Source organism: Taudactylus pleione, unplaced genomic scaffold (assembly GCF_031769625.1).
Source record: "Taudactylus pleione unplaced genomic scaffold, aTauple2 ptg000913l, whole genome shotgun sequence".
Classification (NCBI taxonomy): Eukaryota; Metazoa; Chordata; class Amphibia; order Anura; family Myobatrachidae; genus Taudactylus; species Taudactylus pleione.
The window spans coordinates 1,964,840-2,109,018 of record NW_028285314.1 but is presented as its reverse complement, the minus strand read 5'-3'; the positions used below and the strand labels follow the sequence as shown (position 1 = coordinate 2,109,018).

At 46.2% G+C, this 144,179-nt stretch overlaps 1 protein-coding gene across 7 annotated transcripts; it reads right to left on the bottom strand.

Moving 5' to 3' along the window:
• Positions 1–54,256: 54,256 nt before the first annotated feature.
• On the bottom strand, positions 54,257–143,686 carry MINK1 (misshapen like kinase 1). Of its 7 annotated transcripts, XM_088459549.1 has the most exons (33): positions 141,229–143,686; positions 113,104–113,169; positions 104,955–105,011; positions 104,300–104,425; positions 103,938–104,048; positions 103,473–103,563; positions 103,126–103,256; positions 100,640–100,694; positions 97,646–97,724; positions 94,271–94,446; positions 94,074–94,143; positions 93,765–93,969; positions 93,430–93,537; positions 91,800–91,886; positions 72,972–73,163; positions 72,515–72,646; positions 68,020–68,256; positions 67,102–67,187; positions 66,036–66,145; positions 65,784–65,872; positions 65,518–65,541; positions 63,339–63,502; positions 61,912–62,032; positions 60,189–60,329; positions 59,002–59,113; positions 57,911–58,081; positions 57,658–57,801; positions 57,095–57,229; positions 56,899–56,999; positions 56,608–56,757; positions 56,188–56,347; positions 55,883–56,022; positions 54,257–55,755 (listed from the first exon to the last, which is right to left on the bottom strand). In XM_088459549.1, exons 1-33 carry the CDS (start codon positions 141,283–141,285, stop codon positions 55,672–55,674), a joined length of 3,912 nt encoding a protein of 1,303 aa, XP_088315675.1. In that variant the 5' UTR covers positions 141,286–143,686; the 3' UTR covers positions 54,257–55,671. The 7 variants fall into 7 exon arrangements, with proteins under 7 accessions (XP_088315675.1, XP_088315679.1, XP_088315676.1 ...); XM_088459553.1 differs by lacking the exon at positions 68,020–68,256; XM_088459550.1 differs by lacking the exon at positions 65,518–65,541 and having other exon boundaries at positions 141,229–143,685.
• Between the last annotated feature and the right edge of the window lie 493 nt (positions 143,687–144,179).

Below are 144,179 nucleotides of genomic sequence, written 5' to 3'. Positions count from 1 at the left end.
AGGGTATAGGAGTATATGGTAGTTATTCTAGTAATGAAGTTACATGTATATGGAGGGTATAGGAGTATATGGTAGTTATTATTCTAGTAATGAAGTTACATGTATATGGAGGGTATAGGAGTATATGGTAGTTATTATTCTAGTAATGAAGTTACATGTATATGGAGGGTATAGGAGTATATGGTTGTTACTCTAGTAATGAAGTTACATGTATATGGAGGGTATAGGAGTATATGGTTGTTATTACTCTAGTAATGAAGTTACATGTATATGGAGGGTATAGGAGTATATGGTAGTTATTATTCTAGTAATGAAGTTACATGTATATGGAGGGTATAGGAGTATATGGTAGTTATTATTCTAGTAATGAAGTTACATGTATATGGAGGGTATAGGAGTATATGGTAGTTATTATTCTAGTAATGAAGTTACATGTATATGGTAGTTATTATTCTAGTAATGAAGTTACATGTATATGGAGGGTATATGAGTATATGGTAGTTATTATTCTAGTAATGAAGTTACATGTATATGGAGGGTATATGAGTATATGGTAGTTATTATTCTAGTAATGAAGTTACATGTATATGGAGGGTATAGGAGTATATGGTAGGTATTATTCTAGTAATGAAGTTACATGTATATGGTAGTTATTATTCTAGTAATGAAGTTACATGTATATGGTAGTTATTATTCTAGTAATGAAGTTACATGTATATGGTAGTTATTATTCTAGTAATGAAGTTACATGTATATGGTAGTTATTATTCTAGTAATGAAGTTACATGTATATGGAGGGTATAGGAGTATATGGTAGTTATTCTAGTAATGAAGTTACATGTATATGGAGGGTATAGGAGTATATGGTAGTTATTATTCTAGTAATGAAGTTACATGTATATGGAGGGTATAGGAGTATATGGTAGTTATTCTAGTAATGAAGTTACATGTATATGGAGGGTATAGGAGTATATGGTAGTTATTCTAGTAATGAAGTTACATGTATATGGAGGGTATAGGAGTATATGGTTGTTATTATTCTAGTAATGAAGTTACATGTATATGGAGGGTATAGGAGTATATGGTAGTTATTATTCTAGTAATGAAGTTACATGTATATGGAGGGTATAGGAGTATATGGTAGTTATTATTCTAGTAATGAAGTTACATGTATATGGTAGTTATTATTCTAGTAATGAAGTTACATGTATATGGAGGGTATAGGAGTATATGGTAGTTATTCTAGTAATGAAGTTACATGTATATGGAGGGTATAGGAGTATATGGTTGTTATTATTCTAGTAATGAAGTTACATGTATATGGTAGTTATTATTCTAGTAATGAAGTTACATGTATATGGAGGGTATAGGAGTATATGGTAGTTATTATTCTAGTAATGAAGTTACATGTATATGGAGGGTATAGGAGTATATGGTAGTTATTATTCTAGTAATGAAGTTACATGTATATGGAGGGTATAGGAGTATATGGTTGTTACTCTAGTAATGAAGTTACATGTATATGGAGGGTATAGGAGTATATGGTAGTTATTCTAGTAATGAAGTTACATGTATATGGAGGGTATAGGAGTATATGGTAGTTATTATTCTAGTAATGAAGTTACATGTATATGGAGGGTATAGGAGTATATGGTAGTTATTATTCTAGTAATGAAGTTACATGTATATGGAGGGTATAGGAGTATATGGTAGTTATTATTCTAGTAATGAAGTTACATGTATATGGTAGTTATTATTCTAGTAATGAAGTTACATGTATATGGAGGGTATATGAGTATATGGTAGTTATTATTCTAGTAATGAAGTTACATGTATATGGAGGGTATATGAGTATATGGTAGTTATTATTCTAGTAATGAAGTTACATGTATATGGAGGGTATAGGAGTATATGGTAGGTATTATTCTAGTAATGAAGTTACATGTATATGGTAGTTATTATTCTAGTAATGAAGTTACATGTATATGGTAGTTATTATTCTAGTAATGAAGTTACATGTATATGGTAGTTATTATTCTAGTAATGAAGTTACATGTATATGGTAGTTATTATTCTAGTAATGAAGTTACATGTATATGGAGGGTATAGGAGTATATGGTAGGTATTATTCTAGTAATGAAGTTACATGTATATGGTAGTTATTATTCTAGTAATTAAGTTACATGTATATGGTAGTTATTATTCTAGTAATGAAGTTACATGTATATGGTAGTTATTATTCTAGTAAAGAAGTTACATGTATATGGTAGTTATTATTCTAGTAATGAAGTTACATGTATATGGAGGGTATAGGAGTATATGGTAGTTATTCTAGTAATGAAGTTACATGTATATGGAGGGTATAGGAGTATATGGTAGTTATTATTCTAGTAATGAAGTTACATGTGTATGGAGGGTATAGGAGTATATGGTAGTTATTCTAGTAATGAAGTTACATGTATATGGAGGGTATAGGAGTATATGGTAGTTATTCTAGTAATGAAGTTACATGTATATGGAGGGTATAGGAGTATATGGTTGTTATTATTCTAGTAATGAAGTTACATGTATATGGAGGGTATAGGAGTATATGGTAGTTATTATTCTAGTAATGAAGTTACATGTATATGGAGGGTATAGGAGTATATGGTAGTTATTATTCTAGTAATGAAGTTACATGTATATGGTAGTTATTATTCTAGTAATGAAGTTACATGTATATGGAGGGTATAGGAGTATATGGTAGTTATTCTAGTAATGAAGTTACATGTATATGGAGGGTATAGGAGTATATGGTTGTTATTATTCTAGTAATGAAGTTACATGTATATGGTAGTTATTATTCTAGTAATGAAGTTACATGTATATGGAGGGTATAGGAGTATATGGTAGTTATTATTCTAGTAATGAAGTTACATGTATATGGAGGGTATAGGAGTATATGGTAGTTATTATTCTAGTAATGAAGTTACATGTATATGGAGGGTATAGGAGTATATGGTTGTTACTCTAGTAATGAAGTTACATGTATATGGAGGGTATAGGAGTATATGGTTGTTATTACTCTAGTAATGAAGTTACATGTATATGGAGGGTATAGGAGTATATGGTAGTTATTATTCTAGTAATGAAGTTACATGTATATGGAGGGTATAGGAGTATATGGTAGTTATTATTCTAGTAATGAAGTTACATGTATATGGAGGGTATAGGAGTATATGGTAGTTATTATTCTAGTAATGAAGTTACATGTATATGGTAGTTATTATTCTAGTAATGAAGTTACATGTATATTGAGGGTATATGAGTATATGGTAGTTATTATTCTAGTAATGAAGTTACATGTATATGGAGGGTATATGAGTATATGGTAGTTATTATTCTAGTAATGAAGTTACATGTATATGGAGGGTATAGGAGTATATGGTAGGTATTATTCTAGTAATGAAGTTACATGTATATGGTAGTTATTATTCTAGTAATGAAGTTACATGTATATGGTAGTTATTATTCTAGTAATGAAGTTACATGTATATGGTAGTTATTATTCTAGTAATGAAGTTACATGTATATGGTAGTTATTATTCTAGTAATGAAGTTACATGTATATGGAGGGTATAGGAGTATATGGTAGTTATTCTAGTAATGAAGTTACATGTATATGGAGGGTATAGGAGTATATGGTAGTTATTATTCTAGTAATGAAGTTACATGTATATGGAGGGTATAGGAGTATATGGTAGTTATTCTAGTAATGAAGTTACATGTATATGGAGGGTATAGGAGTATATGGTAGTTATTCTAGTAATGAAGTTACATGTATATGGAGGGTATAGGAGTATATGGTTGTTATTATTCTAGTAATGAAGTTACATGTATATGGAGGGTATAGGAGTATATGGTAGTTATTATTCTAGTAATGAAGTTACATGTATATGGAGGGTATAGGAGTATATGGTAGTTATTATTCTAGTAATGAAGTTACATGTATATGGAGGGTATAGGAGTATATGGTAGTTATTCTAGTAATGAAGTTACATGTATATGGAGGGTATAGGAGTATATGGTTGTTATTATTCTAGTAATGAAGTTACATGTATATGGTAGTTATTATTCTAGTAATGAAGTTACATGTATATGGAGGGTATAGGAGTATGTGGTAGTTATTATTCTAGTAATGAAGTTACATGTATATGGAGGGTATAGGAGTATATGGTAGTTATTATTCTAGTAATGAAGTTACATGTATATGGAGGGTATAGGAGTATATGGTTGTTACTCTAGTAATGAAGTTACATGTATATGGAGGGTATAGGAGTATATGGTAGTTATTCTAGTAATGAAGTTACATGTATATGGAGGGTATAGGAGTATATGGTAGTTATTATTCTAGTAATGAAGTTACATGTATATGGAGGGTATAGGAGTATATGGTAGTTATTATTCTAGTAATGAAGTTACATGTATATGGAGGGTATAGGAGTATATGGTAGTTATTATTCTAGTAATGAAGTTACATGTATATGGTAGTTATTATTCTAGTAATGAAGTTACATGTATATGGAGGGTATATGAGTATATGGTAGTTATTATTCTAGTAATGAAGTTACATGTATATGGAGGGTATATGAGTATATGGTAGTTATTATTCTAGTAATGAAGTTACATGTATATGGAGGGTATAGGAGTATATGGTAGGTATTATTCTAGTAATGAAGTTACATGTATATGGTAGTTATTATTCTAGTAATGAAGTTACATGTATATGGTAGTTATTATTCTAGTAATGAAGTTACATGTATATGGTAGTTATTATTCTAGTAATGAAGTTACATGTATATGGTAGTTATTATTCTAGTAATGAAGTTACATGTATATGGAGGGTATAGGAGTATATGGTAGGTATTATTCTAGTAATGAAGTTACATGTATATGGTAGTTATTATTCTAGTAATGAAGTTACATGTATATGGTAGTTATTATTCTAGTAATGAAGTTACATGTATATGGTAGTTATTATTCTAGTAATGAAGTTACATGTATATGGTAGTTATTATTCTAGTAATGAAGTTACATGTATATGGAGGGTATAGGAGTATATGGTAGTTATTCTAGTAATGAAGTTACATGTATATGGAGGGTATAGGAGTATATGGTAGTTATTATTCTAGTAATGAAGTTACATGTGTATGGAGGGTATAGGAGTATATGGTAGTTATTCTAGTAATGAAGTTACATGTATATGGAGGGTATAGGAGTATATGGTAGTTATTCTAGTAATGAAGTTACATGTATATGGAGGGTATAGGAGTATATGGTTGTTATTATTCTAGTAATGAAGTTACATGTATATGGAGGGTATAGGAGTATATGGTAGTTATTATTCTAGTAATGAAGTTACATGTATATGGAGGGTATAGGAGTATATGGTAGTTATTATTCTAGTAATGAAGTTACATGTATATGGTAGTTATTATTCTAGTAATGAAGTTACATGTATATGGAGGGTATAGGAGTATATGGTAGTTATTCTAGTAATGAAGTTACATGTATATGGAGGGTATAGGAGTATATGGTTGTTATTATTCTAGTAAAGAAGTTACATGTATATGGTAGTTATTATTCTAGTAATGAAGTTACATGTATATGGAGGGTATAGGAGTATATGGTAGTTATTATTCTAGTAATGAAGTTACATGTATATGGAGGGTATAGGAGTATATGGTAGTTATTATTCTAGTAATGAAGTTACATGTATATGGAGGGTATAGGAGTATATGGTTGTTACTCTAGTAATGAAGTTACATGTATATGGAGGGTATAGGAGTATATGGTTGTTATTACTCTAGTAATGAAGTTACATGTATATGGAGGGTATAGGAGTATATGGTAGTTATTATTCTAGTAATGAAGTTACATGTATATGGAGGGTATAGGAGTATATGGTAGTTATTATTCTAGTAATGAAGTTACATGTATATGGAGGGTATAGGAGTATATGGTAGTTATTATTCTAGTAATGAAGTTACATGTATATGGTAGTTATTATTCTAGTAATGAAGTTACATGTATATGGAGGGTATATGAGTATATGGTAGTTATTATTCTAGTAATGAAGTTACATGTATATGGAGGGTATATGAGTATATGGTAGTTATTATTCTAGTAATGAAGTTACATGTATATGGAGGGTATAGGAGTATATGGTAGGTATTATTCTAGTAATGAAGTTACATGTATATGGTAGTTATTATTCTAGTAATGAAGTTACATGTATATGGTAGTTATTATTCTAGTAATGAAGTTACATGTATATGGTAGTTATTATTCTAGTAATGAAGTTACATGTATATGGTAGTTATTATTCTAGTAATGAAGTTACATGTATATGGAGGGTATAGGAGTATATGGTAGTTATTCTAGTAATGAAGTTACATGTATATGGAGGGTATAGGAGTATATGGTAGTTATTATTCTAGTAATGAAGTTACATGTATATGGAGGGTATAGGAGTATATGGTTATTATTCTAGTAATGAAGTTACATGTATATGGAGGGTATAGGAGTATATGGTAGTTATTCTAGTAATGAAGTTACATGTATATGGAGGGTATAGGAGTATATGGTAGTTATTCTAGTAATGAAGTTACATGTATATGGAGGGTATAGGAGTATATGGTTGTTATTATTCTAGTAATGAAGTTACATGTATATGGTAGTTATTATTCTAGTAATGAAGTTACATGTATATGGAGGGTATAGGAGTATATGGTAGTTATTCTAGTAATGAAGTTACATGTATATGGAGGGTATAGGAGTATATGGTAGTTATTATTCTAGTAATGAAGTTACATGTATATGGAGGGTATAGGAGTATATGGTAGTTATTCTAGTAATGAAGTTACATGTATATGGAGGGTATAGGAGTATATGGTAGTTATTCTAGTAATGAAGTTACATGTATATGGAGGGTATAGGAGTATATGGTTGTTATTATTCTAGTAATGAAGTTACATGTATATGGAGGGTATAGGAGTATATGGTAGTTATTATTCTAGTAATGAAGTTACATGTATATGGAGGGTATAGGAGTATATGGTAGTTATTATTCTAGTAATGAAGTTACATGTATATGGTAGTTATTATTCTAGTAATGAAGTTACATGTATATGGAGGGTATAGGAGTATATGGTAGTTATTCTAGTAATGAAGTTACATGTATATGGAGGGTATAGGAGTATATGGTTGTTATTATTCTAGTAATGAAGTTACATGTATATGGTAGTTATTATTCTAGTAATGAAGTTACATGTATATGGAGGGTATAGGAGTATATGGTAGTTATTATTCTAGTAATGAAGTTACATGTATATGGAGGGTATAGGAGTATATGGTAGTTATTATTCTAGTAATGAAGTTACATGTATATGGAGGGTATAGGAGTATATGGTAGTTATTATTCTAGTAATGAAGTTACATGTATATGGTAGTTATTATTCTAGTAATGAAGTTACATGTATATGGAGGGTATATGAGTATATGGTAGTTATTATTCTAGTAATGAAGTTACATGTATATGGAGGGTATATGAGTATATGGTAGTTATTATTCTAGTAATGAAGTTACATGTATATGGAGGGTATAGGAGTATATGGTAGGTATTATTCTAGTAATGAAGTTACATGTATATGGTAGTTATTATTCTAGTAATGAAGTTACATGTATATGGTAGTTATTATTCTAGTAATGAAGTTACATGTATATGGTAGTTATTATTCTAGTAATGAAGTTACATGTATATGGTAGTTATTATTCTAGTAATGAAGTTACATGTATATGGAGGGTATAGGAGTATATGGTAGTTATTCTAGTAATGAAGTTACATGTATATGGAGGGTATAGGAGTATATGGTAGTTATTCTAGTAATGAAGTTACATGTATATGGAGGGTATAGGAGTATATGGTTGTGATTACTCTAGTAATGAAGTTACATGTATATGGAGGGTATAGGAGTATATGGTAGTTATTATTCTAGTAATGAAGTTACATGTATATGGAGGGTATAGGAGTATATGGTAGTTATTATTCTAGTAATGAAGTTACATGTATATGGTAGTTATTATTCTAGTAATGAAGTTACATGTATATGGAGGGTATATGAGTATATGGTAGTTATTATTCTAGTAATGAAGTTACATGTATATGGAGGGTATAGGAGTATATGGTAGTTATTCTAGTAATGAAGTTACATGTATATGGAGGGTATAGGAGTATATGGTAGTTATTATTCTAGTAATGAAGTTACATGTATATGGAGTGTATAGGAGTATATGGTAGTTATTATTCTAGTAATGAAGTTACATGTATATGGAGGGTATAGGAGTATATGGTTGTTACTCTAGTAATGAAGTTACATGTATATGGAGGGTATAGGAGTATATGGTTGTTATTACTCTAGTAATGAAGTTACATGTATATGGAGGGTATAGGAGTATATGGTAGTTATTATTCTAGTAATGAAGTTACATGTATATGGAGGGTATAGGAGTATATGGTAGTTATTATTCTAGTAATGAAGTTACATGTATATGGAGGGTATAGGAGTATATGGTAGTTATTATTCTAGTAATGAAGTTACATGTATATGGTAGTTATTATTCTAGTAATGAAGTTACATGTATATGGAGGGTATATGAGTATATGGTAGTTATTATTCTAGTAATGAAGTTACATGTATATGGAGGGTATATGAGTATATGGTAGGTATTATTCTAGTAATGAAGTTACATGTATATGGTAGTTATTATTCTAGTAATGAAGTTACATGTATATGGTAGTTATTATTCTAGTAATGAAGTTACATGTATATGGTAGTTATTATTCTAGTAATGAAGTTACATGTATATGGTAGTTATTATTCTAGTAATGAAGTTACATGTATATGGTAGTTATTATTCTAGTAATGAAGTTACATGTATATGGAGGGTATAGGAGTATATGGTAGTTATTCTAGTAATGAAGTTACATGTATATGGAGGGTATAGGAGTATATGGTAGTTATTATTCTAGTAATGAAGTTACATGTATATGGAGGGTATAGGAGTATATGGTAGTTATTCTAGTAATGAAGTTACATGTATATGGAGGGTATAGGAGTATATGGTAGTTATTCTAGTAATGAAGTTACATGTATATGGAGGGTATAGGAGTATATGGTTGTTATTATTCTAGTAATGAAGTTACATGTATATGGAGGGTATAGGAGTATATGGTAGTTATTATTCTAGTAATGAAGTTACATGTATATGGAGGGTATAGGAGTATATGGTAGTTATTATTCTAGTAATGAAGTTACATGTATATGGTAGTTATTATTCTAGTAATGAAGTTACATGTATATGGAGGGTATAGGAGTATATGGTAGTTATTCTAGTAATGAAGTTACATGTATATGGAGGGTATAGGAGTATATGGTTGTTATTATTCTAGTAATGAAGTTACATGTATATGGTAGTTATTATTCTAGTAATGAAGTTACATGTATATGGAGGGTATAGGAGTATATGGTAGTTATTATTCTAGTAATGAAGTTACATGTATATGGAGGGTATAGGAGTATATGGTAGTTATTATTCTAGTAATGAAGTTCCATGTATATGGTAGTTATTATTCTAGTAATGAAGTTACATGTATATGGAGGGTATAGGAGTATATGGTAGTTATTATTCTAGTAATGAAGTTACATGTATATGGAGGGTATAGGAGTATATGGTAGTTATTATTCTAGTAATGAAGTTACATGTATATGGAGGGTATAGGAGTATATGGTAGTTATTATTCTAGTAATGAAGTTACATGTATATGGTAGTTAGTCTAGTAATGAAGTTACATGTATATGGAGGGTATAGGAGTATATGGTAGTTATTATTCTAGTAATGAAGTTACATGTATATGGAGGGTATAGGAGTATATGGTAGTTATTATTCTAGTAATGAAGTTACATGTATATGGAGGGTATAGGAGTATATGGTAGTTATTATTCTAGTAATGAAGTTACATGTATATGGAGGGTATAGGAGTATATGGTAGTTATTCTAGTAATGAAGTTACATGTATATGGTAGTTATTATTCTAGTAACGAAGTTACATGTATATGGTAGTTATTATTCTAGTAATGAATTGACATGTATATGGAGGGTATAGGAGTATATGGTTGTTATTACTCTAGTAATGAAGTTACATGTATATGGAGGGTATAGGAGTATATGGTTGTTATTACTCTAGTAATGAAGTTACATGTATATGGAGGGTATAGCAGTATATGGTAGTTATTATTCTAGTAATGAAGTTACATGTTTATGGAGGGTATAGGAGTATATGGTAGTTATTATTCTAGTAATGAAGTTACATGTATATGGTAGTTATTATTCTAGTAATGAAGTGACATGTATATGGAGGGTATAGGAGTATATGGTTGTTATTACTCTAGTAATGAAGTTACATGTATATGGAGGGTATAGGAGTATATGGTTGTTATTACTCTAGTAATGAAGTTACATGTATATGGAGGGTATAGGAGTATATGGTAGTTATTATTCTAGTAATGAAGTTACATGTATATGGTAGTTATTATTCTAGTAATGAAGTTACATGTATATGGAGGGTATATGAGTATATGGTAGTTATTATTCTAGTAATGAAGTTACATGTATATGGAGGGTATATGAGTATATGGTAGTTATTATTCTAGTAATGAATTTACATGTATATGGAGGGTATAGGAGTATATGGTAGTTATTCTAGTAATGAAGTTACATGTATATGGAGGGTATAGGAGTATATGGTAGTTATTCTAGTAATGAAGTTACATGTATATGGAGGGTATAGGAGTATATGGTTGTTATTACTCTAGTAATGAAGTTACATGTATATGGAGGGTATAGGAGTATATGGTAGTTATTATTCTAGTAATGAAGTTACATGTATATGGAGGGTATAGGAGTATATGGTAGTTATTATTCTAGTAATGAAGTTACATGTATATGGTAGTTATTATTCTAGTAATGAAGTTACATGTATATGGTAGTTATTACTCTAGTAATGAAGTGACATGTATATGGAGGGTATAGGAGTATATGGTAGTTATTCTAGTAATGAAGTTACATGTATATGGAGGGTATAGGAGTATATGGTAGTTATTATTCTAGTAATGAAGTTACATGTATATGGAGGGTATAGGAGTATATGGTAGTTATTATTCTAGTAATGAAGTTACATGTATATGGAGGGTATAGGAGTATATGGTAGTTATTATTCTAGTAATGAAGTTACATGTATATGGTAGTTAGTCTAGTAATGAAGTTACATGTATATGGAGGGTATAGGAGTATATGGTAGTTATTATTCTAGTAATGAAGTTACATGTATATGGAGGGTATAGGAGTATATGGTAGTTATTATTCTAGTAATGAAGTTACATGTATATGGAGGGTATAGGAGTATATGGTAGTTATTATTCTAGTAATGAAGTTACATGTATATGGAGGGTATAGGCGTATATGGTAGTTATTATTCTAGTAATGAAGTTACATGTATATGGTAGTTATTATTCTAGTAATGAAGTTACATGTATATGGAGGGTATATGAGTATATGGTAGTTATTATTCTAGTAATGAAGTTACATGTATATGGAGGGTATAGGAGTATATGGTTATTATTCTACTAATGAAGTTACATGTATATGGTAGTTATTATTCTAGTAATGAAGTTACATGTATATGGAGGGTATAGGAGTATATGGTAGTTATTCTAGTAATGAAGTTACATGTATATGGTAGTTATTATTCTAGTAATGAAGTTACATGTATATGGTAGTTATTACTCTAGTAATGAAGTGACATGTATATGGAGGGTATAGGAGTATATGGTTGTTATTACTCCAGTAATGAAGTTACATGTATATGGAGGGTATAGGAGTATATGGTGGTTATTATTCTAGTAATGAAGTTACATGTATATGGAGGGTATAGGAGTATATGGTAGTTATTATTCTAGTAATGAAGTTACATGTATATGGAGGGTATAGGAGTATATGGTAGTTATTCTAGTAATGAAGTTACATGTATATGGAGGGTATAGGAGTATATGGTAGTTATTATTCTAGTAATGAAGTTACATGTATATGGAGGGTATAGGAGTATATGGTAGTTATTATTCTAGTAATGAAGTTACATGTATATGGAGGGTATAGGAGTATATGGTAGTTATTATTCTAGTAATGAAGTTACATGTATATGGTAGTTATTATTCTAGTAATGAAGTTACATGTATATGGAGGGTATATGAGTATATGGTAGTTATTATTCTAGTAATGAAGTTACATGTATATGGAGGGTATATGAGTATATGGTAGTTATTATTCTAGTAATGAAGTTACATGTATATGGAGGGTATAGGAGTATATGGTAGGTATTATTCTAGTAATGAAGTTACATGTATATGGTAGTTATTATTCTAGTAATGAAGTTACATGTATATGGTAGTTATTATTCTAGTAATGAAGTTACATGTATATGGTAGTTATTATTCTAGTAATGAAGTTACATGTATATGGTAGTTATTATTCTAGTAATGAAGTTACATGTATATGGAGGGTATAGGAGTATATGGTAGTTATTCTAGTAATGAAGTTACATGTATATGGAGGGTATAGGAGTATATGGTAGTTATTATTCTAGTAATGAAGTTACATGTATATGGAGGGTATAGGAGTATATGGTTATTATTCTAGTAATGAAGTTACATGTATATGGAGGGTATAGGAGTATATGGTAGTTATTCTAGTAATGAAGTTACATGTATATGGAGGGTATAGGAGTATATGGTAGTTATTCTAGTAATGAAGTTACATGTATATGGAGGGTATAGGAGTATATGGTTATTATTCTAGTAATGAAGTTACATGTATATGGAGAGTATAGGAGTATATGGTAGTTATTATTCTAGTAATGAAGTTACATGTATATGGAGGGTATAGGAGTATATGGTAGTTATTATTCTAGTAATGAAGTTACATGTATATGGTAGTTATTATTCTAGTAATGAAGTTACATGTATATGGAGGGTATAGGAGTATATGGTTGTTATTACTCTAGTAATGAAGTTACATGTATATGGAGGGTATAGGAGTATATGGTAGTTATTATTCTAGTAATGAAGTTCCATGTATATGGTAGTTATTATTCTAGTAATGAAGTTACATGTATATTGAGGGTATAGGAGTATATGGTAGTTATTATTCTAGTAATGAAGTTCCATGTATATGGTAGTTATTATTCTAGTAATGAAGTTACATGTATATGGAGGGTATAGGAGTATATGGTAGTTATTATTCTAGTAATGAAGTTACATGTATATGGAGGGTATAGGAGTATATGGTAGTTATTATTCTAGTAATGAAGTTACATGTATATGGAGGGTATAGGAGTATATGGTAGTTATTATTCTAGTAATGAAGTTACATGTATATGGTAGTTAGTCTAGTAATGAAGTTACATGTATATGGAGGGTATAGGAGTATATGGTAGTTATTATTCTAGTAATGAAGTTACATGTATATGGAGGGTATAGGAGTATATGGTAGTTATTATTCTAGTAATGAAGTTACATGTATATGGAGGGTATAGGAGTATATGGTAGTTATTATTCTAGTAATGAAGTTACATGTATATGGAGGGTATAGGCGTATATGGTAGTTATTATTCTAGTAATGAAGTTACATGTATATGGTAGTTATTATTCTAGTAATGAAGTTACATGTATATGGAGGGTATATGAGTATATGGTAGTTATTATTCTAGTAATGAAGTTACATGTATATGGAGGGTATAGGAGTATATGGTTATTATTCTAGTAATGAAGTTACATGTATATGGTAGTTATTATTCTAGTAATGAAGTTACATGTATATGGAGGGTATAGGAGTATATGGTAGTTATTCTAGTAATGAAGTTACATGTATATGGTAGTTATTATTCTAGTAATGAAGTTACATGTATATGGTAGTTATTACTCTAGTAATGAAGTGACATGTATATGGAGGGTATAGGAGTATATGGTTGTTATTACTCCAGTAATGAAGTTACATGTATATGGAGGGTATAGGAGTATATGGTAGTTATTATTCTAGTAATGAAGTTACATGTATATGGAGGGTATAGGAGTATATGGTAGTTATTATTCTAGTAATGAAGTTACATGTATATGGAGGGTATAGGAGTATATGGTTGTTATTACTCTAGTAATGAAGTTACATGTATATGGTAGTTATTATTCTAGTAATGAAGTTACATGTATATGGTAGTTATTCTAGTAATGAAGTTACATGTATATGGAGGGTATAGGAGTATATGGTAGTTATTATTCTAGTAATGAAGTTACATGTATATGGAGGGTATAGGAGTATATGGTAGTTATTCTAGTAATGAAGTTACATGTATATGGTAGTTATTATTCTAGTAATGAATTGACATGTATATGGAGGGTATAGGAGTATATGGTAGTTATTATTCTAGTAATGAAGTTACATGTTTATGGAGGGTATAGGAGTATATGGTAGTTATTATTCTAGTAATGAAGTTACATGTATATGGTAGTTATTATTCTAGTAATGAAGTGACATGTATATGGAGGGTATAGGAGTATATGGTTGTTATTACTCTAGTAATGAAGTTACATGTATATGGAGGGTATAGGAGTATATGGTAGTTATTATTCTAGTAATGAAGTTACATGTATATGGTAGTTATTATTCTAGTAATGAAGTTACATGTATATGGAGGGTATATGAGTATATGGTAGTTATTATTCTAGTAATGAAGTTACATGTATATGGAGGGTATAGGAGCATATGGTAGTTATTATTCTAGTAATGAAGTTACATGTATATGGAGGGTATAGGAGTATATGGTAGTTATTATTCTAGTAATGAAGTTACATGTATATGGTAGTTATTATTCTAGTAATGAATTGACATGTATATGGAGGGTATAGGAGTATATGGTTGTTATTACTCTAGTAATGAAGTTACATGTATATGGAGGGTATAGGAGTATATGGTTGTTATTACTCTAGTAATGAAGTTACATGTATATGGAGGGTATAGGAGTATATGGTAGTTATTATTCTAGTAATGAAGTTACATGTATATGGAGGGTATAGGAGTATATGGTAGTTATTATTCTAGTAATGAAGTTACATGTATATGGTAGTTATTATTCTAGTAATGAAGTTACATGTATATGGAGGGTATATGAGTATATGGTAGTTATTATTCTAGTAATGAAGTTACATGTATATGGAGGGTATAGGAGTATATGGTAGTTATTCTAGTAATGAAGTTACATGTATATGGAGGGTATAGGAGTATATGGTAGTTATTATTCTAGTAATGAAGTTACATGTATATGGAGGGTATAGGAGTATATGGTAGTTATTATTCTAGTAATGAAGTTACATGTATATGGAGGGTATAGGAGTATATGGTTGTTACTCTAGTAATGAAGTTTCATGTATATGGAGGGTATAGGAGTATATGGTTGTTATTACTCTAGTAATGAAGTTACATGTATATGGAGGGTATAGGAGTATATGGTAGTTATTATTCTAGTAATGAAGTTACATGTATATGGAGGGTATAGGAGTATATGGTAGTTATTATTCTAGTAATGAAGTTACATGTATATGGAGGGTATAGGAGTATATGGTAGTTATTATTCTAGTAATTAAGTTACATGTATATGGTAGTTATTATTCTAGTAATGAAGTTACATGTATATGGAGGGTATATGAGTATATGGTAGTTATTATTCTAGTAATGAAGTTACATGTATATGGAGGGTATATGAGTATATGGTAGTTATTATTCTAGTAATGAAGTTACATGTATATGGAGGGTATAGGAGTATATGGTAGGTATTATTCTAGTAATGAAGTTACATGTATATGGTAGTTATTATTCTAGTAATGAAGTTACATGTATATGGTAGTTATTATTCTAGTAATGAAGTTACATGTATATGGTAGTTATTATTCTAGTAATGAAGTTACATGTATATGGTAATTATTATTCTAGTAATGAAGTTACATGTATATGGAGGGTATATGATTATATGGTAGTTATTATTCTAGTAATGAAGTTACATGTATATGGAGGGTATAGGAGTATATGGTAGTTATTCTAGTAATGAAGTTACATGTATATGGAGGGTATAGGAGTATATGGTAGTTATTCTAGTAATGAAGTTACATGTATATGGTAGTTATTATTCTAGTAATGAAGTTACATGTATATGGAGGGTATAGTAGTTATTATTCTAGTAATGAAGTTACATGTATATGGAGGGTATATGAGTATATGGTAGTTATTATTCTAGTAATGAAGTTACATGTATATGGTAGTTATTATTCTAGTAATGAAGTTACATGTATATGGAGGGTATATGAGTATATGGTAGTTATTATTCTAGTAATGAAGTTACATGTATATGGAGGGTATAGGAGTATATGGTAGTTATTCTAGTAATGAAGTTATATGTATATGGAGGGTATAGGAGTATATGGTAGTTATTATTCTAGTAATGAAGTTACATGTATATGGAGGGTATATGAGTATATGGTAGTTATTATTCTAGTAATGAAATTACATGTATATGGAGGGTATAGGAGTATATGGTAGTTATTATTCTAGTAATGAAGTTACATGTATATGGAGGGTATATGAGTGTATGGTAGTTATTATTCTAGTAATGAAGTTACATGTATATGGAGGGTATATGAGTATATGGTAGTTATTATTCTAGTAATGAAGTTACATGTATATGGAGGGTATATGAGTATATGGTAGTTATTATTCTAGTAATGAAGTTACATGTATATGGTAGTTATTATTCTAGTAATGAAGTTACATGTATATGGTAGTTATTATTCTAGTAATGAAGTTACATGTATATGGAGGGTATATGAGTATATGGTAGTTATTATTCTAGTAATGAAGTTACATGTATATGGTAGTTATTCTAGTAATGAAGTTACATGTATATGGTAGTTATTCTAGTAATGAAGTTACATGTATATGGTAGTTATTCTAGTAATGAAGTTACATGTATATGGAGGGTATATGAGTGTATGGTAGTTATTATTCTAGTAATGAAGTTACATGTATATGGTTGTTATTATTCTAGTAATGAAGTTACATGTATATGGTAGTTATTCTAGTAATGAAGTTACATGTATATGGTAGTTATTCTAGTAATGAAGTTACATGTATATGGTAGTTATTCTAGTAATGAAGTTACATGTATATGGTAGTTATTCTAGTAATGAAGTTACATGTATATGGTAGTTATTCTAGTAATGAAGTTACATGTATATGGAGGGTATATGAGTGTATGGTAGTTATTATTCTAGTAATGAAGTTACATGTATATGGAGGGTATATGAGTATATGGTAGTTATTATTCTAGTAATGAAGTTACATGTATATGGTAGTTATTCTAGTAATGAAGTTACATGTATATGGTAGTTATTCTAGTAATGAAGTTACATGTATATGGAGGGTATAGGAGTATATGGTAGTTATTATTCTAGTAATGAAGTTACATATATATGGAGGGTATATGAGTATATCAGTGTTTCCTAACCTCGGCCCTCAAGGCACACTAACAGTCCTGGTTTAGAGTTATCCATGCTAATACACAGATGATTAAATCAAAATAACTGAGCTACTAATTAAGTCACCTGTGCTCAAATATGGCTATCCTTAAATCCTGGACTGTTAGTGTGACTTGAGGACCGTGGTTGGGAACCCCTGGAGTATATGGTAGTTATTATTGTTGTAAATGTTATTAGGGGCAATAAGGCGATGAATAAAGCAGTGCAGGCATCTGATAAGTTTGCTTAGAGAGTAGCACAAGTATTATAGGCTAAAACTGAATGTATTCTTGTTCCTCAGTTTAGATGTCAAAGTGTGGAATTCCATAGACATGTGATGACTGTAACTGCATAGGGTTCTTACTGATGACAGATGAATGAATCCGCGCTATACCAGAGTTTGAGTTGAGGTTGTCTAAACCAATGCTAGCCTGCATAACTGTGATCAACTTCTCATGTTATGGGTAATGGAATTAGGGCCTGATTCAGCAAATGACCCACACCCCACGGGCGCAATATGGGTCTGGCGCATGGACAGATTCCCGAACATCGGGAATCTGTGTGATCTATTCACCTGCATCCTGTGCTGAACCCTGGTACTAACAGAAAACAATATGCAAACAATGAATGCACTGTGTGGCGTGGAGAGCCGAAGACATCACAAGCCCCTCAGAGGGTGTATGCACAGAAATAAGCTGTCTGATACAGAGTACGATGACCCTGCTTGTGTAGCTTATCCCGCATGGACATCACTCTACAGAAGACTAGAAAAGTGGGTGCACACGTGCGCTTAGGCTAAATTGTGTGATTCCGACACATACGTTTGTCTGCGTCTCGAGAAGGGTGTGCGAGTGGAGACGTTGTGCAGGGCAAGGGACTGGGGTCAACACTGTCACTGTCCCACAGCCCCTGCACCTGGCTAGCAAGGTGACAGGACGCTCCAGATGCGCAACCTGAGCTCAGGATGCTCTGGGCGGTGCTGTAATGACCAGTGCCCCATCCTCTTGCCACTACATCATGAGGCCATGGACTCAGGGCTGACACAGGGTGCACTGCCACCGTTACAGAGCTGCTGAAGAGGTAAGATGGGGAGGAAGGGCATTCTAACATGAAGGTGCTGGGATCAGACCCCTCTATTAGTAGAAGGTGCAGAGATCAGGGCTGGCATCAGACACCACTATTAGTAGAAGGTGCAGAGATCAGGGCTGGGATCAGACACCACTATTAGTAGAAGGTGCAGAGATCAGGGCTGGGATCAGACACCACTATTAGTAGAAGGTGCAGAGATCAGAGCTGGGATCAGACACCTCTATTAGTGGAAGGTGCAGAGATGAGGGCTGGGATCAGATACCACTATTAGTAGAAGGTGAAGAGATCAGGGCTGGGATCAGACACCACTATTAGTAGAAGGTGCAGAGATCAGGGCTGGGATCAGACACCACTATTAGTAGAAGGTGCAGAGATAAGGGCTGGGATCAGACACCACTATTAGTAGAAGGTGCAGAGATCAGAGCTGGGATCAGACACCTCTATTAGTAGAAGGTGCAGAGATGAGGGCTGGGATCAGATACCACTATTAGTAGAAGGTGAAGAGATCAGGGCTGGGATCAGACACCTCTATTAGTAGAAGGTGCAGAGATGAGGGCTGGGATCAGACACCACTATTAGTAGAAGGTGCAGAGATCAGGGCTGGGATCAGACGCCACTATTAGTAGAAGGTGCAGAGGGCTGAGATCAGACACCACTATTAGTAGAAAGTGTAGAGATGAGGGCTGGGATCAGACAACACTATTAGTAGAAGGTGCAGAGATGAGGGCTGGGATCAGATACCACTATTAGTAGAAGGTGAAGAGATCAGGGCTGGGATCAGACACCTCTATTAGTAGAAGGTGCAGAGATGAGGGCTGGGATCAGACACCACTATTAGTAGAAGGTGCAGAGAAGAGGGCTGGGATCAGATACCACTATTAGTAGAAGGTGTAGAGATGAGGGCTGGGATCAGACACCTATTAGGAGAGCAGAGATCAGGGCTGGGATCAGACACCTCTAATTAGTAGAAGGTGCAGATATCAGAGCAGGGATCAGACACCACTATTAGTAGAAGGTGCAGAGATCAGAGCTGGGATCAGACACCATTATTAGTAGAAGGTGCAGAGGGCTGAGATCAGACACCACTATTAGTAGAAGGTGAAGAGATCAGGGCTGGGATCAGACACCACTATTAGTAGAAGGTGTAGAGATGAGGGCTGGGATCAGACACCACTATTAGTAGAAGGTGCAGAGATGAGGGCTGGGATCAGACACCACTATTAGTAGAAGGTGCAGAGATCAGAGATGGGATCAGACACCACTATTAGTAGAAGGTGCAGAGATCAGGGCTGGGATCAGACACCTCTATTAGTGGAAGGTGCAGAGATGAGGGCTGGGATCAGACACCACTATTAGTAGAAGGTGCAGAGATGAGGGCTGGGATCAGACACCACTATTAGTAGAAGGTGCAGAGATCAGGGCTGGGATCAGACACCACTATTAGTAGAAGGTGCAGAGATCAGAGCTGGGATGAGACACCATTATTAGTAGAAGGTGCAGAGATCAGGGCTGGGATCAGACACCACTATTAGTAGAAGGTGCAGAGGGCTGGGATCAGACACCTCTATTAGTAGAAGGTGCAGAGATGAGGGCTGGGATCAGACACCACTATTAGTAGAAGGTGCAGAGATCAGTGCTGGGATCAGACACCACTATTAGTAGAAGGTACAGAGGGCTGGGATCAGACACCACTATTAGTAGAAAGTGTAGAGATGAGGGCTGGGATCAGACACCACTATTAATAGAAGGTGCAGAGATCAGGGCAGGGATCAGACACCTCTATTAGTGGAAGGTGCAGAGATAATGGCTGGGATCAGATACCACTATTAGTAGAAGGTGAAGAGATCAGGGCTGGGATCAGACACCTCTATTAGTAGAAGGTGTAGAGATGAGGGCTGGGATGGTACACCACTATTAGTAGAAGGTGTAGAGATGAGGGCTGTGATCAGATACCTCTATTAGTAGAAGGTGTAGAGATGAGGGCTGGGATCAGACACCTATTAGGAGAGCAGAGATCAGGGCTGGGATCAGACACCACTATTAGTAGAAGGTGCAGAGATCAGACCCCACTATTAGTAGAAGTGGAGAGATGAGGGCTGGGATCAGACACCACTATTAGTAGAAGGTGTAGAGATCAGACCCCACTATTAGTAGAAGTGGAGAGATGAGGGCTGGGATCAGATACCACTATTAGTAGAAAGTGTAGAGATCAGGGCTGGGATCAGATGCCACTATTAGTAGAAGGTGCAGAGATCAGACATCACTATTAGTAGAAGGTGCAGAGATCAGGGCTGGGATCAGACACCACTATTAGTAGAAGGTGCAGAGATGAGGGCTGGGGTCAGACACCACTATTAGTAGAAGGTGCAGAGATCAGACACCACAATTAGTAGAAGGTGCAGAGATCAGGGCTGGGATCAGACACCACTGTCAGTAGAAGGTGCAGAGTTGAGGGCTGGGATCAGACCCCTCTATTAGTAGAAGGTGCAGAGATCAGGGCTGGCATCAGACACCACTATAAGTAGAAGGTGCAGAGATCAGGGCTGGGTCAGACACCTCTATTAGTGGAAGGTGCAGAGATGACGGCTGGGATCAGACACCACTATTAGTAGAAGGTGCAGAGATCAAGGCTGGGATCAGACACCACTATTAGTAGAAGGTGCAGAGATCAGGGCTGGGATCAGACACCTCTATTAGTAGAAGGTGCAGAGATCAGGGCTGGGATCAGACACCACTATTAGTAGAAGGTGCAGAGGGCTGGGATCAGACACCTCTATTAGTAGAAGGTGCAGAGATGAGGGCTGGGATCAGACACCACTATTAGTAGAAGGTGCAGAGATGAGGGCTGGGATCAGACATCTCTATTAGTAGAAGGTGCAGAGATCAGGGCTGGGATCAGACACCACTATTAGTAGAAGGTGCAGAGATGAGGGCTGGGATCAGATACCACTATTAGTAGAAGGTGAGATCAGGGCTGGGATCAGATACCACTATTAGTAGAAGATGCAGAGATCAGGGCTGGGATCAGACACCACTATTAGTAGAAGGTGCAGAGATCAGAGCTGGGATCAGACACCACTATTAGTAGAAGGTGTAGAGATCAGACACCACTATTAGTAGAAAGTGTAGAGATGAGGGCTGGGATCAGACACCACTATTAGTAGAAGGTGCAGAGATGAGGGCTGGGATCAGATACCACTATTAGTAGAAGGTGAAGCGATCAGGGCTGGGATCAGACACCTCTATTAGTAGAAGGTGCAGAGATGAGGGCTGGGATCAGACACCACTATTAGTAGAAGGTGTAGAGATCAGACATCACTATTAGTAGAAGGTGTAGAGATGAGGGCTGGGATCAGACACCTCTATTAGTAGAAGGTGAAGAGATCAGGGCTGGGATCAGACACCACTATTAGTAGAAGGTGTAGAGATCAGACATCACTATTAGTAGAAGGTGCAGAGATCAGGGCTGGGATCAGACACCACTATTAGTAGAAGGTGCAGAGATGAGGGCTGGGATCAGACACCACTATTAGTAGAAGGTGTAGAGATGAGGGCTGGGATCAGACACCTATTAGGAGAGCAGAGATCAGGGCTGGGATCAGACACCTCTATTAGTAGAAGGTGCAGAGATGAGGGCTGGGATCAGACACCACTATTAGTAGAAGGTGTAGAGATCAGACCCCACTATTAGTAGAAGTGCAGAGATGAGGGCTGGGATCAGATACCACTATTAGTAGAAGGTGTAGAGATCAGGGCTTGGATCAGATGCGACTATTAGTAGAAGGTGTAGAGATCAGGGCTGGGGTCAGACACCACTATTAGTAGAAGGTGCAGAGATCAGGGCTGGGATCAGACACCACTATCAGTAGAAGGTGCAGAGATCAGGGCTGGGATCAGACACCACTATCAGTAGAAGGTGCAGAGATCAGGGCTGGGATCAGACACCACTGTCAGTAGAAGGTGCAGAGATCAGGGCTGGGATCAGACACCACTATTAGTAGAAGGTGCAGAGATCAGAGCTGGGATCAGACACCTCTATTAGTGGAAGGTGCAGAGATGAGGGCTGGGATCAGACACCACTATTAGTAGAAGGTGCAGAGATGAGGGCTGGGATCAGACACCACTATTAGTAGAAGGTGCAGAGATCAGAGCTGGGATCAGACACCACTATTAGTAGAAGGTGCAGAGATGAGGGCTGGGATCAGACACCACTATTAGTAGGTGTAGAGATTAGACCCCACTATTAGTAGAAGGTGTAGAGATGAGGGCTGGGATCAGACACCTATTAGGAGAGCAGAGATCAGGGCTGGGATCAGACACCTCTATTAGTAGAAGGTGCAGAGATCAGAGCTGGGATCAGATACCACTATTAGTAGAAGGTGTAGAGATCAGGGCTGGGATCAGATGCCACTATTAGTAGAAGGTGCAGAGATCAGACATCACTATTAGTAGAAGGTGCAGAGATCAGGGCTGGGATCAGACCCCACTATTAGTAGAAGTGCAGAGATGAGGGCTGGGATCAGACACCACTATTAGTAGAAGATGCAGAGATCAGGGCTGGGATCAGACACCACTATTAGTAGAAGGTGCAGAGATCAGAGCTGGGATCAGACACCATTATTAGTAGAAGGTGCAGAGATCAGGGCTGGGATCAGACACCTCTATTAGTGGAAGGTGCAGAGATGAGGGCTGGGATCAGACACCACTATTAGTAGAAGGTGCAGAGATGAGGGCTGGGATCAGACACCACTATTAGTAGAAGGTGCAGAGATCAGGGCTGGGATCAGACACCACTATCAGTAGAAGGTGCAGAGATCAGGGCTGGGATCAGACACCACTATCAGTAGAAGGTGCAGAGATCAGGGCTGGGATCAGACACCACTGTCAGTAGAAGGTGCAGAGATCAGGGCTGGGATCAGACACCACTGTCAGTAGAAGGTGCAGAGATCAGGGCTGGGATCAGACACCACTATTAGTAGAAGGTGCAGAGATCAGAGCTGGGATCAGACACCTCTATTAGTGGAAGGTGCAGAGATGAGGGCTGGGATCAGACACCACTATTAGTAGAAGGTGAAGAGATCAGGGCTGGGATCAGACACCTCTATTAGTAGAAGGTGCAGAGATGAGGGCTGGGATCAGACACCACTATTAGTAGAAGGTGCAGAGATGAGGGCTGGGATAAGACACCACTATTAGTAGAAGGTGCAGAGATCAGAGCTGGGATCAGACACCATTATTAGTAGAAGGTGCAGAGATGAGGGCTGGGATCAGACACCACTATTAGTAGAAGGTGAAGAGATCAGGGCTGGGATCAGACACCACTATTAGTAGAAGGTGCAGAGATCAGGGCTGGGATCAGACACCACTATTAGTAGAAGGTGCAGAGATAAGGGCTGGGATCAGACACCACTATTAGTAGAAGGTGCAGAGATCAGAGCTGGGATCAGACACCTCTATTAGTGGAAGGTGCAGAGATGAGGGCTGGGATCAGATACCACTATTAGTAGAAGGTGAAGAGATCAGGGCTGGGATCAGACACCTCTATTAGTAGAAGGTGCAGAGATGAGGGCTGGGAGCAGACACCACTATTAGTAGAAGGTGCAGAGATCAGGGCTGGGATCAGACGCCACTATTAGTAGAAGGTGCAGAGGGCTGAGATCAGACACCACTATTAGTAGAAAGTGTAGAGATGAGGGCTGGGATCAGACACCACTATTAGTAGAAGGTGCAGAGATGAGGGCTGGGATCAGATACCACTATTAGTAGAAGGTGAAGAGATCAGGGCTGGGATCAGACACCTCTATTAGTAGAAGGTGCAGAGATGAGGGCTGGGATCAGACACCACTATTAGTAGAAGGTGCAGAGAAGAGGGCTGGGATCAGATACCACTATTAGTAGAAGGTGTAGAGATGAGGGCTGGGATCAGACACCTATTAGGAGAGCAGAGATCAGGGCTGGGATCAGACCTCTAATTAGTAGAAGGTGCAGATATCAGAGCAGGGATCAGACACCACTATTAGTAGAAGGTGCAGAGATCAGAGCTGGGATCAGACACCATTATTAGTAGAAGGTGCAGAGGGCTGAGATCAGACACCACTATTAGTAGAAGGTGAAGAGATCAGGGCTGGGATCAGACACCACTATTAGTAGAAGGTGTAGAGATGAGGGCTGGGATCAGACACCACTATTAGTAGAAGGTGCAGAGATGAGGGCTGGGATCAGACACCACTATTAGTAGAAGGTGCAGAGATCAGAGATGGGATCAGACACCACTATTAGTAGAAGGTGCAGAGATCAGGGCTGGGATCAGACACCTCTATTAGTGGAAGGTGCAGAGATGAGGGCTGGGATCAGACACCACTATTAGTAGAAGGTGCAGAGATGAGGGCTGGGATCAGACACCACTATTAGTAGAAGGTGCAGAGATCAGGGCTGGGATCAGACACCACTATTAGTAGAAGGTGCAGAGATCAGAGCTGGGATGAGACACCATTATTAGTAGAAGGTGCAGAGATCAGGGATGGGATCAGACACCACTATTAGTAGAAGGTGCAGAGATCAGGGCTGGGATCAGACACCATTATTAGTAGAAGGTGCAGAGATCAGGGCTGGGATCAGACACCACTATTAGTAGAAGGTGCAGAGGGCTGGGATCAGACACCTCTATTAGTAGAAGGTGCAGAGATGAGGGCTGGGATCAGACACCACTATTAGTAGAAGGTGCAGAGATGAGGGCCGGGATCAGACATCTCTATTAGTAGAAGGTGCAGAGATCAGGGCTGGGATCAGACACCACTATTAGTAGAAGGTACAGAGGGCTGGGATCAGACACCACTATTAGTAGAAAGTGTAGAGATGAGGGCTGGGATCAGACACCACTATTAATAGAAGGTGCAGAGATCAGGGCAGGGATCAGACACCTCTATTAGTGGAAGGTGCAGAGATAATGGCTGGGATCAGATACCACTATTAGTAGAAGGTGAAGAGATCAGGGCTGGGATCAGACACCTCTATTAGTAGAAGGTGTAGAGATGAGGGCTGTGATCAGATACCTCTATTAGTAGAAGGTGTAGAGATGAGGGCTGGGATCAGACACCTATTAGGAGAGCAGAGATCAGGGCTGGGATCAGACACCACTATTAGTAGAAGGTGCAGAGATGAGGGCTGGGATCAGACACCACTATTAGTAGAAGGTGTAGAGATCAGACCCCACTATTAGTAGAAGTGGAGAGATGAGGGCTGGGATCAGATACCACTATTAGTAGAAAGTGTAGAGATCAGGGCTGGGATCAGATGCCACTATTAGTAGAAGGTGCAGAGATCAGACATCACTATTAGTAGAAGGTGCAGAGATCAGATGCCACTATTAGTAGAAGGTGCAGAGATCAGGGCTGGGATCAGACACCACTATTAGTAGAAGGTGCAGAAATGAGGGCTGGGGTCAGACACCAGTATTAGTAGAAGGTGCAGAGATCAGACACCACAATTAGTAGAAGGTGCAGAGATCAGGGCTGGGATCAGACACCACTGTCAGTAGAAGGTGCAGAGATGAGGGCTGGGATCAGACCCCTCTATTAGTAGAAGGTGCAGAGATCAGGGCTGGCATCAGACACCACTATAAGTAGAAGGTGCAGAGATCAGGGCTGGGATCAGACACCTCTATTAGTGGAAGGTGCAGAGATGAGGGCTGGGATCAGACACCACTATTAGTAGAAGGTGCAGAGATCAAGGCTGGGATCAGACACCACTATTAGTAGAAGGTGCAGAGATCAGGGCTGGGATCAGACACCTCTATTAGTAGAAGGTGCAGAGATCAGGGCTGGGATCAGACACCACTATTAGTAGAAGGTGCAGAGGGCTGGGATCAGACACCTCTATTAGTAGAAGGTGCAGAGATGAGGGCTGGGATCAGACACCACTATTAGTAGAAGGTGCAGAGATGAGGGCTGGGATCAGACATCTCTATTAGTAGAAGGTGCAGAGATCAGGGCTGGGATCAGACACCACTATTAGTAGAAGGTGCAGAGATGAGGGCTGGGATCAGATACCACTATTAGTAGAAGGTGAAGAGATCAGGGCTGGGATCAGACACCTATATTAGTAGAAGGTGCAGAGATGAGGGCTGGGATCAGATACCACTATTAGTAGAAGATGCAGAGATCAGGGCTGGGATCAGACACCACTATTAGTAGAAGGTGCAGAGATCAGAGCTGGGATCAGACACCGCTATTAGTAGAAGGTGTAGAGATCAGACACCACTATTAGTAGAAAGTGTAGAGATGAGGGCTGGGATCAGACACCACTATTAGTAGAAGGTGCAGAGATGAGGGCTGGGATCAGATACCACTATTAGTAGAAGGTGAAGCGATCAGGGCTGGGATCAGACACCTCTATTAGTAGAAGGTGCAGAGATGAGGGCTGGGATCAGACACCACTATTAGTAGAAGGTGTAGAGATCAGACATCACTATTAGTAGAAGGTGTAGAGATGAGGGCTGGGATCAGACACCTCTATTAGTAGAAGGTGAAGAGATCAGGGCTGGGATCAGACACCTCTATTAGTAGAAGGTGCAGAGATGAGGGCTGGGATCAGACACCACTATTAGTAGAAGGTGTAGAGATCAGACATCACTATTAGTAGAAGGTGTAGAGATGAGGGCTGGGATCAGACACCTATTAGGAGAGCAGAGATCAGGGCTGGGATCAGACACCTCTATTAGTAGAAGGTGCAGAGATGAGGGCTGGGATCAGACACCACTATTAGTAGAAGGTGTAGAGATCAGACCCCACTATTAGTAGAAGTGCAGAGATGAGGGCTGGGATCAGATACCACTATTAGTAGAAGGTGTAGAGATCAGGGCTTGGATCAGATGCCACTATTAGTAGAAGGTGTAGAGATCAGGGCTGGTGTCAGACACCACTATTAGTAGAAGATGCAGAGATCAGGGCTGGGATCAGACACCACTATCAGTAGAAGGTGCAGAGATCAGGGCTGGGATCAGACACCACTATCAGTAGAAGGTGTAGAGATCAGGGCTGGGATCAGATGCCACTATTAGTAGAAGGTGCAGAGATCAGACATCACTATTAGTAGAAGGTGCAGAGATCAGGGCTGGGATCAGACCCCACTATTAGTAGAAGTGCAGAGATGAGGGCTGGGATCAGACACCACTATTAGTAGAAGATGCAGAGATCAGGGCTGGGATCAGACACCACTATTAGTAGAAGGTGCAGAGATCAGAGCTGGGATCAGACACCATTATTAGTAGAAGGTGCAGAGATCAGGGCTGGGATCAGACACCTCTATTAGTGGAAGGTGCAGAGATGAGGGCTGGGATCAGACACCACTATTAGTAGAAGGTGCAGAGATCAGGGCTGGGATCAGACACCACTATCAGTAGAAGGTGCAGAGATCAGGGCTGGGATCAGACACCACTATCAGTAGAAGGTGCAGAGATCAGGGCTGGGATCAGACACCACTGTCAGTAGAAGGTGCAGAGATCAGGGCTGGGATCAGACACCACTATTAGTAGAAGGTGCAGAGATCAGAGCTGGGATCAGACACCTCTATTAGTGGAAGGTGCAGAGATGAGGGCTGGGATCAGACACCACTATTAGTAGAAGGTGAAGAGATCAGGGCTGGGATCAGAAACCTCTATTAGTAGAAGGTGCAGAGATGAGGGCTGGGATCAGACACCACTATTAGTAGAATGTGCAGAGATGAGGGCTGGGATCAGACACCACTATTAGTAGAAGGTGCAGAGATCAGAGCTGGGATCAGACACCATTATTAGTAGAAGGTGCAGAGATGAGGGCTGGGATCAGACACCACTATTAGTAGAAGGTGCAGAGATGAGGGCTGGGATCAGACACCTCTATTAGTAGAAGGTGCAGAGATGAGGGCTGGGATCAGACACCACTATTAGTAGAAGGTGTAGAGATCAGACCCCACTATTAGTAGAAGGTGTAGAGATGAGGGCTGGGATCAGACACCTATTAGGAGAGCAGAGATCAGGGCTGGGATCAGACACCTCTATTAGTAGAAGGTGCAGAGATCAGAGCTGGGATCAGATACCACTATTAGTAGAAGGTGTAGAGATCAGGGCTGGGATCAGATGCCACTATTAGTAGAAGGTGCAGAGATCAGACATCACTATTAGTAGAAGGTGCAGAGATCAGGGCTGGGATCAGATGCCACTATTATTAGAAGGTGCAGAGATCAGGGCTGGGATCAGACACCACTATTAGTAGAAGGTGCAGAGATCAGGGCTGGGATCAGACACCACTATTAGTAGAAGGTGCAGTGATCAGGGCTGGGATCAGCCACCATTATTAGTAGAAGGTGCAGAGATCAGGGCTGGGAACAGACACCACTATTAGTAGAAGGTGCAGAGATCAGGGCTGGGATCAGACGCCACTATTAGTAGAAGGTGCAGAGGGCTGAGATCAGACACCTCTATTAGTAGAAGGTGTAGAGATGATGGCTGGGATCAGACACCACTATTAGTAGAAGGTGTAGAGATCAGGGCTGGGATCAGACACCACTATTAGTAGAAGGTGCAGAGATGAGGGCTGGGATCAGACACCACTATTAGTAGAAGGTGCAGAGATCAGAGCTGGGATCAGACACCTCTATTAGTAGAAGGTGCAGAGATCAGGGCTGTGATCAGACACCACTATTAGTAGAAGGTGCAGTGATCAGGGCTGGGATCAGACACCATTATTAGTAGAAGGTGCAGAGATCAGGGCTGGGAACAGACACCACTATTAGTAGAAGGTGCAGAGATCAGGGCTGGGATCAGACGCCACTATTAGTAGAAGGTGCAGAGGGCTGAGATCAGACACCTCTATTAGTAGAAGGTGTAGAGATGAGGGCTGGGATGAGACACCATTATTAGTAGAAGGTGTAGAGATCAGGGCTGGGATCAGACATCACTATTAGTAGAAGGTGCAGAGATCAGGGCTGGGATCAGACACCACTATCAGTAGAAGGTGCAGAGATCAGGGCTGGGATCAGACACCTCTATTCGTAGAAGGTGCAGAGATCAGGGCTGGGATCAGACACCACTATTAGTAGAAGGTGCAGAGATCAATGCAGGGATCAGACACCACTATTAGTAGAAGGTACAGAGATCAATGCTGGGATCAGACACCACTATTAGTAGAAGGTGCAGAGATCAGGGCTGGGATCAGACACCACTATTAGTAGAAGGTGCAGAGATCAGGGCTGGGATCAGACACCACTATTAGTAGAAGGTGCAGAGATCAGGGCTGGGATCAGATGCCACTATTAGTAGAAGGTGCAGAGATGAGGGCTGGGAAGAGACACCACTATTAGTAGAAGGTGAACAGATCAGGGCTGGGATCAGACACCTCTATTAGTAGAAGGTGCAGAGATGAGGGCTGGGAACAGACACCACTATTAGTAGAAGGTGCAGAGATGAGGGCTGGGATCAGATACCACTATTAGTAGAAGGTGCAGAGATCAGGGCTGGGATCAGACGCCACTATTAGTAGAAGGTGCAGAGGGCTGAGATCAGACACCTCTATTAGTAGAAGGTGTAGAGATGAGGGCTGGGATCAGACACCACTATTAGTAGAAGGTGCAGAGATGAGGGCTGGGATCAGACACCACTATTAGTAGAAGGTGTAGAGTTCAGACATCACTATTAGTAGAAGGTGCAGAGGGCTGAGATCAGACACCTCTATTAGTAGAAGGTGTAGAGATGAGGGCTGGGATCAGACACCACTATTAGTAGAAGGTGTAGAGATGAGGGCTGGGATCAGACACCTCTATTAGTAGAAGGTGCAGAGATGAGGGCTGGGGTCAGACACCACTATTAGTAGAAGGTGCAGAGATCAGGGCTGGGATCAGACACCTATTAGGAGAGCAGAGATCAGGGCTGGGGTCAGACACCACTATTAGTAGAAGGTGCAGAGATCAGATCTGGGATCAGACACCACTATTAGTAGAAGGTGCAGAGATCAGGGCTGGGATCCGACACCACTATCAGTAGAAGGTGCAGAGATCAGGGCTGGGATCAGATACCACTATTAGTAGAAGGTGCAGAGATGAGGGCTGGGGTCAGACACCACTATTAGTAGAAGGTGCAGAGATCAGGGCTGGGATCAGATACCACTATTAGTAGAAAGTGTAGAGATCAGGGCTGGGATCAGACACCTCTATTAGTAGAAGGTGCAGAGATGAGGGCTGGGATCAGACACCACTATTAGTAGAAGGTGTAGAGATCAGACATCACTATTAGTAGAAGGTGTAGAGATGAGGGCTGGGATCAGACACCTCTATTAGTAGAAGGTGAAGAGATCAGGGCTGGGATCAGACACCTCTATTAGTAGAAGGTGCAGAGATGAGGGCTGGGATCAGACACCACTATTAGTAGAAGGTGTAGAGATCAGACATCACTATTAGTAGAAGGTGTAGAGATGAGGGCTGGGATCAGACACCTATTAGGAGAGCAGAGATCAGGGCTGGGATCAGACACCTCTATTAGTAGAAGGTGCAGAGATGAGGGCTGGGATCAGACACCACTATTAGTAGAAGGTGTAGAGATCAGACCCCACTATTAGTAGAAGTGCAGAGATGAGGGCTGGGATCAGATACCACTATTAGTAGAAGGTGTAGAGATCAGGGCTTGGATCAGATGCCACTATTAGTAGAAGGTGTAGAGATCAGGGCTGGTGTCAGACACCACTATTAGTAGAAGATGCAGAGATCAGGGCTGGGATCAGACACCACTATCAGTAGAAGGTGCAGAGATCAGGGCTGGGATCAGACACCACTATCAGTAGAAGGTGTAGAGATCAGGGCTGGGATCAGATGCCACTATTAGTAGAAGGTGCAGAGATCAGACATCACTATTAGTAGAAGGTGCAGAGATCAGGGCTGGGATCAGACCCCACTATTAGTAGAAGTGCAGAGATGAGGGCTGGGATCAGACACCACTATTAGTAGAAGATGCAGAGATCAGGGCTGGGATCAGACACCACTATTAGTAGAAGGTGCAGAGATCAGAGCTGGGATCAGACACCATTATTAGTAGAAGGTGCAGAGATCAGGGCTGGGATCAGACACCTCTATTAGTGGAAGGTGCAGAGATGAGGGCTGGGATCAGACACCACTATTAGTAGAAGGTGCAGAGATCAGGGCTGGGATCAGACACCACTATCAGTAGAAGGTGCAGAGATCAGGGCTGGGATCAGACACCACTATCAGTAGAAGGTGCAGAGATCAGGGCTGGGATCAGACACCACTGTCAGTAGAAGGTGCAGAGATCAGGGCTGGGATCAGACACCACTATTAGTAGAAGGTGCAGAGATCAGAGCTGGGATCAGACACCTCTATTAGTGGAAGGTGCAGAGATGAGGGCTGGGATCAGACACCACTATTAGTAGAAGGTGAAGAGATCAGGGCTGGGATCAGAAACCTCTATTAGTAGAAGGTGCAGAGATGAGGGCTGGGATCAGACACCACTATTAGTAGAATGTGCAGAGATGAGGGCTGGGATCAGACACCACTATTAGTAGAAGGTGCAGAGATCAGAGCTGGGATCAGACACCATTATTAGTAGAAGGTGCAGAGATGAGGGCTGGGATCAGACACCACTATTAGTAGAAGGTGCAGAGATGAGGGCTGGGATCAGACACCTCTATTAGTAGAAGGTGCAGAGATGAGGGCTGGGATCAGACACCACTATTAGTAGAAGGTGTAGAGATCAGACCCCACTATTAGTAGAAGGTGTAGAGATGAGGGCTGGGATCAGACACCTATTAGGAGAGCAGAGATCAGGGCTGGGATCAGACACCTCTATTAGTAGAAGGTGCAGAGATCAGAGCTGGGATCAGATACCACTATTAGTAGAAGGTGTAGAGATCAGGGCTGGGATCAGATGCCACTATTAGTAGAAGGTGCAGAGATCAGACATCACTATTAGTAGAAGGTGCAGAGATCAGGGCTGGGATCAGATGCCACTATTATTAGAAGGTGCAGAGATCAGGGCTGGGATCAGACACCACTATTAGTAGAAGGTGCAGAGATCAGGGCTGGGATCAGACACCACTATTAGTAGAAGGTGCAGTGATCAGGGCTGGGATCAGCCACCATTATTAGTAGAAGGTGCAGAGATCAGGGCTGGGAACAGACACCACTATTAGTAGAAGGTGCAGAGATCAGGGCTGGGATCAGACGCCACTATTAGTAGAAGGTGCAGAGGGCTGAGATCAGACACCTCTATTAGTAGAAGGTGTAGAGATGATGGCTGGGATCAGACACCACTATTAGTAGAAGGTGTAGAGATCAGGGCTGGGATCAGACACCACTATTAGTAGAAGGTGCAGAGATGAGGGCTGGGATCAGACACCACTATTAGTAGAAGGTGCAGAGATCAGAGCTGGGATCAGACACCTCTATTAGTAGAAGGTGCAGAGATCAGGGCTGTGATCAGACACCACTATTAGTAGAAGGTGCAGTGATCAGGGCTGGGATCAGACACCATTATTAGTAGAAGGTGCAGAGATCAGGGCTGGGAACAGACACCACTATTAGTAGAAGGTGCAGAGATCAGGGCTGGGATCAGACGCCACTATTAGTAGAAGGTGCAGAGGGCTGAGATCAGACACCTCTATTAGTAGAAGGTGTAGAGATGAGGGCTGGGATGAGACACCATTATTAGTAGAAGGTGTAGAGATCAGGGCTGGGATCAGACATCACTATTAGTAGAAGGTGCAGAGATCAGGGCTGGGATCAGACACCACTATCAGTAGAAGGTGCAGAGATCAGGGCTGGGATCAGACACCTCTATTCGTAGAAGGTGCAGAGATCAGGGCTGGGATCAGACACCACTATTAGTAGAAGGTGCAGAGATCAATGCAGGGATCAGACACCACTATTAGTAGAAGGTACAGAGATCAATGCTGGGATCAGACACCACTATTAGTAGAAGGTGCAGAGATCAGGGCTGGGATCAGACACCACTATTAGTAGAAGGTGCAGAGATCAGGGCTGGGATCAGACACCACTATTAGTAGAAGGTGCAGAGATCAGGGCTGGGATCAGATGCCACTATTAGTAGAAGGTGCAGAGATGAGGGCTGGGAAGAGACACCACTATTAGTAGAAGGTGAACAGATCAGGGCTGGGATCAGACACCTCTATTAGTAGAAGGTGCAGAGATGAGGGCTGGGAACAGACACCACTATTAGTAGAAGGTGCAGAGATGAGGGCTGGGATCAGATACCACTATTAGTAGAAGGTGCAGAGATCAGGGCTGGGATCAGACGCCACTATTAGTAGAAGGTGCAGAGGGCTGAGATCAGACACCTCTATTAGTAGAAGGTGTAGAGATGAGGGCTGGGATCAGACACCACTATTAGTAGAAGGTGCAGAGATGAGGGCTGGGATCAGACACCACTATTAGTAGAAGGTGTAGAGTTCAGACATCACTATTAGTAGAAGGTGCAGAGGGCTGAGATCAGACACCTCTATTAGTAGAAGGTGTAGAGATGAGGGCTGGGATCAGACACCACTATTAGTAGAAGGTGTAGAGATGAGGGCTGGGATCAGACACCTCTATTAGTAGAAGGTGCAGAGATGAGGGCTGGGGTCAGACACCACTATTAGTAGAAGGTGCAGAGATCAGGGCTGGGATCAGACACCTATTAGGAGAGCAGAGATCAGGGCTGGGGTCAGACACCACTATTAGTAGAAGGTGCAGAGATCAGATCTGGGATCAGACACCACTATTAGTAGAAGGTGCAGAGATCAGGGCTGGGATCCGACACCACTATCAGTAGAAGGTGCAGAGATCAGGGCTGGGATCAGATACCACTATTAGTAGAAGGTGCAGAGATGAGGGCTGGGGTCAGACACCACTATTAGTAGAAGGTGCAGAGATCAGGGCTGGGATCAGATACCACTATTAGTAGAAAGTGTAGAGATCAGGGCTGGGATCAGATACCACTATTAGTAGAAAGTGTAGAGATCAGGGCTGGGATCAGATGCCACTATTAGTAGAAGGTGCAGAGATCAGACATCACTATTAGTAGAAGGTGCAGAGATCAGGGCTGGGATCAGACACCACTATTAGTAGAAGGTGCAGAGATGAGGGCTGGGGTCAGACACCACTATTAGTAGAAGGTGCAGAGATCAGACACCACAATTAGTAGAAGGTGCAGAGATCAGGGCTGGGATCAGACACCACTGTCAGTAGAATGTGCAGAGATGAGGGCTGGGATCAGACCCCTCTATTAGTAGAAGGTGCAGAGATCAGGGCTGGCATCAGACACCACTATAAGTAGAAGGTGCAGAGATCAGGGCTGAGATCAGGGCTGGGATCAGACACCACTATTAGTAGAAGGTGCAGAGATCAGAGCTGGGATCAGACACCACTATTAGTAGAAGGTGCAGAGATCAGGGCTGGGATCAGACACCTCTATTAGTGGAAGGTGCAGAGATGAGGGCTGGGATCAGACACCACTATTAGTAGAAGGTGCAGAGATCAGGGCTGGGATCAGACACCTCTATTAGTGGAAGGTGCAGAGATGAGGGCTGGGATCAGACACCACTATTAGTAGAAGGTGCAGAGATCAAGCCTGGGATCAGACACCACTATTAGTAGAAGGTGCAGAGATCAGGGCTGGGATCAGACACCTCTATTAGTAGAAGGTGCAGAGATCAGGGCTGGGATCAGACACCACTATTAGTAGAAGGTGCAGAGGGCTGGGATCAGACATCTCTATTAGTAGAAGGTGCAGAGATCAGGGCTGGGATCAGACACCACTATTAGTAGAAGGTGCAGAGATGAGGGCTGGGATCAGATACCACTATTAGTAGAAGGTGAAGAGATCAGGGCTGGGATCAGACACCTCTATTAGTAGAAGGTGCAGAGATGAGGGCTGGGATCAGACACCACTATTAGTAGAAGGTGTAGAGATCAGACATCACTATTAGTAGAAGGTGCAGAGATCAGGGCTGGGATCAGACACCACTATTAGTAGAAGGTGCAGAGATGAGGGCTGGGATCAGACACCACTATTAGTAGAAGGTGTAGAGATGAGGGCTGGGATCAGACACCTATTAGGAGAGCAGAGATCAGGGCTGGGATCAGACACCTCTATTAGTAGAAGGTGCAGAGATGAGGGCTGGGATCAGACACCACTATTAGTAGAAGGTGTAGAGATCAGACCCCACTATTAGTAGAAGTGCAGAGATGAGGGCTGGGATCAGATACCACTATTAGTAGAAGGTGTAGAGATCAGGGCTTGGATCAGATGCCACTATTAGTAGAAGGTGTAGAGATCAGGGCTGGTGTCAGACACCACTATTAGTAGAAGGTGCAGAGATCAGGGCTGGGATCAGACACCACTATCAGTAGAAGGTGCAGAGATCAGGGCTGGGATCAGACACCACTATCAGTAGAAGGTGTAGAGATCAGGGCTGGGATCAGATGCCACTATTAGTAGAAGGTGCAGAGATCAGACATCACTATTAGTAGAAGGTGCAGAGATCAGGGCCGGGATCAGACCCCACTATTAGTAGAAGTGCAGAGATGAGGGCTGGGATCAGACACCACTATTAGTAGAAGATGCAGAGATCAGGGCTGGGATCAGACACCACTATTAGTAGAAGGTGCAGAGATCAGAGCTGGGATCAGACACCATTATTAGTAGAAGGTGCAGAGATCAGGGCTGGGATCAGACACCTCTATTAGTGGAAGGTGCAGAGATGAGGGCTGGGATCAGACACCACTATTAGTAGAAGGTGCAGAGATCAGGGCTGGGATCAGACACCACTATCAGTAGAAGGTGCAGAGATCAGGGCTGGGATCAGACACCACTATCAGTAGAAGGTGCAGAGATCAGGGCTGGGATCAGACACCACTGTCAGTAGAAGGTGCAGAGATCAGGGCTGGGATCAGACACCACTATTAGTAGAAGGTGCAGAGATCAGAGCTGGGATCAGACACCTCTATTAGTGGAAGGTGCAGAGATGAGGGCTGGGATCAGACACCACTATTAGTAGAAGGTGAAGAGATCAGGGCTGGGATCAGAAACCTCTATTAGTAGAAGGTGCAGAGATGAGGGCTGGGATCAGACACCACTATTAGTAGAAGGCGCAGAGATGAGGGCTGGGATCAGACACCACTATTAGTAGAAGGTGCAGAGATCAGAGCTGGGATCAGACACCATTATTAGTAGAAGGTGCAGAGATGAGGGCTGGGATCAGACACCACTATTAGTAGAAGGTGCAGAGATGAGGGCTGGGATCAGACACCTCTATTAGTAGAAGGTGCAGAGATGAGGGCTGGGATCAGACACCACTATTAGTAGAAGGTGTAGAGATCAGACCCCACTATTAGTAGAAGGTGTAGAGATGAGGGCTGGGATCAGACACCTATTAGGAGAGCAGAGATCAGGGCTGGGATCAGACACCTCTATTAGTAGAAGGTGCAGAGATCAGAGCTGGGATCAGATACCACTATTAGTAGAAGGTGTAGAGATCAGGGCTGGGATCAGATGCCACTATTAGTAGAAGGTGCAGAGATCAGACATCACTATTAGTAGAAGGTGCAGAGATCAGGGCTGGGATCAGATGCCACTATTATTAGAAGGTGCAGAGATCAGGGCTGGGATCAGACACCACTATTAGTAGAAGGTGCAGAGATCAGGGCTGGGATCAGACACCACTATTAGTAGAAGGTGCAGTGATCAGGGCTGGGATCAGCCACCATTATTAGTAGAAGGTGCAGAGATCAGGGCTGGGAACAGACACCACTATTAGTAGAAGGTGCAGAGATCAGGGCTGGGATCAGACGCCACTATTAGTAGAAGGTGCAGAGGGCTGAGATCAGACACCTCTATTAGTAGAAGGTGTAGAGATGATGGCTGGGATCAGACACCACTATTAGTAGAAGGTGTAGAGATCAGGGCTGGGATCAGACACCACTATTAGTAGAAGGTGCAGAGATGAGGGCTGGGATCAGACACCACTATTAGTAGAAGGTGCAGAGATCAGAGCTGGGATCAGACACCTCTATTAGTAGAAGGTGCAGAGATCAGGGCTGTGATCAGACACCACTATTAGTAGAAGGTGCAGTGATCAGGGCTGGGATCAGACACCATTATTAGTAGAAGGTGCAGAGATCAGGGCTGGGAACAGACACCACTATTAGTAGAAGGTGCAGAGATCAGGGCTGGGATCAGACGCCACTATTAGTAGAAGGTGCAGAGGGCTGAGATCAGACACCTCTATTAGTAGAAGGTGTAGAGATGAGGGCTGGGATGAGACACCATTATTAGTAGAAGGTGTAGAGATCAGGGCTGGGATCAGACATCACTATTAGTAGAAGGTGCAGAGATCAGGGCTGGGATCAGACACCACTATCAGTAGAAGGTGCAGAGATCAGGGCTGGGATCAGACACCTCTATTCGTAGAAGGTGCAGAGATCAGGGCTGGGATCAGACACCACTATTAGTAGAAGGTGCAGAGATCAATGCAGGGATCAGACACCACTATTAGTAGAAGGTACAGAGATCAATGCTGGGATCAGACACCACTATTAGTAGAAGGTGCAGAGATCAGGGCTGGGATCAGACACCACTATTAGTAGAAGGTGCAGAGATCAGGGCTGGGATCAGACACCACTATTAGTAGAAGGTGCAGAGATCAGGGCTGGGATCAGATGCCACTATTAGTAGAAGGTGCAGAGATGAGGGCTGGGAAGAGACACCACTATTAGTAGAAGGTGAACAGATCAGGGCTGGGATCAGACACCTCTATTAGTAGAAGGTGCAGAGATGAGGGCTGGGAACAGACACCACTATTAGTAGAAGGTGCAGAGATGAGGGCTGGGATCAGATACCACTATTAGTAGAAGGTGCAGAGATCAGGGCTGGGATCAGACGCCACTATTAGTAGAAGGTGCAGAGGGCTGAGATCAGACACCTCTATTAGTAGAAGGTGTAGAGATGAGGGCTGGGATCAGACACCACTATTAGTAGAAGGTGCAGAGATGAGGGCTGGGATCAGACACCACTATTAGTAGAAGGTGTAGAGTTCAGACATCACTATTAGTAGAAGGTGCAGAGGGCTGAGATCAGACACCTCTATTAGTAGAAGGTGTAGAGATGAGGGCTGGGATCAGACACCACTATTAGTAGAAGGTGTAGAGATGAGGGCTGGGATCAGACACCTCTATTAGTAGAAGGTGCAGAGATGAGGGCTGGGGTCAGACACCACTATTAGTAGAAGGTGCAGAGATCAGGGCTGGGATCAGACACCTATTAGGAGAGCAGAGATCAGGGCTGGGGTCAGACACCACTATTAGTAGAAGGTGCAGAGATCAGAGCTGGGATCAGACACCACTATTAGTAGAAGGTGCAGAGATGAGGGCTGGGGTCAGACACCACTATTAGTAGAAGGTGCAGAGATCAGGGCTGGGATCAGACACCACTATCAGTAGAAGGTGCAGAGATCAGGGCTGGGATCAGATACCACTATTAGTAGAAAGTGTAGAGATCAGGGCTGGGATCAGATGCCACTATTAGTAGAAGGTGCAGAGATCAGACATCACTATTAGTAGAAGGTGCAGAGATCAGGGCTGGGATCAGACACCACTATTAGTAGAAGGTGCAGAGATGAGGGCTGGGGTCAGACACCACTATTAGTAGAAGGTGCAGAGATCAGACACCACAATTAGTAGAAGGTGCAGAGATCAGGGCTGGGATCAGACACCACTGTCAGTAGAAGGTGCAGAGATGAGGGCTGGGATCAGACCCCTCTATTAGTAGAAGGTGCAGAGATCAGGGCTGGCATCAGACACCACTATAAGTAGAAGGTGCAGAGATCAGGGCTGAGATCAGGGCTGGGATCAGACACCACTATTAGTAGAAGGTGCAGAGATCAGAGCTGGGATCAGACACCACTATTAGTAGAAGGTGCAGAGATCAGGGCTGGGATCAGACACCTCTATTAGTGGAAGGTGCAGAGATGAGGGCTGGGATCAGACACCACTATTAGTAGAAGGTGCAGAGATCAGGGCTGGGATCAGACACCTCTATTAGTGGAAGGTGCAGAGATGAGGGCTGGGATCAGACACCACTATTAGTAGAAGGTGCAGAGATCAAGCCTGGGATCAGACACCACTATTAGTAGAAGGTGCAGAGATCAGGGCTGGGATCAGACACCTCTATTAGTAGAAGGTGCAGAGATCAGGGCTGGGATCAGACACCACTATTAGTAGAAGGTGCAGAGGGCTGGGATCAGACATCTCTATTAGTAGAAGGTGCAGAGATCAGGGCTGGGATCAGACACCACTATTAGTAGAAGGTGCAGAGATGAGGGCTGGGATCAGATACCACTATTAGTAGAAGGTGAAGAGATCAGGGCTGGGATCAGACACCTATATTAGTAGAAGGTGCAGAGATGAGGGCTGGGATCAGATACCACTATTAGTAGAAGATGCAGAGATCAGGGCTGGGATCAGACACCACTATTAGTAGAAGGTGCAGAGATCAGAGCTGGGATCAGACACCACTATTAGTAGAAGGTGTAGAGATCAGACACCACTATTAGTAGAAAGTGTAGAGATGAGGGCTGGGATTAGACACCACTATCAGTAGAAGGTGCAGAGATGAGGGCTGGGATCAGATACCACTATTAGTAGAAGGTGAAGCGATCAGGGCTGGGATCAGACACCTCTATTAGTAGAAGGTGCAGAGATGAGGGCTGGGATCAGACACCACTATTAGTAGAAGGTGTAGAGATCAGACATCACTATTAGTAGAAGGTGTAGAGATGAGGGCTGGGATCAGACACCTCTATTAGTAGAAGGTGAAGAGATCAGGGCTGGGATCAGACACCTCTATTAGTAGAAGGTGCAGAGATGAGGGCTGGGATCAGACACCACTATTAGTAGAAGGTGTAGAGATCAGACATCACTATTAGTAGAAGGTGCAGAGATCAGGGCTGGGATCAGACACCACTATTAGTAGAAGGTGCAGAGATGAGGGCTGGGATCAGACACCACTATTAGTAGAAGGTGTAGAGATGAGGGCTGGGATCAGACACCACTATTAGTAGAAGGTGTAGAGATGAGGGCTGGGATCAGACACCTATTAGGAGAGCAGAGATCAGGGCTGGGATCAGACACCACTATTAGTAGAAGGTGTAGAGATCAGGGCTGGGGTCAGACACCACTATTAGTAGAAGGTGCAGAGATCAGGGCTGGGATCAGACACCACTATCAGTAGAAGGTGCAGAGATCAGGGCTGGGATCAGACACCACTATCAGTAGAAGGTGCAGAGATCAGGGCTGGGATCAGACACCACTGTCAGTAGAAGGTGCAGAGATCAGGGCTGGGATCAGACACCACTATTAGTAGAAGGTGCAGAGATCAGAGCTGGGATCAGACACCTCTATTAGTGGAAGGTGCAGAGATGAGGGCTGGGATCAGACACCACTATTAGTAGAAGGTGCAGAGATGAGGGCTGGGATCAGACACCACTATTAGTAGAAGGTGCAGAGATGAGGGCTGGGATCAGACACCACTATTAGTAGAAGGTGCAGAGATCAGAGCTGGGATCAGACACCACTATTAGTAGAAGGTGCAGAGATGAGGGCTGGGATCAGACACCACTATTAGTAGGTGTAGAGATTAGACCCCACTATTAGTAGAAGGTGTAGAGATGAGGGCTGGGATCAGACACCTATTAGGAGAGCAGAGATCAGGGCTGGGATCAGACACCTCTATTAGTAGAAGGTGCAGAGATCAGAGCTGGGATCAGATACCACTATTAGTAGAAGGTGTAGAGATCAGGGCTGGGATCAGATGCCACTATTAGTAGAAGGTGCAGAGATCAGACATCACTATTAGTAGAAGGTGCAGAGATCAGGGCTGGGATCAGACCCCACTATTAGTAGAAGTGCAGAGATGAGGGCTGGGATCAGACACCACTATTAGTAGAAGATGCAGAGATCAGGGCTGGGATCAGACACCACTATTAGTGGAAGGTGCAGAGATGAGGGCTGGGATCAGACACCACTATTAGTAGAAGGTGCAGAGATGAGGGCTGGGATCAGACACCACTATTAGTAGAAGGTGCAGAGATCAGAGCTGGGATCAGACACCATTATTAGTAGAAGGTGCAGAGATGAGGGCTGGGATCAGACACCACTATTAGTAGAAGGTGCAGAGATGAGGGCTGGGATCAGACACCTCTATTAGTAGAAGGTGCAGAGATGAGGGCTGGGATCAGACACCACTATTAGTAGAAGGTGTAGAGATCAGACCCCACTATTAGTAGAAGGTGTAGAGATGAGGGCTGGGATCAGACACCTATTAGGAGAGCAGAGATCAGGGCTGGGATCAGACACCTCTATTAGTAGAAGGTGCAGAGATCAGAGCTGGGATCAGATACCACTATTAGTAGAAGGTGTAGAGATCAGGGCTGGGATCAGATGCCACTATTAGTAGAAGGTGCAGAGATCAGACATCACTATTAGTAGAAGGTGCAGAGATCAGGGCTGGGATCAGATGCCACTATTATTAGAAGGTGCAGAGATCAGGGCTGGGATCAGACACCACTATTAGTAGAAGGTGCAGAGATCAGGGCTGGGATCAGACACCACTATTAGTAGAAGGTGCAGTGATCAGGGCTGGGATCAGCCACCATTATTAGTAGAAGGTGCAGAGATCAGGGCTGGGAACAGACACCACTATTAGTAGAAGGTGCAGAGATCAGGGCTGGGATCAGACGCCACTATTAGTAGAAGGTGCAGAGGGCTGAGATCAGACACCTCTATTAGTAGAAGGTGTAGAGATGATGGCTGGGATCAGACACCACTATTAGTAGAAGGTGTAGAGATCAGGGCTGGATCAGACACCACTATTAGTAGAAGGTGCAGAGATGAGGGCTGGGATCAGACACCACTATTAGTAGAAGGTGCAGAGATCAGAGCTGGATCAGACACCTCTATTAGAAGGTGCAGAGATCAGGGCTGTGATCAGACACCACTATTAGTAGAAGGTGCAGTGATCAGGGCTGGGATCAGACACCATTATTAGTAGAAGGTGCAGAGATCAGGGCTGGGAACAGACACCACTATTAGTAGAAGGTGCAGAGATCAGGGCTGGGATCAGACGCCACTATTAGTAGAAGGTGCAGAGGGCTGAGATCAGACACCACTATTAGTAGAAGGTGCAGAGATCAGGGCTGGGATCATACACCACTATTAGTAGAAGGTGCAGAGATCAGGGCTGGGATCAGACACCACTATTAGTAGAAGGTGCAGAGATCAGGGCTGGGATCAGATACCACTATTAGTAGAAGGTGCAGAGATCAGGGCTGGGATCAGACGCCACTATTAGTAGAAGGTGCAGAGGGCTGAGATCAGACACCTCTATTAGTAGAAGGTGTAGAGATGAGGGCTGGGATCAGACACCACTATTAGTAGAAGGTGCAGAGATGAGGGCTGGGATCAGACACCACTATTAGTAGAAGGTGTAGAGTTCAGACATCACTATTAGTATAAGGTGCAGATATCAGGGCTGGGATCAGACACCTCTATTAGTAGAAGGTGCAGAGATGAGGGCTGGGGTCAGACACCACTATTAGTAGAAGGTGCAGAGATGAGGGCTGGGATCAGACACCACTATCAGTAGAAGGTGCAGAGATCAGGGCTGGGGTCAGACACCACTATTAGTAGAAGGTGCAGAGATCAGGGCTGGGATCAGACACCACTATTAGTATAAGGTGCAGAGATAAGGGCTGGGATCAGACGCCTCTATTAGTAGAAGGTGCAGAGATGAGGGCTGGGATCAGACACCACTATTAGTAGAAGGTGCAGAGATCAGGGCTGGGATCAGACACCATTATTAGTAGAAGGTGCAGAGATGAGGGCTGGGATCAGACACCACTATTAGTAGAAGGTGCAGAGATCAATGCTGGGATCAGACACCACTATTAGTAGAAGGTGCAGAGATCAGGGCTGGGATCAGACACCACTATTAGTAGAAGGTGCAGAGATGAGGGCTGGGATCAGACACCACTATTAGTAGAAGGTGCAGAGATGAGGGCTGGGTTCAGACACCACTATTAGTAGAAGGTGCAGAGATCAATGGTGGGATCAGACACCACTATTAGTAGAAGGTGCAGAGATCAATGCTGGGATCAGACACCACTATTAGTAGAAGGTGCAGGGATCAGGGCTGGGATCAGACACCACTATTAGTAGAAGGTGCAGAGATGAGGGCTGGGATCAGACACCACTATTAGTAGAAGGTGTAGAGATCAGGGCTTGGATCAGATGCCACTATTAGTAGAAGGTGTAGAGATCAGGGCTGGGGTCAGACACCACTATTAGTAGAAGGTGCAGAGATCAGGGCTGGGATCAGACACCACTATTAGTAGAAGGTGCAGAGATCAGGGCTGGGATCAGACACCACTATCAGTAGAAGGTGCAGAGATCAGGGCTGGGATCAGACACCACTATCAGTAGAAGGTGCAGAGATCAGGGCTGGGATCAGACACCACTGTCAGTAGAAGGTGCAGAGATCAGGGCTGGGATCAGACACCACTATTAGTAGAAGGTGCAGAGATCAGAGCTGGGATCAGACACCTCTATTAGTGGAAGGTGCAGAGATGAGGGCTGGGATCAGACACCACTATTAGTAGAAGGTGCAGAGATGAGGGCTGGGATCAGACACCACTATTAGTAGAAGGTGCAGAGATCAGAGGTGGGATCAGACACCACTATTAGTAGAAGGTGCAGAGATGAGGGCTGGGATCAGACACCACTATTAGTAGGTGTAGAGATTAGACCCCACTATTAGTAGAAGGTGTAGAGATGAGGGCTGGGATCAGACACCTATTAGGAGAGCAGAGATCAGGGCTGGGATCAGACACCTCTATTAGTAGAAGGTGCAGAGATCAGAGACCACTATTAGTAGAAGGTGTAGAGATCAGGGCTGGGATCAGATGCCACTATTAGTAGAAGGTGCAGAGATCAGACATCACTATTAGTAGAAGGTGCAGAGATCAGGGCTGGGATCAGACCCCACTATTAGTAGAAGTGCAGAGATGAGGGCTGGGATCAGACACCACTATTAGTAGAAGATGCAGAGATCAGGGCTGGGATCAGACACCACTATTAGTAGAAGGTGCAGAGATCAGAGCTGGGATCAGACACCATTATTAGTAGAAGGTGCAGAGATCAGGGCTGGGATCAGACACCTCTATTAGTGGAAGGTGCAGAGATGAGGGCTGGGATCAGACACCACTATTAGTAGAAGGTGCAGAGATGAGGGCTGGGATCAGACACCACTATTAGTAGAAGGTGCAGAGATGAGGGCTGGGATCAGACACCACTATTAGTAGAAGGTGCAGAGATCAGAGCTGGGATCAGACACCATTATTAGTAGAAGGTGCAGAGATGAGGGCTGGGATCAGACACCACTATTAGTAGAAGGTGCAGAGATGAGGGCTGGGATCAGACACCACTATTAGTAGAAGGTGTAGAGATCAGGGCTTGGATCAGATGCCACTATTAGTAGAAGGTGTAGAGATCAGGGCTGGGGTCAGACACCACTATTAGTAGAAGGTGCAGAGATCAGGGCTGGGATCAGACACCACTATTAGTAGAAGGTGCAGAGATCAGGGCTGGGATCAGACACCACTATCAGTAGAAGGTGCAGAGATCAGGGCTGGGATCAGACACCACTATCAGTAGAAGGTGCAGAGATCAGGGCTGGGATCAGACACCACTGTCAGTAGAAGGTGCAGAGATCAGGGCTGGGATCAGACACCACTATTAGTAGAAGGTGCAGAGATCAGAGCTGGGATCAGACACCTCTATTAGTGGAAGGTGCAGAGATGAGGGCTGGGATCAGACACCACTATTAGTAGAAGGTGCAGAGATGAGGGCTGGGATCAGACACCACTATTAGTAGAAGGTGCAGAGATCAGAGGTGGGATCAGACACCACTATTAGTAGAAGGTGCAGAGATGAGGGCTGGGATCAGACACCACTATTAGTAGGTGTAGAGATTAGACCCCACTATTAGTAGAAGGTGTAGAGATGAGGGCTGGGATCAGACACCTATTAGGAGAGCAGAGATCAGGGCTGGGATCAGACACCTCTATTAGTAGAAGGTGCAGAGATCAGAGACCACTATTAGTAGAAGGTGTAGAGATCAGGGCTGGGATCAGATGCCACTATTAGTAGAAGGTGCAGAGATCAGACATCACTATTAGTAGAAGGTGCAGAGATCAGGGCTGGGATCAGACCCCACTATTAGTAGAAGTGCAGAGATGAGGGCTGGGATCAGACACCACTATTAGTAGAAGATGCAGAGATCAGGGCTGGGATCAGACACCACTATTAGTAGAAGGTGCAGAGATCAGAGCTGGGATCAGACACCATTATTAGTAGAAGGTGCAGAGATCAGGGCTGGGATCAGACACCTCTATTAGTGGAAGGTGCAGAGATGAGGGCTGGGATCAGACACCACTATTAGTAGAAGGTGCAGAGATGAGGGCTGGGATCAGACACCACTATTAGTAGAAGGTGCAGAGATGAGGGCTGGGATCAGACACCACTATTAGTAGAAGGTGCAGAGATCAGAGCTGGGATCAGACACCATTATTAGTAGAAGGTGCAGAGATGAGGGCTGGGATCAGACACCACTATTAGTAGAAGGTGCAGAGATGAGGGCTGGGATCAGACACCTCTATTAGTAGAAGGTGCAGAGATGAGGGCTGGGATCAGACACCACTATTAGTAGAAGGTGTAGAGATCAGACCCCACTATTAGTAGAAGGTGTAGAGATGAGGGCTGGGATCAGACACCTATTAGGAGAGCAGAGATCAGGGCTGGGATCAGACACCTCTATTAGTAGAAGGTGCAGAGATCAGAGCTGGGATCAGATACCACTATTAGTAGAAGGTGTAGAGATCAGGGCTGGGATCAGATGCCACTATTAGTAGAAGGTGCAGAGATCAGACATCACTATTAGTAGAAGGTGCAGAGATCAGGGCTGGGATCAGATGCCACTATTATTAGAAGGTGCAGAGATCAGGGCTGGGATCAGACACCACTATTAGTAGAAGGTGCAGAGATCAGGGCTGGGATCAGACACCACTATTAGTAGAAGGTGCAGTGATCAGGGCTGGGATCAGACGCCACTATTAGTAGAAGGTGCAGAGGGCTGAGATCAGACACCTCTATTAGTAGAAGGTGTAGAGATGATGGCTGGGATCAGACACCACTATTAGTAGAAGGTGTAGAGATCAGGGCTGGGATCAGACACCACTATTAGTAGAAGGTGCAGAGATGAGGGCTGGGATCAGACACCACTATTAGTAGAAGGTGCAGAGATCAGAGCTGGGATCAGACACCTCTATTAGTAGAAGGTGCAGAGATCAGGGCTGTGATCAGACACCACTATTAGTAGAAGGTGCAGTGATCAGGGCTGGGATCAGACACCATTATTAGTAGAAGGTGCAGAGATCAGGGCTGGGAACAGACACCACTATTAGTAGAAGGTGCAGAGATCAGGGCTGGGATCAGACGCCACTATTAGTAGAAGGTGCAGAGGGCTGAGATCAGACACCTCTATTAGTAGAAGGTGTAGAGATGAGGGCTGGGATGAGACACCATTATTAGTAGAAGGTGTAGAGATCAGGGCTGGGATCAGACATCACTATTAGTAGAAGGTGCAGAGATCAGGGCTGGGATCAGACACCACTATCAGTAGAAGGTGCAGAGATCAGGGCTGGGATCAGACACCTCTATTCGTAGAAGGTGCAGAGATCAGGGCTGGGATCAGACACCACTATTAGTAGAAGGTGCAGAGATCAATGCTGGGATCAGACACCACTACTAGTAGAAGGTGCAGAGATCAATGCTGGGATCAGACACCACTATTAGTAGAAGGTGCAGAGATCAGGGCTGGGATCAGACACCACTATTAGTAGAAGGTGCAGAGATCAGGGCTGGGATCAGACACCACTATTAGTAGAAGGTGCAGAGATCAGGGCTGGGATCAGATGCCACTATTAGTAGAAGGTGCAGAGATGAGGGCTGGGAACAGACACCACTATTAGTAGAAGGTGAACAGATCAGGGCTGGGATCAGACACCTCTATTAGTAGAAGGTGCAGAGATGAGGGCTGGGAACAGACACCACTATTAGTAGAAGGTGCAGAGATGAGGGCTGGGATCAGATACCACTATTAGTAGAAGGTGCAGAGATCAGGGCTGGGATCAGACGCCACTATTAGTAGAAGGTGCAGAGGGCTGAGATCAGACACCTCTATTAGTAGAAGGTGTAGAGATGAGGGCTGGGATCAGACACCACTATTAGTAGAAGGTGCAGAGATGAGGGCTGGGATCAGACACCACTATTAGTAGAAGGTGTAGAGTTCAGACATCACTATTAGTATAAGGTGCAGATATCAGGGCTGGGATCAGACACCTCTATTAGTAGAAGGTGCAGAGATGAGGGCTGGGGTCAGACACCACTATTAGTAGAAGGTGCAGAGATCAGGGCTGGGATCAGACACCTATTAGGAGAGCAGAGATCAGGGCTGGGGTCAGACACCACTATTAGTAGAAGGTGCAGAGATCAGAGCTGGGATCAGACACCACTATTAGTAGAAGGTGCAGAGATCAGGGCTGGGATCCGACACCACTATCAGTAGAAGGTGCAGAGATCAGGGCTGGGATCAGATACCACTATTAGTAGAAGCTGCAGAGATGAGGGCTGGGGTCAGACACCACTATTAGTAGAAGGTGCAGAGATCAGGGCTGGGATCAGACACCACTATCAGTAGAAGGTGCAGAGATCAGGGCTGGGGTCAGACACCACTATTAGTAGAAGGTGCAGAGATCAGGGCTGGGATCAGACACCACTATTAGTATAAGGTGCAGAGATAAGGGCTGGGATCAGACGCCTCTATTAGTAGAAGGTGCAGAGATGAGGGCTGGGATCAGACACCACTATTAGTAGAAGGTGCAGAGATCAGGGCTGGGATCAGACACCATTATTAGTAGAAGGTGCAGAGATGAGGGCTGGGATCAGACACCACTATTAGTAGAAGGTGCAGAGATCAATGCTGGGATCAGACACCACTATTAGTAGAAGGTGCAGAGATCAGGGCTGGGATCAGACACCACTATTAGTAGAAGGTGCAGAGATCAGGGCTGGGATCAGACACCACTATTAGTAGAAGGTGCAGAGATGAGGGCTGGGTTCAGACACCACTATTAGTAGAAGGTGCAGAGATCAATGGTGGGATCAGACACCACTATTAGTAGAAGATGCAGAGATCAATGCTGGGATCAGACACCACTATTAGTAGAAGGTGCAGAGATCAGGGCTGGGATCAGACACCACTATTAGTAGAAGGTGCAGAGATGAGGGCTGGGATCAGACACCACTATTAGTAGAAGGTGCAGAGATGAGGGCTGGGATCAGACACCACTATCAGTAGAAGGTGCAGAGATGAGGGCTGGGATCAGACACCACTATTAGTAGAAGGTGCAGAGATCAGGGCTGGGATCAGACACCTATTAGGAGAGCAGAGATCAGGGCTGGGGTCAGACACCACTATTAGTAGAAGGTGCAGAGATCAGAGCTGGGATCAGACACCACTATTAGTAGAAGGTGCAGAGATGAGGGCTGGGATCAGACACCACTATTAGTAGAAGGTGCAGAGATCAGAGCTGGGATCAGACACCATTATTAGTAGAAGGTGCAGAGATGAGGGCTGGGATCAGACACCACTATTAGTAGAAGGTGCAGAGATGAGGGCTGGGATCAGACACCACTATTAGTAGAAGGTGTAGAGATCAGGGCTTGGATCAGATGCCACTATTAGTAGAAGGTGTAGAGATCAGGGCTGGGGTCAGACACCACTATTAGTAGAAGGTGCAGAGATCAGGGCTGGGATCAGACACCACTATTAGTAGAAGGTGCAGAGATCAGGGCTGGGATCAGACACCACTATCAGTAGAAGGTGCAGAGATCAGGGCTGGGATCAGACACCACTATCAGTAGAAGGTGCAGAGATCAGGGCTGGGATCAGACACCACTGTCAGTAGAAGGTGCAGAGATCAGGGCTGGGATCAGACACCACTATTAGTAGAAGGTGCAGAGATCAGAGCTGGGATCAGACACCTCTATTAGTGGAAGGTGCAGAGATGAGGGCTGGGATCAGACACCACTATTAGTAGAAGGTGCAGAGATGAGGGCTGGGATCAGACACCACTATTAGTAGAAGGTGCAGAGATCAGAGGTGGGATCAGACACCACTATTAGTAGAAGGTGCAGAGATGAGGGCTGGGATCAGACACCACTATTAGTAGGTGTAGAGATTAGACCCCACTATTAGTAGAAGGTGTAGAGATGAGGGCTGGGATCAGACACCTATTAGGAGAGCAGAGATCAGGGCTGGGATCAGACACCTCTATTAGTAGAAGGTGCAGAGATCAGAGACCACTATTAGTAGAAGGTGTAGAGATCAGGGCTGGGATCAGATGCCACTATTAGTAGAAGGTGCAGAGATCAGACATCACTATTAGTAGAAGGTGCAGAGATCAGGGCTGGGATCAGACCCCACTATTAGTAGAAGTGCAGAGATGAGGGCTGGGATCAGACACCACTATTAGTAGAAGATGCAGAGATCAGGGCTGGGATCAGACACCACTATTAGTAGAAGGTGCAGAGATCAGAGCTGGGATCAGACACCATTATTAGTAGAAGGTGCAGAGATCAGGGCTGGGATCAGACACCTCTATTAGTGGAAGGTGCAGAGATGAGGGCTGGGATCAGACACCACTATTAGTAGAAGGTGCAGAGATGAGGGCTGGGATCAGACACCACTATTAGTAGAAGGTGCAGAGATGAGGGCTGGGATCAGACACCACTATTAGTAGAAGGTGCAGAGATCAGAGCTGGGATCAGACACCATTATTAGTAGAAGGTGCAGAGATGAGGGCTGGGATCAGACACCACTATTAGTAGAAGGTGCAGAGATGAGGGCTGGGATCAGACACCTCTATTAGTAGAAGGTGCAGAGATGAGGGCTGGGATCAGACACCACTATTAGTAGAAGGTGTAGAGATCAGACCCCACTATTAGTAGAAGGTGTAGAGATGAGGGCTGGGATCAGACACCTATTAGGAGAGCAGAGATCAGGGCTGGGATCAGACACCTCTATTAGTAGAAGGTGCAGAGATCAGAGCTGGGATCAGATACCACTATTAGTAGAAGGTGTAGAGATCAGGGCTGGGATCAGATGCCACTATTAGTAGAAGGTGCAGAGATCAGACATCACTATTAGTAGAAGGTGCAGAGATCAGGGCTGGGATCAGATGCCACTATTATTAGAAGGTGCAGAGATCAGGGCTGGGATCAGACACCACTATTAGTAGAAGGTGCAGAGATCAGGGCTGGGATCAGACACCACTATTAGTAGAAGGTGCAGTGATCAGGGCTGGGATCAGACGCCACTATTAGTAGAAGGTGCAGAGGGCTGAGATCAGACACCTCTATTAGTAGAAGGTGTAGAGATGATGGCTGGGATCAGACACCACTATTAGTAGAAGGTGTAGAGATCAGGGCTGGGATCAGACACCACTATTAGTAGAAGGTGCAGAGATGAGGGCTGGGATCAGACACCACTATTAGTAGAAGGTGCAGAGATCAGAGCTGGGATCAGACACCTCTATTAGTAGAAGGTGCAGAGATCAGGGCTGTGATCAGACACCACTATTAGTAGAAGGTGCAGTGATCAGGGCTGGGATCAGACACCATTATTAGTAGAAGGTGCAGAGATCAGGGCTGGGAACAGACACCACTATTAGTAGAAGGTGCAGAGATCAGGGCTGGGATCAGACGCCACTATTAGTAGAAGGTGCAGAGGGCTGAGATCAGACACCTCTATTAGTAGAAGGTGTAGAGATGAGGGCTGGGATGAGACACCATTATTAGTAGAAGGTGTAGAGATCAGGGCTGGGATCAGACATCACTATTAGTAGAAGGTGCAGAGATCAGGGCTGGGATCAGACACCACTATCAGTAGAAGGTGCAGAGATCAGGGCTGGGATCAGACACCTCTATTCGTAGAAGGTGCAGAGATCAGGGCTGGGATCAGACACCACTATTAGTAGAAGGTGCAGAGATCAATGCTGGGATCAGACACCACTACTAGTAGAAGGTGCAGAGATCAATGCTGGGATCAGACACCACTATTAGTAGAAGGTGCAGAGATCAGGGCTGGGATCAGACACCACTATTAGTAGAAGGTGCAGAGATCAGGGCTGGGATCAGACACCACTATTAGTAGAAGGTGCAGAGATCAGGGCTGGGATCAGATGCCACTATTAGTAGAAGGTGCAGAGATGAGGGCTGGGAACAGACACCACTATTAGTAGAAGGTGAACAGATCAGGGCTGGGATCAGACACCTCTATTAGTAGAAGGTGCAGAGATGAGGGCTGGGAACAGACACCACTATTAGTAGAAGGTGCAGAGATGAGGGCTGGGATCAGATACCACTATTAGTAGAAGGTGCAGAGATCAGGGCTGGGATCAGACGCCACTATTAGTAGAAGGTGCAGAGGGCTGAGATCAGACACCTCTATTAGTAGAAGGTGTAGAGATGAGGGCTGGGATCAGACACCACTATTAGTAGAAGGTGCAGAGATGAGGGCTGGGATCAGACACCACTATTAGTAGAAGGTGTAGAGTTCAGACATCACTATTAGTATAAGGTGCAGATATCAGGGCTGGGATCAGACACCTCTATTAGTAGAAGGTGCAGAGATGAGGGCTGGGGTCAGACACCACTATTAGTAGAAGGTGCAGAGATCAGGGCTGGGATCAGACACCTATTAGGAGAGCAGAGATCAGGGCTGGGGTCAGACACCACTATTAGTAGAAGGTGCAGAGATCAGAGCTGGGATCAGACACCACTATTAGTAGAAGGTGCAGAGATCAGGGCTGGGATCCGACACCACTATCAGTAGAAGGTGCAGAGATCAGGGCTGGGATCAGATACCACTATTAGTAGAAGCTGCAGAGATGAGGGCTGGGGTCAGACACCACTATTAGTAGAAGGTGCAGAGATCAGGGCTGGGATCAGACACCACTATCAGTAGAAGGTGCAGAGATCAGGGCTGGGGTCAGACACCACTATTAGTAGAAGGTGCAGAGATCAGGGCTGGGATCAGACACCACTATTAGTATAAGGTGCAGAGATAAGGGCTGGGATCAGACGCCTCTATTAGTAGAAGGTGCAGAGATGAGGGCTGGGATCAGACACCACTATTAGTAGAAGGTGCAGAGATCAGGGCTGGGATCAGACACCATTATTAGTAGAAGGTGCAGAGATGAGGGCTGGGATCAGACACCACTATTAGTAGAAGGTGCAGAGATCAATGCTGGGATCAGACACCACTATTAGTAGAAGGTGCAGAGATCAGGGCTGGGATCAGACACCACTATTAGTAGAAGGTGCAGAGATCAGGGCTGGGATCAGACACCACTATTAGTAGAAGGTGCAGAGATGAGGGCTGGGTTCAGACACCACTATTAGTAGAAGGTGCAGAGATCAATGGTGGGATCAGACACCACTATTAGTAGAAGATGCAGAGATCAATGCTGGGATCAGACACCACTATTAGTAGAAGGTGCAGAGATCAGGGCTGGGATCAGACACCACTATTAGTAGAAGGTGCAGAGATGAGGGCTGGGATCAGACACCACTATTAGTAGAAGGTGCAGAGATGAGGGCTGGGATCAGACACCACTATCAGTAGAAGGTGCAGAGATGAGGGCTGGGATCAGACACCACTATTAGTAGAAGGTGCAGAGATCAGGGCTGGGATCAGACACCACTATTAGTAGAAGGTGCAGAGATCAATGCTGGGATCAGACACCACTATTGGTAGAAGGTGCAGAGATCAGGGCTGGGATCAAACCTCTAACACTTAATATCAGTAGACATCTTACACGTCTATGACTAGAAGGTGGAAAGAGCATGTAGTCAGGATCCCGATGGTCACAATCCCAATGTAAGTATGAGGGTTAGGTTTAAGCACTATGGGGAGGGATAGGGATAGTCTGCAGGAGGGGACGGCTAGGGTTAGGCTGTGGGAGGGGAGGGTTAAGGTTTGGGCTAAAATACTTTCCAAAATCTGTCAGGATGCCACACCAAAAACCCATGCAGAGTTCCCGTCCTAATCTCCTCACTGCAGGACAGAAACTGAATCCGGAGAGTTCAGACTCTCTTTCCTGGAGAAAGAGCTTCTGTGTCTGTTCTGTCTCCAATAGTGACACCTATAGGTAACCCGACACATTGCCGTTACAGTTCTTGTCAGTAGAGAATTGTCATCGGATGAAATTACTCCAGCCAGGTAAAGCATAAGACAGACAATGCTATTAGCAGACATAACTTTATTTAAGAGCAATAACATATCACCAATTTCATCAGTTGTTTTTTTTTTTGTTTTCAAATTCAACCTTTATACAATTTGCTACATAAAATATGGTATAACCTTCTTATAATCATCTGTGAAGTTTACAAAAATAGCAAATTCGATTCCACCTCGATTGTCTCATTCTGGGGGAGGACTCCGGGGGTGGGGGGGTCACCCAAGTTCACACACAAGGGAAAAAAGATTTCGGGGCGTATGTCTAGTGTTTAAACATTTATATATATATTTTTTTTTGGTACAGCCACTGTCAGGTTGGTGCACATGTAGATAATCTCCTCAGTATGAGGCACCTCTGATTCTGATCACTTGGCGAACCCTCGCCTAAAGAGGAGCTAGTTAACGAAGATGACACACCCCTCGGCAAACTACGGGGACGCCAGCCGTTTTCTGCGCAACTATTCGCTACCGCCGCAGATGGTCTGACGTCAAGTGTAAACACCCCATTTTTAACCTCTCCGATGCCGGCGTCACGCTATAGGATGGTTACTTTCCAGGCGATGGCTACAGAAGTTGCCCAGTAGGTTACACTCCGCAGAATGGGAGCAGCTCCAAAAACACGGAGGGGGAAATTTAGTGTCGTAGAAAGGGTAACAGTGGCATGCAGATATCGGTTTGGAGTTTGGAAATCACTAGATATTGGCAACGAAATACGGCAGAAAGATTACAAACTAAATAACTACAGCGGCGTAAACGTTGTATGAGGTCCTGTGAAGGGCGAGCGTGCAGACCTTGGAAAGCAGCGAGGACTTTGGGTTAATGGTTTTTATCTCTGGTCAAGTGTCTCTTCCTCTTTATCGATTAAGAGTTGAGCGCATAACGGAAACGCTGCGCTGGGGGCACTATCTCGCGCGTACAACACAGAGGGGACTCACCGACTCTTTAATATCATGAATGCCCTATTTTGGGACGATTCTTTTCACCTATTATAGGCGTTATTTGCTCACATGAACATCTCATCCCCAAACCGCCATTCAACAGAACACCCCAAACACTTGGTGCCCAGACCCCGGTGATATTTTGGGTGGGATGCGCCATCAGAGCACTAGCCAAGTTATACATGCCTTCCGTCAAAGAAAACGCCAGAAACCTTTACCGAAACTCCACCCCCCCTTCTCTTGCTTCTTCTCCCCCCAAACCTAGGAGGGTTCGGTGATGGTCCATTGGTGGCATAGTATTAAAGTTACACACCCAAATAAATTAAAACTCGGACAAGAGAAGCAAGCACGGTGCTGCGGTAAGTGCCGGGGAACGGGGAATGTGTAGGAAGAGAGCGCGTCGGGGGGGGGCTGTCTCCAGTGCGGGGGGGAGGTCGGGAACAGTCTCTCAGAATCTTTTTTTATCCACAAACTTCTTCTCCTTTCACCAGTTCATGATACAGCTGCGATTTAGGGTCATGAAATAGACCTGACTACTCCCGCCGGAACGAACGGAGGCAAAGAAAACCTGCAATAGAAGGAAGGGCGGGGGGAGGAGGAAAGATATTGCTGAATAGATCATCTCAATGTAAAGTGCCTAATAAACAAAAAAGGCAGGTAAAGGCCTGTGGGGGCTCCCAGCTCGCGATAGCTACCTTATCGTTGCGTTCGCACAGGAATTTTAGTCGCTGAGCCCTCTTGTGCATGAAGACCCCATCGAGGTGTCCAGTCTCCACCGAGCGGATCTCAATGGCCTTCTCTCCCCAGCCCATGATCTGATTGGAGCAGATGTATGCTGGGAAAGAAGAGGATTGCCGTCAAGACATGATCACAAAAAAGCTTCCACCTATAATGTGCGGAGATCCTGAAGTCTTCTATTACATATACGAGGACCTGAACGTATTATGCCCTGGAGAACTTGAGGCGCTGAGCTATGGTTCCCGATGCCAACGCTACTCACCCACAGAGGTCGGCATCTCTCCCCACTGCAGGACCACGTCCTTAATAATTCTCCCGTAAGTGTTCACGTAAACGCCCTCGTCCTCATAGCACAGTAACATCTCCATCCCGTCCGTGTTTGGCAGGAATATTATGGCGTGAGGGTTAATCTGACACTGAATCTGAAGCCAGAAGGGAACAAGGAAACAAAGTCATGAAAGCCAGAGGGTTAAATTCGCTAGGCGGAGCTTTTCAAGGCCGCCGCCGTCGCGTCTTCGGTGCTTTCGGATGTTGGATTTGCAGGGGCAAAAATATTAAATACAAAACACGCTTGGTTTTATATTTAATATCATCGCCCATTAAAAAGACTGCGTCCTAAACAGCCAAAGACCTGGTGGAGAAGGTTTAGTGGTGGGTTCAACATGCAAAAAAAAAGACTCACGTGGACAGGGATATAGATGTCGTAGTTATTCCCCGAGTCCACGTCTACTGCGTGGAATCCGGATGAAGACCCGTAGATGACCTTTAATCTCTGACCCTCCTCCACTGTTAGGTCCACCAGCTGTGGTCGGTGGGGGAGGTCTGTGAAGGACTGGAAGGATGAAGAGAGTCACAAAGAGGAGAGAAGATATGGTCCATCGTTGGTGGACATTACTAAAAACATAAGTTTGACCATTTGAAGCCTGGCAAACTGCTGGCCACACGAAGTCCTCCCTGGTCCTGGGTCGCTTACCTTAAAAGCCATGAACTTGTGGTATGGTTTAGGGGCCCAAGCGTAAACCTCTACCGAGTTCTTCAACGCGATCACAAGGAACTTGATACGTTCATATTTGACTGAGAAGAATGGAGAGAAGAACAGACGAGTCACCTAAATAGCAGTACATGGATACCGGTAAGGAGGAGGTATGAATACAGCCGGGAGTCCTTACCTACTCTATAATGTACACATCCATCCATGTCCCCTACCGTGCTCCAGCCCTGCTTCTTCTCCACCTCGGGGTCATTGTGGAGGATCTTGTTTCTGAGCCATGAGAGATAATAGACCCTCAGCTTGTTCCTCTTACCTAGGACACAGGAGGACAGGTAGATCAGAGAGGTGATTATATCGTCCAGTTGTGAAAGCAGAATGAAGTTGGCCACGTTTGCATGTTGAACAGGTCTCTCTCTCTCGGCTAAGGTATTTTTTAAATCAGACTGGTGGTGGTTTTGCAGAAGTGGATTGGAGGAACCATGCAAGGATTTGCCAAGTACTATAGTGATTTAGAATTACAGTGTCTGGTGGAGAAAAGAGAACATTTAGGTAAGGTGGGTGGGGAGGGGAGAGGGGCCATATGTGCTCTACAAGTTACCGCTTAGTACGATATCCAGGTTACTAATTTTCTGCACAGCTCTACGGGGGAGCAAGGGAAGTTAGCGATGTTACCGGTTTGCGAACGGTCTTTGTCCGACCATTCTGGAAATTCTGTCTGACATATAAAACATGACCGCTCACCACTGATGGTAATGAGGAGGTTAAGCCCTTCTAGGACGTCCATCTGCTGGAACCGCCGACGGGTGATCAGGCTATAGACCTTGCCCTGGCCGCTACGGTCCAACAGCATCAGCCCGTTCTCCGTTCCAACCAGGAGATTCACACCTACAGCAGAAAACAATGTTACATAGACACAACCAGAACAGCAGCGGCACCGAAATGTTACACGGACGAGAGACCAACAAAAACGTTTTCTTCTGGTGTCCACTCTCACCCCAAAGCGCAGCGCATAGGATCTCAGAATTGAATCTCTTCTTGTATTTCCTGATCTCCGGGGTGTCGCTGTGTGGTCTCGTGTTAGTTGGATTCACATTCACTACTGATCCTTTACGAGCCTCGTATTTAAGCTGCTCCAATCTGGCGGCGTCTGCGCTCACGAATGACGCTGCGAAGAGAAGAATACATATAGACACATTGTGTATTACGCACAGAACCTTTGGGGAGTAGCCTGCCAAACCAAGCTGCAGCTTTGTAAATGTATCAATCTCCTACAAATCAAGACTTTGGAGGCAATTACTTTGGTGAAGGCCTTCGGGCAGAGGTCAAGTCTCTGAATAAAGTCTAAATTACAAGTATGGCCCCTGAAGGCTTAAACAAGTACAATAAAAAAAACAAAACGCATCTACCCTTATGTCCTGAATCAATGACCAAAGTCAGTCAACCTCGCATTGCTCCAGCAAGAAAATCCATGAGCAGCACAAGACGGAAGGAACGGTTCTAGGCGAGTACTAGAAAGAGACTGGGATAGAAACCTCACTGGTTCTTTGGAACCAGCAGGTTAGTTCCTCCCGATCGTGGTGAGGACAGAAATGGGGCTCATTATACAGATAAGTCACTATGTTGCAGAGGGCAATGTAAGTACATACAAAAGACTGTTATTTTTCACACCTGCCCCCATTTACAGAACCGACATCAGTCTCTCTTCTGCATTGTATTCAGGCTGCTGAGATGGGCAAGGTGGGAGCAAGCTAGCTTCAGGAGAGAAAGGGCGAAGAAGATGGGAGGTCCAGGGAGTTAGTGGAGGCGGGACATGAAGAGAGGGACTTTGTCCTCAGTGGTGGGAGTGAAGGAAAACAAGAAGGGTGGATGGACATGGTCTTGCAGTCGGTGTTAATCGTGGATGCAATGTGGGTGGTGAAATCAAGGGCAGATGGAGAGGAGGATAAGGGAGGGGCGGTAGGGCAAAGGTAAGAAGGTGGTAAGAACTGGAAGATTGTGAGGAAATGAGGGACTAAACCTAAGTATACTTGTACTGTGTCTTTGGCATTACACAACGGCTGCCAGAGAGAGGAGGAAAGACAATACCTGCCACGGGGATGGTGTCACCGCTGCCTCCAGATGACTGGTACAAGCCCAGGTCCACAAACATAGTAAATGAGGTTTTCGGAGGAGCCTTTACCAGGCCACGGGACTGGTACTGCAGATACAGAGAGGGGCATTCTATAAACAATCTGACTTTGTAAATGACCCATCACCTCCCATCTCTCACGGCTCCATATCAGGATCCGCAATCAGCTCCCATCTCTCACTGTGTTCTCATTTCACCTCCATTATAAACCAAACCCCCAAAAAGCCTCCATCGCCCTCGGAATCTTCTCACAACGCTACGTCTTGCAATAAACCCTCTCATCTCTCACCCAGCCCCCCCTTCTCCTCCATCTCTTGAAATAAACCTCTATTCTGACCCCCACAAATCACTTTTCCAGCAAACACCTTTAATCAATTTAGGTCACCTCCCAAGTCTCTCCACTACTCTATACCATCATATACCCAACCCATGTCACTCACCAGTGTCTCCACCCAACCCAGGTCACTCACCAGTGTCTCCACCCAACCCAGGTCACTCACCAGTGTCTCCACCCAACCCAGGTCACTCACCAGTGTCTCCAACCAACCCAGGTCACTCGCCAGTGTCTCCAACCAACCCAGGTCACTCGCCAGTGTCTCCAACCAACCCAGGTCACTCGCCAGTGTCCCCAACCAACCCAGGTCACTCGCCAGTGTCCCCAACCAACCCAGGTCACTCGCCAGTGTCTCCAACCAACCCAGGTCACTCGCCAGTGTCTCCAACCAACCCAGGTCACTCGCCAGTGTCTCCAACCAACCCAGGTCACTCGCCAGTGTCCCCAACCAACCCAGGTCACTCGCCAGTGTCTCCAACCAACCCAGGTCACTCACCAGTGTCTCCAACCAACCCAGGTCACTCACCAGTGTCTCCAACCAACCCCGGTCACTCACCAGTGTCTCCACCCAACCCAGGTCACTCACCAGTGTCTCCACCCAACCCAGGTCACACACCAGTGTCTCCACCCAACCCAGGTCACCCACCAGTGTCTCCACTTCACGATAGGCTACATATCCAACTCATGTCACCCCCCCCCCCCCAAACATTTCCCCTGCATGATACTCTACCATGGGAGCGAGACCTACATAATGCACACACACCCCGTCCAAGCATCACTTTCCCCCTACGTAACCCAGCGACCACTCACGTCTGTTCCACCCCCGTCCTTGTTGGGTGAGGAGCCTGGTCCCTTTGGCTCGGTGGGGGAATGGCTTGGCTGCACCACATCGGGCAGGTTGGTGTATCCGTTGCTGTCAGCGTGAAGGAGGTTCCGTTCCTCCTCTGGCGTCTGTAAGGGGTAGAGAATGATAGATCCTGACCCTTCATAGTCACACCCTGCACCTCGTAACCATGGACCTATTACCATTTCCTGAAAGCACATATACTCTGCATATTGCTGTATAAATAACTAGCATGAGTATTACTGTGGGAGAAGGCGGCTTAGAAAAGATAGATCAGGCTCTTTAGTCTAGAATGCGCTCTTCTAGCAGAGCTCAGGAAACCGAAGCAAGAAGCCGACTGGATACAATGGGTGGGTTTACAGGAAAGTGTACTGTGTTTGTTCTCATAGATGTCCAATGTGACCCCCATGCCACCTTATTTATATCTCGCCATCTCTATGACCCCTGACCCCCACCCCGCTATGAAAATTCGCAAACTATGGCGGCTATAGACCAACGAGTCACAAAATTGAAGTTTTGCCATCGATGGCAGAGATTCAATGGTTGTCCACCATTGATGGCACAGAGCCCCGATTCCCCCCCCCCCCTCTCAAGCCGGTACATAAATCCACCTCCAGACGTGACCTGCGAAGCCCCGTACCCACCTATGTTTGGCTCACTGCCCCGTGTGAGTAATAGAGCGGGGATGACCATCGGTGGCCGATAGTTTCATACCATCGATGGTTATTCCACCGATGACCATCCCTAACGGGGAGGTGCTTGTCCCCCCCCCCCATTTAAAAACCACATGACTGTGACCCAATGTAGGGACTCTCATTTCTCAGAGGGCCTGATTCAGACCCGCTCGCGAGCGCTGAGCGCTCGCAAGCGGGTCGATGTTGCCAAAGTGCGCATGCGCACGACGGAGGCGGCTCCGTGGTGCGCATGCGCGAGACCCGAATAACGACGGCCAAGCCGTCGTTATGGGTCTCGCACCAAAGGGGGCGTGCTGTCGATGGTGATTGACAGCACGCCCCCTTTGGTGGGCATGCCGGGGGCGTGGCTGCCCAGACGGAGGCGTTCCCATGGGAACGCCTACCGTATGGGGCCGGCCCCACTGACATCACTAGTGATGTCAGTGGGAGTGCTTTTGGCTCTGATAGAGCCAAAAGCACTCCAGGGCTTGCGGCAGCGAGACCCTACCGCAGGGTCTCGTCGCAAGCCCGATGGTCTCGATGGTCTTGACCATCGCGACCATCATTTTGGCCGCTTGCTATTGCTATGGGTGGTCACCCACAGCTATGCGAGCGGCCAGGAGGCTGCTCCAAAAAGGAGGAGGGACGGCCCTGATTCAGAGCGAGCGCTCTGTCAGAGCACTGAGAAGTGGTGAGTGGCTGAGAATATTAATGTGCGTAACGAGGACATCGCCATTTTATTGAACAATAGACAACAAGCTTTTTATTACTGGGCTATAGTGGTGTGCTGGGGGCTTCTGCTTTGTGTTTTTAGCAAATACAGACCAATATAAAGGTCTAGGATTGCCGTGTCGTCCTCAGAATTACAGAGACTACGAGCGACCGTCACTGATCGGTCAGTGCTGCTAGACGGAGGGAACGCGCCATCGGCAGAGTGCGACCGGCTCTATCGTTCGCAACTCAGGTCCTAAAGCTCCGCAGAGGTCTTATCCCCAAGCTGTATACCAGTCCTTACCCGCTGTACAATCATGGTGCCATCACCGTATGAGCTGTCCGAGGTGCTGCCCACCAGCTCCTCTACATCATGGACCACCATTGTGCTCACGCTGTCTGTGTCCGCATCTCGCCCATTCCGACTAAAACAGAAGAGACGACTGAGTTAGCAAAGAACATGAAATGTCACCTGGCAGAGTCTTCCAGAGTCCTGTACACCTGCAGCGGGCATCGCCCAGGAGCCCCATAGGGCACTGGTGTGATGGCCACTGAGACCAGGCTTCCTGTTACCAATACATTACAGAGACTAATTAAACCTGTCCACATGTCACCTACTTTCCTGAGAGTACTGCTATTCCCTATCCCACAGCCAGGCCAACCTCACTATTATTATTGGCTGTCACTGTTACCTGACACAGGAGCTCTCTCTGCTCCCGTCCCCGTCCCCTGGCTGAGGAGCCGCCTCTGCTCCCGTCCCCGTCCCCTGGCTGAGGAGCCGCCTCTGCTCCCGTCCCCTGGCTGAGGAGCCGCCTCTGCTCCCGTCCCCGTCCCCTGGCTGAGGAGCCGCCTCTGCTCCCGTCCCCGTCCCCTGGCTGAGGAGCCGCCTCTGCTCCCGTCCCCGTCCCCTGGCTGAGGAGCCGCCTCTGCTCCCGTCCCCGTCCCCTGGCTGAGGAGCTGCCTCTGCTCCCGTCCCCGTTACCTGGCTGAGGAGCTGCCTCTGCTCCCGTCCCCTGGCTGAGGAGCTGCCTCTGCTCCCGTCCCCTGGCTGAGGAGCTGCCTCTGCTCCCGTCCCCTGGCTGAGGAGCTGCCTCTGCTCCCGTCCCCTGGCTGAGGAGCTGCCTCTGCTCCCGTCCCCTGGCTGAGGAGCTGCCTCTGCTCCCGTCCCCTGGCTGAGGAGCTGCCTCTGCTCCCGTCCCCTGGCTGAGGAGCTGCCTCTGCTCCCGTCCCCTGGCTGAGGAGCTGCCTCTGCTCCCGTCCCCTGGCTGAGGAGCTGCCTCTGCTCCCGTCCCCTGGCTGAGGAGCTGCCTCTGCTCCCGTCCCCTGGCTGAGGAGCTGCCTCTGCTCCCGTCCCCTGGCTGAGGAGCTGCCTCTGCTCCCGTCCCCTGGCTGAAGAGCTGCCTCTGCTCCCGTCCACTGGCAGAGGAGCTGCCTCTGCTCCCGTCCCCGTTACCTGGCTGAGGAGCTGCCTCTGCTCCCGTCCCCTGGCTGAGGAGCTGCCTCTGCTCCCGTCCCCTGGCTGAGGAGCTGCCTCTGCTCCCGTCCCCTGGCTGAGGAGCTGCCTCTGCTCCCGTCCCCGTTACCAGGCTGAGGAGCTGCCTCTGCTCCCGTCACCGTCCCCTGGCTGAGAAGCTGCGTCTGCTCCCGTCCCCATTACCTGGCTGAGGAACTGCCTCTGCTCCCGTCCCCGTTACCTGACTGAGGAGCTGTCTCTGCTCTCGTCCCTGTTACCTGGCTGAGGAGCTGTCTCTGCTCTGATCCTGTCGCTCTTGGTCACCCTCTTCCTCATCTTCGTCACTGCTGTCCATCTCATCACTGGAGGAAGAGGAGTAATCCAGCGCTTTTTTGGGAGGTTTTGGAACATCTTCAGGACGGTCCTTCACTAATAAATGGTCCTGTTAGGGGAAGGGTGTGTACGAGCCAGTTAGTTCGCTGGGAAAATAAAAACTTGACAAATGGTACAGATAAGAGGTTTGGGTATATTAAGATTAACAAAACAGAAAATAAAAGAATATTCAGTTATGGTGACCTTCATACACAGGGTCCAGATACCCGGACATCCTCTCCTACATACACAGGTACCAGATACCGGACATCCTCTCCTACATACACAGGAACCAGATACCGGACATCCTCTCCTACATACACTGTGACCCTCATACACACTGACCAGATACATGACATCCTCTCCTACATACACTGTGACCCTCATACACAGGGACCAGATACCGGACATCCTCTCCTACATACACTGTGACCTTCATACACACTGACCAGATACAGGACATCCTCTCCTACATACACTGTGACCTTCATACACAGGGACCAGATACCGGACATCCTGTCCTACATACACTGTGACCCTCATACACAGGGACCAGATCCCGGACATCCTCTCCTACATACACAGGGACCAGATACCGGACATCCTCTCCTACATACACTGTGACCTTCATACACAGGGACCAGATACCGGACATCCTCTCCTACATACACTGTGACCTTCATACACAGGGACCAGATACCCGGACATCCTCTCCTACATACACTGTGACCTTCATACACAGGGACCAGATACCGGACATCCTCTCCTACATACACTGTGACCTACATACACACTGACCAGATACCGGACATCCTCTCCTACATACACTGTGACCTTCATACACAGGGACCAGATACCGGACATCCTCTCCTACATACACTGTGACCATCATACACAGGGACCAGATACCGGACATCCTCTCCTACATACACTGTGACCATCATACACACTGACCAGATCCCGGACATCCTCTCCTAGATACACTGTGACCTTCATACACAGGGACCAGATCCCGGACATCCTCTCCTAGATACACTGTGACCTTCATACACAGGGACCAGATACCGGACATCCACTCCTACATACACTGTGACCTTCATACACACTGACCAGATACAGGACATCCTCTCCTACATACACTGTGACCTTCATACACACTGACCAGATACAGGACATCCTCTCCTACATACACTGTGACCTTCATACACACTGACCAGATACAGGACATCCTCTCCTACATACACTGTGACCTTCATACACAGGGATCAGATACCGGACCGTCCTCTCCTACATACACTGTGACCTTCATACACAGGGATCAGATACCGGACCGTCCTCTCCTACATACACTGTGACCTTCATACACAGGGACCAGATACCGGACATCCTCTCCTACATACACTGTGACCCTCATACACAGGGACCAGATACCGAACATCCTCTCCTACATACACTGTGACCTTCATACACAGGGACCAGATACCGGACATCCTCTCCTACATACACTGTGACCTTCATACACAGGGACCAGATACCGGATATCCTCTCCTACATACACTGTGACCTTCATACACAGGGACCAGATACCGGACATCCTCTCCTACATACACTGTGACCCTCATACACACTGACCAGATACCGGACATCCTCTCCTACATACACTGTGACCTTCATACACAGGGACCAGATACCGGACATCCTCTCCTAGATACACTGTGACCTTCATACACAGGGACCAGATACCGGACCGTCCTCTCCTACATACACTGTGACCTTCATACACAGGGACCAGATACCGGACATCCTCTCCTACATACACTGTGACCATCATACACAGGGACCAGATACAGGACATCCTCTCCTACATACACTGTGACCCTCTTACACAGGGACCAGATACCGGACATCCTCTCCTACATACACTGTGACCTTCATACACACTGACCAGATACAGGACATCCTCTCCTACATACACTGTGACCCTCATACACAGGGACCAGATACCGGACGTCCTCTCTTACACTGTGACATGAACACACAGAGGTCACGGACAGCCTGATCCATGTTACATCACAGGACACTAACCTCTCCTATTGCTCTTTTATAGCTCTGACAGCAGTAGAGAAGAGAGAGAGATTAGTATAGTACATTAGTAACGCTCCTCTCTGATACAGACAGAATTGTCATGTAGTGTGGAACACATGGGGATGCAAAGGGAATCCCTGTGTGGAGTCTGACCCCAGCCCAAGCAAACATGCAAGGTAGAAGTGATGGAACTACAAGGACCCCCTCCCAGTAAAGCATGAGAAGCCCCAGCGTCACGGAGCACAAGACGGGGGGAGGACACTCACAGCTGGGCGCCCTGGCCGGGATCGGTGCTCGTCTCCTGGAGTTTTACTGCCGGGGGGACTGATTGAAGACTCGTCCAGCTTATGGGGGGCTGTAAAAGATATCAGCTGTTACAGAAGCCGGGAGGTGCAGAGAACGTACCAGACAAACCCTGTTTCCCAGAATGCTATGGGCCTTCCTGGATGCCAGTATGCTGCCCAGCCCTCTTATAATAAGATGTCCCGGTTCTTGCCATCAGAACGTCTAGGTCTCACCTATGCGGTTCCTCTCGAGAGATCCGGCCTGAGGGAGGTTCGGGTGAGGGGACTGCAGCAGGGAATCTCCTCTTTCCCAGCCGCTCTCTGCCCGGCGCAGGTCCGGGTTACTGAACGGAGAGAGGTGATCAGAAACCGCGTACACACACTCATACGCGCATCCTCCCTTTCATCCTATTTACATCGGCTCTGTCTAAAGCCTGACCTGCGCCCTCTCTAGCCAGTCATCACTACGCCGTGTCCGTAAGGGATAGAGTGCTACTGAGCACTAGCAGTACTATGGAGGGTACTCCCACTGCTGAGAGTCGCAATACTCCTTTAAGTGCCACCATCACCGGCAGATCGGGAAAGCAGCCATTTTAGTGAAGTGATGTCACCGGCAACTGGATTGGCTGCACTTGCAGGAAACATGGGACCAGCACACAAAATGTCCGCCCCCACTGCATCCAAGTGAGGTAAAGGTCTCTCTACTAGCCTACACTATTACTCCCACTGAATAAGAATGTAATTTACTACAGGAAAAGATGAATATTCAAAAGAAGACTACTACAGCCAATCTATTACTTCAAATAAAGAATAATTATTGTAGTAATTAACAGACAATGGTCACCTGTCTCTAGTCGCTGTGTGGGTGTTTGTGAATAGCGTTGTATTAGTTCCCTATATTTCCCAACATATAGGATGCCACCTCAATGCTTATTACTCAGATTTAAGGTATAAGACGACATATCCTGCGCCAACTTCAGGGCCCAACAAGTCCTAATAGGGCCACATTCTATTTTAAGTTGCAGTCTCCCAAATCATTACATGACCCCCGAGACTTTTCTACAATCCCCAGACGCTTATCAGGTCACACCCAGACTCGCTAAACACCACGCCACCATTAACTCCCGTAATAGGGCTCTTTTGTCATTTCCCCGCATACGGTCGTACACAGGCATTGAGAAGTAACACTAATGAAAAGACAACATGAATGTGCCTCGGGGACCGCTGTTAGTAGGGTGCTCTCTGCAATATAATGATACACGTATAATGTACGGAGTAGTAAATGTCCTAAATACGTTACCTGGCTCTCACAGCCTGGACCTGTCTGTTCCCCCCAGAACCACTTGTATTCAAGGCTGTAGCTATGGACGTCGTTCGCTGAGGAACCTAAAGATGAAAAACAGGGGAGAACTGGTACAATGACATAACATATAAACAGAATTGGAGAACACCTGTTCCCTTCACACAGCGGAGGCGGACATCTTGTGCGCCCCACAGGTCGCAGTAGTGGCATTGGTGAATTCTGATTTATACTGGTTCAGCACACAAGATGGCTGCCGCCACCGAGTACAGGCGACTGGCCCGCATTAGAGGAACATGGGAGACGACAGACATGGAATCATTAGTAAATTTAGGGTGGATGAAGAGAGAACAAGAGGAGGCAACAGATTCCCGATTAGTGAAAGAGGAGACCAGAGGTGGACAGTCGGGCACGATCTGCAATCCCATTCTCACATCCGTTTGTTAGAGATGACAGGAGCCAGGCCCCTGGTCATTCCCAAGTTATTAGAGAGCGAGTCCCATGCACGGGTCAGTATAAGCCCTGCTATAAGCACATAACAGTGGGAAAAGGGCATCAGACAGGCAAGAACAAGGTAGTTAGAGGAAGCGCCTAAGAAAAGCAAAAGGCGTTATCAGTAATAAAAACAGAAGAGCTCCCGGGGATTATGGGTAAGAGATGGCAGCTGCTGTGTGTTACAGAGGAGACCAGGTTAATGCGATCATTGAGAGGATACATGGATTATAGGTTAGAAGATGCAGCCGACAGCACCTATTTACTAGTAACAGTTTGGAAAGGGCATCAAGAAAGAGTAGAGGAATAGATATAGTGGAAGCAGAGGTAAAGATGGCGGAGTCACAGATGGGTAGAAGGCAGTAAATGCAGAGTAGAGTGTAGTCCATGATCAGCAGCAGTGGGAAAGCTTCGTGTCGCCGTTACCTTGGGAGGAGGGGTCTCTGGCTCCATTTTCACCCAGGGACCCCTGTCTGGCCGGGCTGAGGGTACGACCCCATCGGGGGAAGGGTCGGAGGTCTGGCGGGCTAGCTGGCCACGTGAGGCCGGAGGGACCATAGCGGGCTGACGGCTGTTGATGAGAGCTGCTGGTGGGTCTTGCAGGGAATTGGGCCGTGGGCTGGGTTTCAGGGCCAGGCGGCTCTGCGGGGTGGCACGAAACGGCTGGGGGGAGAGATGAATGGATGATGGTGATTTGTGACATGAGACGGGAATTCCCTTATATACAAAGCCTGGAAACACTATCTCCAGTACTTTAGCTACACTCCCATCACATCACTATACTGATCCATAAATAAGAACGGTTACCAAGCCAAACAATGGGGTCCACCCTCCTATTTACCATCGTCCAACATGGAAGCGCTCCTTATCATGTGTCATCGGGGGAACAAAATGGCTGCCAAGGAGCCATACTGGTATTTGCTTTTTTTTGCATGTGTCAGCATTAGAAGTGTATAAACAGAAATGACCTGTACCAGCCAGGGAATGTGTCCTTTGGTGCCACATTCCCACCATAGATTCGTATAATCCAACAATGTGTGCCTTTTGTTTCCAGCAGTAGAGAGATATATACAATTGTAACATTAGATGCACTAAATGTTGCTAGTCACACACACTCTCATGCACAGAGAACAATGAACCTTTTACACGTTGTTAAGCATTGTAGGTCATAGAGAAATGTAGAATCCAATGGTACATTCCATCACTAATAATAATAATAATATATTAGGCAATACTGCCCCCTATTGATATTAAAGTAGGGTGCCAACACATGGACCATTTCTAGGGAGATCATAGTAACCTTGTCATGCCCACCACACAGGGTATAAACTAGGCTTACAGGTGTAACAACTCGGCCTCGTGGGAAGTGCACAATCGGACTGTGGGTCTCATTCAGACCCGCTCGCGAGCGCTGTACGCTCGCAAACGGGTCGATGTTACCCAAATACGGAGGTGCCTCTGTCGTGCGCATGCGCGAGACCCAAATAACGACGGGGTAGCCGTCGTTATGGGTCTCGCTCCAAAGGGGGCGTGCTGTCGATGGTGAGTGACAGCACGCCCCCTTTGGTGGGCGTGCCTGCCCAGACGGAGGCGTTCCCATGGGAACGCCTACCGTCTGGGTCCGGCCCCACTGACATCACTAATGATGTCAGTGGGAGTGCTTTTAGCTCTGACAGCGGCAACGAGACCCTACCGCAAGGGTCTCGTCGCAAGCCTGACGGTCGCGATGGTCTTGACCAGGGGTCTTCAAACTTGGCCCTCCAGCTGCTGTGGAACTACACATCCCAGCATGCACTGCCACCTTTTTGATATAACAGCATGCTAAAACTATGTGCAGTGCATGCTGGGATGTGTAGTTCCACAGCATCTGGAGGGCCAAAGTTTGAAGACCCCTGGTCTTGACCATCGCGACCATCTTTTTGGCTGCTCGCATAAGCTGTGGGTGGTCACCCACAGCTATGCGAGCGGCCAGGAGGCCGCTCCAATTTTAGGTAGGCCGGGCCTGATTCAGAGCGAGCGCTCTGGTCAGAGCGTCTGGCTCTGAATCAGGCCCTGTGTGTCTTCCATTAGAATCTCCAGCCCGTTGCCAGGAATAGAGGTCCCTAGAGTCATTGTTAGTGTCCTGTGGGGAGAGCGTTAGTGCACAGCGTGTCTCCTGCCTGAGGTCTCTGGTCTCATAGCGAGAGGACGGCACCCAGACTGTGATTTGCAGTAACACTTGTCGTATCCAGAGAAGAGCGTAGAAGCTTTACTGCAGCTGTGCGTTTTGGGGGCCTTGCTTGTATATTGTATATTCACATTAATATCCATACTAATACATTGTGTGAGTTTGTTTTGACCTTTACGAATATTTTCAATATATATAAATTTAGTGGGTGACTCGTATTCGTAAATACTCCCACTTATTCATATACATACATATATTGTTTAGTTAAGTTGATTTATACTCTATTTTCAGTTTTATTTCATAGTATTCAGTGTGTTACTTCTATTCATATAATCCGTTGTTTATAATCATTTACTTATACCTTCTGATCTGTTCATAATAAATCATTTTTAATTGGAACAATTGTTTTAAGTGGTTTCATTAACCTTTTGTATCCAAAGAACTTACATTCCACCGGTTACATCGTAAAACGCACTTACCCTGACGTAATCTGACATAATCACAAGGCGGCTTAAATCAATTACAAATAGGAATTATGAGTAATCCACTAGAATTAATCTAGGAGAGGAGCATACTATAAATATGTTATGTACGTATGACTTTACCTGCGCCCCTAGAGCAACATACATAAATCAGCTATACTGGTATCGCACATTAGACTCCCATCTGTCTGTAACCTCATTGCTTGGGCTATAGGGTCCATGCTATACCCTTATAACACCACACTCATTCATAACAGCAACATTTAAAAAAAACAAAAAAAACAAAACACCACCCCTATTTCTAAATGGACAATACAGCATCGGCGGCTTACACAATTGGCGTGAGGCCTAGCCCTATAGAACACTGTCCCTTATGCACGGGTGCCATGTTTGCTAGGATTCTCGTACCCCAGAAGAACCCAACTTACTGAGCTGACCAGTAAGCATGGGCTATCCCAGCACATTTCCTGTAAGGGCGACCATCTGGGAGCTGTGGTCCTGCTGACAGACGTCCCTCCGACAGAGAGGAAGAGAAATATTAGCTGTATTAAATTGCGCTCGCAGCTTTTAGCCTCTCCATTATTATTCTAGTCAGAGACAGAGTCTGACCTTGGGCCACGAAACTTCATAACACAGCTATGCTGCTTGCAGTGTACTAAACATTTGGATGAGAGGACCCTAATCCTGGTCCCAAACCCAACAGCGTGAGTCAGCGAGATCCAAGTGGAGGATTTAACCCACCGCTGACACCAATGTGATGGATAGAAGAAGATCTGGAGGTTAACGGACCACAGACTTAATGCCAGAGGAGATTATAGAAAGAGTCTGTATCCAGCCACGGGGCACCACCTTCCCGAGGAGGCAGGACGCTAGACAGGGGAACAAATGGACGCCGCCGCAGATGTTTCATATAAGAGATGAAGATGAGGTCTTTAACCCCGGAAAGAGATCTGGTGGAGACGCAGAACTGGTTGTCCCCTACAAGCTCCGCCAGTGTGTGAGTCTCCTGCGGCACTGGCTCATTAGCGTCACAAGCTCTCGCACCCGCGTATATTATTTTCCTGTAAGCAGAGAATGCACTGCCCTTAACCGCCCAGAGCAACTCGCTCACAGCACAAAGGATGGCACAAGGGGTTATTAGACAAGAACGTACAGAGCGCACCGGATGGAGACCATACCCACAACCAAGTGTAACTGGGGGAGGACACTGCACACCTGATACAGCGCACGGATAGAGGCCATATCCACAGCCAAGTGTTCCTGGAGGAGGACACTGCACACCTGATACAGCGCACGGATGGAGGCCATACTCACAGCCAAGTGTTCCTGGGGGAGGACACTGCACTCCTGATACAGCGCACGGATGGAGCCCATACTCACAGCCAAGTGTTCCTGGGGGAGGACACTGCACTTCTGATACAGCGCACTGGATGGAGGCCATACCCACAGCCAAGTCTTCCTGAGGGAGGACACTGCACTCCTGATAAAGCGCATGGATGGAGGTCATACCCACAGCCAAGTGTGCCTGGGGGAGGACACTGCACTCCTGATACAGCGCACTGGATGGAGGCCATACTCTCAGCCAAGTGTTCCTGGGGGAGGACACTGCACTCCTGATACAGTGCACGGATGGAGGCAATACCCACAGCCAAGTGTTCCTGGAGGAGGACACTGCACACCTGATACAGCGCACGGATGGAGGCCATACTCACAGCCAAGTGTTCCTGGGGGAGGACACTGCACTCCTGGTACAGTGCACGGATGGAGGTCATACCCACAGCCAAGTGTGCCTGGGGGAGGACACTGCACTTCTGATACGTAGATTATAAAATAAACCAAGGCACAAAATAGAGACGGTAAGTTGAAAGATTTACGCCGTCGCACCGAGGAATTTCTCCTTGTATCCAAGATACATAACACTTCGTGGCTCATCCTCCCCATTACATACCATTTCTACATAACACATAAAGGAGACGTGCCAGACACTTAGTGCCAGGCGTAATACAGATCATAGAATATGCACAACACACACATTCAGATGTGTTTCCTGTATTATATGTGATGCTCTTTTATTATTACGCCACCCTAGTTATAATGCGGACCTGGCCGCCCTCATCTAAACACATCGATTAGACTGAATCCTAGTAATAATTTCTAATACTTCAGGATACAAAAGCATTTTTTTTTACTTTTGGTCCCATATTAAAACGTTGAGCGGTTATGAGACCATCACCAGGGGGCGCTGTCCTAGTGGACCACAGGCTGACCTTACCTTATGCTCCTGGATGTCTATTGGCCTCTGTGAGGGAGGGGTTTGTGTGGGGGTCCCGGCACACTCCACCGATCCGAGCTTAGCGATGGAGAGCGGAGAGCTTTGCTTGTTCAGCCGGGAGCGTTCCTCCACCTCATGGGAAAGACATTTACAGTGGTCATGCACAAGAGAAGAGTCTCCTTATTCAGCATAATCCCTTACATGAGCATTGGGGACCAGTATCATCATCATCATATCCTTACTTGTCACTCCCGATAACAGCTTTATAGGGAAATACAATATTTGCCTTATTCCTATAGAGCTGATGAATTCCAAGCCCTGGGGACCAGCTGCAAAGTGCGACCACAAATAGCGCGGTCAGCGCGCACGCCTTGGGCTTATTCCGTGCACCATGCACAGGACAGGCTGTGGGACAGCAAATGATGTGGGTGAGTGAGGGGGTAATCGGTGGACCTACCTCTCTCGCCCAGGCGGGCTTCTCGCTGGGGTTCATGACGGCCCGGTTATAGTGATATAGTGGCTTCTTATCCTGCTGCTGCTGCTGGTGTTGCTGCTGCTGCAGGGACTTCAGATAGGCGTGCTCCTGCTGGAGTTGGCGCTGCAGACGCTCCGACTGGCGCTGTTCTTCCAGCTGCTTGCGCTTGTACTCCTGCCCAGACAAAGCCTGCTAAGTTCCAAGCACAACAGTATCTGCCAGTAGCAATTCTAAGGAATACTGTAGGCTGGTGACGGGCAATGTGTAACACTAGTACTGACCATACACCGTATACACACATACAGTAACTGTAGGCGGATAGGTGATGGGCAGTGTGTAACACTAGTACTGACCATACACCATATACACACATACAGTAACTGTAGGCGGATAGGTGATGGGCAGTGTGTAACACTAGTACTGACCATACACCGTATACAGACGTACAGTAACTGTAGGCTGGTGACGGGCAGTGGGTAACACTAGAACTGACCATACACCGTATACAGACGTACAGTAACTGTAGGCTGATAGGTGACGGGCAGTGTGTAACACTAGTACAGGCCATACACCGTATACACACATACAGTAACTGTAGGCTGATAGGTGACGGGCAGAGGGTAACACTAGTACAGGCCATACACCGTATACACACATACAGTAACTGTAGGCTGATAGGTGACGGGCAGTGGGTAACACTAGTACTGATCATACACCCCATACACACATACAGTAACTGTAGGCTGATAGGTGACGGGCAGTGGGTAACATTAGTACTGACCATACACCGTATACACACATACAGTAACTGTAGGCTGATAGGTGACAGGCAGTGGGTACACTAGTACTGATCATACACCGTATACACACATACAGTAACTGTAGGCTGATAGGTGATGGGCAGTGGGTAACACTAGTACTGGCCATACAGCGTATACACACATACAGTAACTGTAGGCTGATAGGTGACGGGCAGTGGGTAACACTAGTACTGATCATACACCGTATACACACATACAGTAACTGTAGGCGGAAAGGTGATGGGCAGTGGGTAACACTAGTACTGACCATACACCGAAAACACACTTACAGTAACTGTAGGCGGATAGGTGACGGGCAGTGGGTAACACTAGTACTGATCATACACCGTATACACACATACAGTAACTGTAGGCTGATAGGTGATGGGCAGTGGGTAACACTAGTACTGGCCATACAGCGTATACACACATACAGTAACTGTAGGCGGATAGGTGACGGGCAGTGGGTAACACTAGTACTGACCATACACCGTATACACACGTACAGTAACTGTAGGCTGATAGGTGATGGGCAGTGGGTAACACTAGTACTGACCATACACCGTATACACATACAGTGCCTGTCACCTATCAGCCTACAGTTACTGTATGTGTATACGGTGTATGGCCAGTACTAGTGTTACCCACTGCCCATCACCTATCAGCCTACAGTTAGTGGGTAACACTAGTACTGGCCATACACCGTATACACACATACAGTAACTGTAGGCTGATAGGTGACAGGCAGTGGGTAACACTAGTACTGATCATACACCGTATACACACATACAGTAACTGTAGGCTGATAGGTGACGGGCAGTGGGTAACACTAGTACTGACCATACACCGTATACACACATACAGTAACTGTAGGCGGATAGGTGACAGGCAGTGGGTAACACTAGTGCTGACCATACACCGTATACACACATACAGTAACTGTAGGCGGATAGGTGACAGGCAGTGGGTAACACTAGTACTGACCATACACCGTATACACACATACAGTAACTGTAGGCTGATAGGTGACGGGCAGTGGGTAACACTAGTACTGATCATACACCGTATACACACATACAGTAACTGTAGGCGGATAGGTGACAGGCAGTGGGTAACACTAGTACTGGCCATACACCGTATACACACATACAGTAACTGTAGGTGGATAGGTGACGGGCAGTGGGTAACACTAGTACTGGCCATACACCGTTTACACACATACAGTAACTGTAGGCGGATAGGTGACGGGCAGTGGGTAACACTAGTACTGATCATACACCGTATACACACATACAGTAACTGTAGGCGGATAGGTGACGGGCAGTGGGTAACACTAGTACTGACCATACACCGTATACACACATACAGTAACTGTAGGCGGATAGGTGACGGGCAGTGGGTAACACTAGTACTGGCCATACACCGTATACAGACGTACAGTAACTGTAGGCGGATAGGTGACGGGCAGTGGGTAACACTAGTACTGGCCATACACCGTATACAGACGTACAGTAACTGTATGCGGATAGGTGACGGGCAGTGGGTAACACTAGTACTGACCATACACCGTATACACACATACAGTAACTGTAGGCGGATAGGTGACGGGCAGTGGGTAACACTAGTACTGACCATACACCGTATACACACATACAGTAACTGTAGGCGGATAGGTGACGGGCAGTGGGTAACACTAGTACTGATCATACACCGTATACACACATACAGTAACTGTAGGCGGATAGGTGACGGGCAGTGGGTAACACTAGTACTGACCATACACCGTATACACACATACAGTAACTGTAGGAAGATAGGTGACGGGCAGTGGGTAACACTAGTACTGATCATACACCGTATACACACATACAGTAACTGTAGGCTAATAGGTGACGGGCAGTGGGTAACACTAGTACTGACCATACACCGTATACACACATACAGTAACTGTAGGCTGATAGGTGACGGGCAGTGGGTAACACTAGTACTGACCATACACCGTATACACACATACAGTAACTGTAGGCGGATAGGTGACGGGCAGTGGGTAACACTAGTACTGACCATACACCATATAAACACAAACAGTAACTGTAGGAGGATAGGTGACGGGCAGTGGGTAACACTAGTACTGATCATACACCGTATACACACATACAGTAACTGTAGGCTAATAGGTGACGGGCAGTGGGTAACACTAGTACTGACCATACACCGTATACACACATACAGTAACTGTAGGCTGATAGGTGACGGGCAGTGGGTAACACTAGTACTGATCATACACCGTATACACACATACAGTAACTGTAGGCGGATAGGTGATGGGCAGTGGGTAACACTAGTACTGACCATACACCGAATACACACATACAGTAACTGTAGGCTGATAGGTGACGGGCAGTGGGTAATACTAGTACTGACCATACACCGTATACACACATACAGTAACTGTAGGCGGATAGGTGACGGGCAGTGGGTAACACTAGTACTGGCCATACACCGTATACAGACGTACAGTAAATACAACAGCACAGGCATAAGGGTTTATCACAGCAAAGAGAGAGACGAGAGGGTCGCAGTTTGGAAATAACAGGAAAGGGACAGTTTCATCCTAAATTAAGTCTCCTCTAGGACCGGTTTCCAGCCTAAAAGTGTAATATGGACACTGTCGCCAAGAAGATTATACAGAGATCAACACCAGTTCACCTTACTGTACTTTAGCCGTGTCTCGGTGTAGTAGGGTATGTACATATACAGCACAGGGTGTCACAGTGTAGTAGTGAGTGTACATATACAGCACAGGGTGTCACAGTGTAGTAGTGAGTGTACATATACAGCACAGGGTGTCACAGAATAGTAGGGAGTGTACATATATATTACAGGGTGTGTCAGTGTAGTAATGTATGTACATATACAGCACAGGGTGTCACAGTGTAGTAGTGTGTACATATACAGCACAGGGTGTCACAGTGTAGTAGTGTGTGTACATATACAGCACAGGGTATCACAGTGTAGTAGTGAGTGTACATATACAGCACAGGGTGTCACAGAATAGTAGGGAGTGTACATATATATTACAGGGTGTGTCAGTGTAGTAATGTATGTACATATACAGCACAGGGTGTCACAGTGTAGTAGTGTGTACATATACAGCACAGGGTGTCACAGTGTAGTAGTGTGTGTACATATACAGCACAGGGTATCACAGTGTAGTAGTGTGTGTACATATACAGCACAGGGTGTCACAGTGTAGTAGTGTGTACATATACAGCATAGGGTGTCACAGTGTAGTAGTGTGCGTACATATACAGCACAGGGTGTCACAGTGTAGTAGTGTGTGTATATATACAGCACAGGGTATCACAGTGTAGTAGTGTGTGTACATATACAGCACAGGGTGTCACAGTGTAGTAGTGTGTACATATACAGCACAGGGTGTCACAGTGTAGTAGTGAGTGTACATATACAGCACAGGGTGTCACAGTGTAGGAATGTGTGTACATATACAGCACAGGGTGTCACAGTGTAGTAGGGTGTGTACATATACAATACAGGGTGTCACAGTGTAGTAGTGAGTGTACATATACAGCACAGGGTGTCACAGTGTAGTAGTGAGTACATATACAGCACAGGGTGTCACAGTGTAGTAGTGCGTGTACATATACAGCACAGGGTGTCACAGTGTAGTAGTGTGTACATATACAGCACAGGGTGTCACAGTGTAGTAGTGTGTGTATATATACAGCACAGGGTATCACAGTGTAGTAGTGTGTGTACATATACAGCACAGGGTGTCACAGTGTAGTAGTGTGTACATATACAGCACAGGGTGTCACAGTGTAGTAGTGAGTGTACATATACAGCACAGGGTGTCACAGTGTAGGAATGTGTGTACATATACAGCACAGGGTGTCACAGTGTAGTAGGGTGTGTAGATATACAATACAGGGTGTCACAGTGTAGTAATGAGTGTACATATACAGCACAGGGTGTCACAGTGTAGTAGTGAGTACATATACAGCACAGGGTGTCACAGTGTAGTAGTGTGTGTACATATACAGCACAGGGTGTCACAGTGTAGTAGTGTGTGTACATATACAGCACAGGGTGTCACAGTGTAGTAGTGTGTACATATACAGCACAGGGTGTCACAGTGTAGTAGTGAGTGTACATATACAGCACAGGGTGTCACAGTGTAGTAGTGTGTGTACATATACAGCACAGGGTGTCACAGTGTAGTAGTGTATGTATATATACAGCACAGGGTGTTACGGTGTAATAATGTGTGTACATATACAGCACAGGGTGTCACGGTGTAGTAGTGTATGTACATATACAGCACAGGGTGTCACAGTGTAGTAGTGTATGTACATATACAGCACAGGGTGTCACAGTGTAGTAGTGAGTGTACATATACAGCACAGGGTGTCATGGTGTAGTAGTGTGTGTACATATACAGCACAGGGTGTCACAGTGTAGTAATGTGTACATATACAGCACAGGGTGTCACAGAGTAGTAGTGTGTACATATACAGCACAGGGTGTCACAGTGTAGTAGTGTATGTATATATACAGCACAGGGTGTCACAGTGTAGTAGTGTGTGTACATATACAGCACAGGGTGTCACAGTAGTAGTGTATGTACATATACAGCACAGGGTGTCACAGTGTAGTAGTGTATGTACATATACAGCACAGGGTGTCACAGTGTAGTAGTGTATGTACATATACAGCACAGGGTGTCACAGTGTAGTAGTGAGTGTACATATACAGCACAGGGTGTCACAGTGTAGTAGTGTGTACATATACAGCACAGGGTGTCACAGTAGTAGTGTATGTACATATACAGCACAGGGTGTCACAGTGTAGTAGGGTGTGTACATATACAGCATAGAGTGTCACAGTGTAGTAGTGTGTGTACATATACAGCACAGGGTGTCACAGTGTAGTGATGAGTGTACATATACAGCACAGAGTCACAGTGTAGTAGTGTGTGTACATATACAGCAGAGTGTCACAGTGTAGTAGTGTGTGTACATATACAGCATAGAGTGTCACAGTGTAGTAGTGTGTGTACATATATATTACAGGGTGTGTCAGTGTAGTAATGTATGTACATATACAGCACAGGGTGTCACAGTGTAGTAGTGTATGTATATATACAGCACAGGGTGTCACAGTGTAGTAGTGTGTACATATACAGCACAGGGTGTCACAGTGTAGTAGTGAGTGTACATATACAGCACAGGGTGTCATAGTGTAGTAGTGTGTGTACATATACAGCACAGGGTGTCACAGTGTAGTAGTGTGTACATATACAGCACAGAGTCTCACAGTGTAGTAGCGAGTGTACATATACAGCACAGGGTGTCACAGTGTAGTAGTGAGTGTACATATACAGCACAGGGTGTCTCAGTGTAGTAATGTGCACATATACAGCACAGGGTGTCACAGTGTAGTAGTGTATGTACATATACAGCACAGGGTGTCTCAGTGTAGTAATGTGCACATATACAGCACAGGGTGTCACAGTGTAGTAGTGTGTACATATACAGCACAGGGTGTCACAGTGTAGTAGTGAGTGTACATATACAGCACAGGGTGTCTCAGTGTAGTAATGTGTACATATACAGCACAGGGTGTCACAGTGTAGTAGTGTGTACATATACAGCACAGGGTGTCACAGTGTAGTAGTGTGTGTACATATACAGCACAGAGTGTCACAGTGTAGTAGTGTGTGTATATATACAGCACAGAGTGTCACAGTGTAGTAGTGTGTGTACATATACAGTACAGGGTGTCACAGTGTAGTAGTGTGTGTACATATACAGTACAGGGTGTAACAGTGTAGTGATGTGTGTACATATACAGCAGAGTGTCACAGTGTAGTAGTGTGTACATATATATAGTACAGGGTGTCACAGTAGTAGTGTATGTACATATACAGCACAGTGTAGTAATGTATGTACATATACAGCACAGGGTGTCACAGTGTAGTAGTGTGTGTACATATACAGCACAGGGTGTCACAGTAGTAGTGTATGTACATATACAGCACAGGGTGTCACAGTGTAGTAGTGTGTACATATATACAGTACAGGGTGTCACAGTGTAGTAGTGTGTACATATATACAGTACAGGGTGTCACAGTGTAGTAGTGTGTGTACATATACAGCACAGGGTGTCACAGTGTAGTAGTGAGTGTACATATACAGCACAGGGTGTCACAGTGTAGTAGTGTATGTACATATACAGCACAGGGTGTCACAGTGTAGTGATGTGTGTACATATATATTACAGGGTGTGTCAGTGTAGTAATGTATGTACATATACAGCACAGGGTGTCACAGTGTAGTAGTGTATGTACATATACAGCACAGGGTGTCACAGTGTAGTAGTGTGTGTACATATACAGCACAGGGTGTCACAGTGTAGTAGTGTGTGTACATATACAGCACAGGGTGTCACAGTAGTAGTGTATGTACATATACAGCACAGGGTGTCACAGTGTAGTAGTGTGTACATATATACAGTACAGGGTGTCACAGTGTAGTAGTGTGTGTACATATACAGCACAGGGTGTCACAGTGTAGTAGTGAGTGTACATATACAGCACAGGGTATCACAGTGTAGTAGTGTGTACATATACAGCACAGGGTGTCACAGTGTAGTAGTGTGTGTACATATACAGCACAGGGTGTCACAGTGTAGTAGTGTGTGTACATATACAGCACAGGGTGTCACAGTGTAGTAATGTGTGTACATATACAGCACAGGGTGTCACAGTGTAGTGATGTGTGTACATATATATTACAGGGTGTGTCAGTGTAGTAATGTATGTACATATACAGCACAGGGTGTCACAGTGTAGTAGTGTATGTACATATACAGCACAGGGTGTCACAGTGTAGTAGTGTATGTACATATACAGCACAGGGTGTCACAGTGTAGTAGTGTGTGTACATATACAGCACAGGGTATCACAGTGAAGTAGTGTGTGTACATATACAGCACAGTGTCACAGTGTAGTAGTGTGTGTACATATACAGCAGAGTGTCACAGTGTAGTAGTGTGTACATATACAGCACAGAGTCTCACAGTGTAGTAGTGTATGTATATATACAGTACAGGGTGTCACAGTGTAGTAGTGTATGTACATATACAGCACAGGGTGTCACAGTGTAGTAGTGTGTGTATATACAGCACAGGCTGTCACAGTGTAGTAGTGTGTACATATACAGCACAGGGTGTCACAGTGTAGTATTGAGTGTACATATACAGCACAAGGTGTCATAGTGTAGAAGTGTGTGTACATATACAGCACAGTGTCACAGTGTAGTAGTGTGTACATATACAGCACAGGGTGTCAGTGTAGTAGTGAGTGTACATATACAGCACAGTGTAGTAGTGTGTGTACATATACAGCAGAGTGTCACAGTGTAGTAGTGTGTGTACATATACAGCATAGAGTGTCACAGTGTAGTAGTGTGTGTACATATACAGCAGAGTCACAGTGTAGTAGTGTGTGTACATATACAGTACAGGGTGTCACAGTGTAGTAGTTATGTACATATACAGTACAGGGTGTCACAGTGTAGTGATGTGAGTACATATACAGCACAGGGTGTCACGGTGTTGTAGTGTGTACACATACAGCACAGGGTGTCACAGTGTAGTAGTGTGTACATATACAGCACAGGGTGTCACAGTGTAGTTGTGTGTCCATATACAGGACAGGGTGTCAGTGTAGTAGTGAGTGTACATATACAGCACAGGGTGTCACAGTGTAGTAGTGTGTGTACACATACAGCACAGGGTGTCACAGTGTAGTAGGTTGTGTGTATATACAGCACAGGGTGTCACAGTGTAGTAATGTGTGTACATATACAGCACAGAGTGTCACAGTGTAGTAGTGTGCGTACATATACAGCACAGGGTGTCACAGTGTAGTAGTGAGTGTACATATACAGCACAGGGTGTCTCAGTGTAGTAGTGAGTGTACATATACAGCACAGGGTGTCTCAGTGTAGTAATGTGTACATATACAGCACAGGGTGTCACAGTGTAGTAGTGTGTACATATACAGCACAGGGTGTCACAGTGTAGTAATGTGTACATATACAGCACAGGGTGTCTCAGTGTAGTAGTGTGTACATATACAGCACAGGGTGTCACAGTGTAGTAGTGTGTGTACATATACAGCACAGAGTGTCACAGTGTAGTAGTGTGTGTATATATACAGCACAGAGTGTCACAGTGTAGTAGTGTGTGTACATATACAGCAGAGTCACAGTGTAGTAGTGTGTGTACATATACAGTACAGGGTGTCAGTGTAGTAGTGTGTGTACATATACAGCACAGGGTGTAACAGTGTAGTGATGTGTGTACATATACAGCAGAGTGTCACAGTGTAGTAGTGTATGTACATATACAGCACAGGGTGTCACAGTGTAGTAGTGTGAACATATATATAGTACAGGGTGTCACAGTAGTAGTGTATGTACATATACAGCACAGGGTGTCACAGTGTAGTAGTGTATGTACATATACAGCACAGGGTGTCACAGTGTAGTGATGTGTGTACATATATATTACAGGGTGTCACAGTGTAGTAATGTATGTACATATATAGCACAGGGTGTCACAGTGTAGTAATGTATGTACATATACAGCACAGTGTAGTAGTGTATGTACATATACAGCACAGGGTGTCACAGTGTAGTAGTGTATGTACATATACAGCACAGGGTGTCACAGTGTAGTAGTGTGTACATTTATACAGTACAGGGTGTCACAGTGTAGTAGTGTGTGTACATATACAGCACAGGGTGTCACAGTGTAGTAGTGTATGTACATATACAGCACAGGGTGTCACAGTGTAGTAGTGTGTACATATATACAGTACAGGGTGTCACAGTGTAGTAGTGTGTACATATACAGCACAGAGTGTCACAGTGTAGTAGTGTGTACATATACAGCACAGGGTGTCACAGTGAAGTGATGTGTGTACATATATATTACAGGGTGTGTCAGTGTAGTAATGTATGTACATATACAGTACAGGGTGTCACAGTGTAGTAGTGTGTGTACATATACAGCACAGGGTGTAACAGTGTAGTAGTGTGTACATATACAGCAGAGTGTCACAGTGTAGTAGTGTGTACATATACAGCACAGGGTGTCACAGTGTAGTAGTGTATGTACATATATATTACAGGGTGTCACAGTGTAGTAGTGTGTACATATAAAGCACAGGGTGTCACAGTGTAGTAGTGTGTACATATATATAGTACAGGGTGTCACAGTAGTAGTGTATGTACATATACAGCACAGAGTGTCACAGTGTAGTAGTGTATGTACATATATATTACAGGGTGTCACAGTGTAGTAGTGTGTACATATAAAGCACAGGGTGTCACAGTGTAGTAGTGTGTACATATATATAGTACAGGGTGTCACAGTGTAGTAATGTATGTACATATACAGCACAGTGTAGTTGTGTATGTACATATACAGCATAGGGTGTCACAGTGTAGTAGTGTGTACATATATACAGTACAGGGTGTCACAGTGTAGTAGTGTGTACATATATACAGTACAGGGTGTCACAGTGTAGTAGTGTGTGTACATATACAGCACAGGGTGTCACAGTGTAGTAGTGTGTACATATACAGCACAGGGTGTCACAGTGTAGTAGTGTGTACATATACAGCACAGGGTATCACAGTGTAGTAGTGTGTACATATACAGCACAGGGTGTCACAGTGTAGTGATGTGTGTACATATATATTACAGGGTGTGTCAGTGTAGTAATGTATGTACATATACAGCACAGGGTGTCACAGTGTAGTAGTGTATGTACATATACAGCACAGGGTGTCACAGTGTAGTAGTGTGTGTACATATACAGCACAGGGTGTCACAGTGTAGTAGTGTGTGTACATATACAGCACAGGGTGTCACAGTAGTAGTGTATGTACATATACAGCACAGGGTGTCACAGTGTAGTAGTGTGTACATATATACAGTACAGGGTGTCACAGTGTAGTAGTGTGTGTACATATACAGCACAGGGTGTCACAGTGTAGTAGTGAGTGTACATATACAGCACAGGGTATCACAGTGTAGTAGTGTGTACATATACAGCACAGGGTGTCACAGTGTAGTAGTGTGTGTACATATACAGCACAGGGTGTCACAGTGTAGTAGTGTGTGTACATATACAGCACAGGGTGTCACAGTGTAGTAATGTGTGTACATATACAGCACAGGGTGTCACAGTGTAGTGATGTGTGTACATATATATTACAGGGTGTGTCAGTGTAGTAATGTATGTACATATACAGCACAGGGTGTCACAGTGTAGTAGTGTATGTACATATACAGCACAGGGTGTCACAGTGTAGTAGTGTATGTACATATACAGCACAGGGTGTCACAGTGTAGTAGTGTGTGTACATATACAGCACAGGGTATCACAGTGAAGTAGTGTGTGTACATATACAGCACAGTGTCACAGTGTAGTAGTGTGTGTACATATACAGCAGAGTGTCACAGTGTAGTAGTGTGTACATATACAGCACAGAGTCTCACAGTGTAGTAGTGTATGTATATATACAGTACAGGGTGTCACAGTGTAGTAGTGTATGTACATATACAGCACAGGGTGTCACAGTGTAGTAGTGTGTGTATATACAGCACAGGCTGTCACAGTGTAGTAGTGTGTACATATACAGCACAGGGTGTCACAGTGTAGTATTGAGTGTACATATACAGCACAAGGTGTCATAGTGTAGAAGTGTGTGTACATATACAGCACAGTGTCACAGTGTAGTAGTGTGTACATATACAGCACAGGGTGTCAGTGTAGTAGTGAGTGTACATATACAGCACAGTGTAGTAGTGTGTGTACATATACAGCAGAGTGTCACAGTGTAGTAGTGTGTGTACATATACAGCATAGAGTGTCACAGTGTAGTAGTGTGTGTACATATACAGCAGAGTCACAGTGTAGTAGTGTGTGTACATATACAGTACAGGGTGTCACAGTGTAGTAGTTATGTACATATACAGTACAGGGTGTCACAGTGTAGTGATGTGAGTACATATACAGCACAGGGTGTCACGGTGTTGTAGTGTGTACACATACAGCACAGGGTGTCACAGTGTAGTAGTGTGTACATATACAGCACAGGGTGTCACAGTGTAGTAGTGTGTCCATATACAGGACAGGGTGTCAGTGTAGTAGTGAGTGTACATATACAGCACAGGGTGTCACAGTGTAGTAGTGTGTGTACACATACAGCACAGGGTGTCACAGTGTAGTAGGTTGTGTGTATATACAGCACAGGGTGTCACAGTGTAGTAATGTGTGTACATATACAGCACAGAGTGTCACAGTGTAGTAGTGTGCGTACATATACAGCACAGGGTGTCACAGTGTAGTAGTGAGTGTACATATACAGCACAGGGTGTCTCAGTGTAGTAGTGAGTGTACATATACAGCACAGGGTGTCTCAGTGTAGTAATGTGTACATATACAGCACAGGGTGTCACAGTGTAGTAGTGTGTACATATACAGCACAGGGTGTCACAGTGTAGTAATGTGTACATATACAGCACAGGGTGTCTCAGTGTAGTAGTGTGTACATATACAGCACAGGGTGTCACAGTGTAGTAGTGTGTGTACATATACAGCACAGAGTGTCACAGTGTAGTAGTGTGTGTATATATACAGCACAGAGTGTCACAGTGTAGTAGTGTGTGTACATATACAGCAGAGTCACAGTGTAGTAGTGTGTGTACATATACAGTACAGGGTGTCAGTGTAGTAGTGTGTGTACATATACAGCACAGGGTGTAACAGTGTAGTGATGTGTGTACATATACAGCAGAGTGTCACAGTGTAGTAGTGTATGTACATATACAGCACAGGGTGTCACAGTGTAGTAGTGTGAACATATATATAGTACAGGGTGTCACAGTAGTAGTGTATGTACATATACAGCACAGGGTGTCACAGTGTAGTAGTGTATGTACATATACAGCACAGGGTGTCACAGTGTAGTGATGTGTGTACATATATATTACAGGGTGTCACAGTGTAGTAATGTATGTACATATATAGCACAGGGTGTCACAGTGTAGTAATGTATGTACATATACAGCACAGTGTAGTAGTGTATGTACATATACAGCACAGGGTGTCACAGTGTAGTAGTGTATGTACATATACAGCACAGGGTGTCACAGTGTAGTAGTGTGTACATATATACAGTACAGGGTGTCACAGTGTAGTAGTGTGTGTACATATACAGCACAGGGTGTCACAGTGTAGTAGTGTATGTACATATACAGCACAGGGTGTCACAGTGTAGTAGTGTGTACATATATACAGTACAGGGTGTCACAGTGTAGTAGTGTGTGTACATATACAGCACAGGGTGTCACAGTGTAGTAGTGTATGTACATATACAGCACAGGGTGTCACAGTGTAGTAGTGTGTACATATACAGCACAGAGTGTCACAGTGTAGTAGTGTGTACATATACAGCACAGGGTGTCACAGTGAAGTGATGTGTGTACATATATATTACAGGGTGTGTCAGTGTAGTAATGTATGTACATATACAGTACAGGGTGTCACAGTGTAGTAGTGTGTGTACATATACAGCACAGGGTGTAACAGTGTAGTAGTGTGTACATATACAGCAGAGTGTCACAGTGTAGTAGTGTGTACATATACAGCACAGGGTGTCACAGTGTAGTAGTGTATGTACATATATATTACAGGGTGTCACAGTGTAGTAGTGTGTACATATAAAGCACAGGGTGTCACAGTGTAGTAGTGTGTACATATATATAGTACAGGGTGTCACAGTAGTAGTGTATGTACATATACAGCACAGAGTGTCACAGTGTAGTAGTGTATGTACATATATATTACAGGGTGTCACAGTGTAGTAGTGTGTACATATAAAGCACAGGGTGTCACAGTGTAGTAGTGTGGACATATATATAGTACAGGGTGTCACAGTGTAGTAATGTATGTACATATACAGCACAGTGTAGTTGTGTATGTACATATACAGCATAGGGTGTCACAGTGTAGTAGTGTGTACATATATACAGTACAGGGTGTCACAGTGTAGTAGTGTGTACATATATACAGTACAGGGTGTCACAGTGTAGTAGTGTGTGTACATATACAGCACAGGGTGTCACAGTGTAGTAGTGTGTACATATACAGCACAGGGTGTCACAGTGTAGTAGTGTGTACATATACAGCACAGGGTGTCACAGTGTAGTAGTGTATGTACATATACAGCACAGGGTGTCACAGTGTAGTGATGTGTGTACATATATATTACAGGGTGTGTCAGTGTAGTAATGTATGTACATATACAGCACAGGGTGTCACAGTGTAGTAGTGTATGTACATATACAGCACAGGGTGTCACAGTGTAGTAGTGTGTGTACATATACAGCACAGGGTGTCACAGTAGTAGTGTATGTACATATACAGCACAGGGTGTCACAGTGTAGTAGTGTGTACATATATACAGTACAGGGTGTCACAGTGTAGTAGTGTGTGTACATATACAGCACAGGGTGTCACAGTGTAGTAGTGAGTGTACATATACAGCACAGGGTATCACAGTGTAGTAGTGTGTAGATATACAGCACAGGGTGTCACAGTAGTAGTAGGGTATGTACATATACAGCACAGGGTGTCACAGTGTAGTAGTGAGTGTACATATACAGCACAGGGTGTCACAGTGTAGTAGTGAGTGTACATATACAGCACAGGGTGTCACAGTGTAGTAGTGAGTGTACATATACAGCACAGGGTGTCACAGTGTAGTAGTGTGTACATATACAGCACAGGGTGTCACAGTGTAGTAGTGTGTGTACATATACAGCACAGGGTGTCACAGTGTAGTAGTGTGTGTACATATACAGCACAGAGTGTCACAGTGTAGTAGTGTGTGTACATATACAGCACAGGGTGTCACAGTGTAGTGATGTGTGTACATATACAGCACAGGGTGTCACAGTGTAGTAGTGTATGTACATATACAGCACAGGGTGTCACAGTGTAGTAGTGTGTGTACATATACAGCACAGGGTGTCACAGTGTAGTAGTGTGTGTACATATACAGCACAGGGTGTCACAGTGTAGTAGTGTATGTACATATACAGCACAGAGTCTCACAGTGTAGTAGGGTGTGTACATATACAGCATAGAGTGTCACAGTGTAGTAGTGTGTGTACATATACAGCACAGGGTGTCACAGTGTAGTGATGAGTGTACATATACAGCACAGAGTCACAGTGTAGTAGTGTGTGTACATATACAGCAGAGTGTCACAGTGTAGTAGTGTGTGTACATATACAGCATAGAGTGTCACAGTGTAGTAGTGTGTGTACATATACAGCACAGGGTGTCACAGTGTAGTGATGTGTGTACATATACAGCAGAGTCACAGTGTAGTAGTGTGTGTACATATACAGTACAGGGTGTCACAGTGTAGTAGTTATGTACATATACAGTACAGGGTGTCACAGTGTAGTGATGTGAGTACATATACAGCACAGGGTGTCACGGTGTTGTAGTGTGTACACATACAGCACAGGGTGTCACAGTGTAGTAGTGTGTACATATACAGCACAGGGTGTCACAGTGTAGTAGTGTGTCCATATACAGCACAGAGTGTCACAGTGTAGTAGTGTGCGTACATATACAGCAGAGTGTCACAGTAATAGAGTAGGTACATATACAGCACAGAGTGTCACAGTGTAGTAGTGTATGTACATAAACAGCACAGGGTGTCACAGTGTAGTGATGCGTGTACATATACAGCATAGTGTCACAGTGTAGTAGTGTGCGTACATATGCAGCACAGGGTGTCACAGTGTAGTAGTGTGTGTACATATACAGCACAGAGTGTCACAGTGTAGTAGTGTGTGTACATATACAACACAAGGTGTCAGTGTAGTAGTGTATGTACATATACAGCACAGGGTGTTACAGTGTAGTAGGGTGTGTATATATACAGTACAGTGTCACAGTGTAGTAATGTGTGTACATAAAAAGCACAGAGTGTAACAGTGTAGTGATGTGTGTACATATACAGCAGAGTGTCACAGTGTTGTAGTGTGTACACATATACTGTACAGGGTGTCACAGTGTAGTAGTGTGTGTAGATATACAGCACAGGGTGTCACAGTGTAGTAGTGTGTGTACGTATACAGTACATGGGGTGGAGATGTAGCAGAGTAGGTATAGGCACCGCACATGGCGGCTCGGTGCAGTAGTGTGTACATGGGGTGGAGATGTAGCACAGTGGGTAGAAGCACAGCACATGACGGCTCGGTGCAGTAGTGTGTACATGGGGTGGAGATGTAGCACAGTGGGTATAAGCACAGCTCATGGCGGCTCGGTGCAGTAGTGTGTACATGGGGTGGAGATGTAGCACAGTGGGTATAAGCACAGCACATGGCGGCTCGGTGCAGTAGTGTATACATGGGGTGGAGATGTAGCACAGCACATGGCGGCTCGGTGCAGTAGTGTATACATGGGGTGGAGATGTAGCACAGTGGGTATAAGCACAGCACATGGCGGCTCGGTGCAGTAGTGTATACATGGGGTGGAGATGTAGCACAGTGGGTATAAGCACAGCACATGGCGGCTCGGTGCAGTAGTGTATACATGGGGTGGAGATGTAGCACAGTGGGTATAAGCACAGCACATGGCGGCTCGGTGCAGTAGTGTATACATGGGGTGGAGATGTAGCACAGTGGGTATAAGCACAGCACATGGCGGCTCGGTGCAGTAGTGTATACATGGGGTGGAGATGTAGCACAGCACATGGCGGCTCGGTGCAGTAGTGTATACATGGGGTGAAGATGTAGCACAGTGGGTATAAGGATAGCACATGGCGGCTCGGTGCAGTAGTGTATACATGGGGTGGAGATGTAGCACAGTGGGTATAAGCACAGCACATGGTGGCTCGGTGCAGTAGTGTGTACATGGGGTGGAGATGTAGCACAGTGGGTATAAGCACAGCACATGACGGCTCGGTGCAGTAGTGTGTACATGGGGTGGAGATGTAGCACAGTGGGTATAAGCACAGCACATGGTGGCTCGGTGCAGTAGTGTGTACATAGGGTTGAGATGTAGCACAGTGGGTATAAGCACAGCATATGGCGGCTCGGTGCAGTAGTGTGTACATGGGGTGGAGATGTAGCACAGTGGGTATAAGCACAGCACATGGCGGCTCGGTGCAGTAGTGTGTACATGGGGTGGAGATGTAGCACAGTGGGTATAAGCACAGCACATGGCGGCTCGGTGCAGTAGTGTGTACATGGGGTGGAGATGTAGCACATTGGGTAGAAGCACAGCACATGACGGCTCGGTGCAGTAGTGTGTACATGGGGTGGAGATGTAGCACAGTGGGTATAAGCACAGCACATGGCGGCTCGGTGCAGTAGTGTGTACATGGGGTGGAGATGTAGCACAGTGGGTATAAGCACAGCACATGACGGCTCGGTGCAGTAGTGTGTACATGGGGTGGAGATGTAGCACAGTGGGTATAAGCACAGCACATGACGGCTCGGTGCAGTAGTGTGTACATGGGGTGGAGATGTAGCACAGTGGGTATAAGCACAGCACATGGCGGCTCGGTGGAGTAGTGTGTACATAGGGTTGAGATGTAGCACAGTGGGTATAAGCACAGCACATGGCGGCTCGGTGCAGTAGTGTATACATGGGGTGGAGATGTAGCACAGTGGGTAGAAGCACAGCACATGGCGGCTCGGTGCAGTAGTGTGTACATGGGGTGGAGATGTAGCACAGTGGGTATAAGCACAGCACATGACGGCTCGGTGCAGTAGTGTGTACATGGGGTGGAGATGTAGCACAGTGGGTATAAGCACAGCACATGGCGGCTCGGTGGAGTAGTGTGTACATAGGGTTGAGATGTAGCACAGTGGGTATAAGCACAGCACATGGCGGCTCGGTGCAGTAGTGTATACATGGGGTGGAGATGTAGCACAGTGGGTATAAGCACAGCACATGGTGGCTCGGTGCAGTAGTGTGTACATGGGGTGGAGATGTAGCACATTGGGTAGAAGCACAGCACATGGTGGCTCGGTGCAGTAGTGTATACATGGGGTGGAGATGTAGCACAGTGGGTAGAAGCACAGCACATGGCGGCTCGGTGCAGTAGTGTATACATGGGGTGGGGATGTAGCACAGTGGGTAGAAGCACAGCACATGGCGGCTAGGTGCAGTAGTGTGTACATGGGGTGGAGTGGGTATAAGCACAGCACATGGTGGCTCGGTGCAGTAGTGTGTACATGGGGTGGGGATGTAGCACAGTGGGTAGAAGCACAGCACATGGCAGCTCGGTGCAGTAGTGTGTACATGGGGTGGGGATGTAGCACAGTGGGTAGAAGCACAGCATATGGTGGCTTGGTGCAGTAGTGTGTACATGGGGTGGGGATGTAGCACAGTGGGTAGAAGCACAGCACATGGCGGCTTGGTGCAGTAGTGTGTACATGGGGTGGAGTGGGTATAAGCACAGCACATGGTGGCTCGGTGCAGTAGTGTGTACATGGGGTGGAGATGTAGCACAGTGGGTAGAAGCACAGCATATGGTGGCTCGGTGCAGTAGTGTGTACATGGGGTGGGGATGTAGCACAGTGGGTAGAAGCACAGCACATGGCGGCTCGGTGCAGTAGTGTGTACATGGGGTGGAGATGTATTAGAGTAGGTATAAGCACAGTACATGGCGGCTCGGTGCAGTAGTGTATACATGGGGTGGAGATGTAGCACAGTGGGTATAAGCACAGCACATGGCGGCTCGGTGCAGTAGTGTGTACATGGGGTGGAGATGTAGCACAGTGGGTATAAGGACAGCACATGGCGGCTCGGTGCAGTAGTGTGCGCTGGTGCGAGGACAGGCCGTACTGTAATAGGTAAGAGGAATGAGCGGGCATTTACCAGTAATAGGGCCTGTTCCTGCAGAAGCTGCTGCTGTAGAATCTCTAACTGTCTCTGTTCTTCCTCTAACTTGTGCCTGATATATTCCTATGAGGAGAGATACAGAAAGAGCCAAGAGACAGATGGGAGAAATCATAGAAAACACAGGCGGGAAGGAGGAAACGCCCCACGTTACACAGATATATCCCCTTCCCCACAATAAGGACTCAGGGTAACAGACAAGGAACCCCATCTACTAAGAGGTACACACACACAGACGGAGCCACTGACAACAGGAACAGAGGCCTCACCCCACAATGTGACAGTCACAGGTAGAAGAGCAGGTGACGCAGTGCCCGTAGTGCCAAATGTGCCCCCATCCTGCTGCGTGGAGCAGTGCCCGTAGTTATAAATGTGCCCCCGGCCTGCAGCATAGCGCAGTGACCATAGTTCTAAATGTGCCCCCGTCCTGCAGTGTGACGCAGTGCCTGTAGTTCTAAATGTGCCCCCCTTTTTGCAGCACAGTGCTCGTAGTTCTAAATGTGCCCCCGTACTGCAGTGTGGAGCAGTGCCCGTAGTTATTAATGTGCCCCCATCCTGCAGTGTGGTGTAATGTCCGCAGTTATAAATGTGCCCCCATCCTGCAGTGTGGTGTAATGTCCGCAGTTATAAATGTGCCCCCATCCTGCAGATTGGTGTAATGTCCGAAGTTATAAATGTGCCCCCGTCCTGCAGTGTGGCGCAGTACCCGTAGTTATAAATTTCCCCCATTCTGTAGTTTGGCGCAGTACCTGTAGTTATAAATGTGCCCCCAAACTGCAGTGTGGCGCAGTACCCGCAGTTATAAATGTGCCCCCATTCTGTAGTGTGGCGCAGTACCCGCAGTTATAAATGTGCCCCCATTCTGCAGTGTGGCGCAGTACCCGCAGTTATAAATGTGCCCCAATTCTGCAGTGTGGCGCAGTACCCGCAGTTATAAATGTGCCCCCATTCTGCAGTGTGGAGCAGTACCCGCAGTTATAAATGTGCATCCATCCTGCAGTGTGGCGCAGTACCCGCAGTTATAAATGTGCCCCCATTCTGTAGTGTGGCGCAGTACCCGCAGTTATAAATGTGTCCCCATTCTGCAGTGTGGCGCAGTACCCGCAGTTATAAATGTGCCCCCATTCTGCAGTGTGGCGCTGTACCCACTGTTATAAATGTGCACCCATTCTGCAGTGTGGCGCAGTACCCGATAAATGTGCCCCCATTCTGCAGTGTGGTGTAATGTCCGCAGTTATAAATGTGCCCCCGTCCTGCAGTGTGGTGTAATGTCTGCAGTTATAAATGTGCCCCCGTCCTGCAGTGTGGCGCAGTACCCGCAGTTATAAAAGTGCCCCCGTCCTGCAGTGTGGCGCAGTATCCGCAGTTATAAAAGTGCCCCCGTCCTGCAGTGTGGCGCAGTACCCGCAGTTATAAATGTGCCCCCATTCTGCAGTGTGGAGCAGTACCCGCAGTTATAAATGTGCCCCCATTCTGCAGTGTGGCGCAGTACCTGCTGTTATAAATGTGCCCCCATTCTGCAGTGTGGCGCAGTACCTGCTGTTATAAATGTGCCCCTGTCCTGCACGCACGGTCACTTTCCTGGTAAGGACAATGGCTGGAGACTAACCTGCTCTCTCTCGGCCATGCGCCTCTCCTCCTCCCGCCGGATGTCATCGCGCCTCCTCTGCTGTTCCTTCTCCTGCTGTTTCCTCTGCTCTCTCTCCCGATGCTGTTGCTGCAAACAGGACAGGAATGAGCGCAGTCATGTGACCGGCGTGAGGTGATACGCTCCTTCGCCAAGCTCACGGTACAGGAGAATAACCAGCTAAATGCACGGACTGAGCGGTGCCCTGGGCGGAAGCTGGCTCTCCTCATACAGAGTATGACATCACCACCACAGTGACCAGTCACAGCCAATACTCCGATGGAACGGCCGGCCTGGGCATACAGCGAGCGCCTCACCTCCTCCACGCGCCTGCGCTCCTCCTTCTGCTCCTCGATGCGTCTCTGGCGCTCGTGCAGCAGCTGTTTGATGTGTGCCTCGGAGTCGCGGTGCTGAGGGCCCATCTGCTGCTGCTTTAAGGCTTCGGAATTACTCTTGTTCTCCTGTTGTAGCCGCAGGAACTCGCGCCTAAGTGTCGACTCCCCCGGAACGTTCATGATGGAGCTGACAACACATAAAGCAGAAGGCGATGCAACAAGTCCGGTCGAAAACGGAGCCGAATGTCAGGACGCCGCGCAGACAGTGCGGTGGCCAGAGAGTGACCTCACCTTGGTTCTCCTTCCTCCCCGTGATTCTCCTCCTCGTCCTCGCTGCCGCTGTACTCGTACTCCGTCTCATCTGTATTGTACAGAGACACAAGCAGCAGGCCTCGTACCTTGTGCTAACACGTCTTACACTTAGGGAAGAGAGAGGGGGGAGATACGGGGACCCCTCCCCCTAGTACTCGGCCGTAGGGCCGACCTACCTTTCTCCCCGCGCTTTTTCCTGGAGCGGTCGATGTGATCTTTGAGCTGGATCCTGACCTGCCTCTCCGTGGGCTGGTCCCTGATGAAGGGGTATTTCAGGAGCTGCTCAGTGGGCGGCCGGCTCATATAGTTCTTGATTAGACAGGTGTCAATAAAGTCAATAAATTTCTTGGACCTATAGAGAGACAGAGGACGACACACATTGTTGGTCAGACCACACCCCATATTACACTGGGAAGCTATGCCGTCTGATGATTGGTTAGACCACACCCCATATTACACTGGGATGCTATGCCGTCTGATAATTGGTCAGACCACTCCCCATATTACACTGGGAAGCTATGCTGTATGATAATTGGTCAGACCACACCCCACATTACACTGGGAAGCTATGCTGTATGATAATTGGTCAGACCACTCCCCATATTACACTGGGATGCTATGCTGTATGATCATTGGTCAGACCACTCCCCATATTACACTGGGAAGCTATGCTGTATGATCATTGGTCAGATCACTCCCCATATTACACTGGGATGCTAAGCTGTCTGATAATTGGTCAGACCACACCCCATATTACACTGGGAAGCTATGCTGTATGATGATTGGTCAGATCACTCCCCATATTACACTGGGAAGCTATGCTGTCTGATGATTGGTTAGACCACACCCCATATTACACTGGGATGCTATGCCGTGTGATAATTGGTCAGACCACTCCCCATATTACACTGGGAAGCTATGCCGTCTGATGATTGGTCAGACCACACCCCATATTATACTGGGAAGCTATGCAGTATGATCATTGGTCAGACCACTCCCCATATTACACTGGGATGCTATGCTGTATGATAATTGGTCAGGCTACTCCCCATATTACACTGGGAAGCTATGCTGTATGATAATTGGTCAGACCACACCCCATATAATACTGGGAAGCTATGCTGTATGATAATTGGTCAGGCTACTCCCCCATATTATACCATGAAGCTATGCTGTATGAAAATTGGTGAGACCACAGCCCATATTATACTGGGAAGCTATGCTGTATGATAATTGGTCAGGCTACTCCCCATATAACACTGGGAAGCTATGCTGTATGATAATTGGTCAGGCTACTCCCCATATTACACTGGGAAGCTATGCTGTCTGATAATTGGTCAGGCTACTCCCCATATTACACTGGGAAGCTATGCTGTCTGATAATTGGTCAGGCTACTCCCCATATTATACCAGGAAGCTATCCTGTATGATCATTGGTCAGACCACACCCCATATTACACTGGGATGCTATACTGTATGTTCATTGGTCAGACCACACCCCATATTATACTGGGAAGCTATGCTGTATGATAATTGGTCAGGCTACTCCCCATATTAAACTGGGAAACTATGCTGTATAATAATTGGTCAGACCACACCCCATATTATACTGGGAAGCTATGCCGTCTGATAATTGGTCAGGCTACTCCCCCATATTATACCATGAAGCTATGCTGTATGATCATTGGTCAGACCACACCCCAAATTACACTGGGAAGCTATGCCGTCTGATAATTGGTCAGGCTACTCCCCCATATTATACCATGAAGCTATGCTGTATGATGATTGGTCAGACCACACCCCATATTATACTGGGAAGCTATGCTGTATGATCATTGGTCAGACCACACCCCATATTACACTGGGAAGCTATGCTGTATGATAATTGGTCAGGCTACTCCCCATATAATACTGGGAAGCTATGCTGTATGATCATTGGTCAGACCACACCCCATATTACACTGGGAAGCTATGCTGTATGATCATTGGTCAGACCACACCCCATATTACACTGGGAAGCTATGCTGTATGATCATTGGTCAGACCACACCCCATATTACACTGGGATGCTATGCCGTCTGATAATTGGTCAGGCTACTCCCCCATATTATACCATGAAGCTATGCTGTATGACAATTGGTCAGACCACACCCCATATTACACTGGGAAGCTATGCCGTCTGATAATTGGTCAGGCTACTCCCCATATTACACTGGGAAGCTATGCTGTATGATGATTGGTTAGACCACTCACCATATTACACTGGGAAGCTATGCTGTATGATCATTGGTCAGACCACACCCCATATTATACCAGGAAGCTATGCTGTATGATAATTGGTCAGACCACACCCATATTACACTGGGAAGCTATGCTGTATGATAATTGGTCAGGCTACGCCCTCATATTATACCATGAAGCTATGCTGTATGATGATTGGTCAGACCACACCCCATATTACACTGGGAAGCTATGCTGTATGATAATTGGTCAGGCTACTCCCCATATAATACTGGGAAGCTATGCTGTATGATCATTGGTCAGACCACACCCCATATTACACTGGGAAGCTATGCTGTATGATAATTGGTCAGGCTACTCCCCATATTACACTGGGAAGCTACGCTGTATGATCATTGGTCAGACCACACCCCATATTTTACTGGGAAGCTATGCTGTCTTATCATTGGTCAGACCACACCCCATATTACACTGGGAAGCTATGCTGTCTGATGATTGGTCAGACCACTCCCCATATTATACCAGGAAGCTATGCTGTATGATAATTGGTCAGGCTACTCCCCATATTACACTGGGAAGCTATGCTGTATGATAATTGGTCAGGCTACTCCCTATATTACACTGGGAAGCTATGCTGTATGATAATAGGTCAGACCACACCCCATATTACACTGGGATGCTATGCTGTATGATCATTGGTCAGGCTACTCCCCATATTACACTGGGATGCTATGCTGTATGATCATTGGTCAGGCTACTCCCCATATTACACTGGGAAGCTATGCTGTATGATAATAGGTCAGGCTACTCCTCATATTACACTGGGAAGCTATGCTGTATGATAATTGGTCAGGCTACTCCGCATATAATACTGGGAAGCTATGCTGTCTGATCATTGGTCAGACCACACCCCATATTATACTGGGAAGCTATGCTGTATGATCATTGGTCAGACCACTCCCCATATTACACTGGGAAGCTATGCTGTATGATAATTGGTCAGGCTACTCCCCATATAATACTGGGAAGCTATGCTGTCTAATGATTGTACTTGTGTTAGGGAATTTAGATTGTAAGCTCCTATAGGACAGAAATAAATATAGACTGAAATAAATGAGCAACATTCTCTATACAGCGGTGAGATTGGTGGGGCTATATAAATAATATTATAACAATGTAATGCCGGAGAGGTTTTGCTCGTGCTGGAGCACTGATTATTTAAGCAGGGATATAATACGATGCTATAATCTCTCCCTAGCGGCTGGAGCTACATGGCAGTCATGTGACTAGCGCCATAATGAGGTACTCACCACTTCTTGGATTTCAGCTTGGGAGGAGGATTCCTGGGGATAAGGAAGAGGGCTCTCATAGGGTGCATATCGCAGAGAGCTGGCGAGAGAGGAGAGCAGCGCAGTGTGAGATACGGATGGATCGTACACAATAACCAAGTGTCTGTGACCAGTCTACACTACAGATAAGGGATACTGGAGAATACTCTTCATAATCACTATAGATACTTCTGATTAGCCTACACCTTGGTTACAGATATCAACCGTACTTCTGACAGGGAACACACCTCCTGACGCTTATCGCACGGCTGAACACTCAGTACCCGTTGCACCATGTGCCTTCCTATGGACCCGGTAATGACAAACACGACATTTGTATTCGGACCCCTAATGTCAGGGAACGGATGGTCAGCAGGCAACGCGCCACGTTGAAGGAGTAAAATTTTGTATTTTGCTTTTCAAGGAGACTACTTGAAGTTTCATGTGCTGGCCTTTGCCCTTTCACCCGCTTTGCTGGTCGTTGCACGGTCTTGGCCCAGAGGGGCCGGCTCCTGAAGTTCGCACAGTCTTGGCCCAGAGGGGCTGGCTCCTGAAGCTCGCACAGTCTTGGCCCAGAGGGGCCGGATCCTGAAGCTCGCACAGTCTTGGCCCAGAGGGCCGGCTCCTGAAGCTCACACAGTCTTGGCCCAGAGGGGCCGGCTCCTGAAGCCGCACAGTCTTGGCCCTGAGGGGCCGGCTCCTGAAGCCGCACAGTCTTGGCCCTGAGGGGCCGACTCCTGAAGCCGCACAGTCTTGGCTCTGAGTGGCCGGCTCCTGAAGTCGCACAGTCTTGGCCCAGAGGGGCTGGCTCCTGAAGCTCGCACAGTCTTGGCCCAGAGGGGCCGGATCCTGAAGCTCGCACAGTCTTGGCCCAGAGGGGCTGGCTCCTGAAGCTCGCACAGTCTTGGCCCAGAGGGGCTGGCTCCTGAAGCTCGCACAGTCTTGGCCCAGAGTGGCCGGCTCCTGAAGTCGCACAGTCTTGGCCCAGAGGGGCCGGCTCCTGAAGCTCGCACAGTCTTGGCCCAGAGGGGCTGCCTCCTGAAGCTCGCACAGTCTTGGCCCAGAGGGGCCGGATCCTGAAGCTCGCACAGTCTTGGCCCAGAGGGCCGGCTCCTGAAGCTCACACAGTCTTGGCCCAGAGGGGCCGGCTCCTGAAGCCGCACAGTCTTGGCCCTGAGGGGCCGGCTCCTGAAGTCGCACAGTCTTGGCTCTCAGTGGCCGGCTCCTGAAGTCGCACAGTCTTGGCTCTGAGTGGCCGGCTCCTGAAGTCGCACAGTCTTGGCCCTGAGTGGCCGGCTCCTGAAGTCGCACAGTCTTGGCCCTGAGTGGCCGGCTCCTGAAGCTGCACAGTCTTGGCCCTGAGAGGCCGGCTCCTGAAGCCGCACAGTCTTGGCCCTGAGAGGCCAGCTCTTGAAGTCGCACAGCTGGAGTACAAATCAGTTCATATCCGTTCCGGCTGTTGGCTTCCATTTTGCTCCTTAGGCTTGGCTGTGACACGGTGCAACCCCAGGGCTGCTCTTTTCTAACCATCCAGCACGTGGCCATCCAGTACTGCACAAGGGATTGAGGACGGTGGACGTGTATTAGCTTTATGCGCGAATCCACACTCGCTTGTCACAGTTCTGTGGATAGGTTTTGGCTAATCCTCTAGATTTTGGCCAGCGATGATCAGATGACTACCAGGGATGACGGCACCTATGATCAGCAAGGCTTATTCCCTTGCCTGTTACTTTTTATAACCATACTTCTTGCCTAATATCTGAATAATTTACACATTTAGTACAAAAATCTCCACAGAGCTATAACCGATCTAACGATAAAACTTTCAAATCATACTGTGCTACGTTCCCCAATATGGGGGTAAAAACAAGGCACATGCCACTCTTGGTGGGAGATTTATCAATCCGTGGATGCGATAAAGTGGAGGAAGATGCCCATAGCACCCAATCAGCATAGTCATTTTATAGACTCTGCCAGATAAATGACAGACAGAAGCTGATTGGTTGTTATTGACAGCTTCTCGGCTCTCAATCTATAATGATTGGTACATCTCCCTCCATAGTCTGGGCACAGTCGAATGCAGCTACCAGTGTTTTGGCTAATGGCACCTATGTGCTGACAGCCCTTCTCCATATCTCATCTCTTTAGTTTTCCCTGATAACAAGACAGACCATCGTTCCATCCTAAGGTGGCCTCTGCTTCTCACATCAACTTGGAGCCATTGGTGCCGTCCTTGTGTCCCCGCTCTACAAGGAAAGAGGGGGATGATGGTGACGCTCCCGTATGTGAATATAAAGGTGTTTGCTCCTCTGACCCCACAGCCTGAATACTGCCAAGTACTCAGGACCGGACACGGAGGGTGACAAGGAGTTGTAGAAGCTACTTCGGCACCAGCAGGCTGAAGTGTTAATAAGGGCACAGTGCCACCAGAAGTCTGTCTCGTCTCATATAAGAAGTGTAGAAGGACTTCTATTAGGGTGGTGTTACATCTGAGGAGGTGGCCTGGGGCCTCTAGTTCCGATCCCACGAGCATTTGGTGCCCTAAGGAGAGGAAGAGACCCCTGTGGGGGAAGCCAGCTTGTACGACGAATGGGAGGAAACCATCCAACTCACACTAAGGGGCCGTCACACATTCTATCCTGCGATATCCTGATTGCATGGAAATCCATTTACTACTCTAAGCGGCTTCTTGTTGACACAGAGGCCTGGACATCAGCTCCTCCAACGGGGTCTGACACGTGAGAGGCGCATCAGCCCCACAGACAGAAGACACTACACTGACTGGTACCCAGAATCACATAGACACCACATCATGATACACAATAGGCTGCTTGTGTATATAAATGATCGCTTCAGAGAGAACAATCCATTAATACACAGCTTGCACAAATAATGCTGCGATTCACACGGCAGAACAATTCCCCAGGGGAAACGTGGTCTCTGGTGTAATGTTACAATACAGCGAAAATAACTTACGTGGCGCGCCTTCTGCCATCTCTATAGCGGTGATCCCCAGCGACCAGATGTCACTCTGCAGAGAGACAATCACAGATGTACAAGTATCACACATCACAGTCCCTACTTCCGCCCCACAGACAGCAAGATGGTACAGGGACTCCAAAAGGAGGGAGTTCAGGGCCTGCCCCTCCCCCTGCAGGGTGACACAGTGACACAGACAGAAGGGAGCTATGAGCCTGTCCCTCCTCCTGTAGGGTGACACAGACAGAAGGGAGCTATGACCCGGTCCCTCCCCCTGCAGGGTGACACAGACAGAAGGGAGCTATGAGCCTGTCCCTCCCCCTGCAGGGTGACACAGACAGAAGGGAGCCAGGAGCCTGTCCCTCCCCCTGCAGGGGGACACAGACAGAAGGGAGCTATGAGCCTGTCTCTCCCCCTGCAGGGTGACACAGACAGAAGGGAGCTATGAGCCTGTCCCTCCCCCTGCAGGGTGACACAGGACAGAAGGGAGCTATGAGCTTGTCCCTCCCCTGCAGGGTGACACAGACAGAAGGGATCTATGAGCCTGCCCCTCCCCCTGCAGGGTGACCCAGGACAGAAGGGAGCTATGAGCCTGTCCCTCCCCCTGCAGGGTGACACAGACAGAAGGGAGCTATGAGCCTGTCCCTCCCCCTGCAGGGTGACACAGGACAGAAGGGAGCTATGAGCTTGTCCCTCCCCCTGCAGGGTGACACAGACAGAAGGGATCTATGAGCCTGCCCCTCCCCCTGCAGGGTGACACAGGACAGAAGGGAGCTATGAGCCTGTCCCTCCCCCTGCAGGGTGACCCAGGACAGAAGGGAGCTATGAGCCTGTCCCTCCCCCTGCAGGGTGACCCAGGACAGAAGGGAGCTATGAGCCTGTCCCTCCCCCTGCAGGGTGACACAGACAGAAGGGAGCTATGAGCCAGTCCCTCCCCCTGCAGGGTGACACAGACAGAAGGGAGCTATGAGCCTGTCCCCCCCCCCTGCAGGGTGACACAGACAGAAGGGAGCTATGAGCCTGTCCCCCCCCTGCAGGGTGACACAGACAGAAGGGAGCTATGAGCCTGCCCCTCCCCCTGCAGGGTGACACAGGACAGAAGGGAGCTATGAGCCTGTCCCTCCCCCTGCAGGGTGACCCAGGACAGAAGGGAGCTATGAGCCTGTCCCTCCCCCTGCAGGGTGACACAGACAGAAGGGAGCTATGAGCCTGTACCTCCCCCTGCAGGGTGACACAGACAGAAGGGAGCTATGAGCCTGTCCCTCCCCATGCAGGGTGACACAGACAGAAGGGAGCTATGAGCCTGTCCCTCCCCATGCAGGGTGACACAGACAGAAGGGAGCTATGAGCCTGTCCCCCCCCCCTGCAGGGTGACACAGACAGAAGGGAGCTATGAGCCTGTCCCTCCCCCTGCAGGGTGACACAGGACAGAAGGGAGCTATGAGTCTGTCCCTCCCCCTGCAGGGTGACACAGACAGAAGGGAGCTATGAGCCTGCCCCTCCCCCTGCAGGGTGACACAGACAGAAGGGAGCTATGAGCCTGTCCCCCCCCCTGCAGGGTGACACAGACAGAAGGGAGCTATGAGCCTGTCCCCCCCCCTGCAGGGTGACACAGGACAGAAGGGAGCTATGAGCCTGTCCCTCCCCCTGCAGGGTGACCCAGGACAGAAGGGAGCTATGAGCCTGTCCCTCCCCCTGCAGGGTGACACAGACAGAAGGGAGCTATGAGCCTGTCCCTCCCCCTGCAGGGTGACACAGACAGAAGGGAGCTATGAGCCTGTCCCTCCCCATGCAGGGTGACACAGACAGAAGGGAGCTATGAGCCTGTCCCTCCCCCTGCAGGGTGACACAGACAGAAGGGAGCTATGAGCCTGTCCCTCCCCCTGCAGGGTGACACAGACAGAAGGGAGCTATGAGCCTGTCCCTCCCCATGCAGGGTGACACAGACAGAAGGGAGCTATGAGCCTGTCCCCCCCCCTGCAGGGTGACACAGGACAGAAGGGAGCTATGAGTCTGTCCCTCCCCCTGCAGGGTGACACAGACAGAAGGGAGCTATGAGCCTGCCCCTCCCCCTGCAGGGTGACACAGGACAGAAGGAAGCTATGAGCCTGTCCCTCCCCATGCAGGGTGACACAGACAGAAGGGAGCTATGAGCCTGTCCCTCCCCCTGCAGGGTGACACAGACAGAAGGGAGCTATGAGCCTGTCCCTCCCCCTGCAGGGTGACACAGACAGAAGGGAGCTATGAGCCTGTCCCTCCCCATGCAGGGTGACACAGACAGAAGGGAGCTATGAGCCTGTCCCCCCCCCTGCAGGGTGACACAGGACAGAAGGGAGCTATGAGTCTGTCCCTCCCCCTGCAGGGTGACACAGACAGAAGGGAGCTATGAGCCTGCCCCTCCCCCTGCAGGGTGACACAGGACAGAAGGAAGCGCTAACAAAAAATAAACCACATGAATGTGCCAGAAGATGATACAGTCTTACCCTGTAATCATAAGTAGCATCTGGGTTCTCATCGCAGGCAATGACCTCCGGAGCCATCCAGTAGGGTGTTCCAATAAAAGTATTTCTTCTGCCTACTGTGCGATCCAGTTGGGCACTCACCCCAAAATCAACTGAGACAGGCAAGAAGAAAAAGAAAGAGGAGACTTAGCAAACGGGGGGACGTGGGTGTGTGTGACCGGATACATGCTGTATACATAATAAGCTTCATAGGTTTTCATTTTTAGAAATGAAGAAAGTTGGGACTGGGGGCATCGTCCTCTAAAACAGACCCCTAAACCAGTATTAAGGGCCGTTTGCGCATTGACCTGTACCTCTTGTGCACTCACCCAGTTTAACCTCGGCGTTCTCAGTCAGGAGGACATTCTGGCCTTTGATATCCCGATGGATGACTTTGTGAGCATGGAGGTGGGACAGTCCCTGCAGACGACACAAAGACCAGTCAGTGTCTCGCCAGAGGACTTCCCAACACCAATTTGTCATTACAGCTAGTAACAGAACATCCTCACTTTGTCCAGCCACGCACTCCACCATCCGCCACGCACTCCACCATCCGCCACGCACTCCACCATCCGCCACGCACTCCACCATCCGCCACGCAGGCAGATGTTTATTTGTACCAGATAAACAGGTACAAATCGTATAAACCGAAAAAACACACCATCCACTCTTACAGATATGCGGTGTATAGACAAAGAACGGAGGTGGGCTCAGCAACCAACCAACGGGCAACCCCTCTAATACACACGACAATGGAAGGTCCCAAGACACCAGAACATACACCCAGAACTCACCCGCAGGATTTCACGGCAAATGTAGGCAATGCAGTCCTCCTTCAGGGCATTCCCCTTGGTGTTCTTCACCAAATCGGTGACTGATCCGGCACCGCAAAACTCCATAACCAACTGCAAGGAGAAGTCCACAGCTATAATATACAACACACAGCAGAAGCTCATGGATGGAAGCTAGAACACAGAGCTAACAAGTGACTTATGAAGGGTAGAGGTAGATGGACCTTGGGTCACAATGTAAAATGGCAGCTAGAATTGGGGGATAGAGCTACCTGGAGTAGGCCGGTCCCAGTCTACATTATGAGCTTATACCCTGCGTACTGTGCTATCTGCTGGGCTCACAATCTAGGCCCCCATGGTCTCACCCATAGCTGGTCATCGTTCCCCGGAGGACTCTTCTTGATAAATGCTCCATAGTAAGTAGCGATGTTCCGATGGTGGGAATACTTCTTCAGCATGTTGATTTCCTGCTTAATCTCCTCCTCTTCATCCTAAACACAATACCGGGGGGAGGCAACAAAGTCACAACTTCACCATTGTATCACCTTATGGCGCAGCGAGCAGGAGAGAACAGATGTTATGGCGCAGCAGCCAGAGCACGTAAAAGCCACCTTAGAGGTAAAGCAAAGGCCCTATTCCAGAGTAATATTATATACCAGGAACCATATATATGTGTATGCTGTGAATGGTGCTTCTAAAGCTTGCGTCACTGTAGGGTTTTTGAAACCCAAAGCCTGTGCAAGTGACCTGCAGTCTACTAGGTAACACAAATGTTCTGTATCAATTGCAGGACAGGCGATTCAGGTCGTCACAGCAAGCGTAGCTGACCACATGGTGTATATCCTGCGGCAGTACCCATTTACACAGTGTTTAGAGCTTTTACGGCGGCTACGGCTGCTTTTCACAGGGGGATCAGGTTTTTACGTGGAACATGGATGCACCAGAAACTAATCACCCAAACTGTACTAACGCATTTTACTAGATTATTAGTGCAAAACGCGACATCACATTTCCTCTTACCTCAGTCACGTCCATGACTTTAATCGCGGCGAGCTGCCCCGTCTTGACATGACGACCCTATGAGGAAACAGAAAGATGGAGCACGCTATTTGATAACTTGGTATTGACTCTATACCCTGGTGTGTTGCAATATGAGCTAAAAACCTCACAGTATTATCTACAGACAGAGAACAACAAAAATCTATAACTTCAGTGTTGGGCCTTGAGGCCCTGTAAGTCTTGTACTAGGCGACCACAACTGCCTAGCGGATGGGGGAAATGGTCATCCCGCAGAAACATAAAAACACTGCAACATGTGGTGACCCGTCACATGACCACTGAGGAGCTCCATGACTGACTGGCTCTTAGATCAGGTTACACTCTCCATATGAACGTGCATGAGTGCCAATAGGATTCCAGATCAGAAACACACTTCTGCAGCGGTAGTCATACGACTACCAAGAGAATAGCAAGGAACACCTAGTTCACAGGGAATCTGGAAAACGAGCGTCACGTTACAAAAAGGTACAATACACTTTTTTTTTTTGCTCAAAACAACATTGATATCAGATTGCAGCTGCCTGAAGCCCCAGACAGCACCCAAGCAGGTTTCAGCGGCTGAAAAAAGGCTCCGGGACAGGCGTAAAGGGACATAAAAGACTTCTAAAGTCAGGAGCGGTTATGTTACTTGTAGAGAAAATCTGCTTGTGTGATACCGACGAGGAATCTATTACCTACAATAGGGCATCAACTCTATACACAACAATGGAGGAGAGGAAGGGGATAGGTGCACGGCAGGAAGGTCACGATGGCGCCACCATCACATAGAAGCTTTTATTAAGGGGACTCTGGTAGAGAATGGATTCAGGACGCTCTCCTAGGAGCAATAGCTAGTCTAGAAGTCTCGCTATCGCATTAATATACAGGGGGAAGGGGGGGGGGGTTCACCTGACTTAATCTGGGCACACACCATACAATATATCGTCCTGACGCGGATGGGAAAAAAATTATTGCGCAAATAGTATCGTGTGACGCCCAGATTCGTCGTCCATTGCATCGTCCCCATCTGCTGCGCTGCACGGCAGATGGGGACGATGCAAAAAAAACGCGGCAGTTACATGCAGCATGTAACGACACATCGCGCCATCGTACGCCGGATCGTGCAGCGTGTATGGCACACGCATAGCGATGCACCATCGCCGGGTCGCTCATCGTATATAATGCGTATCCAGCAAGACTGCGAGGGGAGGTCAGGAATCTTCTGTGGAACAGTGACCGGCCCTTCCATTTAATCAGTCAGGGGGGGGAGGGGGTTACTACCGTCCTACAGATGACGGCACGTAGGCGAGGACACCCCCCCCACGTGTGATCCGTTATCACCTGTATGCATAGATGTTTGCACTGTTATAACGCATAGTACCAAGGTCTCCGCGCTCTATATATGATTGCAGGCCTCCCCTGATGGGGAATACTGCGGTACCAGTACAGGCCTCCCCTGCTGGGGAATATTGCGGCACCAGTACTGGCCTCCCCTGCTGGGGAATATTGCGGCACCAGTACAGGCCTCCCCTGCTGGGGAATATTACAGCACAGTACAGGCCTCCCCTGCTGGGGAATATTACAGCACCAGTACAGGCCTCCCCTGCTGGGGAATATTGCGGTACCAGTACTGGCCTCCCCTGCTGGGGAATATTACAGCACCAGTACAGGCCTCCCCTGCTGGGGAATATTGCGGCACCTGTACTGGCCTCCCCTGCTGGGGAATATTGCGGCACCAGTACTGGCCTCCCCTGCTGGGGAATATTACAGCACCAATACTGGCCTCCCCCTGCTGGGGAATATTACAGCACCAGTACAGGCCTCCCCTGCTGGGGAATATTGCGGCACCAGTACTGGTCACTGGCAGAAGCCGCTGAGCAATCACACAGCCCTTCCTCTCAGAGAGAGGCACAGACACCCCAGGAGAGGGACATACATAGGGGAGAATGACCAGTGACAGGGACTCATTGCTAGGGAGATACATGCGAGTAATGTAATGGGGGGTACCCACTTAGCGATATACAAACGACAGCACGATTGCGACATTGCAATCGTGCTCTCGTTTGTATAGCTAGTGATGTGCCTAGACTGAACGTTCACTCGTTCGGTCCCGGCACATCCCTCATCCCCGCGCATGCTGAGATCGTCAGGTTGACCTGCAAGTACAGGCGATGTCGGAAGCGACCCGCGGGCACGCGCATTGCGGGTCACTTCCGTCCAAAACATCCCCGATGCATGCGCGATTTGCAAGCGATTGCACGATAACGACATAGTTATCGTGCAATCGCTTGTTTAAATCGCTTAGTGGATACCCCCCCATAAGAGAACAGAGAAACATTAACTTGTGGCAACTGCTCAATATACATTATTATTATCCTTTATTTATATGGCGCCACAAGTGCTCCGCAGCGCCTTACATAGTACATAAACAAATAATTTCACAAGTGACTTACAGTACAAAATAGGACAAGGACATGGATAATATACATTGATACATAAGTGACCATAACACCTAGATATGCAACAGAGCGTAAGCAACCAGCTTGGTGGGGGGTAAGAAGTAGGTGAAAGTAAAGTAAGGAGAAGCACAAGAGGGTAGAGGCCCTGCTCGTAAGAGCTTACATTCTAAAGGGGAGGGGCAGACAAACAGGTGTGACACAGATGGGGTGGGCGGGGAGGAAGGAGCATGGAGCAGCAAGTTAGGATGAGAGCTGGAAGGCTGTGATGAAGTAGTGGGTCTTGAGAGCCCGTTTGAAGGATTGTAAAGAGGAGGAGAGTCTGATGGGGAGAGGGAGAGAGTTCCAAAGGTCGGGAGCAGCACGGGCAAAGTCTTGGAGGCGGGAGTGGGAGGAAGTAATCAGTTGGCATGAGAGGCGGCGTGCATTAGTTGAGCGAAGGGGGTGGCCAAGAGAGTGGAGGGAGATGAGATCTGAGATGTAAATGGGAGAGGAATGGGTGAGGGCTTTGTAAGCGAGTGTGAGAACCTTGTATTGGGTTCTAAAAGGGAAGAGGAGCCAGTGTAGGGCATGTAGGAGAGGGGAGGCAGATGTAGAGCGTTTGGAGAGGAAGATGAGCCGAGCAGCAGCATTGCGGACAGACTGGAGAGGTGAGAGATGGGAGTTGGGGAGGCCAGATAGGAGAAAGTTACAGTAGTCCAGTCTGGAGATGACCAGTGAGTGTATGAGGGTTTTGGTGGCATCCTGGGTGAGAAAGGGTCTAATCTTGGAAATATTTTTGAGATGGAAGCGACAGGACTGTGAGAGGCTCTGGATATGTGGTTTGTAGGAGAGGGAGGAGTCCAGGATAACTCCAAGACAGCGCACATTGGGGCTAGAAGAGATAGTTGTGCCATCAATTGATAAAGAAATAGTGGGACGTGAGGTTATGTGGGAGGGTGGAAAAATGATCAGCTCAGTCTTAGACATATTAAGTTTAAGAAATCGCTGGGAAATCCAGGAGGAGATAACAGAGAAACAGTTGGAGATACGAGTGAGGAGAGAGGGGGAGAGGTCAGGGGAGGAAAGGTAGATCTGAGTATCATCAGCATAGAGGTGATAATGGAGGTCAAAAAAGCTGATGAGTTTACCTAGAGAGGACATATAGAGGGAGAATAGTAGAGGTCCAAGAACGGAACCTTGAGGAACACCTACTGTAAGAGGCTGTGGTGGGGAAGAGGAGTCATGAGAAGAGACAGAGAAGGACCGCTTTGAGAGGTAGGATGACAGCCAGGAGAGAGCAGTGTCACGTAAACCAAGGGATTTGCAGCAGGAGAGGGTGGTCAACAGTGTCGAAGGCAGCAGAGAGGTCAAGGAGAATAAGCAGAGAGTAGTGGACCTTGGATTTGGCAGCAAGGAGGTCATTGCTGACTTTTGTGAGGGCAGTTTCAGTGGTGGAGAGAACGGAAGCCAGACCGAAAAGGATCAAGGAGGGAGTGGGAGGAAAGAAAGGTGGTGAGGCGGTTGTAAACAATACACTCAAGGAGCTTGGAGGCAAAAGGGAGGAGAGAGATGGGACGGTAGTTGGAGAGAGTGTTGGGATCAAAGGTAGGTTTTTTAAGAATGGGGGAGACTATTGCATGTTTGAATGCAGAAGGGACAGTGCCAGATGAGAGGGAGAGATTAAGGAGGTGGGCAAGATGGGAACAGGCGAGAGGTAGCGGAGGAGACGTGAAGGGATAGGGTCAAGGGGGGAGGTAGAAAGGGGGGCAGACCGGATGAGAGCCATGACTTCCTCTCCAGATACAGGGGAGAAGGCTGTCAGAGTCGGTGAAATGGATGGAGATGGGTGATCAGGGAAAGAGGGAGGTGTATAGCAGGGGGACTGGTGGGATGTGATGACCTGATGTATGGAATCGATTTTGGATGTAAAAGTAGGTAGCAAAGTCAATGGCAGTGAGTGAGGAGGGGAGGGGGTGGACAGAGGAGGGAGTTGAAGGTGGTGAAGAGACGCTGGGGATTTGAGGACTGAGAGAAGATGAGGTGCTTGAAGTATGACTGTTTAGAGAGGGAAAGGGCAACACTGTAGGATGACAGCATAAATTTGAAGTGGAGAGCGTGATCTTCTCCACTGTCGCTCAGCGGTTCGGGAACACTTTTGCAGATATCTGGTGCATTTGGAATGCCAGGGTAGAAGAAGTGTAGATCTGCGAGGGTGAGTAGTGATCGCCAGAGCAACAGAGTCCAGAGCAGAAGTAAGGGAGGCATTGTATAGGGAAGCAGCTTGCTCAGGGCAGGAGAGAGAGAGAGGATAGGGGAGAGAAGAGAGTCAAGCTGGGAATATAAAGAAACGGCATTAATAGCCTCAATGTTATGCTTAGCGATGGTGGCCTTCGGAGGTAGAGGAGAGGAGGGACAGAGAGATAGGTTAAAAGAGAGAAGGTGATGATTAGAGAGGGGGAATGGGGAGTTGGAATAATTAGAAATATTACAGCGGAGAGTGAAGACTAAATCAAGTGAGTGCCCACTCACATGTGAGGGTGAGGAGGTCCATTGGGAGAGACCAAATGAAGATGTGAGGGTAAGGTGTTTGGAGGCAGAGGATTCTGTGGGGCTATCAATTGGAATATTGAAGTCACCTAGGATAATGGAGGGGAGGTCAGAGGAGAGAAAGTGAGGGAGTCAGAAAAGTTGTCAAGGAACTTAGAGGGAGGGTCGGGGGGACGGTAAATGACAGCTACTCGCAGGTGTACTGGTTGGAAGAGGCGTATAGCATGAACCTCAAATGTAGAGAATGTAAGGGAAGGTTCAGAGGGTAGGAGTTGGTAGGAGTAACCTGGGGATAGAAGGAACCCAACACCACCACCATGGCGAAGGAGGGGTGTGAGAGAAGGTGAGGCCCCCAGAAGAGAGAGCTGCAGGGGAAGTGGTGTCAGAGGGTGAGATCCAGGTTTCAGTAATGGCTAGGAGATGCAAGTTTTTAGAAATGAAATGGTCATGGGAAGGAACCAGTTTATTACAGACTGATCTGGCATTCCAGAGGGCACAGGATAGAGGGACAGTGTTTATGGGAGAGATGTGAATGAGATTATCAGGGTTGCTATGACGAGAAGGTTAGATTAATTTGGGTGACCTAGATGAATGTAGTGGAGAGATTGTGCGGGCACCAGAGTTGGGAAGGGAACCTGGAGACTGCAGACATATCACCTGCTCCTACACGGGATACGTTCAGTATACCGACAGAGGGGATGTTGGCGCTTACAATGCTGGTGCCAGCATCCCAAAGCTAAGTAGTGGGGTTAGGGGGAGGGTTAGGATGCCAACCGACCCGTGTCGGTCCTCTAACCCTGTCGGGATGCCAGTTTTGGAATTTTGACCGCCGGCATCTCAAACCTATCCCTCCTACACACGTCTATCTTATAGCACTTATGTCTGCAGCTGATCTGTACTATAGCAATGTCCTTATATTAGAACTGGATTACCCAATTACTAGTATCACCCTGCAGGGGGAGGGACAGGCTCATAGCTCCCTTCTGTCTGTGTCACCCTGCAGGGGGAGGGACAGGCTCATAGCTCCCTTCTGTCTGTGTCACCCTGCAGGGGGAGGGACAGGCTCATAGCTCCCTTCTGTCTGTGTCACCCTGCAGGGGGAGGGACAAGCTCATAGCTCCCTTCTGTCTGTGTCACCCTGCAGGGGGAGGGACAGGCTCATAGCTCCCTTCTGTCTGTGTCACCCTGCAGAGGGAGGGACAGGCTCATAGCTCCCTTCTGTCTGTGTCACCCTGCAGGGGGAGGGACAGGCTCATAGCTCCCTTCTGTCTGTGTCACCCTGCAGAGGGAGGGACAGGCTCATAGCTCCCTTCTGTCTGTGTCACCCTGCAGAGGGAGGGACAGGCTCATAGCTCCCTTCTGTCTGTGTCACTGTGTAAATAGGGTTACAGAATGTGTCTGGCAGGTGTCCATGTGAACAGAAGATGGAAGATTAAATAACAAGTATTATCTGTATCATCTGAGTTTGTAGCCGTACACACAGCAGATGTCACACAGAGAAGTGAAGCCCCTCCCAGTACAGGGTGAGGGAAGTGTTGGGTGTGCGCCGATGTACAGAACAGCACAGCCTGTGGCTCTGTAAGCTTGCATAGCATTGCCTGTTGCTATGGCAGACACCCCTCTCATTCCCTCTACTCCCCCTCTGTTCCTGCCCCCCCCCCCCCCTCCTCCTCCTCTGCTTACTCTGCATTTCCCTGAATGTTTGCAGTCTCCAGGCCGGCAGCGCGGATATAACAATGGTCTGTGTATAACACATAATGAGGGAGAAGCCGTATGGGGGAATACTGCATAAATAATGAGACTGCACAGAGACTGGCTGGGGGCACTCATCACACTATGTAAAGTTTTCTGTGGCAGAGAGAGAGAGAGCTAGACAGCAGCGTGGAGCAGGCAGAGAGAGAGAGAGAGAGAGAGAACTAGACAGCAGCGTGGAGCAGGCAGAGAGAGAGAGAGAGAACTAGACAGCAGCGTGGAGCAGGCAGGCAGAGAGAGAGAGAGAACTAGACAGCAGCGTGGAGCAGGCAGAGAGAGAGAGAGAGAACTAGACAGCAGCGTGGAGCAGGCAGAGAGAGAGAGAACACTAGACAGCAGCGTGGAGCAGGCAGAGAGAGAGAGAGAGAGAGAGAGAGAGAACTAGACAACAGCGTGGAGCAGGCAGAGAGAGAGAGAGAACTAGACAGCAGCGTGGAGCAGGCAGAGAGAGAGAGAACACTAGACAGCAGCGTGGAGCAGGCAGAGAGAGAGAGAGAACTAGACAGCAGCGTGGAGCAGGCAGAGAGAGAGAGAACACTAGACAGCAGCGTGGAGCAGGCAGAGAGAGAGAGAACACTAGACAGCAGCGTGGAGCAGGCAGAGAGAGAGAACACTAGACAGCAGCGTGGAGCAGGCAGAGAGAGAGAGAACTAGACAGCAGCGTGGAGCAGGCAGAGAGAGAGAGAGAACACTAGACAGCAGCGTGGAGCAGGCACAGAGAGAGAACTAGACAGCAGCGTGGAGCAGAGAGAGAGAGAGAGAGAGAAGTAGACAGCAGCGTGGAGCAGAGAGAGAGAGAGAAAGAGAACTAGACAGCAGCGTGGAGCAGAGAGAGAGAACTAGACAGCAGCGTGGGGCAGAGAGAGATCTAGACAGCAGCGTGGAGGAGCAGAGAGCGATAGAACTAGACAGCAGCTTGGAGCAGAAAAAACTAGACAGTGTATTAGAGCATTGAGAGACATAACTAGCCAGCGTTGCGGAGAGGAGAAAGAATGCTAGAAAGAAGTTTATATAGAGCGAGAAAGAGAGAAGTAGACCGCGTCATGGAGCAGAGAGAGAGAGCTAGAACTAGACAGCTTTGCGTAGCATAGAGATAGAACTAGAGAGCGTCATGGAGCAAAGAGATGGAACTAGACAGCATAATTGAGCAGAGAGATAACTAGACAATGTAGTGAGCACAGAGCTGGAATTAGACAGCATCATTAAGCAGAGACTACAGAGAGAACTATACAGCGTTGTGAAGGAGAGAGAGAGACAGAGACGACTAGACAGCGTTGTGGAGCAGAGAGAGAGAGACATAGTAGAGACAGCGTCAATGTGCAGAGAGAGAGAACTAGACAGTATTGTGCGGAAGAGACAGAGAGGGTTATACAATAGGGAGAGTGAGGCCTTACCTTATACACCTGCCCATAAGTCCCATTTCCAACCACTTCAACCAGCTCGAAGATGCCAGCAGGGTCCTGGAAAACATTATACAGGACACATTACAGCCTTATCCTGCAGCCTGCAGTTACTGCTCACTCACACAGGAGGGCGCCAGCAGCACCAGCTCTTTATTCTGTTACATTACCAGCTGCAACCTCTCCGAGAGACAGTCTGTACACAAGAGCTGACAATTTACCTGTAACTACGGCTATACGCAGTATTATATAGTGGGAGAGACAGAACTGCAGGTATTGTACTCGTTAGAGGCTCTGACATTATACATATGTATCAGAGCCCAGGACACCCAGCAATCCTAATGGAGCACTAAGCGTCAAAGTAATTTAGCAATCAGCTCTTACTTTCATCTATATGAGATATACATGTGGGGTGAATATAGAAGGTACAATGGGCCTGATACAGACTATCACCGTATACAGTCACAGCCGCTACTGATAACTTATGCGGACGCCGGCATCGCAGATTCGAGTGCTGCATCGAATCCCCATCACCACCGGGCATCAGCCATCGCCCATCTAAGAATCAGCCCACTCAGAATGGACGACTGTACTGCTCAGCTGGGGCCAGAAAATCTGCGCTGCCAGACGCAGACCCTCGCCAGCCCTACAAAACGGGGGCGACACACCCACATTTTGTAGAGCCGTTCCCATCCCTGCTTCACCCCCCAAATGGCTGCAGCATGTCAATTATGCTACGGTGTGCACGGAGCCCAGGGCATGCGAGTTGAAAATGGCAGCCGCGGCACGCAGCATTGCTCAATTGGCGCTGTGTACTGTATAGAGCAAAGGATCAGGTTTTAGAGATGTCCATGGTTGAGCACAGGTGGTTAAATCAAATGGACTGAGGTACTAATTAAGTCACCTGTGATCAAGCATGGATATCCTTAATCCTGGACTGTTAGGGTGCCTTGAGGACCGCGTTTGGTGGAACCTCTGGTATAGACTTACGCACTTACAGGAAGGTTTCAAACCTATTTCGTTACATTGGCATTTGGAAACCAATTGTTCATAGGACGTGTGTCACGTAGTTACTAACACCGTAATTATTCTGACCTAGAAGAGTTCTAGTGAAACACTTTTTTTTTTTTAAGCCCACAAGGGGGTCTCTCCGGTTTCTTTATGTAAAATGTCCGGCAGGTTTGGGGGAAAAAAAACTTTTTTTGTTTTTAAGAATTTCCTTATTGTGAAACTTCCAAAGAACTGAAGGGGTTAAGATTGGGAAAGCCAAACTGGTTTGAGGCATAGATATTTGGAAGAATGAGTGCAATGTACCAGTTTCAGTGAAATGCGAGTTATATTTACAATTTAGGAGACCGTTATACTGTATGTTACATCAGATTGTGTTTTAGGAAAGCCAAACTGCTTCAGGGTGGGATTTTACCCCCTGTGCTACTCTGTGCAAGAATGAGATAAACACAGAGGGCCTGATTCAGCCCCGCTCGCCAGCGCTGAGCGCTCGCAAGCGGGTCGATGTTGGCCCAGTGCACATGCGCACGATGGAGCCAGCTCCGTCGTGCGCATGCGCGAGACCCGGATAGCGACGGCCAAGCCGTCGCTCCGGGTCTCGTACAAAAGGGGGCGTGCTGTCGATGTTGAGTGACGGCACGCCCCCTTTGGTGAGCGGGCCGGGGGCGTGGCTGGCCAGATGGAGGGAACGCCTACCGTCTGGAACCGGCCCCACTGACATCACAAGTGATGTCATCACAAGTGAAGTCAGTGGGAGTGCTCTCGGCTCTGGTAGAGCCGAAAGCACTCTAGGGCTTGCGGCAACGAGACCCTACCACAAGGGTCTCGTCGCAAGCCCGATGGTCTTGACCATCGCGACCATCTTCCTGGCCGCTCACTATAGCTGTGGGTGGTCACCCATAGCTATGCGAGCGGAGAGGAGGACGCTCTTAAAAAATAGAGGGGTGGCCCTGATTCAGAGCGAGCGCTCTGTCAGAGCGTCCGGCTCTGAATCAGGCCCAGAGCACAGGAGCCTGAAAGATACTGTATATACCCCCTGACTCTCAGAGGTCTGTACTTCTGCCGAATGCCTGTACGCTGTGGAGGAATGGTCTTTCAGCAATAAACATCTTTCCTTTAAGATGACGCATCTACTGGTTTCCCGTCACCCCCATATTAGCGCCAAACGTGACTCCGTTCTCTGGCCGTCCTGGATTGAGCCCAGTGTCTCCAAGCTAAAGCCCTCTGCCAGCCACCCATGCAGACGCTTGTCCATGGCAAGGGACCAGTGGAAGATTGCCAACACTATCCAGGAAGTGCTGCAGCAGCAGCGTCCCCACACAGCCAGCAGTGAGTGGTTCCAGGTGCCGATAGTGAGAGCCAGGGCAGAAGTAAGAGGTTCCAACCGCCGGTGAAGCAGTTTGGTGATGGCAGCATGTTACCCCGTCCACGGCGCAGTGGGCAGAGTCAGTAACAGCCTGTCACTGACAGTAAGAGGGAATCCCTAATACCACAAAATCCGGTGGGACCAAAAATGAATCAGGCGAGGCCATCCGGTCACATACGGGTGTTGGGTATGGTGAGCGAGATTGCAGATTACCGCAGTGAGACCTCTGCGCAAGCGTAGATCAAAAAACATTGTGGTATTGCGAAAACATCGCAATACCATCCATCAGGCCTTATAAGTGCTACAATGCAAACTGTTACATAGATATCCTATGTATTATTCCCCCATCCCTCTCTGGTGTAGTATATACAGATCACCAGACATGGAGGGTGATATATATCCTATGTATTATTCCCCCATCCCTCTCTGGTGTAGTATATACAGATCACCAGACATGGAGGGTGATATATCCTATGTACTATTCCCCCATCCCTCTCTGGTATAGTATATACAGATCACCAGACATGGAGGGTGATATATCCCATGTACTATTCCCCATCCCTCTCTGGTGTAGTATATACAGATCACCAGACATGGAGGGTGATATATATCCTATGTATATTCCCCATCCCTCTCTGGTGTAGTATATACAGATCACCAGACATGGAGGGTGAGATATCCTATGTATTATTCCCCCATCCCTCTCTGGTGTAGTATATACAGATCACCAGACATGGAGGGTGATATATATCCTATGTATTATTCCCCCATCCCTCTCTGGTGTAGTATATACAGATCACCAGACATGGAGGGTGATATATCCTATGTATTATTCCCCCATCCCTCCCTGGTGTAGTATATACATATATCCTATGTACTATTCCCCCATTCCTCTCTGGTGTAGTATATACAGATCACCAGACATGGAGGGTGATATATCCTATGTACTATTCCCCCATCCCTCTCTGGTGATACAGGAGGATAACCAGCCAGGATGGCGGTAGCGCGGCATGGTAAGGGTCTCTGTAGCTGTTGGCAGATCTCCCACACTGCACTGCAGCACTCGTTATTGTCTCGCAGGGTTACAGCGCTGCTCTCTCTGATATGCAGCTGGGAACACGCTCAGATGAGAGGCCTGAGAGCTGCTCTGGAGAGAGGTAACACTCTCACATTAAGCACTAACTGAAATGGAGGAGGAGGCGGGAGGCTCTCTATACAATGGTTTCCTTAAAGGGGCATCTTGTAACCTGGGTGATAATATGCGTAAGGGATTGAATCAGGCAAAGGCTGTTGGCTGGAGGCTAATGAGGGTTTATGGAGGTATAATGAGACCTATAGGGGCCTGAGGCTCAAAATACAAAGTGATAGGAGCACACAACCATGGGATGATGGACACACAACGGGCCAGAGAGGCTCTAAGCATGGGAGGAGGGAGAGGAGAAGAGCCCTAGGTAAGAGGGAGAGGAGAAGAGCCCTAGGTAAGAGGGAGAGGAGAAGAGCCCTAGGTAAGAGGGAGAGGAGGGGAGCCCTAGGTAAGAGGGAGAGGAGCGGAGCCCTAGCTAAGAGGGAGAGGAGCGGAGCCCTAGCTAAGTGGGAGAGGAGCGGAGCCCTAGCTAAGAGGGAGAGGAGCGGAGCCCTAGCTAAGAGGGAGAGGAGCGGAGCCCTAGCTAAGAGGGAGAGGAGCGGAGCCCTAGCTAAGAGGGAGAGGAGCGGAGCCCTAGCTAAGAGGGAGAGGAGCGGAGCCCTAGCTAAGAGGGAGAGGAGCGGAGCCCTAGCTAAGAGGGAGAGGAGCGGAGCCCTAGCTAAGAGGGAGAGGAGCGGAGCCCTAGCTAAGAGGGAGAGGAGCGGAGCCCTAGCTAAGAGGGAGAGGAGCGGAGCCCTAGCTAAGAGGGAGAGGAGCGGAGCCCTAGGTAAGAGGGAGAGGAGCGGAGCCCTAGGTAAGAGGGAGAGGTGCGGAGCCCTAGGTAAGAGGGAGAGGTGCGGAGCCCTAGGTAAGAGGGAGAGGAGCGGAGCCCTAGGTAAGAGGGAGAGGAGCGGAGCCCTAGGTAAGAGGGAGAGGAGCGGAGCCCTAGGTAAGAGGGAGAGGAGCGGAGCCCTAGGTAAGAGGGAGAGGAGAGGTGCGCTAGGTAAGAGAAGATGATGATGACACCAAGGGATAGGAGCACAGCACTAGATGAGAAGAGGACACTAACAGGAGAGGAGAACGAGGTATGAGCAGATGACACTGAGGGACAGGAGAGGAGAACGAGGTATGAGCAGAAGACACTGAGGGACAGGAGAGGAGAACAAGATATGAGCAGATGACACTGAGGGACAGGAGAGGGGCGCTAGGTATGAGCAGATGACACAGGGACAGGAGAGGAGCGCTAGGTATGAGCAATGACACTGAGGGACAGGAGAGGAGCGCTAGGTATGAGCAGAAGACAGACAGAAGAAGAGCGCTAGGTATGAGCAGATGACACTGAGGGACAGAAGAAGAGCGCTAGGTATGAGCAGAGGACACTGAGGGACAGGAGAGGAGCGCTTGGTATGAGCAGATGACACTGAGGGACAGGAGAGGAGCGCTAGGTATGAGAAGATGACACCGAGGGACAGGAGAGGAGCGCTAGGTATGAGCAGATGACACTGAGGGACAGGAGAGGAGTGCTAGTTATGAGCAGATGACACCGAGGGACAGGAGAACGATATATGAGCAGATGACACTGAGGGACAGGAGAGGAGCACTAGACATGATAGCACTGTTTACAGTGCAGGGAGAGCTTGGGGGCAGCCCAGCATCTCCATGAGTGCTGGGCATGCCCCTACAGTGATGTGGTTGGGGCGGGGGTGGTAGAGGGGGTTCCATGAGACCACACCCTTCCCTTGAGATTCCACACATCCTTTTCGGTTTCTTTATCAACCCCCTGCCCGATGAAGGGGCTACAGTGACCACTATAAACACACACAGATGCTAGATGAGCTAGACTCACTGTCCAATCGGCCAGTAAATATTCAGACTAACAGGTAATGGGCCACACACATGAACTGGGAACATACAAGTTTTTCCCTCGGTAATAAAAAAAATTACTGTGATTGGGAGGCCATGCGGACGCACGAAGATAGTCATACGAGACCCTGACACGTACGCTACCTTGATGTAGTTACAAACTAAACGGCAAAAGACCTGCATACCATTGCCGACAGCACACTCTTCCAGCGAGTGGAAGATTTCATTGAAACAATTTTACTAATGGTACAAAAAAAAAGTGTGTAACCAGTTATATATAATTATAACGACAAGTAACAACTACAATAATAATAATAAACAGGAGGCCAAGATAAAAATCACAGTGAGGATGATGCTCTACAGTAACGTCTGTGCTGGAGCAGGGCGGTGACACGTTCATCGGAGCGTATCACCTGCTGTAGGAGTCCGTGCTTGTTACATTTTGCAACTCGGTACATTCACACACACAGGTACGGCCTTTGGCGACACAGAAACATAATCACAGTGCCTTGGGGCGCTTCTAGATAAGGAGATGAAAGGAGTGGGTTAATTGCGCTCAACGGCAATATATATACGCTGTAAGAGTGGGTGGGTGGGCACGAGGGAAGAGCGCGCACTGCTCTTATAAATCCTTCTCTTCTGAATAAACGACTAACGCAGACAGCGATGTAGACTGCTCTGCTGAAGAGGAGACGCGTAGTACTCCCATTAGCGGGAGTGACCTCTAACGGTGCTGTCCTCTTCTTAGGTTTACAGATGAGCGGGGTTAAACCGTGGAACGAGAGCAGCCCCTGGGGATGTGTTCTGCATTTTGCGTCCCCGTATTATGCGGGAGGGTCTGGTTCCTTTTACGGCGACTGACACAATTACAGCCGACTGATAATTACAGCCGGGAGACTGGGAATTGTCAGCGTGAGGAGTGTGGGAAATGAAGCCGATCCTTGGCTACATAGTGACACAGACACACCTCTCCGAGACAGGCAGGGGTCACACCTATCTGCACAATGAGGAGAGATAAATACTAGTGGAGACAGGATGCATCATGTATTATCTGTATCAAAGATCTTTATTACGGGGAAGGTGGGTGTTTGTGTGATCAGCTGTGACAGGCGACGCTTGACACAATCACATCAGTATTACTGGAACATTTTAGGTATCGCAAACAGCGATTGGCCTCCCAATGCGCTCCATGAGGTTGGCGGTGGAGCGAGAAACTGCGCCTGCCGTAGGACTGGTGTAGGCTTAGATGGTGCGACTGTCTGAAGATGCACCAATCAGAACTGCTGCACCTACAGGCGTGGACAGTGGGTGCTTCAGTCCTTTGCACATTTGGACGCACACATGTACAGGGAGGGGGCCTTGTAGCGGCACAGAACCAGCCCCAATATGCTTCATTTATTATGGGATCAGCCTGGAGCGCTCGTGTGGTGACGTCATAACGTTTAAAAACATTGTCCTTGCTGCCAATGCTCCCAAGTCTGGGGCTCAACGCGAATTGAATAGCGCCGGAAAGCAGCTCCAGGAGCAATTCAATTAAGCGCGGTTATGTAGTAACGCCCGTTCTCACGCCTTAAACATGGTGTTTAGTCGCGTGAACCAGCATTCTCCGACTAAAGTGCCTGCCGCGATGCTGTTTCCGCCGCGTTAACGGCAGAAAATAGGATTGCGCCAGTAGCTTTGTCTAATTTCTGCTTGCACCCCGGGAGGGGTGCGAAAAGAAAACCTTTAGTACGGCTTAACAGCGTGCTGAATTGAATAGCTCCGGGAGCACCTTCCCGGCGCTATTCAATTCGCGTTGAATTGAATCCTGATCGTGGTTCCAAGAGATACCCACACACCACAGGCCAGGCCACTCTTGTGTAGTATATAGTTTTTCTATAGCTCAAAATATAAAAAAAATTAAATAAAATCTTTAAAACCCTGAAGTCTGGCTGTCACCACAGTGGCATACTGTATTTGGATGGAGACCTCTCCCCAGAATAAGGCGGCACGACTGTAGAGCGCTGGTCACAATCTCCTTGCCGCTGGGACAGCTCTGATCAGATAAGATCGCTGATTTAACACCATTGTAAGGATTTAAACGTGCTCGTGTTTTTCATTATGGCGGAGAGTAGAAAGCTATACTTACACACGAGTGGCCCGGTCTCTGGGTCTCTCTCAGAACCACTCTCGGACTGGCTCCATGATAGAAAGAAAACGCCACCTTGTGACGTCAGGCAGGTGTCTTTACCTGGGAATGTGTGTAGTCTACATTGGATAGTATGAGCGCTCTGCTGCCGTTTCGTTTTGTCCGTTGCCGTTAGGTCGGCTGTGGCTGAGGTTTTCGGGGGGAGATGCAGCCTCGAGTCTGCGCAGGGGACGGGTCTGCCTTACCTAAAGCGTGCGCCCCACTGCATCACCACCAGCACTGAGCGTTACGGCAAAGCAGGCGAGAGTATTTTGCAGACTGGTGAGGACCTCCCGAGGACTAAAACGCACGATGAGGGTCATGTTGTTCTACTGGGGGAAGTAGCACAAGCGCATGACGGTCCCCAGGTAGCGTGACGGTCCCCAGGTAACACCTGACATGATCACTGGGCACTGGGGGGGGGGGGATCGGCTTATTCTGACATTGCTGCATAATGTGCATTGTAGGGGGAACTGTACGGGACTCACCCCTACAACGCCCCATTCTATGCGCACGTCCCCACACGGACGTGGTGCACTACACTACACAGGGCAACATTTAAGCAACCAGTGCACAGGGAAACAAGGTGGTGTAACCCGTAGCAACCAGATATCTGGTTGCTAAGGCAATAGCGCTTTTTGTTTGTGCATCAGTTTATATTCACGTCTCTCACTGAACCCTGCACTGTAACATTCAGGGGGGGCATGTGCTGCAGGTGTGGTATGACTGGTCGACAGCAAAAAGATCGAAAAGGTTCTGAATGTCGATAGTCAATTGGTCGACATGGTCATTGGATCGACCAATATGTAGACATGTATTTAGGTCAGCACATTCAAAAGGTCGGCATTGAACATAAAAATGTCAACATATGATGATATTTTGCTATTTTAACCTAACCCTGAAAATCGGGGCAAATTAAATTCAGCGTGAAATGAATAGCGCCAGGAGGGAGCTCCCGGAGTTATTAAATTCAGTGCGGTGTTTAGTCCGACTAGGAGGGCGCGAGAAGAAATCTGACTAAAGTGCCGGCCGCGCGGCTGTTTTACAACTTAGCGCGGCGCTAACATCCTCGCAGACGGCACTTTAGTCGCGAGAACAGGCATTCTCCGACTTAAGTGGTTCTAGTCAGACTTCACATTGCGGTGAATTGAATAGCTCCGGGAGCTATGTTGACCCTTTAAATGTGTCGACCATTTAACCATGTCGACCTAAATACATTTCTACATATTGGTGGTTAACCTAATGACAAGGTCAACCTTTTTACTGTCAACCGGATACCGACCGCCGCGCAACATCCAACAGAATAACCAGTAATTACCAGAACTGGGACTCCTATATGCCAATAGGAAGCGATCAGTAATACTATTGGACTCTGATGAAACAGATCAATACAGATGGAGCAGAGACCAGAGCCTTCAACACACACAGCGGTACCAAGGCAAACCGACTCCGATGGGCAATCAAAACCGCAGGTCAGCGGACATCGATGATGACTGAGAAATTCTGTATGTGAACAAACCTCGGATTTGCCGATTCCGATCATTTTGTGGTCGTTGTCGGCAAATCAGGGAACAACAACATATTGGATTTCCCCAATGCCCTGACCCAGGCGTCCGGGGATCAGGCAATTGCGAGAAAAAGTCGCTGATGTCTGGGGCCATGACATACAGATGTGTCCCTCCCTCGTATTTGATACAGTCACGCCCAACTGCCCCTCTCAGCGCGCCTGGTCCTGTAAGACTCTGCTTGCGCTGGGCGTATTTTTGACAAAAATGCAAGTGTCACATACATATTAAATTGAAACCCCCCCCCCCCAAAAAAAAACCACGCCCAACGTTAGCAGAGGTGCACAGGACTCACGCCAGGCATATCACGCAGTATAACGTATTGAGGCTAGGTGAGCAAGGACACATCTGTACATAATTTATGCACATATTACAATTCACTTACATAGCTGTATGAATAACACGAACGAGCCACAAGCTAATGTTGTGGACCGGTACCGGAAATCCAGCTTCTAATCCCTAAGTTGTACAGGCTTGGTGCAAGAATCCCGCACCGAACACAACGACAAGAACCCCCAGTAGAGACCAGCGAGTTCCCTACCACAAGCCAAACCAGTAGGTGACCCCCCCCCCCCCCCATGAGGAATGCATTCCCCAATACGCAGCACACTCTGATCAATGAATCATGTTCCCGATCACTTATTGGTAACAGAGTGTAACCATGGCGACCAGTGGAACGCTGCGTCACAGCATGCTGTGGTAACCATGGTAACAGTGGGCTTTCATTACCATGTCATTTCCTTGCCCCTGTAACCATCTCTGTATTTCGGCATAAGATGGTGCGAGCTGGGGCTGCGCAGAGACGCTTACGAACCAAACGCTGCCAGTGCCCGGACATCACCCAGACACGTCTATCCTCCATATCCCAAGACTCACGGACTAAAGAGGAGGACTGCTGGGATACATCACGTGTGGTACAGAGTAACACGCAGGTACTCCCATCTCGGGGAGCCATTGTTCAAATGCTATCTCCACTCCTGCAACTCCCATCAGACTGACCACTATGGGGCGCAATTTCACTGCCGGCTACCGCAGTCCAACGCGATACTCCCGATATACAGATGGGCCCTCAAACACCTGGCGTCTATACGCCATACTGCGCAAAACGCCCGGCGCAATGAAGACGCTCCATGAGGAGTAGCAAAGTGTACATTTATTTACATCATATGCAACGCAGATGCAGTGAAAAAACCCCTCTCAGTGGGGTTTATGTATCAAGCATAGCGTTCACTCTAGGTCTGACGCCAGACCTAGAGAAAGGGCACTTAAGACGCACCGCAAAAACAGCGGGGCCACGAGAAAAAGGGGCGTGTCTTTAAGACTCGACCCCTTTTCATCACTCAAGCCCTTCCTTTTCTGTGAATAGATGCCGGACGCACCGCAATTTTCCCCACCTGCGGGACACTGCGGCCCAGCGGGTAGGAAAGGCACCCGGGCGCCGCGAAGAGGGGCAGGGCGCATTCTGCCCTTTTGAAATCTGACTGGGCGCTGGCGCCCCGCTAAACGAAGCCTAGCAGGTACGCTACAAGTGCGTGAAAAGCGTGCAGAAGTGAACCAGCGGCGAAGTTGCCCTTGGCAACCAGTTTTGAAGTAGCATTCATCAAGTTCAGTCTACAAAATAATAGGCAGGCACCGATCGGTTGCTATGGGCAACTTCTCCACTGGTCCAAGCCCTCCACACACTTCACTGCTTGATAAATAAAACCCTGTGAACCCGAGATGCTATGCTGCGACATTAAGCACACAGGAATTGGTTTTATAAATGCACAAAAATCACAGATTAAGCGTGAACTTGGCATGAGAAAAGGTTGCAGCCGCTCTGAGTCCTTTTTACACAGACTCAGACTTAGTCTCACACATATATACAAAGGTCGCACATCATATTAATCAGTGTAATCTAGCAAGGTGGTTTCTGCAAATAAAACACTCCCAGCGGTCGAGTTGCCCGGGATCTGGCGTGACTGAAGCCAGTGGGTATAAAGACAGCTCTGTACAGGTAGGTACACCTGCTGCCCACATGCAGAGTTTGCAAACCAAGTTAAACGATTGCAGAACTTTACTGTACGCAGGGCAACTACTGCACACTCCCCCTGGCTCCGCTATCACACTGCCATCTACTGGTGGGTTACACTACACCCCTTCACCACCCTAAAAACAAGACATGTGACTTACACCCCCTCCCAGCACAGTATGGCTTGTCCAGGTACAGATTGTGCCAGCAGTCCTAAAATCTGCTGAAATAAGATGGAAGAGTTTGCAGAAATTCAGAGGTGGTACTGTGCGAGGTTATACTGTGCAGGTGTCCACATCTAAGGGTTTAGGACAGATACTGAGAATTATACACATCACTAGAGAATACGGGCGATCTGTTGCCCAAACAGGCAGAAGAACATATAATGTCTCCACAGCCCAAAGCACTAACAGCTGTCTAAAAGCAGGATGAGAACAGATATTGAGATCTACATATAGTAAGGTTGTTACGTGTGTTATACAGATACAGTCAGGTGCATAAATATTGGGACATTGACAGAATTTTCATATTTTGGCCTCTAATCACCACCACAATGACTTTGAAATGAAACAAACAAGATGTGCTTTACCTGCAGACTTTCAGATTTAATTTGAGGGTAATTACATCCAAATCGGGTGAACGGTGTAGGAATTACAACAGTTTCTATATGTGCCTCCCACTTTTTAAGGGGCCAAAAGTAATGGGACTATCAACCCAAAAGCTATTTCATGGACAGGTGTGGGCTATTCCCTCGTTATTTTATTATCAATTAAGCAGGTAAAAGGTCTGGAGTTGATTCTAGGTGTGACATTTGCAATCAGTTGCTGTCGACTCTCAATATGAGATCCAAAGAGCTGTCACTATCAGTGAAGCAAGCCATCATTAGGCTGAAAAATCAAAACAAACCCATCAGAGAGATAGCAAAAACATTAGGTGTGGCCAAATCAACTGTTTGGAACATTCTTAAAAAGAAAGAACGCACCGGAGAGCTCAGCAACACCAAAAGACCCGGAAGACCACGGAAAACAACTGTGGTGGATGTCAGAAGAATTATTTCCCTGGTGAAGAAAAAGCCCTTCACAACAGTTGGCCAAATCAAGAACACTCTCCAGGAGGTAGGTGTATATGTGTCAAAGTCAACAATCAAGAGAAGACTTCACATGAGTGAATATAGAGGGTTCACCACAGGATGTAAACCATTGGTGAGCCACAAAAACAGGAGAACCAGATTAGTTTGCCAAACAACATCTAAAAAAGTCATTACAGTTCTGGAACAACATCCTATGGACAGATGAGACAAAGATCAACTTGTACCAGAGTGATGGGAAGAGAAAAGTATGGAGAAGGAAAGGAACTGCTCATGATCAAAAACATACCACCTCATCAGTGAAGAATGGTGGTGGTAGTTTCATGGCGTGGGCATGTATGGCTGCCAATGGAACTGGTTCCCTTGTATTTATTGATGATGTGACTGCTGACAAAAGCAGCAGAATGAATTCTGAATTGTTTCGGGCAATATTATATGCTCATATTCAGACAAATGCTTCAGAACTCATTGGACGGCGTTTCACAGTGCAGCTGGGCAATGACCCTAAGCATACTGCAAAAGCAACCAAAGAGTTTTTTAAGGCTAAAAAGTGGAATGTGATGCAATGGCCAAGTCAATCCCCTGACCTGAATCTGATTGAGCATGCATTTCACTTGATGAAGACAAAACTGAAGGGAAAATGCCCCAAGAACAAGCAGGAACTGAAGACATTTGCAGTAGAGGCCTGGCAGAGCATCACCAGGGATGAAACCCAGCGTCTGGTGATGTCTATGCGTTCCAGACTTCAGGCTGTAATTGCCTGCAAAGGATTTGCAACAAAGTATTAAAAAGTGAAAGTTAGATTTAGGATTGTTTAGTTTGTCCCATTACTTTTGGGCCCTTAAAAAGTGGGAGGCACATATAGAAACCGTTGTAATTCCTACACCGTTCACCTGATTTGGATGTAATTACCCTCAAATTAAAACAGAATGTCTGCAGGTAAAGCACATCTTGTTTGTTTCATTTCAAAGCCATTGTGGTGGTGAATAGAGGCCAAAATATGAAAATTCTGTCAATGTCCCAATATTTATCCACCTGACTATCTATAGTTACAGCTATGTTACAGAGCGCTGTGCAGAGAGAAGGTGACAGGTACAGTCAGATACACAGTGTAGCCCTCCTCAGTGTCCTGTGACCATATAATGTACAGTTACAGCTATGTTACAGAGCGCTGTGCAGGGAGAAGGTGACAGGTACAGTCAGATATACAGTGTAACCATCCTCAGTGTCCTGTGACCATATAATGTATAGTTACAGCTATATTACAGAGCGCTGTGCAGGGAGAAGGTGACAGGTACAGTCAGATATACAGTGTAACCCTCCTCAGTGTCCTGTGACCATATAATGTATAGTTACAGCTATGATACAGAGCGCTGTGCAGGGAGAAGGTGACAGGTACAGTCAGATATACAGTGTAACCCTCCTCAGTGTCCTGTGACCATATAATGTATAGTTACAGCTATGTTACAGAGCGCTGTGCAGGGAGAAGGTGACAGGTACAGTCAGATATACAGTGTAACCCTCCTCAGTGTCCTGTGACCATATAATGTATAGTTACAGCTATGTTACAGAGCGCTGTGCAGGGAGAAGGTGACAGGTACAGTCAGATATACAGTGTAACCCTCCTCAGTGCCCTGTGACCATATAATGTATAGTTACAGCTATGTTACAGAGCGCTGTGCAGGGAGAAGGTGACAGGTACAGTCAGATATACATTGTAACCCTCCTCAGTGCCGTGTGACCATATAATGTATAGTTACAGCTATATTACAGAGCGCTGTGCAGGGAGAAGGTGACAGGTACAGTCAGATATACAGTGTAACCCTCCTCAGTGTCCTGTGACCATATAATGTATAGTTACAGCTATGTTACAGAGCGCTGTGCAGGGAGGTGACAGGTACAGTCAGATATACAGTGTAACCCTCCTCAGTGCCCTGTGACCATATAATGTATAGTTACAGCTATGTTACAGAGCGCTGTGCAGGGAGAAGGTGACAGGTACAGTCAGATACACAGTGTAGCCCTCCTCAGTGTCCTGTGACCATATAATGTACAGTTACAGCTATGTTACAGAGCGCTGTGCAGGGAGAAGGTGACAGGTACAGTCAGATATACAGTGTAACCCTCCTCAGTGTCCTGTGACCATATAATGTATAGTTACAGCTATATTACAGAGCGCCTTGCAGAGAGAAGGTGACAGGTACAGTCAGATATACAGTGTAACCCTCCTCAGTGCCCTGTGACTGTATAATGTATAGTTACAGCTATGTTACAGAGCGCTGTGCAGGGAGAAGGTGACAGGTACAGTCAGATATACATTGTAACCCTCCTCAGTGCCGTGTGACCATATAATGTATAGTTACAGCTATATTACAGAGCGCTGTGCAGGGAGAAGGTGACAGGTACAGTCAGATATACAGTGTAACCCTCCTCAGTGCCCTGTGACTGTATAATGTATAGTTACAGCTATATTACAGAGCGCTGTGCAGGGAGAAGGTGACAGGTACAGTCAGATATACAGTGTAACCCTCCTCAGTGCCCTGTGACCATATAATGTATAGTTACAGCTATGTTACAGAGCGCTGTGCAGGGAGAAGGTGACAGGTACAGTCAGATATACAGTGTAACCCTCCTCAGTGTCCTGTGACCATATAATGTATAGTTACAGCTATATTACAGAGCGCTGTGCAGGGAGGTGACAGGTACAGTCAGGTATACAGTGTAACCCTCCTCAGTGCCCTGTGACCATATAATGTATAGTTACAGCCATGTTACAGAGCGCTGTGCAGGGAGAAGGTGACAGGTACAGTCAGATATACAGTGTGACCCTCCTCAGTGCCCTGTGACTGTATAATGTATAGTTACAGCTATGTTACAGAGCGCTGTGCATGGAGAAGGTGACAGGTACAGTCAGGTATACAGTGTAACCCTCCTCAGTGTCCTGTGACCATATAATGTATAGTTACAGCTATGTTACAGAGCGCTGTGCAGGGAGAAGGTGACAGGTACAGTCAGATATACAGTGTAACCCTCCTCAGTGCCCTGTGACCATATACTGTATAGTTATAGCTATGTTACAGAGCGCTGTGCAGGGAGAAGGTGACAGGTACAGTCAGATATACAGTGTAGCCCTCCTCAGTGCCCTGTGACCATATAATGTATAGTTACAGCTATATTACAGAGCGCTGTGCAGGGAGAAGGTGACAGGTACAGTCAGATATACAGTGTAACCCTCCTCAGTGTCCTGTGACCATATAATGTATAGTTACAGCTATATTACAGAGCGCCTTGCAGAGAGAAGGTGACAGGTACAGTCAGATATACAGTGTAACCCTCCTCAGTGCCCTGTGACTGTATAATGTATAGTTACAGCTATGTTACAGAGCGCTGTGCAGGGAGAAGGTGACAGGTACAGTCAGATACACAGTGTAACCCTCCTCAGTGTCCTGTGACCATATAATGTATAGTTACAGCTATGTTACAGAGCGCTGTGCAGGGAGAAGGTGACAGGTACAGTCAGATATACAGTGTAACCCTCCTCAGTGTCCTGTGACCATATAATGTATAGTTACAGAGCGCTGTGCAGGGAGAAGGTGACAGGTACAGTCAGACATACAGTGTAGCCCTCCTCAGTGCCCTGTGACCATATACCAGGGTTGCTTCCTCTGAGTGTGCAGCTGGCAGACACACCAGTAAGGAGTGGACACTCAGTACAGGAGACCTGGAGGAGCCAGCAGAGAAAGGCAGGATGTATGACTGGGCTACAACAACTTAACATGAGTTACAGCTTGTGTCCCTGACCTTGGATCCTATTCCTGTCTGTTCCCCTCTATGAGAGGACCTCCACATGCAACACGTAAACACAGGATCTCCTGTACGCAGCAACCTGAACACGGCAAACATATTGCCATACTCTGGCACTACTAATGGGTACTCCCCCTCTGTCCCATCACTGCTAAACAGGGTTACTGTGTAGGAAATGTGAAATTAAATAAATTTACTAAACACAGTCTGTAACCACTTACAGAAACACCTGATTGGCTAACGAGAAAAACTGCGGCTGCAGCAAAGCTGTCAATGGCTGAGACCAGGCACATGCGCAGTATTTCAGGGACAATCTTACAGAGTCCGGGATATGAACTTACAGCCAACAACGGGGACTACTGACTGGTTACACAACAGGAGCCAACTCTATAAGGAGACAGGGACTGAGTGAGATCTGCTGGAGGCTGGTTTACGCAGGACATGCAGAAAGCCGCAGATTCTCTGCCTATTTCCAATACATAATTAAACCAAAATGTTATAATCATGTGTACGACTTGCAGACGGGTCGCTGCATCTGGCTCCCTGGGCACAAGGTACCCGGGAAAGGAGCAGAACAGAAAAACGACAACAGGCAACACAGAGCACATTGTGATGTCTGATGGAAAATAAATTAATAAAACGTCTTTGCCGTCTCCTGATGCAGCAATCGGTGACCGTATGGCGCCCGACGTTGTGCTAGGTAAAAAGACGGCCAGCGGGTTAGTGCGGCCTTCCAGTAAGTAGTCTGATCTGGGACGCGCTCAAGCTGGCATACATGAGCGGCTGCGCAGGACCTGGCAGACAGGACCTTTATAGGGAGGCATTAAAGGGGCACCACCTACATCTGTTCTTCTCTACTGAAGCTCTGTAACAAACGGAGGTGGGTGCTTAAGAGTTTCAAGTCTGCCTCAGACACACGAAGAGCAGAGTAAGACATTATCCCCCGGTATGTCATCATTATCCCTATTGGTTCAGGGACAACTGCACCCTCAGAGATTTAACAGCTAACGACGATCTTAGCAGGTGCCTAGTGATGGGCAGCACATGATGCCACAGACCAACAGCGGCCCTAGTTTTCCCAATTACAGCTGCTTAGTGTGGACCCAGATGCCCCCCACCAAAATTCTCTATCCAATCACAGTCTTATATTATTCACACTCATACTGGGCTGCTGATTGGTTGGCCCTGACCGCTCTCACCAGGCTGCTGATTGGCCGAGGAAGTATAGCTGTAATACAACGAGACGTCTTAATATTACTCCTAGCTCTTATAGAACTACGCACTTGCTCCTGGAAACATAACAGAAGCGGGATGGAGCTCCTAGAGAAAGTTCCATTATGTCTTAACCACTGGCTATATAGCGCACACATCCTCTGCAGACAGTACTGAATCATTCACATCAGTCCCTGTAGCAGCAGAGCTTACAATCTATATTTCCTACCATACGGACAAGCAAACACATTCACCCTAGGGTTAACTAGCGTCAGTAGACAAATGCCCTAGACGTGTGCCTTTAGATTAGGCCAGAAAGTTGCCGGGATCCATTATTATAATATATGCAGAGGAGGAGAGGTTGCGCTCAGTAGCGATGCACCAACGTCAGCCATTCCTACCCTGACATGTTTGTGCCACGTGTGGGTGATGGGAATATTGAAAATAAGAGTTAAAGTACAGGATAATTGGGAAATGTGCAATGAGGAAAGGTTTTTCCACTGTAAGAGAGTTATATGACCAGTAAGTCACTAATACCCCTTTCAGACATACTGAGACTCCTGGGTTTTTGGCTCACCTCGGCCAAAGTTCCCGCGTATGTCTGAAAGGCACCAACTCGGGAACGCGTTCCCAGGTTGCCGTCCCTGCAATTGACCTGGACCTGCAATTGACTTAAGTCCCAGACCACGCTGCTCAAGTCGGGTGTGGATTAACAGATAGACAGTAAAAAGGTCGACAGTGTCTAGATCACAGGTTATCAAACTCGGTCCTCAGGATCCCAAACAGTGCATGTTTTCCAGGTCCCCTCACAGAATCACAAGTGAAATAATTAGCTCCACCTGTGAATCTTTTAAGTTGTGTTATACATCAGAGATTGATTGCAGCAATCATGCAATTTGCAATCGATTGAAAAAGGTAAAGATTTTTATACACAATCGAATGCAAATTACACGATTGCTGCAATCAATCTCTGATATATGGGGGCCTTCAGTGAGTAATGAGTACACCTGTGCACCCGCTGGGTGACCTGTATAATGTGACCTGTGTGGGGTCCTGTGGACCAAGTTTGAGATCCACTGGTCTAGATAGACAGCAGATGTTAGACAGTCAATCAGTCGACAGGGACAAAAGGTCGACGCAATTTTTTTTAACATTTTTTTTTTTTTTTTAGCCTTAATCTTCACCCTAACCCTCCCCTTGGTGCCTAAACCTTACAGTCGGGGGAAATGCCTAACCCTAATAAACAAAAAAAATCATGCTGTGGCCAGAGGCTGACCACACGTGTTTTAAATGTTTGCCACGGCGCTGAAAGGGTTAACCCCGTGCTGCGGCGTCATATTTAAAGAGACAAAGGGCGGTTGGCGCCATGTTTAAATGTATTACCGGCGCTAGGCGCCGAGTGTTTAAACATAAAAACGTATTCCAAGATGGTATGTGCAGCACTGAGCCAGGACATGTATTTAAAATGAATGATTTTAAATGTCAACTGGTTTTAAATGCACTAATAAGGAATGTATAAGTTGTTTTGTTTTAGAAGGCTGTAACATTTAAGTCAAAAGGCCTGAGACTATCTCCTGTGTGTGTGCATTTCTGGGGGAAAAGTTTGTTTTTTCATGATTGTTGCAGAAACAAGATGCTAATGGTCATTCCCTAGCAGGAGGTCTGATGAATAGGAATGACTGGAAGTTCTCTGTGTAAAGGTGTGAATGGTGTCGTATAGCCAAACACTACATGTACAGAACTTCCTTTTCGAAAAGACAATTTGTTTTTAAGAAGATCCTTTTGGATGCCACTTCTAAAACCTGAATGTGTTAAGGTTGGAAATGCCAAACTGATTGATAAGGATGAATGTCATTTACCATTTCCTGTGACATGTTATACCAACATTTTAGGAGACAGTATAATGTATGATAACTCAGTTTGTGCTTAGGAAACCAAATGTTTTTGGGTGGTATCAAGGAAATTGATTTAATTTCTGTGAAATGTAAGACGTATTTATCTTTTCTGAGATAGCCTGATTGGCTAGAAGGAACACAGGGGGGATTTGCCCCCCTGTGATAATGTGTGTAAGAATGACATAAAAATAGGGACTGTGAGCCCTGTGTGTGTACAACCCTGTAACTCCTTTGAGGAGAAGAGCTGCTGATCAGATTCCTGTATGTGGTACATCCTTGTGAATCCTGTGTGGAGAAGAATTGCTGTAACATCTTGTATTGTATGCTGAAATTCCCCTTCAATCTGAAGGGAGGGTCTTTTTTAAGACTGAGAGCAATAAACACCTTTGCCTTTAAATTCTATTACATCTGTATCCTGCGACCAACAGAATTGCGCAAAACGCTATTCCGTTCTCCTGCTGTTCTGGGTAAGAGCTCCGTGTCTCCAAGTTCAAGCCCTCTGCCAAGCTACCGTGCAGACCTGGTCCATTACGAGGGATCAGGTGGGAACAGCCAACACCAAACAGGAGGTGTGTCCGCAGTTAGTCAACGCATACGTAGCAGAAGTGGTTCCAGGTAGGAGCCTGAGGGTAACGTAAAAAGCGGTTCCAAACGCCGATGGTAGAGTTTGGTGGTGGCAGCATCGTTACACGCCCACTGCGCAGAGTCAGTGACAGGTGGTCACTGATGGTGAGTGGGAGTCCAAAGCGCTAACCCGTGACGGCCTAGGCGAAAGGCGTCCGGTCACACATGCGTCTACCATTTTTTTTTCGTGTCAACCTTTTGACCCTGTCAACCTTCTTACACGTCTACTTTTAGTGCGTCAACCTTTTGCCCCTGTCGACCGTTTTACGGTCTAACATCGGGGGCCAAATGTAATAGGGTGAAAGTTTAGAAACTGTGAGAGTTTAGCAGTAAAACGGACACGAATACACTGATGGAGTTGTATTTTATAACAGGAAACACCTGGATAAGAGTTTAAATCTTGAGAGTTTTTTGAGTCTGAAAACATGTGAGTTTGGATGTCATGCACCCAGGAATAATTACATAGACAATTCCAAACAACCAGAGAGGAAAAGTAGGGCTAGTTGCTGGGGCACTCTTGTTGAATAATGATATAAATATTTAAAATATAACTTTTATTAAACATCAATAAAATAAGGTGCTATACAAAATATTCAAAATGAACAAGCGATGTGAATTAATCACCTGTTATAATAAGATTTCGTTTGCATAGTGAAATTTTCCGGCGAAATATTTATTAAATCTACATTTCACTGGATATCAACTGGCTTTTGGAATGGTTGACACTGTATAAGTATAATTATCGCGCCATTAGGTATTATTAAGATGCTCTGCCATGTGCATCCCTAGACCCCATATATCTTCTGAATGGATGAGGTGAACCAAGCCCTCAGCCGGGCGAAACGCGCGTCCTCAAGAAAACTACATACCGCATGGAGAATCAGTCAGTGCACGGACCGGACTCCATGCTACCACAACATTGGAATTGGTATTGTATAAACATGCAAACTTATTTAAGGACCTCCGTGTCCAGATATTGAGCTTCACACTCAGAAGGTATCACGTGGTTATGTGTAAAGCTGGCCACACATCTAAAGATTATCTGTCCAACCAGCCAACTGGTTGGAATGAAAATCTGGTAAGGAATCCAATCAGCAATTTGCTCCCAAACGCTGGAAAATGGACCAAAACTGTTGTTTGTACAAATTGTTTAGATCAAACATTTAATAAACTTGTCTGAATGACCATTTTAATCTGTTTTCTGGCATTTAGGAGCAAATTGCTGATCATCATTTACTCTCATTCCTTACCAGATTTTCATTCCAACCAATCAACAAGTTGGCTGGTTGGATGTAAGTTGGTCTAGTGTGTGGCCAGCTTAAGGATACTGCGTGCATGAACAATGGATTCATTTGTCAATAGGATGCATCTTAGTAGCAATCCACATAGAAGCAAGGACTGAAATTTGTGAATGCTTTTCCTTTGCACCTTAACAAAGGAATGTTTTTATGCTCTTTATGTATGATACACGACCAATGTTAAAGAGTCAATAGGATTAATAAGTTGTCGGTAACAGTGTATACCAGAGGTCTTCAACCTTGGCCCTCCAGCTGCTGTGGAACTACACATCCCAGCAAGCACTGCCATAGTTCTAGCATGCTGTTATATCAAAAAGGTGGCAGTACATGCTGGGATGTGTAGTTCCAAAGGAGCTGGAGAGCCAAGGTGTGTGTATACAATATAATTTAAATTTTGTCTGATGGACAGTTGACACCACACGAATCTTATAAGACATTTTGAGCACTGAGGATATTTAAACTTGTGAGATGCTAATTTTGATTTGAGTACTATATGATCTAATTATTACCTAGGGAGGATAATACTACCTTCATGCTTAATTGGATATTTAGAGGGGTATTCAATATGAAAAGTTAAATTCACTGTCGAAGTTAACGTTTCATATCGGAGTTTTTACCTGTGTTAAGGTATTGGGCGCACTCCCGCTTATCCCCGTATTCAATATAAAATTAACGAAAACGGGAAACTCCGAAGTTGGATTTGCGTGAAGTTAGGAGTTTTTCCTTAAATAAATTGTAAGACCCCCGCAAAAGTTGTAAAAACATGGGGGATCACTATGGGTACCCCGTTCTAGCCTTTAATTGAAAGTCGGGGATTTAAATAGCCGCAGCAGGTGTTTTTTTCCCAACATTGAAGAAGTGATGCAGAAGAGCACTTAGGTTACTTTTTTCATTTTTTTAAGTGGTCCCATCAAATTTGGGGTACATGAAAATGGGTACTAGCATATTTTTAAGTCCCTAAATTAAGTTTTTAAAAATTCTGCATTTGTGCACCTGACGCTATAATTCTATTCTAGAATACACCTGCCACTAATAATCTATTCTAGAATACACCTGCCGCTAATAATCTATTCTAGAATACACCTGCCGCTAATAACCTATTCTATAATACACCTGCCACTAATAATCTATTCTATAAAACACCTGCCGCTAATAATCTATTCTAGAATACACCTGCCGCTAATAATCTATTCTAGAAAACACCTGCCGCTACTAATCTATTCTAGAATACACCTGCCACTAATAATCTATTCTAGAATACACCTGCCGCTAATAACCTATTCTAGAATACACCTGCCGCTACTAATCTATTCTAGAATACACCTGCCGCTAATAATCTATTCTAGAATACATCAGCCGCTAATAACCTATTCTAGAATACACCTGCCGCTAATAATCTATTCTAGAAAACACCTGTCGCTAATAATCTATTCTAGAATACACCTGCCGCTAATAATCTATTCTAGAATACACCTGCCGCTATAAATCTATTCTAGAATACACCTGCCGCTAATAACCTATTCTAGAATACATCAGCCGCTAATAACCTATTCTAGAATACACCTGCCGCTAATAATCTATTCTAGAATACATCAGCCGCTAATAACCTATTCTAGAATACACCTGCCGCTAATAATCTATTCTAGAAAACATGTGCCGCATACTTGCAGAACAGCCCTGAACCTATTTCCCTATTGTTTAACAATTTTTTCCCTATTTTTTTTTATCACCCCAATTTTTAAATTAATTTTTTGGGGTGTCCCTATTTTTTTTTTTTAACAGTTATTTTTTTAAATGTCATTCCCAGGGGTGCAGGCTATTTTTTTTAAGCCTGCACCCCTAAACCCCAATTCTGCACTTTTTTTCGACACCTATTCAATGGTGAAAAGTTATCCCCGTTTTTTATCAAAGACTTTTCAAAACTGCGATAAGTCTTTGAAATAGAAAACGGTGTAAAAGTAAAACCTGCGACAATGACGTCATACCTCCGATATTAATGCAAAAACGATGTTTTCGCTCCCATATTGAATACCCGTTAGTGTTATTCCTCCATATGTAGTTACACGTACAATAAATACATGTTAAAGCATTGGTTTAATACAACAATTTCCGTGTAACAAATAAGCATGCTTGTGCATCCCTTTTTTTTTAAACGCTGTATTTTATTAATAAAATGGACTATTCCCTGTAATAGCCCTACATTCATCTTTGCTCTGACCAGGTGCTGGTGCGATTATTATTCCCTGTCTAATTATACATACAGCCATACATTACCTGATTTGCCCCATCTCGTCTGATCTTGGAAGCTAAACAGTAATAGGCCTGGTTAGTACCTGGAAGGGAGACCTCTTGGGAATACCAGGTAAGAGAGGATATTTGGGACTAGGGAATGCACATGGCAGAGCATCTTAATACCTAATGGTGCGATAATTATACTTATAAAGTGTCAACCATTCCAAAAGCCAATTTATATCCAGTGGAATGCAGATTTAACAAATAAATATTTTGCAGGAAGATTTCACTATGCAAACAAAATCTTATTAGAACAGGCGATTAATTCACATCGCTTGTTCATTTTGAATATTTTGTATTGTACCTTATTTTATTGATGTTTAATAAAAGTTATATTTTAAAATATTTATATAATTATTCAACAAGAGTGCCCCAGCGACTAGTCCTACTTTTCTTCTCTGGTTATTTAACATATGTACCAAATTGGGTTTTGGGAGCACCACCACCAATATTTGATGATACAATTAGTATATTGATAATAGGTGGTTGGTTTATATTAATGAGTCTATTACGGTTCAGTGCGGAATCTCCCTTCTCCTTTTTTGTATGACATACGCGTTCCCAGCCCAGGTTTAAACCCAACTTACACTATAGGCAGCAGCCGCCCGGGACACGGGCCTGAGCAGGGCAATTCCAGGGTCGTAGGTCTGAAAGTGGTATTAGGGGGATGCACACAGACCGCTCAGGATTCAGCCAGGGTAGGGCAGAGACAGAAACTCACACAGCGCCACCTTCTGGCTGACCGACGGAGGGACTGTAGGCAACAGGCCGTACTGCTCCACACACACACGCAGGTCTATGTCACACCGAGAACCAGGCGATTTACAGCCGAATAAAAAGATGCCCAGAGAGCTTATCAGTATAGACGCATTTTGAGTTGCATATATGAGATGTTTTACCTCAGATCTAGAACATACATTAATCATCATCAGCTACTATTCCTGCATAACACATACTACAAGTTCCATTCAGCGCAAACAAGACGGATCGGATAACTGGGGTCTGCAAGCGCCTATCTGTGAGCAGGGTCCTCACCTCTCACCTGTTACTGCCCAGTCTTGTTTTATCACGGTTTCCTTCCTAATTGTAAAATGCAATAGAATATGACATAAGTCAGGAGATCTCTGTATATTATATATAGAGACCCAGCACTGCCTGATCCTGTCCTGATAATAACAACCAGTCAGAAGATCTCTGTATATTATATATAGAGACCCAGCACTGCCTGATCCTGTCCTGATAATAATAACAACCAGTCAGGAGAACTCTGTACATTATATATAGAGACCCAGCACTGTCTGATCCTGTCCTGATAATAATAACCAGTCAGGAGATCTCTGTATATTATATATAGAGACCCAGCACTGTCTGATCCTGTCCTGATAATAGTAACCAGTCAGATCTCTGTATATTATAGAGACCCAGCACTGTGTGATCCTGTCCTGATAATAACCAGTCAGGAGATCTCTGTATATTATATATAGAGACCCAGCACTGTCTGATCCTGTCCTGATAATAATAACCAGTCAGGAGAACTCTGTACATTATATATAGAGACCCAGCACTGTCTGATCCTGTCCTGATAATAATAACCAGTCAGGAGATCTCTGTATATTATATATAGAGACCCAGCACTGTCTGATCCTGTCCTGATAATAATAACCAGTCAGGAGATCTCTGTATATTATATATAGAGACCCAGCACTGTCTGATCCTGTCCTGATAATAATAACCAGTCAGGAGATCTCTGTATATTATATATAGAGACCCAGCACTGTCTGATCCTGTCCTGATAATAATAACCAGTCAGGAGATCTCTGTATATTATATATAGAGACCCAGCACTGTCTGATCCTGTCCTGATAATAATAACCAGTCAGGAGATCTCTGTATATTATATATAGAGACCCAGCACTGTCTGATCCTGTCCTGATAATAATAACCAGTCAGGAAATCTCTGTATATTATATATAGAGACCCAGCATTGTCTGATCCTGTCCTGATAATAATAACCAGTCAGGAGATCTCTGTATATTATATATAGAGACCCAGCACTGTCTGATCCTGTCCTGATAATAATAACCAGTCAGGAGACCTCTGTATATTATATAGAGAGACTCAGTATGGTCTCTCCACACTATATATGGAGTTGTACACATTGGCCCGTATGCAGAGATCCTGCGATGCGGCCGCCCATATGGTCTGCTATTAGGTACATGGAGGACTCTGAATCCCCCGTACTCCTAAACCCCGCTTCGGCTTGGTGGCGATAGGCGTCCCATTTGGGGCATGATGCCTTTTGCACACAAACAGGAGGGATTCAGTATGAATCCAGAGCGCGGCATCCGGGCAGCAGTGATCCTGATCGTCCCAAGGTAAGTGTGTCCTACCCTATTCTACCCCCTAACCCTCCCTTAGGGGTGCCTAACCCTAATCCCCCCTCTAAGTGCCTAACCCTCTCTTCCCCTAGCCTAACCCTAAACTCCCGGAGGGGTGCCTAACTTTAAGTCCCCCCCCCCCCCCCCCCCGGGAACCCTAAACCTAACCCGCCCAGGACACACGGGTATACATACGTCCAGCAATAAGGCAGGACACACGGGTATACATACGTCCAGCAATAAGGCAGGACACACGAGTATACATACGCCCAGCAATAAGGCAGGACACACGGGTATACATACGCCCAGCAATAAGGCAGGACACACGGGTATACATACGCCCAGCAATAAGGCAGGACACACGGGTATACATACGTCCAGCAATAAGGCAGGACACACGGGTATACACGGGTATACATACGTCCAGCAATAAGGCAGGACACACGGGTATACATACGTCCAGCAATAAGGCAGGACACACGGGTATACATACGCCCAGCAATAAGGCAGGACACACGGGTATACATACGTCCAGCAATAAGGCAGGACACACGGGTATACATACGTCCAGCAATAAGGCAGGACACACGGGTATACATAAGCCCAGCAATAAGGCAGGACACACGGGTATACATAAGCCCAGCAATAAGGCAGGACACACGGGTATACATACGTCCAGCAATAAGGCAGGACACACGGGTATACATACGTCCAGCAATAAGGCAGGACACACGGGTATACATACGCCCAGCAATAAGGCAGGACACACGGGATACATACGCCCAGCAATAAGGCAGGACACACGGGTATACATACGTCCAGCAATAAGGCAGGACACACGGGTATACATACGTCCAGCAATAAGGCAGGACACACGGGTATACATACGTCCAGCAATAAGGCAGGACACACGGGTATACATAAGCCCAGCAATAAGGCAGGACACACGGGTATACATACGTCCAGCAATAAGGCAGGACACACGGGTATACATAAGCCCAGCAATAAGGCAGGACACACGGGATACATACGCCCAGCAATAGGGCAAGATGCAGCCTCTCAGTTATTAGTAAATATGAAAGTCGCACTGCTCTACTTGCACGCCATACGATGTGATGAGGCGTCCTATATAGTACACAGGAGATAGTAGTGCCTTGGCAGCGTTATTAGTAAACCTGAGACGTATTTTCTATTTTAGATGTAGTGAAATATAAAACACCCCCACAGTAGCCGGTTACGGTGTTATAGATAGAACTGCGTCCTGCAGTGGAAATGACAAATACGGTCTGGGTACTAATACCATCAGCCGGAGGAGCGAATATATAAGAAGTCTGTGACCGCTCTTGGTGTTGTTACGTATCCTTCATCCAAGCCTTCCCGTAGCCGCCAAAGTTACGCCCTGCCTCCTAAGCAGCATGTGGGGATCATTCTAATCTTAACCCCATACCCCCATGGGGGGTGCTACACTTATATGTACCCGCACTTATAATACTCACACCTGTCCCCACCCATTCCACCTAAACGGGATATGCTCAAATCTAGATGCAGACACGTCTCAGTAGGCATGGAGTGGTGCGCGTTTACGCCACACAAACGGACGGGTGCTTAACTCTAAAGGAAGCTGACCTCCATACCAGTATCCAGGGGTGGAGGGCTGGCACCACTCCATCAAAATCCCAGGCTCTGCCCATTGCCCAACAGTCCTGATCCGAAGCAAACACCAGGAGGGTCCTGCCATAGCCGCCAATCGAGGCGCTGCAGAAGCAGCAAGCGATCGCATGGACCCTAGTGAATGTAACAAGTATAATTACTGCTTATTCACTTTTGACAGCTACTGCCCAGTTAGCAGCTTCAGTGTTTGCAAGAGTAGGTTTCCTCGCCCCAACATCAGTAAACTTTTTTCCGAAGTCTTCTACCTCTAAGGGTACTATTAGCTTGTTACTGCAACTTTATACTGTACATATGGTGAATCGTGTTGTGGCCCTTGTAATGAAGATAAATTCTGCTCGGTCACACAACAATGTCGGGAAGATACAGCAGTGTATTTAGTGTAAGTGGTCGGAGGCAGGCGCTAAGCAAGTCATCTGAAGGTAGAAAACGTTGCAAACAAAACAGACTTTCCAGTGACCTGAAGACCTCAGCACAGTCTCACTTCAGGGACCACAAAGGCCGCGAGACCCTACATTTTGTACAGCATGGGGGAACCACATACACAACCCAGGATCAGCACAAAGCCAGACGCAGTATCACAGGACAACTAATATTGCGGCAATCTCACAACTACCAGTAGGTGCTCATGTTATATACAGACTGTCAGCTCTTTGGACCAAGTGTGTGTAAACGGATAATACATATGTGGCCTGGCGTGTGCGGATGTCACATAGTATTAATACAAGGTACCCCCGTACCCAAAAACCCACTCTCACCCGCAATGCTGAGAGGTCGATGTCATCCAGGCTCCTGGCTGGGGGATCGGAGGCCATGACTTCAGTCTGTGCGCGGCGGGTGACGCCAAGGTGTGCAGTCACAACGCACGCTGCTCAGGGGAGGTCACATGGACTACGCATGCACACAATGACGTGCAAACTAGCATACAATGTTTTTCTTACATGCACCGGAGATAGATGCTCACATCACTGACTTGACAGACACACACACACACATCGCACTTCCATAAAGATATCGGACACAGTGCAACGACACAGCAGCGATTGTACAGCACTCACACACAGACTGCAGTGAGTCACATGCTGCTGCAAACACTAAAACCCACACACACACACAACCTGTAACACCCACACTGGCACTGCAAACAACAACACCACACACAGCCCAACAACGCTGACAATGTACACAACACACTCAGGCAGGCTGCAGAATTCACACACAACACCCACACACTGTCACACACCCGCAAGCTAGAGGAGTGTCACAGACCTGTAACAGCAACACACTACAAAGCTCCCACGCAGAAGATACAGCTACACAACCTGACACCCACACAGCGCAGACAGGGACACAGGCTGAGGACCCTCTCTCCGAGACAGTGTGTGTTGTGTGTGTGCGACCACACTGAAGATCTGTATATCCTTCACGCTGCCTGATAGTGCACAGAAACCAGCACAGCTGGGGGTCCCAAATCCCTCTACTCCTCTTTCTAGGAATCAGTGCGGAGAGCTGGCACTCTTCCAGTCCTTATGACAGTCCCTCCTGGATACAATGCAGAACAGCCGGGGGTTTAGGGACTGTCAGATTGTTAATGCAGGCAGCCGAGGGTCTTCATGAGACGGTCAGTAAGGTGGTCTCCAGCTCCTGTGACAAGACACTCCTGGAAACAGCAAAGACACCTGAGAAGCCTCCAGTCCCTAAGATAGTCCCTCTAGTGTCCTATGTAATCAGTCGGAGGTGCCCAATCCTTGTAATAGTCCCACTAGCACTTGATAAGACACAGACGGAGGTCTCCAGTTGCTATGACAATCCCTCAAGGACTCAGTATTGATATCTGGTAGTCAGCAGTCCCTCTAGGACTCAGTATAGATATACGGGGAGCCTCCAGATACCTCTAGGACTCAAGATATTCGGGAGCCCCCAGTCCCGGTGACAGTCCCACTAACTCTGTACAGATATATGAGGATCCTCCAGTCCCTGTGACAGTCCCTCTAGGACTCAATGTAGATATTCAGGAGCCGCCAGTCCCGGTGACAGTCCTTCTAGGACTCAGTATAGATATTCAGGAGCCCCCAGTCCCTCTAGGACTTAGTATAGATATTTAGGAGCCTCCAGTCCTCACAAAAGTCCCTCTAGGACTCAGTATAGATATTTGGGAGCCTCCAGTCCCTCTAGGACTCAGTATAAATATTTGGGAGCCCCCAGTCCTGGTGACAGTCCCTCTAGGACTCGGTACAGATATATGGGTATCCTCCAGTCCCTGCAACAGTCCCTCTAGGATTCAGTATAGATATTTGGGAGCCCCCAGTCCCGGTGACAGTCCCTCCAGGACTCAGTATAGATATTCAGGAGCCCCCTGTCCCTCTAGGACTTAGTATAGATATTTAGGAGCCTCCAGTCCTCACAAAAGTCCCTCTAGGACTCAGTATAGATATTTGGGAGCCTCCAGTCCCTCTAGGACTCAGTATAAATATTTGGGAGCCCCCAGTCCCTCTAGGACTCAGTATAAATATTTGGGAGCCCCCAGTCCTGGTGACAGTCCCTCTAGGACTCGGTACAGATATATGGGTATCCTCCAGTCCCTGCAACAGTCCCTCTAGGACTCAGTATAGATATTTGGGAGCCCCCAGTCCTGGTGACAGTCCCTCTAGGACTCGGTACAGATATATGGGTATCCTCCAGTCCCTGCAACAGTCCCTCTAGGATTCAGTATAGATATTTGGGAGCCCCCAGTCCCGGTGACAGTCCCTCTAGGACTCAGTATAGATATTTGGGAGCCCCCAGTCCCGGTGACAGTCCCTCCAGGACTCGGTATAGATATTTTGGGAACCCCCAGTCCCAGTAATAGTCCCTCTAGGACTCAGTATAGATATATGTGGATCCTCCAGTCCCTCTGGAAGCCAGTATAGCTATTTGGGAGGCTCCAGTCCCAGAGCACTGTAAATGATGGAGTCCCCCTCTGCGCCGTAGTTCCCGGTTATCCTCTGCTCCGGTGCTCCCGGTCACCGCCGGCCGGGCCTCTCCTGCAGCCCTTTCCGGTCCCGCTAATGTCACGGAGCCAGGACAGGAGTCTGGAGAAGAAGCCCCCGCCCCCTGCGCGCGAGGCCGCACCTGTGTGTGTGTATGAGTTGGAGGAGGGGGGGGGAGGGTCACGCGCGCAACCGGGCAGGGGGGGGGTGGGGAACTCCTCCCCGCGCCGCCGCACCTGGGAGGGCCTCGCGCACCGTACGACGGCCCCGATTGGCGGAGCGGAGAGCGGAGGAGGCGGGGCCACGGAGGGAGGAGGGGGTGTAAAAAGGTCACATGACAGAGGCAGCCGCTGCGGCATCAGAGGCAACACCTGAGGAGGCGCGGCCCGGAGGGGGAGAGGCGGGGCCTGATGCGGATTTAGTGGGCGCAGCTGAGGGCGTCACCTGCGGGGCCGTGCGGCCGCTGACTGGAGGGCGGGGCGTGATGAATGATGGAGGCCAACAGTACAGCGGCGACCATCTTGGAAAAGGGCAATCAGCAATGTGCCCACACTAGTAGTAGTAGGGTGGCAGATTAATGCCTTTTATAGGCAGGGTGGTCGAAGCTGGCAGCAGTCATGGTGCTAGTACTGGTAATAGGCGATGTGCCCGGCATAAAGTTACCTTAGGATGCATTATAATGTGTAGTGCAAAGTGCATTATAGTTATTGCCAGGGAGACTGGGCAGGTCGCCATTAGAA

Excerpts from the sequence above, each read along its gene's own strand:
- MINK1 (XM_088459549.1), bottom strand. The coding sequence starts at position 141,285 with ATGGCCTCCGATCCCCCAGCCAGGAGCCTGGATGACATCGACCTCTCA. Across the intron at positions 103,257-103,472 it reads GAACGCCGAGGTTAAACTGG|TTGATTTTGGGGTGAGTGCC; the intron begins GTGAGTGCACAA and ends TGCCTGTCTCAG. Across the intron at positions 56,023-56,187 it reads AGAGATGCCGACCTCTGTGG|CATACATCTGCTCCAATCAG; the intron begins GTGAGTAGCGTT and ends CTTCTTTCCCAG.